The 144,179-nt window shown below is 44.8% G+C and overlaps 2 protein-coding genes and 1 long non-coding RNA gene across 4 annotated transcripts; 2 read left to right on the forward strand and 1 right to left on the reverse strand.

Moving 5' to 3' along the window:
- Nucleotides 1-3,006: 3,006 nt before the first annotated feature.
- DMGDH (dimethylglycine dehydrogenase) lies at nucleotides 3,007-91,460 on the reverse strand. The gene is made up of 16 exons (XM_014594309.3): nucleotides 91,327-91,460; nucleotides 87,731-87,905; nucleotides 77,970-78,068; nucleotides 75,849-76,013; nucleotides 74,946-75,150; nucleotides 64,656-64,904; nucleotides 62,847-63,045; nucleotides 54,341-54,510; nucleotides 54,035-54,188; nucleotides 51,635-51,800; nucleotides 47,902-48,032; nucleotides 44,249-44,466; nucleotides 42,372-42,529; nucleotides 41,209-41,268; nucleotides 20,464-20,598; nucleotides 3,007-4,776 (listed from the first exon to the last, which is right to left on the reverse strand). Exons 1-16 carry the CDS (start codon nucleotides 91,416-91,418, stop codon nucleotides 4,561-4,563), a joined length of 2,592 nt encoding a protein of 863 aa, XP_014449795.1. The 5' UTR covers nucleotides 91,419-91,460; the 3' UTR covers nucleotides 3,007-4,560.
- LOC109281884 (uncharacterized) lies at nucleotides 52,335-83,195 on the forward strand. Of its 2 annotated transcripts, none has more exons than XR_009461116.1 (4): nucleotides 52,335-52,402; nucleotides 53,996-54,199; nucleotides 55,712-55,808; nucleotides 78,144-83,195. It is a non-coding gene; the product is annotated as an uncharacterized LOC109281884 (long non-coding RNA). The 2 variants fall into 2 exon arrangements; XR_002088665.2 differs by lacking the exon at nucleotides 52,335-52,402 and adding an exon at nucleotides 53,662-53,725.
- A 137-nt stretch (nucleotides 91,461-91,597) lies between the features above and the next one.
- Nucleotides 91,598-110,002, forward strand: LOC102561209 (betaine--homocysteine S-methyltransferase 1). Its single transcript, XM_006257924.4, has 8 exons — nucleotides 91,598-91,706; nucleotides 95,755-95,887; nucleotides 99,648-99,766; nucleotides 102,774-102,965; nucleotides 104,941-105,088; nucleotides 106,231-106,413; nucleotides 107,740-107,968; nucleotides 109,627-110,002. Exons 1-8 carry the CDS (start codon nucleotides 91,668-91,670, stop codon nucleotides 109,817-109,819), a joined length of 1,236 nt encoding a protein of 411 aa, XP_006257986.1. The 5' UTR covers nucleotides 91,598-91,667; the 3' UTR covers nucleotides 109,820-110,002.
- The last annotated feature ends 34,177 nt before the right edge of the window (nucleotides 110,003-144,179 follow it).

Raw genomic sequence — 144,179 nt, forward strand, 5'->3', positions numbered from 1 at the left:
CTTTTCAGAAGGTCTTCACTCTCTTTCCTCAGGTGTATCTGAACAAGTATCTCCTTTTACAGAAAACTTAGAAGTTATTAATAGTTTTATCTATTCCTCCAGAAGCCTCTGCTTCCTTGTGTGAATGATCTGATAAGATGAAAGTTCAGGCAATATATTAAATGGAGGCTCTAACAAGCAAACTTATGCTACTGCTGTAAATTTTTAGGTTTTCCCTTGTTACCTCAAAGGTCATGAACCAAGATCAGAAAATGTTATTTAGATCAGAGACTCTTCTCCAAGGCCACAAACATCAACAGGAATGGGGAATGGCAGCACTGGGAGCAACTCTAGGTCAGGTTACTTTCCTAGATCCTTCTGATCAATCTGGTTTCAGGCATAAGTATCATGTAATATAGATTCTGTTTTGAGATCCATAGTTAACTAAAGCCTTATAGTGATGGGCAGGATTATAGTATCCATGTTATTTGTTTAGTTCTATATACATTTTTTACATGGCAATTCTCATTGAGATATAAAAGAACTGAGATAGTTAAGATGAAAACGTACAATCTGTAATGTCCAAAAGGTTCCCTGGATGTTGGGATTGGAGGAAGAAGGTAAATAATGCAACATAATATATTTTTATAAGAACCGTCTTTCAAAATTGCAGTCATTTTTTCATGTGGAGGATGTTTAATTTGGTATTTCTAACAATCCCCTGGATTTCCAAGTGCTATTAGTTTTTTCATTCTTACAGATTTTCTTTCCAGCATTAATCCAAAATTTTATATTTCTAGGAATAGGAGCTGAAGGCCAGAAAGATGTCCTTAGCAATAGCTTTTTGTCTAACTTGTTCTGAGTCATGCTTAAACACAAACACATTTGTTTTCATTTTTTCTTTTTGCCGTTGAATGATGCAATACCATTATCATGACACAATGTCAAAGATAAGCAATGACAGAACAAGCCACCAAGAATACTGAGTTCCTCCTCTTATTTTGTTCTATGCTAACCACTACGGACCACAGCCTTTTACATAATCAATTATGAAATATTAACTTGCATGTGGGAATTACTGCATGACTTGATGATAGTTCAATTCTTTCCTCTTCAAAAGGTGCCAGGGAGTGGTGTTCTAGCTACTTATCCTTGAAGAGATCCATCATATTTAATTTAGTCCTAATTAAGGTCAGATAAGGAATCCTGAGTGAGATCTTTTAGCCCATCACCAATATGCTGATATAGATATCACCTTGCCTCATACCTCATTTTCCACAGAATTCACATTTTATATTTTTTCGATTCTTCCGTCCTTTGCCTAAACCATGGAACTGAATGCAAGTTAACTGGCTGAAGCTCAATCTTGCCAAGACTTAAGAAATGTTAGGCAGCAATGAAAACCTCATGGGAAAGGGCCAAGTAGCTACTTTCTTCTGCACTGAGATAGTTTCCATTCAGATCAAAAATCCTCAGTCTTTAGATTTGGCTGGAGTTTTCTGGGCTTCCGGTTTCTCAACAGCTAATTTGAAGTTTTGAACCCCCAACTCAGCAATGTTCTTACTTATGTGTTAGTTTGAAACAGATGCTTAAACTATGTTCTTCAGCATTTTGCTGAACAGGGATGGACTAAAATGCATGCAAGTTAACCGCATATTTAACTGTATTATCAAATTTGGGTCTTAGCTATCTATCCAAGTACAGGACAGTGAAGGGATGTGGTTGATTATACAACTCTTCCTCAACAGCTTCATGTACAGCAGACTGATGAACCTGCAGCAAGTCCCTAGTCCCCTGCAGCAAGTCCCCAGACCTGCTTCACTGGGTACCTATTCACGAGTGTGAAGGCTGCTCTGACACACCGTAATTACAGTGTGTTGGAGCAGGCTGAATTAATCGAGTCTGCTGGACCACAGTAATTACCACACTCCAGCCAGCCTCCGTGTCTCACATGTCAGCGTCCTCGCGCTTCAAAATGGTGGTGGAGGTGCTTTAGCTCATTGAGCTTTAGTTCAAACGCTCCTGTTGCCATTTTGAAGCACAAGGATGCTGATATAGGAGACTGGCTGGAGTGCAGTAATTACCATGCTCCAGCAGACTCGATTAATTCAGTCTGCTCTGATGCACTGTAATTACAGTGTGTCAGAGCAGCCTCCACGCTCGTGAATAAGTACCCAGTGAAGCAGGTTTGTGGACTTGACACAGGGCAGGGTCTGCTGCAGGGGACTGAGGACTTGCTGCAGGTTCCTCAGTTTGACTGTACATGAGGCTGTAAAGCAACACTTGTATAATCAAACATATGCCTGCACTGTCCTGTACGTGGAGGAATATGGTACACCCAATAGACTCAGAAAGGGATACTACCCACAATGGACTCAGAAAAGGCACTTTTACATCTGCTCCGGGGGATAAGGGGCAGTGACCTACACAATACACCGATACGCGAGACACTGATACACAAGACGCGGCACTACTTTAATTAGAGCAGCTCTCAAAGCTGCTGTAATTAAACTGCTGTCCCCCACCTACTCCTGGAGCACATGTAAAAATGCCTTTTTTGAGTCCAGTGTGGGTACTGTATTCTTTCAAACATGCCTAGAGGCAACACTTTCTAAGCTCTGTTGAACAAAAGGATGCGGTTGTCGCTCATTCTTAAACAGGCATCATGAAGTAGTAGAGGAAGCTAGCCATGACCTTCCCCTCCAGCATACCCCCAACTGGCCCACACACAAGGTATACAGCTCTTCCTTCCAAGCTGTCATAGTTGCTGTCCTGCTTCTAGCTCCAATATATAAATGTGGAAGTCACTGATGAAGCTGAGGTGACTTCTACAATTACTTGACAAATGTTGTTGCGTACCACTGCCTACTAGGAAATGTATGTATGACCCTCAATGTAATTACTATACTCTGCATTCTGGAATGTCAATGACTAGTGAGTGTTCATGTTCTTGAGAAATATTGAGATTAGAAACTGTTCCTAAGGGCTTTTTTTCTTCCTTATTCTAAATAAAATCAGAGTGCATTGTTTTGTATTTTAGCTTTCTTTAATTATAAGAGAAAAGTAGTGGCAAACTAACATACACCAAGCGCTCAATTACAAATAATGTCACCTTTAGGAAAAATAACACCCCTGATTGGTTCTGCAAAGTACAGCTAAATCACTTATGAAAGCATAACAGAGAATAATTTCCAAATGGATTTTTCACTCAAGATAGCACTATGTGCAATCCTGTCAGCTCCTATACTTTATTTTGACCTGCTTTGTAAAAGGATATGCAGAACTGCACAATGTAATGTCAGCTTGCATTAGGTTGGTGGCAATGATAAGCTCTCATTATTCAAACTGTGTTTCTACTGGCATGTTCTATTTATACCTCCACTTCTTTACTGAGGATTTCGAAGTACCAATTCCTTTGTAAAACAGTATACTTGGGGCAATTTTTTTTTACATGACCTTTGAAAAGGGCTATCAACAATGTAATGTTGCATGCTATCTAAACAAGTATTCCAGAATTTTTAAAGTCATTTTTAGGTTATGACAATTTTAGGAATTATGACAACATTGTGATCCAAAGAGAAGTGTTGAGTATATTGTGGAATTGGCAATTTTGTTATAATAATTCAATGTTTCCCTTGTTTCTGTTTTATAATATCCAAAATCTTGCTTATTTGGATGATCAAAAGACTAACACTGAAATAAATGCTATGGTTTTCTATATATATTTTCAACCAAAATACTTACTTGTATAACATCACATTGTCCTTATTACTGCTTATTTGTTAACTAACAGAGAAAGGAAAAACCATGGGGAAAAGGTTGCTTGATTTAGTACATTTTAGTAGATTGTAAAAACTGAGTAGCAATACTGTTCATGTTGAATAATACAGCATATAGTCTACTAGATGATCCACAACAAAATCCTCCATAGTATAGTGACCTTCCTAGAATTACTTCATTAGGGTGGATTGAATTGCTATCCTCCATCAAAATCCATGCCAGAGTAACACAGCTGTAGAAGTATTATCAACTCAGTCTGTCTTTTAAACATTTAAAAAAAATATTGTTCTGGAGCAGACTTCAATTTTTTTCCAGGACATGTTTATGTGGACCTAACTAGCTCCTCCTCCAGGGATTAGACTATGACTTTTGTCAGGGCTAGATATACAGAGCAACATGTAACTGTACTGCCCCAGGTGCAGACCAGAATAAAATATGATTTGGAAAGAGGCAAAGTAGTTATCATCCAATAGCAAACTACTTCCATCTCTACACTAGTTCAGCTCTGCTGCCCAGTGCATGGAGAAGCTGAATAATGGGCTTGCTCATTCTTCAATCATTTCCTGCCCACTAGGGCTCAGAGAAAAAGGGGATAGCAGCCCAGAGGATCCTACTGTCCTCCGCCTGTGCAAGAACAGTGATGTGAATAGTCTATTCAAAGAAGCAGTGAGGTGCCTGAAACTTTAATCTGCTGCATGGATATACAGGGCAAATGAGAATCTTGCCTGTGATGATTAACGAATCACAGTTGGAAATCAAACCATTCAGTACTGGATAATTTACTATAAATGCCCTCTGAATTTACACCTTGGCACTCCCACCCTTTCTCTGCAGGCGCTCTTTTGTTGGTTCAGTCAGCATCAATGGTTCCTGGATAACAGCTGCCACATATTTTTTTCCGAGTAGTTCAACTTCCAGTTTCTGTCCAGCTTTGCTTAGTTCTGTGGGGATATACGCAAAAGCCAAGCTTTGCTGGGTGCTATAGCTGTAACTGCCAGATGTGGTATTACCAACAACCTGAAAAACACACAAATATTTATCTTTAATGGGGTTTTAAAAAAGTCTACACAGGTTACATACTAGATTCTACCTTTACAAACATGCCACCTTTTTAACAATTTACTATAAATAGGGTTTTTATATATAGTTAAATATACCTTGTCTTATGTATGTCACCGTTCATACCATTTTGGGCCATCAGCAGATTCTCTTCAGCTGAATTTCTTACTCCAACAAGGCCAATGGAAAATCATAAGGTTTCTTAAATTCCTAATACTTTTTTTTCCCACCTGAATAAACACTGTTCACGTGTCAAATTCATGCTAGATATTTCATTAGCTGTTAAGGGACGATGTACATATTTAAGAGGCCTGACAGCCTAAACTTTGATTTTCATTTTGTTCTTGCTTTTTTTCTAAGCAGTAATTTTCAAATATACTGCAAGGAGAATAGAACATTTGCAGGTTAATATAATGGTTATAAAATGGGAATATAATGCTGTAGGTCTTTTCCATTTCTGATTTATGTTATTCTATAGTATTTCTAATTCTTATGTAAAATTAATCTGCCATGCTACCTGGAAATTAATCAATTACATCATAGCTTCAAACAGTCCTGTTCCAAGAAAAAACAAACTGTCCTCTTCCTCCCCAAAATCTCTTTCTCTCTAAGTACCATATCCAAACAGGGCGTTGGTAATCATGGTCTTCCACAGATCTCTTCTCTTTGAGGCATACAGAATTTCTAGTGTTGATACATTCTAGGCCTGTGCAAGTAGGCAGGTATTCGATCCGGCTTCAGATCCAGCCGCTTTGGATGCCAGCAATCCGATCCGGACCTCCAGACTGGGTTCCCACTTCGATCCGGCCGAAGTGGCTCCAAAGCTTCGGAGCCGCCTCAGAGATCCGGCCATAGGGTATAATGGGGAATCAATGAAATATCTGTAACTTTGTTGTTTACTGTCTGATTTCGGTGAAACTTGCAGGAGTGGTACCCTCTGCTGATATTATGACGCCTGCCAAGTGTCAAGAAGATAGGTGCAGGGGTTTGGGGGGAACTGCACCCCAAATTCTTGAAAGCAACACTCACGTCACATGTATATGTTACACCACAGGGGGGTTGTGGCAGTGCACGGTGTGCCTGCCACTTGCAACCAGTGGGTTGCGTAGCCCCGGTGTGAGGGGGCAGTAGTGAGAGGCCCCGGTGGGAAGGGGGCCACCAGTGAGGATGGTCCTGGGCATGACCTAAAACTGCACCCTGCCGGGAGAGGGTGGTCTGGTGGGGCTCCCAGTGGTGCAGGAGCCCCCAGGAAATGCCAGGCCAGTGATCACCCCGGTGAAAGGCGGATCGGGGCGCCTTAACCCCTAGCTCCCACCACCACCGGGTGGGTGACCCCTGAGTTGGATGAGGGCCGAGAGGGCCAGTGTTATGAGGGCCGAGAGGGCCAGTGCTGTGAGGGGCCCAGAGAGGGCGGACCCCGAGAGTGGCAGTGATGTGGGCGAGGTGCTGCGGTTGCTCCTAGGAGGAAGGGAGTAGCGGCACGGTGAGGCCCAGTGTTAGTGAGTGGCTAGAGAGACCCAGCCCGAAGGGGATAGTACCCTCGACTGGCCCATGCTGGGGCCAGAACCAGTGAGGGTCAAAATGGCCGGGGGCCCACCGTGAGGGACGCCCAAGAGCTGGGGGCCTGGGGTCCTGACTGGCCTTGAGGTGGGCCAGGGCTAGGTAGCCAAAGGTTCTGGGGGAACCACACCTGAGAGGGGAACAAGGCTTCGGGGGGGGTGAGGTAGCCCAGATGACGGCGGAGTGGCCACCTGAGTAGAGAAGACCATAGTGGGGTCTTGTGTGGAAGATTCTGGGGCACAGTGCAGGGGCCGGTGAGGAAGAACACCGTGATGCCATCTGCGAGGCTTGGGCTGCGGTATTAGGGGAGGTCAGAGCCGCAGACCGCCCCTTGGCATCGGGGCATTACAATGGGCAGCCTCCTGCTTAATTATCATCTTAATTGAACTCATTATCATCAAAGGCGTGGCCGGCGAGATAAGCAGGCGGTTGCCCAGAGACAGGTGGGCGGGCCATGAAGAGCTCGGCCCTGAGTAGGCCTGCTGTCACGGTGACAGGCGGGCGGGCCACAGAATTCGGCCCCGGGAGGCCCCCTGTCACAGGGGTGAAAACTCCAGGGGTGGTAGCCCCCGGTGAGGCCAAGAAGCCTGCCAAGTCTCAAGAAGATCGGTGCAGGGGCTTGGGGGGAACTGCACCTCAAACTGCTGACAGGAAAAACTCGTGACATAGATGACCGTGTGCGCGCTAAGGCGCAACAGGCTGAAAAGTGCAGGGGTGGTGGCCCCTGCTGAGGCCACAAAGCCTGCCAGCTATCAAGGAGACAGGTGCAGGGGGGTCTGGCTTCTGGGGCCCTGCACCTCTGACTCCTAACAGCCAAAACTCATGATGTGGGTGGGTGCTTATGTGGCTGCATCTGTCTTGGCGTACAGGGGGGTGAAATCTACTGCAGGCCTGGGTGCTGGGCATTGCCAGGTCATGAAACCTGCCAGCTGTGTGTGTGCCTCGCTGGGGGATTCTGGCTTCTGGGGCCCCGCACCTCTGGCTACTAACAGGGAAAACTTGTGATGTGGGTGGGTGACACTGTGTGTGTGTTAAGTTGTGCTCTTCCTGGAGCTGGGGCCTCTGCACAACACAGCAGTGTGCCCCAGTGAAGCCTCCTCCTCCCCTATAGCCTCACTCCTGGTCCACCACTTTACATGACAATAGGTAAAATAACTTAGCTAGCTCAATACCAGTAGCAGCAGCATCAAAGGTACTGTAGCAGGGCACAAAGGTGCCCTGCTCCTAGAAGAGCAGAAACTGCCTGGGGGAAAAGCCCAAAGAGAGAGAGATAGAAGCCCAGGTGCAGGTTACCAGGGCAACAAGCCAGAGGGTAAATCAGCCTGCACCTGCGCATGGTCAGCTGACTGGAAGGGGCAAGGCTCTGGGCCCACATAAACACCAGGACCGGGCCCAGGGAGGGCAGTGCATTGCCAGCAGTCTAGGGGAAGGAGCTCTCCCAGGGCAAGCAAAGGGGGAAAGGCCTGTCTGTAGGAGCAGCTTCCAATACTGTTAAGGGATGAAGCATATTCCCCTGGTAGGGTTTGAATGAAGTTATAGCTGAGCAGCTTGAATTTATGTTACAGCCCAGGGCCTTGTGTTTTGTTTATTGTTGTATAAGACCGGTGGTTTGGGTGAATCTATTAGGGGATGGCAGAGGCCTCATAGGGGACCCACGCCAGAGAGGGCGCAGCATTTGGGGTGCACAGGCCCCAGCGCCAGAGAGGGCGCAGCACTTTGCGGTGCGTGGAGTGAGACAGGGCTGCGGAGAGCCAAGCACCAGTTTGGTGCGGAGCGAGACAGGGCTGCGGAGGGCCCAGGGAGGACAAGGGGGGCCAAATTATAACAAGGCCCAGACCAAACAATGTCAGTATCATCAGTGAGGCTTGGGGCATGGTAAAGGGGTGGTTGGAGCCATGCATAGCCTGTAAGTCTAGGGTGCCCCAAAACACCCATTGTGACATCTATCTTGGAGTGGGACCCACCAGGGGTCCGGAAACCCATGGGGTCCAGAGAGTCCATCAAGACCATGTCCAAGAGGACTGAAAGGCAGCCTCCCTATCAATCATTCGATCAAAGATGTGGCGGGTGAGAATCGAGGGTGCCCATTGAGCCAACTTGGCATAGTAAGGGGGCCCTGGGGAGATCACGGCCATCCTGCAGGACTCCATCCCATGACAGGTACCCAAACAGAACTGTCACACAGCCTTTCTTTTTATAAAGGAATTAACAGCAAGAAGCAAAAATGTTGTGTTGTGTTGGACTTATGATGTTACTCCTGGTGTGTGATGGCTGGGCAATTAGCATTAGGGGCTATAGGCTCTACAGGCAGGATAGGGAAGGAAGGAAGGAAGGAAGGTAGTGTGGCGCTCTATGTCAAAGAGCAATACACATCCTTTGCCAGCAAAATGGGGTCAGAGGAGGGGCAAGCTGAAGTGCTCTGGGTCAAGATACAAGGGGGTTGTGGGGAGAGGGATTTAACAGTGGGGGTCTACTACAGACCCCCAACCAAGGGGAGGAGCTGGACCAGGAATTTTCGGGCCAGCTTGCAGAGGCACTTAAGGCAACGGATGTAGCTGTCATGGGTGATCTAAATTACCCGAACATCTGCTGGGAGGAGCAGTCAGCCAGGTCGGACCGTTCCAGGAGGCTCCTGGCCGAGATACAGGACCTCCACTTAACCCAGGAGGTGCACAGTCCCACCAGAGGAAATGCCCTGTTGGACCTGGTCCTGGCCACAGGCGATGATCTGGTAAGGGGGCTCTGGGTCCTTGACCACCTGGGTGATAGTGATCATCGCTTGCTGGAATTCATCATCCAGCGCAGGGTGACAAGGGCCTGCAGCAAGGCGGTAGCCCTAGACTTCAAGAGGGCCAACTTCAATGAGTTGAGATTGGTTGGAGAGGCGCTGGGGTTCTCAAGGGCAGGGGAACTCAGTGCCCAAGATGAGTGGTTGTTCCTTAAGGAGACGATACTCAGGGCCCAAGGGGTGACAATCCCAACAAGAAGCAAGGGGGGCAAGAGTGCCCAAAAGCCTCCCTGGCTCACCAAGGACATCTGGGAATTCCTGGTTGCCAAAAAGGCGGTGTACACCTGGTGAAAGGGGGGGCTATCTCCAAAGAAGAGTACACCTCCACTGCTCGGGCCTGTTGGGGGGCTGTTAGGAAAGCTAAGGCGGACATAGAGCTAGGACTAGCGTCCAAGATCAAAGATAATAAAAAGTCCTTTTTCAAATATATAGGGAGGATGAAGAAGGCACTGGGAAATGTGGGGCCCCTGCGAGATACGCTGGGCAATCTGGTGGTTGCGCCAGAGGAGAAGGCAGATCTCTTTAACAAATTCTTCACCTCTGTTTTCTTGTGCAGGGACCGGGACTCCCCCACCATGTTTCAAGATGGACTCGAGGGGAACGCCTCCAGACCTAAGGTTGAGGAGGACTGGGTTAGAGTGCTTCTGGAGGAGCTGGACGTGTTCAAGTCAGCAGGTACATATGCTCTCCACCCCAGGGTGTTGAGGGAGCTAGCAGAGGTTATTGCTGGGCCCTTGGCATGGCTTTACGAGTGCTCATGGTGCTCGGGCCAGGTGCCAGATGATTGGAAGATACCCAATGTGGTCCCCATCTTTAAAAAAAGGGAGGAGGGAGGACCCGGGCAGCTATAGGCCCGTCAGTCTTACCTCAATCCTGGGGAAACTCTTTGAGAAAATCATCAAGGAGCACATCTGTGATGGGCCGGCATCAGGGATGATGCTCAAGGGCAACCAGCACGGTTTCATTAGGGACAGGTCATGTCAGACCAACCTGATTGCCTTTTACGATCAGGTCACAAAAGCATTGGATGCAGGTGTCACTGTGGATGTAGTCTTTCTGGAAATAGAGGTGTCAGGGGGTGAGTGACAGCCTGGAGGTGGGGGTAGGGTGGAAAGGGGGATGTAGCAGTGCAGGTATAAGTGCAGATGTGCCTGGGGTGTCAGATGTCTGGCAGGTCGCAGTGTGCCAGAATTGCACTGTGTATATGGAGTCCATGAGTTTCTGTACCTACTACCTAGGAGACTAAGGAAATGCAATTCATAGGCCCAGCTCTGAAAAGTGGTTTGTACATTCAAACAAGCACCTAACCTCATCATCAGAACTGAAGCCTGATCCTGAGAGGGAACAAATTACAATGCAAACCACTTTTCAGAGCTGGGCCTATGAACTGCACTTCCTCAGCCTCAATAGGGACATGTTCTTCCCCTGCTGGCTGGTGATGCAGTTAGTGCCCCCTCCAGCTGAGAGCGGGGCATTACTAGGCTTTTAAAAAACTCAAAACAGGATATTGATGCAGATGGAGTGAGGAGGGTGGCACTCAGTCCATCTGCAGGTGGAGCTTGGGGAACCCCAGCAGCGGGAGGTTCATCTTTAGGAACACCAGCTGCTCCACCAAGCAGAATCCAAGCAGGTGAGGTGGGGCATCACAACATCCCCAGCAATGCTGAACACCCTCTCGCTTGGAACACTGGTTGGTGGACAAGACAGATGTTGCTGGGCACCCATGGCCAGATCTTGCCACATCTGGCTGCAGCTTGCCCAGTAAGCCAAGAGGTCATGTTCGAGTGGCTCCACATCCTCAGCAAGATAGGTAGCCACTGAAGCCTTGGTGCTACCTGCCCAAGGCTGGGGCCTGGTGTGTTTGGACCCCATCATTGAAGCCATGCCCATGGCCCACATTGGCAGTGGCTGGTGTGGAGAAGACTGACTGGTGCTGGTGCTGGCGCCAGTGCTGGGACTGCTGGACCGGGAAAGTGGATCCCCCAGCCTCTGCACTTTGGCCTCCCCTTGCCTCTGCGCTTCGGCCTCCCTGACTTTGTTGACCAGCATCTGCGTCCAGTGATCGAGAGTTTTGGTGCTGCCAGTGCACATGCTCCCCTTCACCCTCAGGTCGCACATGCCCACTGTCATGTGGACCATACTGGACCGCAAAGGATCTAGCCATCTCCTGATGCTCTCCTTCAGCCGCCTCACCAGTGCCCGCACGTCTGGTAACAGTGGCCTGCCCCAGCCAGGAACATTGATCCCCTGGAACTTCTCCATTTGGTTCTCCAGTTCCCTCACTAGGGGGATCACCTGGCTGAGGAGGGCACTGCCAGTGCTAAGGGTCTTGGTGGCCTCGAGGAAGGGCTTGAGGACCACCAAGATCTGGGAGATGGTACCCCACTCAGCTCTGTTCAGGGGGCCGCTGATACCAATCTCCCCAAGCAAAGCCATCTCATGGATGGCCTTCTGTTGCTCCACAAGCCTTTCGAGCATCAGGTATGTGGAGTTCCACTGAGTCTCCACATCCTGCATGATTCTGTGCTGTGGGATGCTCAGCTCTGCCTGTTTCTCCCACAGCATCTCGCCCCCCTTGAGGCTGCGGTGGAAGTAGCCTGCCACCGTCCTGCATTTCAAAATCAGCTGGCTTGTAGCAGTAGTGGTGGTGGTGCTGTCACCGGCAGCCCTGTCCCCCTCCAAGGCATCCCTCACTATGCAGCCTGTGTGCCACACAGCGGATACCAACAAAATTGGCATCACGGACAGCCTTTACTATATTGGCCCTGTTGTTGGTGACCATGAACCTGCAGGTGAGCTCAGCCTGCTCAACAAGCCATCCCTGCAGCATACAGTTCATGGCCCCCATGATCTCCCTTGCCATGTGGGACTCATCCAGCACCTCGGCTTGCAGTAGAGCCCACCGATGGCCTGACTGATTGCACCAGTGCCCTGTGAGGGAGAGGTAGGCATGATTGCCACCCTGGCTGCTCCAGATGTCAGAGGTGAAGTGCAAGGCTACCTGCAGCCCTGCCTTGCGCAACTCCTCCCTCAAGTACTCCTTGCATGCCTCATACAGGGAGAGCACCACTGTCTTGCTAAAGGTGGTGCATGTGGGCACTTTGTAAGATGGGGCCAGAAGAGCTACAAACCACCTGAACCCTGGCTGCTCAACTAAGGGGAAGGGCTGGCTATCCAGAGCAAGCATCTCCCCAATGCTCTGGGTGATTTTGCTTGCCTTGGGAACATACCCCCCTTTCTGTCCACCTTTCCCCCTTTCTGTCCACCTTTCCCCCACTGGTCCGAGCTGGCCTGCCTCTGCTTTGGGGGGAAGGGGGCTTTGGAGCAAGTGGGGGACTTCCTTTTCAGCACGCTCACACTGTTTCCAGGCTGAGCAGGAAGAAGGGCAAGGGGGTGCTGCTTCCTCAAATGCATCAGCATTGCCATGGTGGAAAAGTGTTTCATATGCTTGCGACAGCTCATGTGCCTTCCGCAGTGCTGGCAGATGGTAAACCTGGGATCGTCTACCAGCTCAAAATGCTCCCACGCTACACTACTCCCCTGCTTCTGGGTTGAGGGTGAGGATCCTGCTTTATCCCACTTCTCAGCAGGCTCAACAGCAGGAGGAGCTGCCCCAGCTGAGCCACTTGCCTCCACAACCCCAGCCTCCTCCAAGGTGCTGCTTTCTGGAGGAGACCTGGGTCTAGGGGAAATTTGAGGGGCATGGAACACAAACTGATTCCACCTCAGTCCCCAGAATTTCTTGAGCCAGTGTGCTTAGCATCCCTGGTTCCAGCTCCAGCTTCTCCTCTGGCAGTGGGAGGCTCATGCTGAGAGATAACAATGGGGTGGAGGAGACAGTGATTCCACTGCTGGTGCCTACTTCTGGACTGAGGGGAGGTGGTACAGGTGCAGGGACATCAGGTGCAGACACTGCTCCCACCTCCTTGCTTCCACTGGCAGCACTGATATCATGGCTGCTTGGGAAGAGACTGCATCTATGTTTGGGGGGGAGGGCTTGCAGCTCTAGCTGTCCCCCTACCCCCTCTCCCTCCCCTGTCAGAAAACCTGGCACCTGTCTTTCCATCACACTTCATATTAATCTTTCCTATGCCGCAAAAGGTCTGTGTGTGTGTGTGTGTGTGTGTGTGTGTGTGTGTGTGTGTGAGACTCCTTTTGTGTTGTGTGTTTTATTCCCTCTGTTGCATGCGTGCACTGGACTCTTCTTTGATTGTTTGCTTCAGTGTTAAGAGCTATGTAAAAATTGTGTGCTGTCTGTCATCTTCTCCTATGAATATCTGATTTTTCTTCTTATATATATATATATTGTGTGTGCGCGCCTCCCTGCACGGTGATGGATCACGCTGGCAGAGAAAACACAGCTTTCTTTTTTCAACGTTTCCACAAAAAAAAAAAGAGCAAATATAAATTGAAAGAAATTAACTGAATAGTACTGAGATGCTAAGTTAAGCTAAGTCCTATCCAATCCTTTCTAACAACAAAAAGGAGCAGGCAAGTTCAACTACTGAGTGAAGTAGCCAGGCTGTCTTCTAGGGTACCTTTCTCATGCAGTTCCCAAGAGGGAACAAGCTTGCAAAAGGCACAGCACGCCTCCAAAAAGAGGCTTTTATGCTGTTTCTAGGTCCCTCCCCCCACACACTTGTCATTAGAAAGGCAGCCAGAGAGAGATCCTTCTCACTGGCTACCTACACATATTGGTATTCCCCGTCTGCTCTCCCCCCCACTCTCCCTCCCTCCCTCCCCCGTTCTCCCTCCCTCTTCTAAGTTTCACTTTAAGCCTCCAAAGCTTATCCGAAACATCCGAAGCTTTTCCGAAGCGCTTTGGACAGCCTGAATGAGCCAGCGCTTCACTCCGGGCATGCTGCTTCAGATGCTGAAGCGTCTGAAGCAGCCCTGGATCCAAAGTGCGATCCAAAGCCTCGCACAGCCCTAATACATTTATCCATTTAAACAGATGTTGATTTATGTCAAGAGTCTGTCTTCCATGATCCTTCTTTCCTTCAATCTTTCCAGTTATGACCAGATTTTCAATTTCCTCCTTCCTCATAACGTGTCTGTGAAACTCCAACTGTCTCTTTCTGAAGTTGATCAGCAGCTTCCTCCTGCAGCCTGTTCTTAACAAAATATCCTTATTTGAAATGTGACTTGTTCAACCTACCTTCAAGATGCACCTTAAGAACCACATCTTGCTTGCTTCAATTCTCTTTTCCATACTTGACAATACTGTCCAGCATTCTGATGCATACATGACTACTGGTATAACAAAGCAATATAAAACTCTTAACTTTGTTAACATAGAAATGTTACTATTTGTCAATATCTTTTTCATTTTCAGAAATGTGTCTTTTGCCATCCCCATTCTTCATTTTATTTCATGATCACATTTACCATCTGATATTATTCAGCTTTATTGATTTGCCTTATTTGTTCCTTTTCCACTTTGATGTTGCATACAGGAATCATCTTCTTCTGCATAATTACCATATATTCTGTTTTTCTACTTAAACCTTTCTTCTTGCTTTCACTAACAATTTTATCTAGAATTCCTTGCAGCTTCTCTTCTGATTCAGCTCTTAAGACTGCATCATCAGCATAACTCAAGTTGTTCAAATTTTATCCGCCAATGATCCGCCCTGGTAAATTCTCAATTTCCCTCAGTTTTTTCTCACTGTACAAGTTGAGTAAATCAGGTGAAAAAGCTCTTAATTTGGATAAAATCACTTAATTTACTTTCTATCTTCACTGCTGCAGTTTTGTCCCAATAGAGGTTTCTTAAAATTCTCATGTCTTTATCATCAATATCCAGTTCTTCCAGCATTTTCATTAACTCCTCATGCTTGACTCTATCAAAAGCTGGTATAATCAATAAAACACAAGAAAATATTTTCCCTCATTTCTATTGCCCTTTCCAAAAGCATTTGTACCATGAAGATAGCATTTCTTGTACCTCGATCTTCAACAAAACTACATTGAAGGTTTTCAATCTCTGGTCTTATTCTACTTCCAGCTCTCAACATCAACACCTTTAATAGGATCTTTGTCACATGGCTCATTAAACTGACAGTTCAATGCAGTTCACATTCAATGACTCCCAAGTCTTTTGGGGAGTTCAATAAAGATAGATTTACTGAGGTCCTCAGGTATTTCTCCACCTTCATAAATCTCACCGATAACAGTTGTTAACTTTTCTACACCAAATTCTTCCAAACATTTTTATTTGTTCTGCTGCAATCTGGTCCTATAGCTTAATTGGTTTTCCTGGGTTTGACATTAAACTGCATCCAGCAGGTGGATATTTTTAACTGTTAGGGTAATAGTGAAACAAATACTTTCTAGCTACTGCAGTCTCTGGGTCACCCTTAGACAAGGCATTGAATCCATCAGCCTCCCTTACCAGGGTTATGGTTGAAGCTGTTGGGAGCGCAGGATGGTGGATCATTTCATCTTGCAAATGCCTGGTGCAACAATATAGAAGACTTGCTCAAGTTAGCTGAGCACTGCAACCTGCAGCAAGAAGTGGCAACCTACTACAGTATTTTGCCAAGCATAATCCATGGTCTTTCAAAAATTAAGAAAACCACACAACAGCATGAAGGGGGTCCCTGACAAAAGGTGAGGAAACCTCACCCGGTAAGGATAGTCATGTGTGACAGGTGACTCCTTACCATCAGCATGCTACTGTCCACATTCCGAAGACAGGAATCAAAGTGGCAATGGGGAATGTGGGTACTCTATATCAAATGAGGAAATTGCATAACTTCAAACATGAAATGAGGAGAATAAAGATCAACATTCTAGATCTGTGTGAAACACATTGGAAAAAGGTTGGAATTATTGTTTCAAAAGATGTCAAGATCATTATTCAGGAGGTCAGATGCACAAAACAGGATTTGGATTGATTTTTGGATGAAGAAACCTCAAAATCTTTGCATGGTTTTTGGGCAATATCGGATAGAGTAATGCTTGTGAAAATAAAGGCTAAACCTTTTAACATTGCAATAATAAAAATCTACGCACCAATAGCTGAAAGTGGGGAAGAAGACATTGATCATTTCTGTGAAGAAAAGCAATGCAAACCTCAAGAAATGGTCATAGTGATGGAAGATCTAAATGCGAAAGTTGGTTGTGAATGAGTGCGTAATATTGTTGGACCTCATGGAAAATGAAAGAGGAGAGAGATGGATTTTGATTGATGTGTTGCAAAAGATCAAGTCATTATGAACACATGGTTTGAACATCACCCAGGAAGAAGGTATACATGGAAAAGTGCTGGAGATAACGTTAGAAACCAGATTGATCACATCATCGTCAACAGAATATTAAGGAATGCAATTCAACAATCAAAAACTTACTCAGGGGCTGACTGTGGAAGTGATCATGTACCTGTAGTATGCACCATCAAGATAAGGTTGAGGATACTTAAGAAACCAAAAGCAACAAAGAAGCTTGATTATTTGATTCTAATGGAAAAAGATTTGATTAAAGAAAGGTACACAGTTGCAGTCAAAAATCATTTTCAAGAACTTGAAGATAAAGGATAGGGCTGTGCGATATGGCATCATTCTGTTTCACCTTGAGTTTCAAAGTTTGCACAGAACAGCATTTCATATCGAATTTCATTTTGATTCAAAACAGCTGTTCTGTTCTTCCTCAAAACAGTAGAGCTGTTTCAACTGTTTTGATGTTTCGCTAGATCAGCCGTGCACAGGGAGTCAGCCCAGCTGGGTGGACTCCCCATCCCCTGTGCTAGATCAGGCCGGAGATGAGAAGTGAGATTGGGCCGGTGGTGATCTAGCACAGGGGATGGGGAGTCAGCCCAACTGGACTGTATGACTGCCTGGCCTCAAACAGCCATTCGCATGCTGCCTTGGCGTGGACGGTCGGTGACGGACGTCCTGAAGTTTCTTGCAGACCCTGAGGTAGATGTTTATCACCAAGGGGGCCACCACCAAACTTGCCTACCATGACTTTCAATGTAACTTCAGTGGGGGGTGGGGGTAACCCGCCAGGGGCTCCTCAGTGGTGGATAGTCCGCCAGAAGGCCGTCCGTGGGGCTCCACCTCCCCTACACCCCAGCCTCACGCCAACCTCGGCGGGTCACTGGATCTTACTGGCCATTCCTCCAATGCCACTGTACTCTTGACTCCGACGTTCTCTTAAGTCTTGTGTCCCCCAGCACTTTCTCCTACGATGGCCTAGCAAAACCACTATCTAGCCTCAGCTGGGCCTCCTCCTGCCCTAAGCTGCCTCAAGCCAGGAACTGAGGGACCAAACAGCAAATAACATAAGAAGAAAAAAAAAAAAAGGAAAGAAAAAAAGGGAGGACAGAAAGGAGCCGTCCTGCCAGCGCCTCTATCCTGTGCTTTCTTCCCTTTTTACCGGGACTTTCCTCATTAGGAGACTTAGTCCACTGGCGTTGTCTCTCCTACCACACAACCCCTCCAAAAGGGGGAAAAGGGGAAAAAAAAAAAAAAAAAAGGAACAAACGGAAATTACGAATTGGGGAGAGTTCGCCTGGCTACCTTCCCAACCCTTCAGTTAGGATATGGAGGAGCCTCCTTGTCACTGTCTCCACGATCCCTTTGTCTTCATCCCCATCAGCAGTGTCCCACACCTGGTACCTGGGCACTCTCTGGGGAATGATCCATCATCTGGCCAGGGGTGACTAAAGCTTCTCTTTCTGGGCCGTTACTCCCCTCACGCTGCTGAATGCGGCTCGCAGAGTCGCCCTCCTCCAATGTCATCTGAGGCGTCCCACTTCCTACACCCCACGGTCCTTCCTGGTCCAGTCGGCCGCTGCTTGCGCTGTGGGCTACTGTCACGTCTGTTACTGCCCTGCCAGGCTCTCTCTCCTTTGACTCCCACCAGTCTCTGCTGGTGCAGAAAGCCTTCTCTGACTGTTCTGCCTCCCGGGCACACCAGCCTCTGCTGGTGCAGAGAGCCTCTGCTGGCTCTCCCTCCTCCCGAGCACACTGGTCACAGCTGGTGCAGGGAGCCTCCGCAGGCTCTCTCTCGTTCCGGGTACGTCTGCTGTTGTCGGTGCTGAGTCTCCCCACCAACTCTCCCCCCTGCTCTCCACTGGTGATCCTCTTTATTCCCACCGGCTGGTGATTGCCGATGACATCACCGGCTGACCTCAGCTGAATAAAGGTGTGGCTTACAACCCACGTGAGTTCCCTCCTTCGCTCCGGCTGCGTCGTGAGCCCTGCTGTAGGTAAGTGGTTTTTTTTTATTATTTCTTTCCCTTTCGTGCGTGGTCTTCACCCTAGGGGCCCCCAGTGTGCGGATCAGGGCTCTTTCTGATCGCCCCCATGACAGACTGATTTCCCATCCCCAACACTACGGTCGAAATGTTCTCATTATGTTTCAAGGCTGTTTTGATGCCCTTTGTTTCATTCCAATTTTGCTGTTTCAACCTCGAAATGAGTCAAAACAGTGTTGAAATGAAACGGCCAGCAAAATTTCGCATAGCCCTAATGGAGGAAATATGTCAAACTGGGAAATTTTCAAAGAAGCACTGGTTGAAACAGCCAAGGAGGTTATTCCAGCAAAAGTAAGGCAAAAGAAACAGAAATGGATGGCTGAAAACATTCTTGAACTTATGGAATAAAGAAGGAGGATGAAAACCCGTAGTATGGAAGAGTATAAGAAACTGGACAAAAGAATTTGATCAAGGTGCAATGAAGAAAAGGAAAAATGGCTTAATGAAAAACATACAAAAGGATAAAGATGTTACATCAATGCATAGGAATATCAAAGACATCACAGGCAAAGGAGGATGTACTGCTAGGGGATGTATAAAAGCCAAGAATGGCGATATAATTATGGAATGAGAACAAGTATTAAAAAGATGGACACAGTATATTGAACAGTTATTTCACGATGGTCAATAAGAAAAGCCATCTATTAAGAAGAACATGGACGCTTTTAAAATTCTTAAATCTCCACAGAATACAAATTAATATTATACTCCTGAAGAATGAATTTTAGTTTCTTGTAATATGATGTGCTGGGTGAAGTGGTAGTTTGTAGTGTCTTACTATAGATCAAGGGCATGAGTTTGAGCGCTGCACTAAAGGATGACTTCAGCTGACCAAACTATAAGTCAGAACCTGGTTATTTAAATCAGGGAGTCAAAAGCAGCCAGACATAACACTAACTATGCCACTATCTTATATGTAGAGACCTACCAAATTAGCAATTTCGTGATTTTCACGGAAACCACAAATTTTGTCAGTCTCCACAAAAAAGCCCAATCCCCATGAAAAGGTGCTAGGACTGCGAAAAGGTGCAAAATTGGAGAAGGAGCAGGGGACAAGAAAAAAAAAAGCTGCAAAACAGAAAAGGACAAGAAGCCCTGGTGTCCTAAAGCATAGGGGGAGAACAAATCGGAGGCTGAGCCCCTGATGTAGGCTCAGTCCAGGAGCCAGCCAAGGGCCAGCCTGGGATCCTGCAAAGAAGCCTGACTTCCCCCCACCCCTTTTTTTTTTTGCATTGCCTTGCATTGCAAATGCCCAGCCTGGTGCTGCTTGCCTGCCCGCCTGCCAAAGAGCTGCCTCCCCTCGTGTATGCTCAAGCCCACAGAAGCCATTAACCTTGTCCTAGACTGCTTGCTAATGCAGCAATCCTCTGATTGATCCCGTGGAAGCCATTAGTTGCCACATTAGCAAGCAGTCTAGGGCATGGTTAATCGTGTCTGTGGGTTTGATCAAGCTCATGGAAGCCATTAACTGTATCCTAGACTGCTTAATAATAATGTGGCAATTAATGACTTCCTGGGGCTTGAACAGGGGATTGCCATGTTAGTAAGAAGTCTAGGGTGTGGTTAGTAGCTTCTATGGCCTCGATGAAGCCCGTGGACACCATTAACCACGTCCTAGACTGCTTAATACTGTGGCAATTAATGGCTTCCGCAGGCTTAATCCCCTGATCAAGCCCAGGGAAGCCATTAATTATGGTGTTAACAAATCTGTTTGGGGCCATCTGTCAACCTCTGGGGAGGGGTGGGACTTCCAGGGCCCCTTGGCCAATCAGAAACATGGGAGGGCCCACACTGTGCTCTACCATGAAAATTACATATACCCTGATACCACACTGGAACTGTGAAATTGGGGGACAGCTGCCCCAAATTCAGTAGGTCCCTACTTATGTGCCTTTGGTCACAAAAACTGGCATGTCTAAACCCTTCTAGCCCAACGGGCCACCTAAACAATCAGACCTATAAAATTTTGGGGTTGGTGAGGGAAGAGGGCTTGATAACTGACCTGCCTAAAGCCCTCTTCCCTAGCCCAACTTACCTTGCCATTATACCACACACTTTCATTTCCCTCTGGATCAACATTATCCGTTTTCAAGGTGAGATACACCAGTCGCCGTTTAAGCCCTTTTTCTTTAATCTGCTTCACTGCTTGCTTTCCTATGAAGTCTGCTTGCTGAAAAAGTAGATAATGATGATAAATGATTATTCAGGATCCGTGACAAGGTTATAGATGCAAGCATTTAAATGCGTCTTCACTTGTTTTCCCATCAGTTAAATATTTTATATAAATAGAGATTAAATCAAACTTTGGGGCAAATATAAATCTTGTCCACAAAAATGACATGTTCATCTATTTTTCCTATGCTTGTTTGTCTAGTTCTCTGTCCTCTAAGACCCACAAGTTCAATAATGATAGAATCAGATGTGTCATAAGATATGGCATACCATAATAGTGGGTGATTGAACTGGCTCCTTTAGAATTCTGAGCCAGAATGTCAGTACTCCTCTTACAATGGAACTGTCACACCACAGCATAGATACTTGTGCCCCTGTTCTCTTACTGTGGCCCCATGTCCTGTTTGGATCTAAAAGCCACGTGTAAGGACAAAAGCAGCTCAGCACCATTCTCCTTTGGTCCTTCTGTCCAGGAACTGGAAATGGAAGTTTCCTCCCTACTCTCAAAGGAAATTTTCCGTACTGACTCATTACTTCATGGGATAGTGTGACACCCCGGCTGTCACATCCTATTCATATACCAGAATAGCAGCATCCGCTGAAGCTCTCTGTATTCAATAATGTTCCCCAAAGCAGAGTGGCAATTCCTTGAATTCTCACATGTAAGTCAGGGGCAGAAGCTTAAAAAAGCAACAGGCAACCAGGGCAGAGGGAGGCATAGGGCTAGCTGCAACTTTCAGCTCTCACGGTGACACTGGTGCAATCACGTGACTGCAGTGGCAGCTGCTATTTTTCCACCTCTCCCCAAGTCAGCACCCAAACTGTACATAATTATGATCTCAAGACCAGGGTAATTCTACCACTAAAGGTGTGTAAAGAAGTTGTTTTTTTCACCATTTAAAGTGCTTTATCACTGTGACTTAGCAGAAGTACACGACTTCATAAAACTTTAAAAATGGGTACAGCACTTTAAATTTACCCTTGTTAAATGAGGTAATGAATTTGAAGCACTGTATTTTACAGCCTACAAATCCAATATGTGAAAATTCACTTTAAGGATATGGCTCACATGAAGTAAAATACTTATAGACAATTGGTTTGCATCCCATAAGTTGTCTTGCCTTCAGGTTCAGACCCATAATAGCCACTATATGCTGGGGTAGCTCTCCAGCAAAGAAAAGGGACAACTTGAAATTTACTGTGAGAATCACAGGCCTTGAGGTACCCTTAACTGATGAAGCTGTTGCAGATCTAAAGCACAAGTGGATTCCTACCTAGTTACTGAATACTTCTGACAAGCGTCAAATAGTGAAAAGAGGAACCAAAACTCCAGGATGTGAACTGGTGGATCTAATGAATGGTGGCATAGAAAAGAAATACAAAAAAGGGAAAGGGGCTCTCAGACTTTCTATTGGATTTGCTCCTATGATGTATACTTAAATAAGGAACAGCAGAATGGTGTAAGGACTTGTTTACATAGGGGCAGATGAGAAAAATAATCAGTGTTACCATTCAAAGTTGGTTAGTTAAAATGTATGAAACCCATGTGAACACACACATTCAGAATAATTGACCTAGACTGACTTTATCTTAATTCATTTCCATTCTCCTTCCATTCTTATATGTTTGCAATGTCATTGTCAGGAAACCAGTATCCTTGACTCAGAATATGACAGATAAGCAAACAACTTGTTCTTAATATTTAGTTTTTAATTTGAAACTAGTTAGTCTCTGTATTTCACTTTCCATCTGAGGATCTCAAAGTGCTTTACAAATAATTAAGCCTCAGGGCTCATTTAGTCTGAAGAAGAGAAGACTGAGGCAGGATTTAATAGCATCCTTCAACTACATAATACCTGGTTCCAGAGAGGATGGAGCTAGACTGTTCTTAGTGGTGGCAGATGACAGAACAAGGAGCAGTGGTCTCAAGTTGAGGCAAGGGATGTTTAGGTTAGATATTAGGAAGAATTTTCTCACCAGAAGGGTAGTAGAACACTGGAACAGGCTACCCAGAGAGGTGGCAGAAGCTCCGTCCTTGGAGATTTTCAAAACCTGCCTAGAAAAAGCTTTAGCTGGGATGATCTAGTTGGGGATGGTCCTGCTTTGAGCAGGAGGTTGGACTAGATTACCTCCTGACGTCTCTTCCAATCCTAATTTTCTATGATTCTATGATTTTCTACGCTTCTATGAAGTGCAGTGGTAGCAGCAGAAGCCCAAGTGATGGCACTGCGTCCAGATCCAGGGCTGGTCTCCATGGACACTGCATGTAGCCGGGTGTGGAGCTGTGTCTGGGGCTAGGCTCCATGGAGAATGGCCCTTAGCCCCAGCTCCAGTCCTGGATGCAGCACCCTCACTGGGGCTTGTATCACCGCCACTGCCCCCATGCCTCTCCGCCCTTCACCGGGCTCGTGGGGCTGGGAGCTGCCACGGCCACGTGGGCATCCCAGGGCAAGCTGCGGGCTGGCATGAGATAGGGGTGCTCCAGAGCCACCTGCCTCCCCCAGCCCCAGCTTCAGCCCTGGCTCCACCCCTAGCCCTAGCCTCAGCCCAGTGCTGGCTGCTGCAAGTGGTGGGGCATGAAGTCTCCAAGAGCTTTACAAATAATTAAGCCTCAGGGCTCATTTAGTCTAAAGAAGAGAAGACTGAGCAGGGATTTAACAGCCTTCAACTACCTGAAGGGGGTTCCAAAGAGGAAGGAGCTAGACTGTTCTCAGTGGTAGCAGATGGCAGAACAAGGAGCAACAGTCTTCAAGTTACAGCAAGAGAAGTTAGATATTAGGAAACACTTTCTCACTAGGAGGGTAGTAAAGCCCTGGGTAACCTGTTCCAGTGAGACTGTGAAATCTCCATGCTTGGAAGTTTTTAAGACCCAGCTAGACAAAGCCTTGGCTGGGATGATCTAGTTGGGGATGGTCCTGCTTTGAGCAGGGGGCTGGACTAAATGTCCTCCTGAGATTCCTTTCAACCCTAATTGCCTATGATTCTATGAAAACCTCTATGAGTGAGGGATGTGAAATATTCCACTGATTTTAATATTTACCTTATTTTGCTGATGGAAAAATTGAAGCAAGGATGTGCCAAAGGTCACATAAAGAATCAGTGTTAGACCCAAAATTATAATCCAGATCTATTGACCCAGTCCAGTGTTTTAATCAATAGAGTAGCCTGCCTCTTCAAATACATAATTTTAGACTTCATATATAGCATTTTATATGTACCATATTACTACAAATGATAAGAGCTTTTAAGAGTTTAATTATTTTTATTGTTAAAAGTTTTAAATGTTGTCTTTTAGAAGTAATATGCTGACTGATACTTAAATTTACAAAAATAAAAATCAAAATTGCTGTTTTATTTGTAAGCATCTAATACTACAGCAAATTCTCTGAAGTCCTCAACATTAATCTTTGCCACATCCCTTTGTGGGGGATATTCTCATTCATAAGAACTTCATATTAAACAGTAAAGCCCACAATCAGTAAATAATAATGCTTGTATTTGAAGAGTTATTGAAGAATGGGACCATATTTCTGGTAAGGGCCTTCATTTCCACAGAGTATAATGATATTTGTTAACTAGGAGTCTATTTAAAATGAGCTCAAATTGAATGGTTTGTTTAAAAAGTTCCCAAGACAGTTTCCAGTTCCATTATAGGAGCTGTTTATTATCATTGCTATGCCACAGACTGGCAGCAGTACTTGATATGCATGTGAATAAGTACAGGTAGAGAATGGAAGGGTCAGCATGATGTAAAAAAGGGTATGGACAAGTATAACAATTAGACCCATTTAAATACAGTTTAAACCTCAAGCAGACAGATATACAAACCTGTTAAACCAGTTTAAAGCTGTCTGGAATGGTTCAAAAGTACACCTAGAAAATCAAGTACTCTTTTGAACTGGTTTAGTGTGTACCAGCTAAATATTATTACCTGTGGACACATATTCCATGACACAAGTCTGGTCTATCCTCCAGGCATCCCACACTGCATTGTTTCTCTCTTTCTCCGTCTTCCCACCACCCCAATTGCTACAACTGGCCACTCTGGTACACAGCCACAACTCTACTGTTCCTTTTTCCTTTTGGTTGGCAGTTTTTGAATCAATGAGCTCCCTGGCACTTCTTGTTCAATAAAAGCTCTAACAACAAGCTTTGTCCTTGTTCCCTATTCACAAGGGGGAGGGGGGCCCTCATTAACCTCACCCAATTCTGGGTCCGAGCACTCCCCCCACTTTTAGGCACTTCAACTCAGGCAAGCATTCTGTAGAGTTCAGTTAAGTGTAGGCTACAAAACTATTGAAATCATGTTTGGGAAGAATGGAAAGCACAGAAATGAAAATGCTGCCAGTCACAGATCACACACACCCCAAGACCCTCAAAGTGTGGGTGCAACCCCTTTCCACCAACTGGCCTACTGTGAGGCATGCTGGGCTGGATGCTCACTTTCATCCCCTGGTGTTGGAACCGCAGTGTAACAGGTGACCATTCTACCTATAACTTTATGTTTGGACACCTCTGTCTCTCAACAACTGTGAACTGGTTCCCAATTAGTGACATTGTTATGTGCATCCATACCCTTGAATATGATTCTGGAGACTTTTTCACTTCACTGGATAAACTGAAACACTCAGAGATGCCTCAATTACTGAAATGTGATGTGAATCAGTTTGGAAGAACTCTATGGTGTGCCCTGCCAAGGGAAATAAAGGAGCTATATGCCAGGATGCAGTAAATGACCATTTCTCTCTTTCCCACATCTCAGTAAACAACTGTTTCACTGGTATTGCACTAATTTCTACTCCGGTTAAAAAAAATTAGTCCCTGGATATATTTCTCCCCTCTCCTTCTGATTCAGAGTGTAACATACTTAATTTAAAAGTTTACAGTGTTTTTATTATGAAAAGGACTGTGATTGAGCCTGTGTTTACATAAATTAATAGTAAAATTTTAGTTATTCATGCTATATGGAATCACAACCCTATTTAAGAAACAGCTATATCTAAAGACAAAAGCTAACAAGTTTTTGTCTCTTTAGTGGCATGGCACCATACTCTGGAATACTACATATCACATACATATATACAATAACTAAAGATATTCTTATCCAAAGTTTTGGTCCATGTCCACTTTATATTTATAGTGTTACAAGGGGCCTGTTTTTGGTATTTTCATGTAGCAGCCACATACTGTGTACACCAGTGGTGGCCAACCTTTCTGGAAAGCAAATATATCATTTCACATCTGAGCTTTTTAGACATATGATGATATAGTCTCATCTTCCGACTCAAGAGTGACAAAGAAAGATTTATTTAGTCCACAGAAGAAAAGACAGAGGGGATTTGATAGCAGCCTTTAAACTACCTGAAGGGTGATTACAATGAGGATGGAGGTAAACTGTTCTGGGTGGTGACAGATGACAGAACAAGGAGCAATGGTCTCAAGTTGCAGCAAGGGAGGTTCGGTTGGATATTAGGAAAAATTCTCTCACTAGGAGGGTGGTGAAGCACCGGAACCAGTTACCTAGAGAGGTGGTGGAATCTCCATCCTCAGAGGTTTTTAATCCAGGCTTGAAAAAGCCCTGGGTAGAATGATCTAGCTGGGGATGGTCCTGCTTTGAGCAGCGGGTTGGACTAGATAACCTCCTGAGGTTTCTTCCAACCCAAATTTTCTATGATTCTATGAAAGAAAACCACTATCCTGCTGTAACTGTTAGAATAAATTGAAAAATTTACTCTGTAGGTCTATATGTAACAAAAAAAAAAAACCAGCATGAAAATGGGAATCTACCAAAACAAGAATCTCTGTTCACCAAATAACTTCCACAAAGCCCATCTACCTTGCTGAATCACCTCGAAGTTTCCTGTAAAAGAATTGTGAGCCATGATTTGCAGAACAGTATCTCACAAAGCAGTTAAATGGTGTCCACCATAGTAAACTCACATCACTTCTCATAATTTTTGTTTTTGGAGTATTTATCCTGATGCTACTGTTGCTTCCCTTCAATGAGTTGAAGGTGAAATAGAATTGAGATGAGAAAAAAACTATCCCTTTAAATAGTTTGCATTTTCCCCATGCTTTCTATTCAAGATTACAGATGAATCCACACTCCCATAAATCCATCATTTATAAATGAAAAAACAGGGTGCATGAAGGTTAATGCAGCAATCATAATCAGAGCCTTGAGTATGACCTGGCAACAGATGTGTACAGCTTTAATAGGTCACTTCTAGATTAACTGTATAGATGATAGTTAACTCCTGCTAATATACAAATCAGTGGAACATGGAGGGTGACAGCTAAAAATAATTTTGACTTCCACTTGTTAATTAATCAATTTGAGGAATGTATGAAAATGATTAGAGCAGGTAGTTTACAATATATAAATTGTAAGTGTTTCTAACCTATTTATTGTCACATTCACATAGATAAAATGCTAAATCCTTATCTAATTTATTTAAATGAAACCAGGTTTTGGGCCACCCACATACACTTTATATCCAGGATGACAAACTCATCCAGCCCTAGAGGCTGTATTTAAGAGCAAACTATCCCCTATGGAGTAGCCACAACATCAAGTCCAGCCCCTGGGGCTGGCATGGAGCATGTGCTGCCTTCAGTGCACAGGGTGGACCTGGCACTGCACATGGCACAAGGAGTCTGGGGTGTGGCTGCATGCAGTGCCACGGATCAACCCCTTGTGCCACGCACAGCGCCTGGGGCCAGGGCTAGCACATGGGGTCAGGCCAGCAACCCATGGGCCAGATCATACCTAATGGCTGGAAAATGATATTTAGAGGTTTGCTTTCGGGAACTGGCTTGCAGATACAGCAGATGTTGCATTAGAACAATGGTCCAGGGCAATGGCAAGGATTAATTGGTTTCTAAAAACCTATTCGTGACAAATTTTCCTTCAAGACCCACTGTGTCAGCAAACATACAGGGTGGGAAATTGAAGACATGTTCCACACTGTTCCATAATATGAGATAAGGTAGCATTAGGTCACAGTGACCAACTGCAGAGCCCCTGGGATTTCTGGTTTTGGTGGACAGACCAAATTAAGACACCAACAAATGACCAAATTAAGATGTGTGCATGTAATGGGTTTGCTGGAACAAAGGAATATGCTGACAGAACAGAACCCGGACAGTATGACAGCCACAGGGAGACCAATCAATGGTACCCAGAGATGAAGAGTCATCAGGGGAGAAAGAATACAAAAGGAGGAATTTAAAAGCAGCAAAGGATCTCCAAGTCACATAGCACTTGTAGTCACGGTGGTGGCCTTGTTTCTTTGCTTCACGTCGGGTATTTTGGGAAAAGGGTACAAGATCTAGGAAGTGATAGAGGGTCCCCTTTCGCGGTGCACCTACCCTGGTCCCCGGGGAGAAGGCGGACCAGCAGAGCCCATAGTACCAAACAAAAAGGGGGGCTCGGTCCCCGAAAAGGGGAGAGAGAGGAACCGCACCAGGACACAATAGGGCCACAACCAGTGGTCCCTAAGAGCAACAGAGAAGACGAGCCTAAAGGCCGAGGAGTCCCAAACCCTCATCGGAGTCCAACCAGGACCCTGGGCGGTTGTCGCCAAGAGGCAACGCCGAGGATAGGAAAGATACTAGTGGGGTCAGCCGCGAATAGACTCAGAAGGCCCGTCTCTAAGGGTGGCACATGGTCGGGGTGTACGGGAGGTTGGAGCCCCTTGAACTCCCGCTGAAATGTGTGACGGCTCGAGAGGCACTCTCAAGGGGGACCCCCTCCACTGAGGAACCATTCAAACTCATGGCAGGTGAGTTAAGGGGTCACCCTGAAGACAGCCGAGGTGCCCTCTGGGGCCCAAACATAAGTCCCTGGCAGTGAAGACTAACTGCACGGGCGAAGGTGGTGCAAGAATGCACGATAAAGCGGAGGCGGGCACAGACATCTAACATAACTAACTATGTTAGTGACCACATGGTAGCTATGTTAGAATATAATTTTTTTCCTAATGAAGTTGTGTTTTAAGAGTCAGGCAAGACCAACTCACAAGGTCATTTTAAGCACAGTAATGATTCTTGAAAATGTTGCTGCAAAGGGGCCACACAAGTGCAGGTGAGGAATATGCTCGGTACTGTGTGCTACTCTAGAGCCAGCTTTTGTGGCATCCTACCAGAGTAAATCACTCACCTGCTGCTTGCTTCATTTTTCTCTGGTGTAAGATAAGGAAATAAGCAATGCTTCTGAGAAGAAAAGTGGCTAAATTAAATTAAGATTGTAAGCCATATTGGCCATGACTGCACAGGGAAAAAGCATAATTCTAGAAAACTTGCTAAACAGCATATTTTAAAATAACATGATAAAAAACACACATGGTCATGGAATTATATTTAACAAGGTCTTAGCTGGTTGTAGTTCATTCCAGATGAGCTCCTGAGGGCTAACTACAGCCAGTACAGCTGTTCCAGTCCCATTAAAGGTAAATTTAACTTAAAATAATCAAGCCATGACTTGGATGAATAGAAAAATCAAATAAAAAACCCCACAGTTAATCGCAACAGCTATGTTGTTGAATACGTGGGTCCTTGTCCACACTGGACACATCCAGGTGAGCGCACACATATGTTTCCCTGGGAACAAGTAGTAGCAGACATATATTTGCCGCTGCTAGTTGTCTTCAGGGAACGCTCCTGCATTCGCACTCTAGCATGGGGAGGCTGAGGTCAGCATGTGGGCTGGCCCCAGCAGCCTTACCTCCGGTCCAGGGGGCCTCCTGGGGCTGCAGCAGCACTGATCTGGGTGTGAAAGCTTGGTTGGCAGCCAGAGCATGGCTCTGGTCAGCCAGGCTCCGGTTTCAGGTGGCGCACACTGCTGCCATGTGTGCCACACCACATTTTTTCAGCATGCTTTTTTTTTTTTTTTTTTTTTGATACCAGGATTTTCTCTTATCTAAATTTGGCTCTATGCTGCAAATATGCAGCATGGAGAACCAAATTATATGTGCAGGGTGCATTTTGTGGTGCCTCAAAAACCTTTGAGGTGCCGCAAACCATACATGCACAGTCATGTGGATGCACCCACTAAGAGCAAAATTAGAATTAATACCAAGAAGCTAGTTAAAATGTGTCCCAACAGGCTTACTTATACGATTAATTTCCTCAAAACAATACCTTTCAGAATCTCAGAGAAAACAGTATATACAACATTAGCACAAAGTATAATATTATTATTTAGCTGTCTGTCATCTACTTACATTAACTTCTACCTCTTTAGTTCTTTTGAGTTCTTCTATGAACAGTTTAGGTGAAACCAAAAGACAATGATTTGGGCAAGACAGAAAAGTAATTACATGATGAACATACTACTCTGCATCATCCCTATATGCAATAATTTTGAATATCCATTAGCCATAGTCAGGGTATAGATGAGTTTAGAGTTTGAGTTTCACTTCACTGGTGTTATCAAAGACTGTGTTTAGTTTCCGTAGACAGCGTAATTTGTTTCTTAATTTATCTATCATACTATTCTTAATTCTAAATCTCTCCTAAGAATGCTTTGTTATTTGAAAGCAACAAAAAGGGGAAAGAATCATGAAAAGGACTTCTAGTCTGTATTATTTATTTTTTTACAGTTATGAAATAAAAATAAGGATATGCAGAAACTTATCATCATGATGAAGTATGGGCTTCTAGAAAGCAAAAAGTTATACTCCATTCAGCAAAAAGAAATAGCTGGGGATAGAAACCTGCAAATACCTTTTAATTTTGAAATACTGGAATTCATTTGGTAGACTACTTATCAATGCTGGCACATGGCCAAATGATGTACACACAGCCACCCAATGGAGTAAAGCAGTACCAACATCTGCTGCAATCTGCTTTTACTATTGCATTACGACACATTGGAGACTGAGTCCAAGCAATATTTTGAAATTAATTATTCTTAGTTGGATACTCTTGAATAATTTCAGGGCAACCCAGAAAATGATATCCCTTTTACCTGAGGATTAGCTGACGATCCTTTTAATCTAGAATCAGGAAATATTTGACAGCAAGCTGTGGTCATAACTACACTGGGCAAAGTAACTTTCTACAGGGGACACAATAAACTGTGCAACTGTGTTTGTGTAAAACAAGTGTCAGTGTAAAACAAGATCTATTTTGTGGTGTCAGCTGCCCCTGCTACCTCATTTATGCCAACAACATAGCTTTAGAGGACATAATGGGTTTTTTTTCCTAGGTGACTTCAAGCTCCATGGAAGTGGGAAATACTCTGGATCAGGAATGAATTAAAAGGAATTACATCAAAGATTTCAGCCCTTAGATTTTAAGAAGCATCCAGAATAGAGGTGGATCTATGGTAGAAAGGTCCAGTGGGTATATATAAAGTGTTGGAAGACAAATGGTAATGCCCAGTTTGGACACAGGGTTGGAAAGAAGGATAAGATCCAGACTTCTAACTTAGTGCCAACCAAACCCCTACCTACTTCCTCCCACCCAGGTCAAAGTCTTGAAGCTCCCTATTTCAGTTCTCTCAATCTTTGTCTCCTGTTTTCTTCCCAGCCAGAGATCAAGCCATCATGTCATCTACTCTATAGTGCTGTTGCACATCCTCCCTTCCCTTAGACATTCATCTGCTTACCATTGCTAGGGACTAGAATATCAAGGAATTTGTTCAAGTGACTTTAGGTCCTCAGAATACGGGAATGAGTAGTGCCATTTGGTAATCATCATTCCCATCCAAACTGAGGAAAATACTCTAGAAGAGAGGTGGGCAAAATACATCCCGTAGACTGGATTTGGCCTGCCAATTGATTGGCTCTGGCCCACGGGTTGGTGCCCACCAATTGATTGTATCTGGCCTAGGGCAGCCCATGCCATCTCCTGCCCATGGCCCCTGACAACCCCAGCCTGCACTACAGCTTCGGGGGTTGGGGGCGGGGAGGGACAACTGCTCCTTGTGTGGCTGCAGTCTCCCAGGTACTGCTTGGCTCCCGCTGCCTTCAGCAGCTCCTCCCTCTCTTCCTCCTGCCTTTTGCTGCACCACTCCAGGCAGCAGGTAGCACTGGCAAGGGGTGACAGCAGCCACAGGGACGTGTGCCAGACATTATATGCCAGCCAGGCAGGGGAGAAATTGCAGCTGGGCAGTTCCTGCTTCAGTGCACAGGGCTCCAGCTGCAGCTCCCAGCCAACTTCCATCCACTTGGTTGCCTGCAGGTGGCTGCTCATCATGCCGGGTAGGCAGAGTGGGTGGAAGGCAACTGGGAGCTGGAGTCCTGCTTGCTAGGGCAGTAGCCCCCCAGCTGCAGCTTCCACCACACCTGGTTGAACGTGTGGTGCCTGGTGCACATCCCCACAGCTGCTGCTGCTGCTTCCTAGCACTACTTGCTGCCCGAAGCAGGGTAAGAAGAGGAGGGGGAGGAGCCACTGGGGGGTTGGGGGGCGGTTGTCCAAGCAGTACCTAGGTGGCTGCAGACAAATTGGGAGCAGCCCCTCCTGGAAGGTATGTGTGTAGATCAGGGCAGGAAGCAAGAGCACGGTGCAGGCTGCCCCGGGCAGGAGTGGGCAGGGCTTGGCCCCATGTGGAGTGTTTAGGGGGGCAGCCACATGCTGGATGGGTGGGCGAACCACATACAGAATATACAAGAGTAAGACTTTATTTTCAGCTATTACATAATCACCTCTATATATACTACTCAAAAATATATCAGGACAAAAAATATTTTTTGAAAAAACATTAAATATGTTATAGTAGATATTTGTTTCTAAAGCATATGGTTTGTTTTTAATCTATAATTTGTTAAAATATCTTCTGCTAAAGATTTTGTGTACGGCTCTTGACAGCTCACCAAAACTCATTAAGTGGCCCTCCAGCCAAAACAATTAACCCACCCCTGCTCTAGAAGGACACTGCAAGATGAAGAAGGAGGAAGGGCATATCAAGAGAGCAGGAGTTGCAAGAAGAGCTGTCTGAGAACAAAGGTCTGTAGCTCTATGGCTGAGGGAACATTAACAAATACCATCAATGCCATTGACTAGGACTGCCCCGAGTTACGTTTTAGTGGAAGAAAAGTGAAATCATATTATGTCAAATGATCAACTCTTCCTTTTCAAAGCCAGAAATCACCTCACTAGAAAAATCAGAATTAATCCAAAAACTGAATAATGTAAGCCATGGGCCACAAGTATTTTGTAGACGGTTGTTTACCCATTTGCTCGTTCTCTACCATCCCTGACTCCATATATATGAAGCCACTGAGCCACTACTCAGCATAAAGGTTTACCTCAATTTTAGGGCAAAGAAAAACATGGTATGAAGCTGATACTTTATCATTCTGTAGGCTTAACTCTTGCACCTTGGCAAAATAAATGCAGGGAGAGCATAAAATGCTACTAAGTCAGAACAGTGGCATGTTACACCTATTTTACACAGATGCAAATGATGATAGAAGATGCAAGGCAGAAGAGAATAAGATCCATTCAGATCAGTTGCATTTCACCACCCTGTGTTTCTTGCTGTGTGGCCTTAAATCCTTACTACTGGACATAGAAATAACTATATAGCCATAGGCCTAAATATCAGAATTTTATTCTATTACCTTAGTGTAACCAGGGCTTAGAAGAGATCACCAATGGTTTTTAACCCTTGGCTTCCAACCAGTTGTATTTCAATTATTTTGTCAGTTCTTTTTAGATTGTTAGGGTCATATTTACATGGTAAACTGACTACGTTCAGCAGTAGCACCCTCAGGCATGCTACACTACTCTGGGCAGGCTGTGTCCTGAATCAGGATCACCTTAAGTTGCATCAGCACACTCTCACTCAGCACCACTCAGACATAGTTACCCTGCTCCCAATTTAGGAGGTGGCCGTCCTGTGCAGTGTGGCATGCTTGTTGGTGCCATTATATTTATAGTATTTATAGCATAGGCCTGGCCTAAGTGTGCTACTGCTCTAATTCACACCAACCTCATGCTTTTCCATTTGAAAATAAATTTGCCCCTATGACATTTTCTTCATAATTTAGGACCACACATCAATTTTGGGGGGGAAAAAAATAGCAAATAAGCCAAAAGTTTTAAAATGTCCCTATGTTATCAGAGCAGTGGGAGCCTTAACCTTAGACAAGGTTGTTTAATTCTTCAAATGTTAGGAAAAAAGAACATCTTATTAAATTCGCATATATGATGACTGTACCAAGGTTTCCCATAAAGAAATAAATTACAGATTATCCTGCTAAACATTGGATAATTTTAAAGAATGCGTCATTGGTTTTTGGGCTGTCACAAAGCTCACAGAAGCTGCTGAGTGTGACAGTTGCTTTTCATTCAGGATGGAAGATGACAAATACCTGTTGATACCTGCAACAATATAAGCCACTGCACAACTTGCATGTCAGCATAGCAAATCTGAAGTAGGCGCTGAACCTTGCAATCAGATAACTTTTCCCTGAGGTCTGAACGTAAACACAGTTGCCAAGTACTGTTTGATGGAACAGTGTTTCTATGAGTAAGAAGCAAACACATGAATCACCTTGTTTACAAGGTTTATTTACCTTGTAAGTAAACAGGATTGCATCAAAGAAACACCTGACTCTATCCTCAATTTCTCTTCCCAATGGGAACAATTGGCAAGAGCTTGAATATTAGCTGATTGCTCGTGTCAAAAGAGGTAGCAGAACACATACGCACTAAAAGCCTCACTGTGCATCTACACAAGACATACTGTGAAGTAACCTAATTAGCTCTGCAGTAAATGTCTCGCGTCTATACATGCAGCCTTATTAGGCTGCAGAAAACTAATAAACTCCGCAGCCAGGTAGTACTTGTATTTACAAGTACTACTCTGGCTGCAGCGTTTTTCACTCCAGAGCATCATCTGTGTAAACACTGACACAGCTGGCTGGGGCACAAGGGTGCTTCAGTATGGGGGCTGCCTGCTGTCTAGCTCTGCAGCACACTGAGTCAGGCTGGAGCAGCCCTGGGGTGACAGGCTGACCCCTGAGTCCCCTACCAGCCAGGACTGGTAAACGTAAACATGGCACCTTGGAGCAATAAACTCCAGTGCGATAAGCACCAGAGTTTATTGCTTTACCTTAATAGCATGTGTAGATGTGCCCAACTAGTATTCTTTCCACAAGCTAAACTATTAGTTACTCTGATTAGTGTCCAGAAGATGGCACTGTTGTACATAGCTTAAAAGAAAATTGAAAAAAGTCAGCTCTGTAGCAATTATGTAGATTTGAATTCATTCTCATGGCAATACTGTACGCACAATCCTATTTCATCTTTACACTTTCTAAATGGCAATTACACAGCCATGTAACCGTAATTTTTGTCATGGTTTGGATTCTATCTGAATTCTGCACAGCTGTGCTTGCCCTGTGTTCCCTTGTGAGCATGTTCAGAAAGCTGTACTATGGCTGCATAGATGATAGGGTAGAAGAGAATCACTCGGGCATGTGTGTAGTGCTACATGCTTCCCAAAACTTTAGCCATAGAAAAAACACAATGAGCATATGTTTGACACAGGCGGAGGATGCTCCTCCACTTTGAGGCACTTGTCCAGAGAGCAGGAGGCCTATGTTCCACGCCCCTCTCTTACTGAGAATGATTTGAACTTGTATCTCCCAATTCCCAGTGAAGTGATATAACCACCAACCCATAGGCTGGGCAGAAATGATCCCACTACTGTTTATGGATTTTATCCAGTGAATAATAAATGAAAAGCACAGGAAAGCCACTGGGGGGGCAGAGGACAGAACCAGGCCCCCACTGCTCCAAGGTAGCATCCATTTCACTGAGCCATACTCCCTCTAGCTTCTAGATGCCTCTTGACACCAAGTATCTTTCCTATCTGGCTGCTCAGTGGGCCATCTTCAAGAGGAGAATGCTCTGCCTATTGCCCAGCCTGGTGGTTAAAATATTTTGTGGGGAAGTGGAAGACAGAAGTTTAAACCCTTCTCAGTGTAAGGGGGAGGCTAGAACTAGAGCCTTCTACTTCCCAAACAAGTTTCCCAACTGCTGAACTAAAAGGTGGAAGGGCCATCTTTCACCTCAATTTACTTGCAACAGGAATGTATGTGCCTGGATGATCTATCCTGCCTTCTGCCTGACTTCAGACTAACACACCTAACTAATTCTCTCTGATTTTATTCTGCCACAGGTGACAATGGTATCCAAACTGTGCACAAGTTTCGAGAACAGCAGTTATACTGTGTAAGCTCTCTCAGATGCATAAAAATGAAATAGGATTTACCTCTGAAGGCTTTCGCTAACATTTTGCCAAGCTTATGAGCAATTCTCTCATAAGGAAGAAATCTTTATTTGCACAATCAATCAATTAAAGTTTTTCATCTGAAATGATTTTCCCCTGACTTGAAATGTTCTATAATCACTCACTCCACTTTATACTTTGCTCTCCTCTCACAGCATCTGATGAAGTGACATGAAAGGGATCTTTGACAAGATCCTTCACCAAAGGCTATTTAAAAAAAAGTTGCCATGGGATTGGAAGTAAAGCACCTTTCATGGATTGAAAGTTGGTTAAAGATAAGAAACAAAGGGTAGGGCTTAATGGTAATTTTTCTGTATAGAAGCAGGTCAAGAGTCAAGTCTCCCAGAGATTTGTGCTGGGCACTGTTTTGCTCAATTTTTTCATAAATGACCTAGAAAAGGGAGTGGGCAGTGTAATCTCAAAGTTTACAGATGACGCTAAATTATTTGGGGTAGTTAAATCCCAGGCTGATGGTAAAGTGGTACAGAAAAATCTCAGAAAACAGAATGAGATAGGCAGAGGCAATAAAGTGGGAAGTGAACTTCAGTGTTGACAAATGCACAAGTAATGCACATAGGGAAAAATAATCTCAACCATAGCATTCACAGTGCTGGCCTCTGAAATCACTGTTATGACTTAGGAAAGAGACTTTAGAGTCACTGTGGATAGTTTGCTTTAAAAAACCACAAAAAAACCACACACATTGGCTCAGTCCACAGTGGCAAACCATAAAAGTCAATAAAATGCCGGGCATCATTAAGAAGGAGATTGAAAACAAAGTGGAAAACATCATTATGCTACTATATAAATCCACGGTGTATCCCCGTGTTGAACACTGTGTGCAGAGGTCTCCACATCTCTAAAAGGATACAGTAGAATTAGAAAAGATAAGAGACAAGGACAATAACAATGATCAGAGGTATGGAGCAACTGCCATACCAAAAGCAACTAAAAGGGCCAGCACTCTTCATTTCGGAAAGAAGGCTAAGGAAGATATAGAACAGTGGTGGCCAACCTGTGGCTCCGGAGCCACATGCAGCTCTTCAGAAGTTAATACGCATCTTCTTGAATCTTTGCACAAGCACATGATGACCGGCTTCTATTTGGAAGCTAATATTCTTTCCACAAGCTTCCATTTAAAAGGTGGTCACTGTGTGTGTGCAAAGATTCAAGGAGATGCATATTAAACTTCTGAAGAGCCGCACATGGCTCCGGAGCCACAGGTTGGCCACCCCGATACAGAAATTTATAAAATTACAAAAGGTTCAGATAAAGTGAATAGGGAATTGTTATGCTTTTCTATCGCTGATCAACATTTCCCTCTTCCCCACCACCACCTACCTGTCTCACACCTGTTAAATCCCATCCCCTCTGATCTTCCCTGCCATGTATTTGGGGCCTGGGAGCTCCCTGCTACCAGAGCAGAGCAGAGGGACATTGTCCCTGCTTAGGCTCTGATGGCAAAGCTCACCTTGGCAGCAGGCATCTCCCAGGGGTGGAGAACAATCTCCTGCTCCCCTGCTGCCTGGCTGACCAGGAGCAAAAATGCTCCTGGTCAGCCACCTACATGTGCCATACTGTGCAGTAATTACTCAACAGTTAATTTGCTACTTGCATTCGCAGGTGTGTAGAGCAAATTACTCTGCAACAAGGATCACCACATGTAGATGGTAATGCTTACTATGCAGTAATTAGCTCTACTGCACAGTGAAGTTTCTCATGCAGATGTGCTCAGTATGTAGTTAACTTGTAGAACTTGTTGCCACAGGAGGCTGTAGAGACAGATAGTAAAACCAGGTTCAAAAAGAGTTTAGACCAATTCATGGAGGATAGGTCCATGAGAGCTATTAAAAAGAACAAATCAGGTATGTATCCTTTGACATCCCTAATACAGTGACGATTGATGGGAAGAAGGGTACAGGATGGATCGATCTAGATATGCCTTGTACACATATTCTCTCTCTAAATGATCTATTATTTGCCATGATTGGAAACAGCACACTGGGCTGGATGGACCATTGGTCTGACTCAGTCTGCTACTTATGTTCTTATGACTTGAGTATGGAACAGTTCATACTTGTCCTCTCCCGGAGCAGACCATGAAACCATGACAATCACAACTGGGTCTCTTATTCCCTCTTACTCTGCAGGGGTGGTAATCTGCACAAATTATTTATCTGGCATACAAATCTTTACACACCCCTTCAAATCAGTTCAGCTATGCTGGTCACCATAAAGCACATGCAGTAGCATAACTAGGGGTGGGTGGGCAGGACAATGGCCTGGATTCTGTTTTAGAAGGGAGATGCCTGAATGGCAGCCCTCAAGAACCCCACTCCATGGTAGCAGGAAGCCTGTGCCATGGCAACAGTGGCAGCAGCCTGTGTGAAAGCTCACCCCCACCCTCCCTTGTCTAGGGCACCAAATTTCCTAGTTGTGCTTGCAGTGGCATAGATCCACCCTGCCTAACTGTTCCCTGACCATTTGTGCAGAGGGAAGAGGGAATAGCAATCTCACAAAGATGTTCAATCCCAGGGTCGGCAGCGTTTTTGGCCGGAGTGCCAAAAACACCCCAACCTCAACTTGTAAAATGTTAGTGTGCCAGAGGTTGATAGCAGGGTAGCTGCAAGAAGCCCAGTTCTAGTCGTGGCAGCCCAGCCCTGGCCCCTTCCCTGCCGTCCGCCCAGAGGCACATGTGCACCCGGTGCCAGCAATGCGCCAAGCAGGAGTTCTGCAGACCTTGGTGCAGTGGCTTGTACCTCCTGGCCATCTGCCACAGCCAGCCCAGGCTCTAGACAAGCCACTGCCAGCCAACACAGAGCCCAGCCTGCTTGCAAAAGGTGGTGGGGAGGCTGCAGGCAGCTTCTTCAAGGTCTGTGGAGCCCCGGCCTAGCTTGTTGCCAGCAGTAGATGCATGCACACCTCCAGGTGGACGGCAGGGGAGCTACAAGGGGTCTGATCCTTGTTGTGGCAGCACAGCCCTGGCCCCTCCCCTGCCGTTTGCCCCGAGGAGCGTGTCAAGTAAAATGCCTTTGCGTGCCACATTCTGGCATGTGTGTTAGGGGTCTCTAACACCTATCCTACCCTCTTCACTGAGCTTGTGAAGCAAGTGACACGTACAAAGAAATAGGGAGTGCTTTATACCCTCTTACTCCCCTACATAAGCATCATGGATAAGTGACAGTTTAGCTCTGTTTATGGTTGCTATTCCTGATAATACTAGAAACAGCTGCAGCAGGAATTAAAATGGGAAAGAAAAAACCCTAATAACAAATGTACTTTATTTTTCACTTCATTCTCATACTACAGCTGTGTTTTACATGGCAGGACCATGTGTAAAGGATAAATAATGCATTATATTATGCATAGACTCAGTGTGTTTACTTCTCATTTGTTATTTTCTATAATTAGGGAAAAATTATGTTATCCAATCCACATAGCAATAAATCCACTGCACAAAGGAACAAGCATTGACATGAGGAAATCAGCAGAGCTCCAGGCACTGAGGAAGATGTAGGAATTCTGGTACCTGTCCCATGCAGGAAGTCCGAATAGAAGACCCAAAAGATTTGTTCTTTGTCTGCTGCACAGAATGAACTGTGCTCACGTTTTGTGTTATCCTCATTATACTGTGCGGGCCGAGCCCTGAGCCCGCCCTCGTCGCCATGCGCGGCGGTGACTCCAATTCCATTCTGGCCACCATGGGCAAGCTGGGGGCGAGCCGGGGTCGTACTGGACCCGTCTCCAGTGCACGCGGGCTGTGGCCGGCAGCCCGGACACGCGGGGTGGGAGAGAACCGCGAAGCGGTTTTGCACACGTGAGTTAGAATTAGTCTAGAATTATAGAGTTCTTCATTGATTTTTCTATGGCATTTATTCACTGTAGATTTTATTTCACAAACTTTAATTAATATATCTTCCCAATTTCTCCATGAATTGAAGTATTTACAGATGAGGAACTGAGGGACAGAGACTAAGGAAATATATGTAGGACTTTGCATAGAGTTTGATGAAGGACAAAAATTACCAATGTATTATTACAAGACAATGATGCCAGTAAAAGGAGGTATGACAGTTTATATTAACTGTTGTAATCTACATTTAAATACATCCATGATTTCAACCCTAACCTAAACCCATTTCTTATATTTAGAATTAGGCAGCAATCAGATTGCTGATGCAGCCTCTTCAGCAGCTTTATAAATAAGTTTTACAAGAACACAGTAATTTAGCTTCTTGGGTTTGATTCTTCATATTCAAGTCTGCACTGAGCAATTGTTTTAAACTAACTTTCCTCAAACCTATATTTACTCCGATACAATAACTATTGAGTGGGAGATAAGAGAGAATGCTGCACCAAACATTTCATTAAATAAACAGACAGGTCAAAACTTTTCCATGTTTCCATAATATAAATGTTGCAGTTCACTGGTATATAGATACTACATATTTTCAAAAAGATACAAGACCCAAGTTTCTCAAAATAGCCACTTTACTGAAAGAGCTGTTTTGAATATATTAAAGCCTCCCATACACAACCTTAGATAAGACATATACAGTGTATATATACACTGTATTTTCTCACATACAACACAAACCTCTTCTGCAAAAATCAGCCCCACAAAGTTGGGGTGCATGTTTTAAGCAGGGACTCTGATTTTTTTATCTGGGATTGGAAGCACCTTAGTTTGATTCCTGGTCTACTGTAAAGTAGTTGTGGTCTTGATGTTTAGGAAGCTGAGGGAGTTAATTGACTTAATGACTCATTTTTCTTCACTCCACAGGTGTTAATAAGATCCTTTTTTAATGGTCTTGATTTCCCCTAATCAAGCTGACCTTTCTTAGGGCAATTTTACTGTCTGCTACCCGTTCCCAGGGTCTCTGTTTCATAGCCTCTTTAGCTCAGACTCCTTATCTCGTTAGCACAGACTCTTTAATGCTTTATAAAATTGTAGACCCACCAATAGAGACCAGTTTTCAGCAGCAGCTAGGGATTCAGCTTTAGTTATGCAGGAAAGAAAGGGTGAGGGCCTGAAGATTAGGCTCTGTCTCTGTTCTATGCAGTCATAACTATGGAAAAGTCTTTTTTCTTCATTCTGCCCTTCAAAAATAAGGTGTGTACTATATTTGGGGTGCAATGTATGTAAGGAAATATGGTATAAACTCTACTATATAATTTTGTCAACAAGAAATACGAAGAACATTGTTATCAGCAAAGTGACACTTAAGAATTACTTTACAATACAATGAGAAACTGTTTCACTCATTTTCAAATATCATACTTGTATATCATAGAAAAAACTTAAATATATTTAGAAGAAACCCTGTAAGTAACAAAGTTTTGAAAATAATGGAGACATACCTTGTTTAGCTTTATAAAATATTCCAGTCCTGCTTCCAAAGGATTAGTGTCACAGTTCATCTATTACAAAATAAATATTTAATCCATTAGTGATAAACCAGTATCATGCCCATTGTTTTGCTGCTTGTGTTTCTATGTCGATTTCCATTTTTTCTTCACCACAGATAAATTACACTGATACAGCTTTCAGTGTAGATTGGGTAAAGTGCATATTGCTATACATGATATTTACAACGAAGAGCAGACTCATAAAACATGGGTTGTTTTAGGTATCTTAAGTTTTAACATCAATAATAAATACATAGCTTAAAAACAAATGAGACATCAACAAAGAACAAAATGTACACAAGCATGGACAACTGAGGTATATCAATCAGTTCCAGAGCACCAGAACATCGTATGTGGCAAAGAAAACAATAAATGCATTGCCAGTTATATCCACTTTAGTCATAGAAACTTTTGCTCCTTTTGCTACTGCCTGGCCATTAAATGAGGGGGGGAAAGGCAACTTTGGCAGTACTGGGAGAAAGTAAAAGAAATGTAGTACAAAATATTTTAGAGCCAAAGAAAAGAGACTGTAAAATTTCTGAGATAAAAGCAAGTAAGAAGGTACAGCACTAACTACAAATGAATCTGGAAAAGTTTCAAGGATTCAAAAAATAGACTGACTTTCTTTAGGAGTCCACCCTTTGCTGCTGGACTGGTTCTTTGTTTCTGTCAAATTCTTTCATCCATATTAGTCTGGTGGAAAATGAGGAAGTTTCAAAAATCTTATCAGCTGAAAATGATTTTCCTCTCATGACACAATTACTGCACAAATGAAACATCTTAAAAAGCTCTTCTATATAAAATTCCAGACAAGCTTGTCACTGTGATTTCCAGATGCCCGAATGCAAAACTTCATTATTTTATTATGCTAAGATGGGAAAACTAGCAGTGAATTGACTAGATTATCTTTGCCAAAAATAGAATGGAGTACACTAGCTATTTTTACCTAATAAAAAGGTACAGGTCATCATTAGGGCAGACTTTTTTTTCTAATTTCTCTTCATTCCAGATTGAGAAACTGGAACAAATATTAACTCTTTGTGCTCCGACTAGTATCTGTACAAGACAAAACACAAACAAACAAATAGAACGAAGAGAATGGTTTGTTTTCAGACCTCTGCCCCCCAAGCCCGGAAAGCCTTTTCCAGCCTCAAGACATTCATAGCATAAGTTCCAAAATTGTCAATTCCTTCTTCCTGCCCTGCTTCCATTATAGCATTGTAAAGAGCTGCAGAATCTTCTTTTTTATGGTAGAGCTCCCAACCCAGTTCACCTGTGAAAAAAAAAAATAAAGAAGTCAAGTCTGTGGTAAACAATCCTACTATTTTTAGTCCTAGACAGAGCTAAATAATATACTGAATTCAATAATAAGACAGAACATATATTCTCCTTCCTAGCAGAAACTCCTGAAGGAAGTGTCTTATAGCAGTGGCAGTATTACTGTACTTTAATCTGAAAAACAAAAAACTTTGGGGAAATAAGAGAGATTAAGTAGGAGAAGATATAAGGGACACACACATTATAAAAGTTGGAAAAAACACACAAATTTATAAATTAGAAAAGTATAAATCTAATGGAGCTATGTAAGGAAATATAAAAGAACTGCACATCACAGTAATATGTGCTCAACTGTTACTTCTGTATGTTCCTATAGTGATACATGAACTAAACTGCTGTAACTTTAATCCTGTATCAACAGTAACATGCAGTTGTAAGAGTTACATCATAACATTTTATACTAGTACCATCTGATATCAGTACAATTATAAACATCTGCCTATACCAGAGTTGGGCAATTATTTGGGCCTCAGGGCCACTTACGGAGTTTTGGTGAGCTGTCATGGGCTGGGTCAGCATCCCCTACCTGTCAGCCCACAAGAGCTCACCAAAACTCCCTAAGTGGCTCTGTCCCACGTTCAGCCATGCAGATGGGATGGGGCCATGTGCAGGTTGGGAGTAGCATCTGGGAGCAGGACTGGTGGGCAGGGCCAGGGCTGGGGCTGGGATTGGGATCGTGGGTGATGACAGCCTGGGACTGGGGCTCAGGGCAGAGCTGCAATTTGCTCCCCACATGCCCTTGCCCACAGCATCGATCACTCATCATCAGGACAGGAGGGCAGCAGATCATGGCCCTGTCCTGGGACCTGGCCCCATGCTGTCACCACCCCACAATCCCAATCATGATCCCAACCCTGGCCCCACCCACCTGTCCTGCTTCCAGATTACATTCCCCACCTGCCCACAGCATCAACCCTGCCATGCGCCCTGTCTGCACGGGTTCTGGAGACGCCGCCTGTCCACTCCATCCAACACCCCCAATGGTGGGTGCGGGCAGATGAACTGGAGTGCCTAGGCACCAAAGCCAGGTCCACTGGAGGTAGAGACTGGCAGCAGCAGACGGATGGAGCCACCACTGGAGGGGCTGCCAGGAAGCAAGTCCAACAGCTATTCCACCCCAGTTCTGCTGCGTACCCAGGGGTGGTGGGACCAGCCACACATGCCATGGCATGGGTCAAGCAGGGACAAGGGGCCTGCCGCAGGCTGGACAAAATCCCTTGGTGGGCTGGATCTGGTTTGTGGGCCATATTTTGCCCACCTCTGGTCTATACCAAGAGAAAGAGGAGGGAAAAAACCAAAATGCTTATCAATTATGCTTACTTTTTCAAGGCATTTTACAGACACTAAGTCATTGGCAAACCAAAAAAAAATCTTGACATTTCCATCAACCAAAAAGGTTATCAGAATAGGCCTTTGTTTTGTTAAGAAAAAATATTTATACTTTTGGGGCATTTTATTTGTGGGCAGTCTTCTCAATATTTCATGGTACCTGACTAGAAAATGTTTGAAAAAAATCAGTGTACTAGGGTTTCTCTTATATAGAATTTGATAAACCAACTGCTTATTATATTCCTTTTGCAGTATAATTTGGGGTCACACTACTCGGTTTCCCAGTTGCCTTTAATCCTGACCATGTGGTTTGCCTACCTCTTACCTGTATAGGATATCCTTATAGCAGTAACATCAATGTCAGAAAACTTAAAATGTCTGGTCTGAAGAAACTTAAATGTGGCAGCACTAAGGTCCTCAGTAGTCAGTTTCTGGAGGACCTTTCGTGCATATGGTCCTGCTACACCAAGTACTCCCATCTCATCTGTAATATTTTTAATTTCAACATTGTATCCACCTGCCTTTGACTCCTCTTCTATCCACCTACAAGAGAAGAACAACAATTGAATTAACCTTTTTTATTCCTGATATAATGTGTGTGTGTGTGTGTGTGTGTGTATATATATATAGTGATCAATATAATAATGCTAATTGCTATTACAATTATTTGTTATTGTTATACATTTAATTGCTATTAAAATTATTTAATTAAAATTATTTGTTATTGTTATACATAGAGCCCTAGTCAAGGATCAGAGTATCTCATTGTGCTAGCTGCTGAACCCACAAGGTAGAGAAATCTTTATCCCAAAGAGTTTACTATTTAAGTATCCAATAACTCTAGAAAAGACCAGTGATCTAGAAGTTGTAGATATCAAGGATCCACCAGGTGTACAGAACAAAGCTTTAATCTAGCAATTACTGATTATTTATTTATTTACTATTAATCGTGAGGCCAAATATTTAGGACTTGTTCTGTGGGGTGCAGCTTCATATCAGCCTGACTGACTCTGAGGTCAATCAGGACAGCATATGTAAGAGATCAGAGTGGTTGCTCAGGCATTTCTCAAACAAACTGTGGAAATGTAGAAGAAAATAGTGTGCTTAAGCAAACAGTAAGGTATCTGGGGGTCACTGGCAGACATAGTCATTGTAACATACGCTTGGAGTGGTTTCAAAAGGGGAAGGGAAGCTGACAGTCAGGAGCACAAAGCAGCTGTTACTTTGCTGTATACACACATTCAAATAATCTGAGAGAAATCTCCCAGGTTTGTTCTCCTGGTAGAAAAAACTTACCCACCACAGCATGTACAGATATTCTCTGTCCCAGGAGAGTTTCTCCTGGGAGGGATTTAACTCTGTTTGTTCCCAGGTTTTCTCTTGGAGAAGCCATTTTTACCTTAGGGAAAAAAAACCTGAACATCTGTACACTTGTTGTTTCTCATGGGAGAACAGCAACTCTCCCAGGAAAAACTGAATGTCTGTACAAAGCCTCTGCAATTGTTACACATATATGAACCTGTAGCAATAAATCAGCTTAATCACCCCTTCTTTAACCCTGGACAAATCACTGTTAAAGTTGGGATGGCTTTGTTACACTCATATCGCTATGGATTAGTACACACCTAAAAGTTACAGTATAACAGATGCTTTATGCTCTTGAACAGCAGTTCTTCCTCCCTTTTTGAAGCTGCTCCAAATGTACTGTCATCCATGTTTCTTATTGCCTCTGCTGTTACTTTGATAAGCCTTTTGTACTTGTTCTTCCCCTAGCTACCAGTATCACTGGTATTGCTATGGCTAGAATAGTAAGTTCTGCAACTGCTGCTATTGCTGCTAAGCAGCAATTTACTAGGAGATCCCAATTTTGCATTTCTTCCTGTGATATCTTCCAGATCTATAATGAAATTCTTTATCTGGGGTGCAAACAGTCCCCAAATAACCATAAACTTTGTTCTTTGGAAATGTACAACCCATACTTTCCTGTTTTCAAGACATTCCCCTCCTCCTCCTCTTTCCTCAGTGGCACATGAAACAGCTGTGCTTGGCAGATGGTCAAGGTGGTCTTCATTTTCTGGGCCCTTTATTTTTACCCTTTCCTGCCTGATCCATGAATACTGCAGATCAGAACAGGAAAGAATTTTTTTTTTTTTTACTATATGAGGGTCTTCCCAGGAGTCTTGAGGCCCAGAGCCCTCTCCAGATCAAATTGTGGAGTCACTTTAATAACTGGTGTGAAAAAGGGGTTTGTAGCTGAAACATTAGCTCAACAATAGAAACAGTTTCATGTAGAACTAGAGAAGGACAATTTTTAAAGGGGGAAAAGGATGGAGGTGATCAGAGGACTTCATACAGGATTAAGAGATGCTCCATTTATGTCTTGGTTCAATCAAAAACAGCAGCCATGTATTGTTTTTCATGAAGTTTACAAAATATGGATAAAATAGGTAATATTTAAAATCTTACAGGCTGGTGTCTCATAAGCCTTCTTAGAAAGTCTTCAGGAATAGCTGGGGGACCATACAAGGCTCTTAATTTTTTTAGCAATAAGTATGTTGGGGCTGGTTGTACTCAACTTCAGTACCTAAATGTGAAAGCATTCTCACTGATTCCAGTTGAGCTGCTTACACAAAAAGACACTATTCACTTTGAAGGCATCAAATTGAAGCGCTCCATTCTTTAACTATTTTTAGGGATTAATTTTCAGTGAATTGCACATTCACTTTCCCAGCAGAGATCCCTCTTTTGTTTTGTGTGTTTAGCCAGAATTAATGCAACTGACTTTGTTTGTAATGCACATATTGAAAGAATCAGTTTAATATACTCTTGCAATGTATTTCTGCCATTTTTTCTCCTGGAATGTTCTTTCTTTCTTTCAGTACCAAGGACGCATACAGCACTCCCCTAATATCAAGAAGACAGAACTAGTGGTATCGGAATCTGAACAAATGAACAAGTAGCACCAGTAGTATTGGCCTTAAAGGGTCACTAATTCTTTGTGCCATTTTATTTCTTGTACAAGACAAAATACTCAAAAGAATAACCCCATTGTCTGTCAACATACAATTCAGAACAAGGCAACCAATACAAACAGGGAATCAACATCTACTTATATTAAATAGTACAGGATTGCTGGACAGTTAGCTACACCTCTACTTTAATTCCCCTATACAACTGCTTATATTTCAGGGTTCAACTGAACTAAAAAGAGTAAAATGCAGACCCCTATGATATCAAAGATTGCACCTATAGTGTATGAAGAAAAAAAACAAAGTACAGTAAGGTGTAAGTGGCTAGAGACTTAGCATGGAAAGCAACTGTCCATCTGCCCTATAGGATATGAAAACTAACCGGAGGGAGGGGTAAATAGCTGCAGTTTAGCGTTCTTTTACCATGAGAGAAGAGCAAGTAGACAGGTGCTATGGAGCAGCTGCCCCATTTTAATTCTTAACTTTGTTTATTAGTCCACATGCTGTAGCTACTTATTTACTTTGGCTCAAGTACTAGTGTCCTTAGAAAGGCTGGACTCATATGAACTTCAAGGTTTTGCCTGAGTAATTATTGAGTAAGGGCTTCAGGATTTGCTTGTTAGGACAGACACACAAACAAGCTACTGCAAGGTAAGCAAGGACAGGGATTTATAGTGAATTGCCTGTTCTCTAGTAATTGCCTGGATACATGTAATTGTGTGTCCCCTTCCCCCTCCCCCTCAGCTTAGCCCACAGTGAAAGAGGAGAAATGACCACAGGTTTGCTTTTGTTTACTATCAAGTAGCAATGCGCTTATGAGCAATTTTCATGCAGTAGCTGATGCACAGTAAATCCCTGCCTTTTCTTACTTCATGGAACCTGATTATGTACCCATGCCCATAGTGTAAAAACTTGTGTGGGGTTGTACATGAAAAGCAAGGGCTTTTTGGTGAGATCTTTTATTCCTGATATGACTAAGAGTATCAAGTGTATAAAAAGATGGACTTACCTCAGATCATGGAGTTCTGACCCAGAGCCAGTGATAAGCATAAACTCCCCTGGATATAGCTGAGAGACTGTTAACTCAGCATAAACTTTGCCTGTTGGTGTTAGCATGTGACTTATATTTGTGGTTCCCACCTACATAATAGAATATATAATTATTTCAGGTGCAAAATATACTTAATGCTTGAGCCTGTTGATACTTTATAGTGGCCCTCTTTTATGAATGAGTTTGTTTTATGCATTCTCCCGCTAAAGTTCTGTATCTCTGTGCTTGAATCAATATTTTTGGCGTGGATATGCTTTTATGGACAAAAACATTAGCACCTAAGTTGGGCCCACATGTGAAAGAACAGGGGGTATCCATGCCCATCTTTTATATGTTCATTTTTGTAGGTACAATTTATCTCCCATGTTTCAGTCTGCTCTCCCAAGAATGATCAGTCACTCAGCTAGCTGCCCAGATTTCAGATAATGAATGGCAGATATAAAAATATTAATGAAGTTAATGTTCTTTTGGAGAACAGTCATTTTGTTAGTTATATAACATTAATAGTGTTTGCAAAATATTACAAATTATGTAGTTAAATATTCAAGGTCTGATTCCAGTTCTACTCACGCAATTTTTGTTCTACTATAACTCTACTGACTTTATAGAATTCCACCTGATTTAGGCAAGTGGTCTCAGAATTATGCTCTGTGTGAGGGCTGTTCAGCTTATTTGGCCCCATGGGTTGGATTCAGCCCATAGGGTTTCTTGTGGGCTGGATGACTTGCATCTGGTGGTAGGGTGGTGGCTTACTGGTGCAGTTGCCAAAGGTGCTGTGTTGTTGAAGCTCCAGAACCCAGGGGTGAACACTGCCACCACTCACCCCTGATCTTTTTCTTCAGTTGAAGATTAGAGGCTCCAGTGGTGACTGAAGATCCCAAATTCAGTGGTGGGCAAGAGGATAGGGGGACAAGTAGCAGCAGAGTTCAACCCCTGGGTTCTGGAGCTGCATCAATGCAGTGGCTCTAGCAGCTGTGCAGGGAGTAAGTAAATCCCTTGCAAGCCGTATGCAGCTTTCAGGCCACCACTTAGACCAGGGGTGGGCAATTATTTTGGGTGGAGGGCTGTTTATTGAGTTTTGGCAAGCCATCGAGGGCCACATGACAGGCAGACAGGAGCAGATAAATATTAATTTTCTAAATTTTTGGGAGGCCCTGTGGGCCGGATAGAATGGTGTGGAGGGCTGCATACGGCCCGCGGGCCACATTTTGCCCACCCCTGACTTAGACTGTGCCTATTGTGGTTAAATAATCAACTTTTTGTGGTTACTAGATGTTTACCAATAGGCTTTTGAGTTGTTTAATCTGTTCAGTCATTCTTCTTTTTCTTCTTATTGGTAATACTGATGCATCTTGAGAGAAGACACTGGCTTTGTCTTCACAGAGTGCTAACCTCAGTGTTGCAGGGGCTGTGATGTCCCCTGGTGGCTGTGTGGCTCCTGCATGGCTCTGTCTCTAATGTACCCCTCCCTTGATTGCTCACATGCCCCGTCTTGTTCCTAAGGAAGGTTAGGTAAGGGAGGCTGCCCGCAGGCCTTAGAGTGAGCCGTAGTCCATTCTAGTCTGCCCAGGCCCATGGTATTGGGGTCCCTGACCCTATCAGTTTCTGGTGGTGGTCCCTCTTGGACCTTTGCCCCCTTCTAAGCCCTGGCTCCACTCCTGGGCCAGTTGAGGTTTCCAGGCTCCTCTGCTCTGGCAGTCCCTGACTGGTTCCTCTTGAACCTTTAGCCTCTCCTGGGCCCTGAACCCTGGCCCACTCTCAGGCCAGTTGAGACCTCCAGGCTCCCTGGCCAAACTTGCCCCCTGGACTTGGTTTCCAGCAGTGGCCCCTCCTGGACCTCTACCTCTGCTCCAAGCCAGTTGGGATCACCAGGCACCCTGGCCCTGGCAGCTTCTGGCTATAGCCCTCTGCTGGGCTTGTAGACCCTCTGGTCCTGCTACTAGTCCCTCTCTGGGCCACCAGCTCTCTGAGTAGGCCTTGAGCCAGCCCTCAGCAGGTCTTGAAGCTAAACCACTGGTGGAACTTAAATCAAAACCATCTCAGCCCTCTGGCAGACACCCAAATCCTTTCTGGGTTTAACATAAAATAAAGGTTACCTGTCAGCACCAACAAGCCTCTCTGCTCCATGCAACTCTCCTTTGTTCCCAGGCCTGCAAAGTTGCTTCCTTCCAGTTCCACTGTCAATTCAGGAATCCTGTGCTCTGCAGCCAGGAGCTCCTCACTTCATGGCTTTCAAGGCTGGAGTGCCTGTCTGGCTCCAGCTCAGGGATTATAAGGCAGTGGTATTGTTTGTCATGGCCACATACAGTGTCAGTGGAGATGCAAGATGTGGCTGAGAGGTGTTAAGATCCCTAGGGTGGTTACACATTCGGGAAGACCAGGCCACTGAATGGATATTGCTTGGTGCAATGCCTCACCATGCAATCAGTTGATAGGCTCCTCCGCAAGGGATTCCTTTCTTTTTCCTATGTATGAATGGATTTGGAGTGGACGAGATCATACAAATGGCCAAATTTAAGGACAAAAACGGATTTTTTCCCCTGGTCAGACTGTCACGGACTGTGAGGATTTTGGCCTTCCTTGGTAGCATGGGATACAGTCCTTTCTCTAAGTTCATCTGAACATATATAAGCTAATTACTTCTCTGTTATTGCAGTGGCAGGGCAGTAGTGGTGCCTTCATGACTCCTGCTTTTACCTGTGGCATGCTATAGGGCAGGGATGTCCAAATTCCCTGTGACCTGGAAGGCCACACACCATACCAGCCTTAGCCTATGGGGGTGGACCCCCAGGAATTCCTCCGTTTCCACATGGACAGCACCAGCGGGGCACAGCCCTCTCTGGGATCCCATGCCCCCCCCCCCCCTTAGGATGCATGTGCAGCCTCCTGCCCCCTGCTACATGTGCCACATGGCTAGCATGTTGCCCCTGCTGGGACGGCAGTGCCACCAGCATGTGCCAGCCCCACAGCCTCCTCCTGCAACATGGCTATGGAAGAGGTAACTGCAGGGGCCTGTGGGCCATATGCTAGCCCCTTATGCCCTACATGCAGTCTGTGGGTCATTTGTTGGACAGCCCTGTTATAGGGTGTTCTTGGCATTTTGGATATTGTTCCTTGTATTTGTGGGTTAGTGTTTGGGGGTATTTTTTCAGGTACTTATGGTCTACAAATTCAGGGGACTATCCTCAATGGCCCAAAAAGCTCCTTCTAGCCCAGTGTTCCTAAATGCTGTGAACCTCCTGCAGCCCTTTCTGGAGCAAGGGATCATGTGCCTCCAAATATAAACAAAATCCTGGGCTCCACAAGGACTACCCTATTAGTGCCTCTCTCTTCTTTAAAGGGAGAGAGCTCCATTTTTGACTGTTAAGTGTAGCAGCACTGCCCTGAGAACTTGGACAACAGTATTTTGAGCTATTCCAACATGGCTAAAGAAATTCCAAGTGAGATGCCTTTAGGCCCTCTTCATATAAAGACTTCTGTCAAAGGGTTGTTGACAACTCAGTTAAATCAACATAACCTCCATTGCACAAGCTGCAATGTAGCAAAAGTATTTCCAAGGGACTTTTGATGGGTGATTTTTCCCTTAAGATTTCTGAGAAGAAATAAAGGTATAGCTGCAACATTTCCATTTGTGAAACAGATCCAGTGTGCCCGAGTCCTGGGTTAATAAACTAATCACAGTTCTGTTTACCTTTGGAATGACATTTGCAAACAGATGATCCAGCAGTTTAACAGAATCTTTGCCTCTGATTTTAAACTTGCCAAACGGTGACAGGTCAATCACACCCACTTTTTCCACAACCTGCTGATACTCACGACCCACGGGCTCAAACCAGTTTGTGCGTTGAAAACTGGGTCTAAAGCAGAAAAGTTTAGAAGCATGAAATACAGGATACACATATTTTTGAACACCTACCGTCATGCTATTGTGATCTCTTCAGTAACTATATTGTTCAAATGATCTGTTTTGAAACTCATTCATAAAGAGATAACCCTTGAATTTTAAATAGCTTATCCATTATTTTTCCTTACTTAATAATGAATCCATTGTTACAATCATTTAATATCAAAATAAAATATAAGCAAATGTTTTATTAGGAAATCACAACCAACCCTTTTAATGCATAAACTATCTTATTTACCTGACTCCAGGAGAAGGTTAGTTCCCCCATTCAACATGAGGAAAAAACTCACACATCTTAGAGTTGAGTACAAGTATGGTAGGGCGGCGGGGAAAGGGGGGGAGGGAGGAGGGGCAGGGCCACAGTCAGAGCTGCAGCACCTACCGGCCCTTTCTCCCCAACCCAACATACTTTTCTCCCCTCCCCCTGCATACTGTAAGGCTCAGCTCCAGCTCCAGCTCCTTTCCCTCCCACGCACAGAACACATGCCTGGCCACACAGCAGTGGCAGCTCTGGCTCAGGGATGCTGGTGCATGGCTGGGCAGGCATCAGAGCTCGTAGGTATTCCATACCCAAGAGGGAATGAAGCAGGAGCTAGAGGCTGCTGGGAACAGAAACTTCAGGGGAGTAAAGGCTGCAGGGAGGGGAGGGAGCAGAGACTGTGGGGAGCAGATGAGGGCCGAGGCTGAGAGGAACAGAAGCTGCAAAGGGGGCAGGTGGCAGGGGCACAGGCACCATGGGCTAAAGGGGGTACAAGCGGTGGGGGCCACCTGCTCCCTAAACCATCTGTCCCTGGCCACTGCTTTCCCCACTGTAGTGATGGGGGGGGATGAATTTAAGACAACCCTCCAATGATTAGATTCTATACATGGAAAATTATAACTAATTTATACATTTCCCAAATATACACACACACATTATATATACACACATACACAACACCTTAGTCTGTCTCACTGTCTGTCTGTAACACTTTATTTGCACTCTAATTGGTTGTCTTGGCAAACAATCAGAGTGCTCCAAAAGCATTCTGGACAGGAGGCGGTGGCAGAGCGTGACCATGACAGTGGGGACAGAGGGGACGGAGTGGGGGGGGGGAGCCCAGCAGTGCTGGCCTCACCCATTGCCCCCCCCCGGCCCTGCTCCCTGGAGGCAGTGGTGACACAGGGTGCTGGCTGAGGGGATGAAGGGGATGGCAGGGCAAGCTTCCCCTCCCCAACACTCCTTGGAGCCAGTGCCGGCACGAGGGGAGGGGGAACAGGGTCAGGCCCGCCATGATGCGGGGGAGGAGGCCCAGACCTGAACTGCTAGGGAAGAATGGGGTCAGGCCTGAAGCAATTGGGGAGGAGACAGATGAGGACTGGGGGGAAGGGGGTGCAGGGCCAGAGGCTGGGCTCTGTCCCCGCTGTGTCCCCTCCCCCGGTCATTCTTGACAGGCGATTTGCTAGTGTGTGTGTGTGTGTGTGTGTGTGTGTTAGTCTAATTATAGGAGGGTCATTTTAAATTCAATGTTGTCTTGAACTTGGCTACATATGGTGTATATATGGTTAAATTTGTAGAAAATCTCTGAACATTAAAAATAACAGAAACTGTTTTTACTGCTTCAATTTGTAACCATGAGGAAACCTACAGCTGGCTTTCTTGTTGAATCATTTATTATGGGTTTGATTATTAAAGGCTTTAGTTTGCTGATCCACACAGGACTCCTTACTTCTTTCCTGAACTTTGCTCAAATTGTTATTCCACTGGTGGAGGGGAAGACAAGGTTACTTGCCTGACATTCCCCACTGTAAGCAGGTATGCAGGTTGGAACAGAAAGGAAGAACCCATTTCTCTTACTCACTCTTTGCCCAGAGGGGAGTAAACTGATCCATGAAAAGGTTAGATAATTGAATCCCCTTTAGATCAAGTGCAGAGCAAAGGAAGAGATGTGATTGAAACACTGTTGGTTCTCTGGTTGGTAAAGTTACAGTGTATCTTGTTGTGCATGCTTGAGAATGTGCACACCTTTAGAAACAGATTTAAAGGAAAGAAAATTAAATCACACAATTTAAACATGGAGGAAGACTTATCTCATAGACTTTCTCTAGATAACCTGAGTGGTAAGTATATAATTCCTATCAATCCTAACCCAAAAAATTTGCTTTCAGGACAACTGACCAAGAAAAAAGAAGTAATCTTTCACTGACTTGTATCCAATCTCATCTCCTGGTTTGTAGAACCAATGTGGCTGCTCCCATCCTGCATGGAAACCCATTGAACATTTGGATTTAAGCACTTCATAAAGCCCACTGGCTCGCTCTGTAGGCCTCCCAGCAAACCTTTCTTCTTTAGGATAACCAACTGGAAAAATGGTAAGACAAGAGGCATGCTAAATATCATTCACCAAGAAAGTAAACCACGTAAAAAGGAGTCATAAATTTCACATCTATATTACCTAGGTGCAAAGCTATATTTTTTAAAATATGACAAATACTTGTAAATTATCTTCTTACTAATGTTGTTAAATCCATAAGACTCTCTTGCTTTGATTGCTGTATATTCTGTGGTGGTCCATTTTCCATAACGATTCGGATCCAATTCTATTAGATCAAAAGGAGGCTCCCCATTGAAGATCCAATCACTGAGATATTTTCCTATACCACCGGCATGGATAATGCCATATCTTTAAAAGAGAAAAATCCTCTGGTATTGAATCATCCAAAATAACTATTACTAAAACATAGAGTATTACAAATTATCTTTAAACTATTTCATAGTTTCATGGATGTTAGGGGCTGGAAGGGACCTTACAGATCAGTGTTTGGTTATTCAAATCCACTGGCATTCCTGAAGAAAATGTCCTCTTCCACATGCTCAAAAGGTAGTAAGTATGATTGCTAACAGATGGCAATCATACTTCCTGGAAAAGGAAGCTTCGTTCTATCCTAAAGTTTAGAACAATGTCATTAAAGTTTTATCAACTTTTTCTGACAAAAAGAAAACTCACCAGTAAACACTACAGTAAGTTCCCAAACTGCTGATTTTCAGAAAATGAAGTACAGGACACAAGATTACTTTTTCCTAACAAATATGCAACCCTGAATGCAAACTATGGTGGCAATTTAGGAACAAAAAAAAATTCAGGGGACAACAATAGCAAGTATACTCTAGCCTAGACCAGTTCCCAATAAAGTTGGAACATTCAAAACTAAATACTACCCTGCATCCCAGTTCCATTCAAAACAGGGGACCATGAATGGATGGGAATAAGAAACTACCAGGAAACTACTCTGTAATAGCTCCAAAATTAAGAAATAACAACTCTTCCTCACTTGCTATATTTTCTCTCTTTCCTAATATGCCTACTACACTTGTAGTTGTAAGCGGTTGGTTCTGCCACATGCATGCCTGCAGAGAGTCCCTTTCCACTACAGGAATTGTCTGCTGGCTGCTTACTGCTAAAATCCAATCCCTTTGTGGCACATGTGTGGTGCAAAAGGTTAGCTCATAAGGGACAGTCTGACATAGTATAATTTATACAGAAACTACATTAAAATAATATTGTATGATAGAGCATGCAGAAATTAGGAAATGCCAGAATTAGGCTTTCCTGTAACCTAAGCTCTGTCCCCTGGTGTGTTTGTACAATGGTTAGACCCATTTAAAAGTGAAATTTTTGTCCTGTGGGAAATTCCATACATTTGGAATCTAGTTTAATTCTGAATCAGGATAAAGTACTGAAACTTTCAAACTGTTATCAAAATGGCAGACTCTGAAATATTTTAACATTTTACAAAACTTTAACTAAAGCTGAATAGGTTTGTTTTGATAAGGCCTATATGTTTTATCTTGACTTGTATGTTTTGTCTTAATTTTTATGGCAGCACAGAAGACAGGCTGCCTGAGGGGATGAACTGGGGATGTATAACGAAGGAAACTTGTCTATGGGATTCCTGCTTCATTTGTTCCAGAAGCTGAAAGGTACATGATGAAAAAAGGATGAGATTGCAGAGAGATAAAGGATGGTCTCTTGGTGAGATAGGGTTGAACACTACCTTGACAAATGGATTCTATATCTATTCCTGCCATCAAGTCTTAATATGTTGCTAAGCAAGTCACTTACTCTAAAATTTTTAAAGGCTGTCACCAATCATATGTTCCTCAGTTTCTTTGCATCTGAGTTGAAACACTGGAATCTGATTTATAGGAGGGGTCAGCACTGACATCAACAGCTAAAGTCAGTGGGAAACTCTCTCACATCTCAGATGTTGTAAAAATGAATTCATTTTTATTTGTGAAGTACTGAGGTGAGTAATAAAGAAAATCCCAGGAAGAAATTAATAATTTTGTCACGAGATCAGGATTAGATTAGCATTCAGTAAATAAGGTCTAGGGTCAGAGAGGGAACAGTGAAATTTGAACAAAATATTGAACTGCTGCTTATCTGCTGAGTGCCAGACATTCTGCATACAGAATAAAGCAGATGTGCTGTGGGAAAAAAAAACAGGATATGATAATGTAATCATAATGTACATGGCACAATGGAGCTGATTAAAGTTACACAACTAACCTTCATTCTTGCAGTTCCTAATTCTAGAGTGCTTGACTTTATAACATTAATATTGCTTTTTTTAATACAGTGGGTTTTGTGCATAGCATCTTGTTTTTTTAAAACAAACTGAAAAATGCAAATTCATTCATGTGGCATGATGCTGACAGAAACCTTAAGATCGATTGTATGGGCCTGTGTCACTAAGGCTGATATTTTATGGGCTCGCTCATACTAGCAGTAAGTGTAATGTGCCCTAGAGCTGGAGTGGCAAAGGCCCCCTCCAGCTGACACTTGGCCCCTACCTTGTTACTCCATGCAGTCCCTCAAGGTTCCACCCTATTATCTCTCCTGCCATGCCTTGATGTTATTATTTGAGAGGGCAGCTGCCCCTGGAGGACAAAAGAGGTTTTGGGATGATAGGCCCTTGTCTGAGCTGAGGCACCCTAGCCGTGACCCACTTTACTCTGGCTGTGTCCATCCCCCTGGGGTCCACTCTATCAGGACCCCAGGCCCCGGGCCTGAGCTCCAGCCAAACCATCTACAGGGTCCAGGCCCCTTGGCCCCTGGTCTCACCCCCTGTGGGCTCTGAGCCCCCTAGCCCCTGGTCTTGCCTTCTGTGGGCTCCAGGTTTGGATCCCTTTAGTCCTTGCTGCCAGGTACTCAGTTCTCTGACACACTACAGTCCTGCTTCCAAAATGTTTGCGTTTCTGCTCCACACAGGCTGCTGGGCTTCAGGCCCTAGAAGTGCTCTGTGCTGGGTGCCCCTGCAGCACCCCAGTGGTCTCTAATTGTCCCCTTACAGCCATATCCAGTCCTCCAGTCAAAATGCCAACAAAAATGTTCCCGTCAGGGTTAATCTCACCCCATGGTAGCACTAACACAAAAGCTCAAGACACTTACCTTTTGCTGCTTAGGGTGCAGGGTTTCTTCCAGCCCTCCTGTGGCACAGAGTCTTTCCTCTATAGGTAGGGCGACCATAATAATAATTGGAGGGAAATCCAGGATGGGGGAGTCATGGGATGGGGCCAAGCAGGACAACATGCGTACGCACATACCCACACCCACCAGGGTGGATAAAAATCAATGGTTTGGGGGATTTTTAATCTTTTTTTTTATTTAAATAAGATTTTTTTAATTTAATTGTAATTTTTTTGCTAAAATGCTTTTTTTTTTAAATAAAAGAAACATGTATAAAGATAGCTTTAATTTAAGATATGTTAAAGATATCATCATGGAAAATGGATTAGAATTTCAAATTATATACTATTTAAGATAATATATTCATGTAGCCTTTTTAGTAAAATTTTATAAAGAGGTCACAACAGGCCATAGACTATATTAGGGGCCCAATCTTATGGGTTTCCCAGAGGCTCCTCTGTAGATTAGTAAAGATTAAAGAAACATTAGTTTCTTTAAAATTAGTAAAGATTATAGCAAACAACAAGAATGCACTTTTTGTAGAAAACAGTGTTTAAATTGAGGCTTCCTGACTAGTGATTTAAATCATATCCACCCTGACACACACCTACACACTCACCGGCCCACACACACACACACACACACACACACACACACACACACACACAGAGTCCCAACCCTGTAGCTCCCAAAAGACCAGAGAGCAGCCCATTGGCTGGGCTCCCTGGAGAAAATTGCAGCAAAAGTCCCAGACTGGCCTGAACCCACCCACACGTACCAGGAGCTGCAGATGTGCAGGCAGATTCCTACCAAGCCAAGACTTTTGCTTCAATTTTTTCCAACAGCCCGAATGCTGAGGCAGCCTCCAAAATCTGGGACTGTCCCGGCATATCTGGGACACATGGTCACCATATCTATAAGCAGCCCGGACTGGCTCTTTCCTGAAGCTCTGCCTCCTGTGTCTCCTTCAGCCAGATTGCCCTCTCTGGGTCAGGCCCTGGGCTTATAAATCCTGCCCTGAGTCACTTGACCCTTCACTTCTGCCCAAGCTTGTCAATCACTGCCTGCACCTGGGACTGGCAGCCCTTTATTTTTAAGACTCCATTTGTCCTTGTAAGTCTATTCCAGGGGCTGGGGCCAGCTAGCTGCCTCTCCCCTTCAGTAATGGGATAAGGGCCTTCAGTAATGGGATAGGATATAATAAAGATATATAAAAGCTAGGCATCATTCTGTAGATCAGCACTACATAGGAATGAGACACTTTGCTAGTGAGTTTCAAAGATATTTCCTGACAGCTGAGGAATTGTGTGATTCAGGCCCGACTCTTCCCCATCATTGGGGTTTCTTGTCTCAGTGCCATTTGCCTCACCTAGTCATTCCCATTCTCCACCCCCAAACTTCTTACTTCAGTCCCAGTCTCCTTGCTCATTTACTCAGAGCCCCAGTCTCCTAGCTGTAGTCTTCTTGGTCAGGCAGTCCCAATTTTTCTGCAACTCCCAATTCTAATTCCTCTCACTGGTGTCCAGCCCCATTTCCTCCTACCTCATCCTAAGGATATCTACTCTTCAGTCCATCTTTTGTCTCCTCAGCATTCAAATCAGGCAGCTTCCTCTTCTACATGGCCTAAATTTCAGGACCAGAGTGTATGGGGGGGGAGCAGAATCCCTGTTTAAGTCTGGGTGCACAGACAAGGTGTGGCTTGCAGTGATCCAGAACTACAACTTCGGGCAGAGTTCTGCTCGGTTCTAGGCTGCAGCATGCCCAGCATGGACAGGATCTTTAGTAAGTAGTGACCATGTATAAACATTCATTTCTAGCACTGGACAATTTCCATCACTAGAAATGATTCCAGGAGGGGGAGTAGTGCAGATGTTCGGTCTACAACTGCCCTTTTTCCCCTTCTTCTTGTGCCATCACAAGACCAGGTTGATCGTGGTCTGGGGAAAGTGTGGGCTGTTCACTTTCTTGCAAAGACTGGAGCAGTGGGACAAAATCCCATGCTCATTTCTCACACCAGAAATTCCAGTGTGAGAAACAGGCAGGGTGCTCACAGCACTGCTCCCTCTACTCAGCTCCCAGTGACTGGGCCTCTGGTGTGAGAATTGGGGAGATGTTTTGCCACACTACCCTGGAGAGAACCTCCCCAAGCCTGGTTCCTGGCTCCACTAGCTGGGCAGTATAGGTGGCAAGGGGAAGCCTATGGGGCTGGAAAATGGGCATTGGGAGGCTCCCTTACTTAGAGCTCCACTAGCTCTGAAAATCTGCACTACTCTCTCTCCTGGAATCATTTCTAAATCACTTCCCCTGCTGCCCACTTGGGTAGCACACAAGTAAAGGAGAAGCCAGAGGGGGCCATCAAAGTCCCTGACCTCTTCCTGAAACAAAGGACTGCATGGTTTGGGGAAGAGTCAGGGAGCAGTAGCTGCTGATCCCATCCAAAACTAGTCTGGGAAAGGAGGGGAGTACCTAGGCAATGCCCCCAGCCTGCTTCTCACTCTGGGGATCCTGGTATGACAGGAGGCTCCCCTCCCCTCCCTGTCTATGGAAAGGACTGGAACAGCTGCCTCTTGCACCTTCTCCAGACCAAGGTGACCCAGTCTCAGGAAGACACAGGAGCCTTTCCCCATGGCTCCATTCCTCTTAGTTCTTAGGAGGAGTTAAGGCTAGGAAAAGTGTGTAAACATTCATTCTTCTAGGAGAAATTCTTCTGGTACCGACTTCCACCTGGTGGGAAGCAACTTACTTTTCTCCTGGAATCAGTATTTTTGGTCTGGGAGAAAGACCATGAATGTTTGTACACTTCTGGTTTCTACCGAGAGAACAGCAGAATATCTGTACATGGGCTCAGTTGTAAAGATCTAGAAAGTCTCCACTGAGCATATTTAGGCTGCAGGTTTTCAAAAGCTTGTAGCTTGGCTAACTTCGGGTGGATGGCAAAAGGCAAATCCCTAGTACAAATGTCAAGTTCCTACTTCAAACTTGGAGGCACAAGAATTTTTCAAAGGAAAGGTCAACAGAACTTTTAACATGGGCCAAATACACTTTCCCTAACCTAATTCTTAGAAATGACTGAGCTGTTTTAACTGAAATTGGCATATGGTTGTATAGCAAAATTTAGCCCAAGAGTCTAACATTTTTCAAAGTTATAAGTAGCTGAAAATGGGTAAGTACTGAACAGCTTTAATACACAGTACTACCAGATTTACCTACAATCATTACCAGTATTAACTTGTTTTCACGTTAAAGCACTTACCTTGTTTTTTTGACAAATAAATAATAGAGGGAAAAATTGCAAAGCAACTAACTATACTCAGACCTAAGCCACAATACCCTGATTTATTAACAGTGAGATAGAGACTGACAGTGTACACAAAAGATCACAACATTAATCTGCTTCTGCCATGACCTAGAAATGGAGAATGGAGCATCAATGACCCTGAAGAACAGAGAGAGGGGTCCAATGTGAGAGTCTTGTACACTCTTATAAATGTGGGACAAGGCTTACAGATTAACAGTACAATTAATGTATTCATTGAATCATAAAATCATAGAAAAATAGGACTGCAAGGGACCTCAAGAGGCTATCTGGTTCAACCTCCTGGTCAAGGCAGAATCATTCCTGTCTAAACCATCCTAGACAAGAGCTTGTCTTACAGCTCTTGAAAATGCCAAGGACGGAGATTCCACAACTTCTCTAGGTAACAGTTCTAATGCTTAACCATTCTTAAAGTTTAAAAGTACTTCCTATATCCAAGCTACATTCTCCTTGCTGCAATTTATAACTATTGCTCCTTGCCATTATCCCTGTGGCCATAGAAAAAAAAGAGTATATGACTATCATCTTTATATTCACACTTCAGGTATTTGAAGACTGTTATCAAATCCCTCCTCAGTCTTCTCTTCTCCAAACTAAGAATTGTAGTTTTTCCTACCTTTTCTTATAAATCATATTTTCTATATTTCTATACCACTAATAATTTTTGCTGTTCTCCACTGGACTCTAATTTGTCTATGTCTTTCTTGAAATGCAATGGCCCATACTGGACACAGTACTTCAGGTGAAGCCTCTTCTGAATAGAGTGGAAGAATTACTTCCCTTGCTTTGAAGATGACACTTCTGTTAATATAACTTAGTGTGCTACTGTTTTTTTCTGTATTAAGGGGCATATTGTTTCAAAATCAACTTGCAATTCACTCCAATCCCCAGGTCCTTTTCTGAAGTACTGAAGCCTAGCCAGTTGTTACCCAGTCTGTATTTGTACATATGATTGTTCTGCTCTAAGTACAGGAATTTGCGATTGTCCTTACTGAATTTCATTTGGTTACCAGGTAATTTGAGATCATTCCTCCAGTTTGCCAAGGTCACTCTGAACCTAATCTTATCTTTCAAAGTGCTTGCATTTCCACCCAGCATGGTGCCATCTGTAAATTTGTTAACTGTACACCCAGTCCCATTTTTCAAATCATGAATGAAGATTTAAATCATTCTTCCTAGAGTTCAATCTTTCAGCAAGACTACTACAGGTATAATTAAAGACTTCAAAACCTCTTGAATCCAAACAGCAAGATGATCATTAAGTTCTTTTTTTTAATTCTGGGAACCTAGGAAAACAACTTAATGAGATACCACATTACATGTGAAGGTTTGTACCATGAAAGAAAACTGGAAAAAAAACTTCCTTGGATTTTGAATTACGTATTAGGCAATTAGAAGAATAATGTAAACAGAGTACTTCCAGTAACAATTACCAGGAATTAGGTTCAACTCATTCCATTTATCTAGGATCAATGATCAGGTAAGATAACTGAACAGAGGTCAGTAAGGGTCTTGCCAATGACTTCAATGAGGCTAGGATGACTGCCCAAGTTTTATGAAAATGTTAATAAGACAAGATCTTAATGATCATAATGGGCAGGAAAGAATGAATGGCAATGTTGATATAACCTCACCAAGTACCACAAAATCCTCTGTGTCTACCCACTACCACAACATAACAGCACCCTCTGTAACAGTATTGCTCACCTTAGCCTTCGACACTTAGTATCACTTGTACACCTCTTCCTTAGCATCTTGCCTCTGGTGTCCCTTAGTACACTGTACTTACTCTAGTACTTAGCTAATCTAGGAGTGTTTGAACCCTTCCCATAAAACAAACAGTCTGTCATTTAAGAGTAAAGGAGTGACTGGAACCAACTTCCCAGGGAGGTGGTCCTCGCCCCTACCTTGGGCAAATTCAAGAGGAAGTTGAACCTGTCTGGGGTCTTGTGAACCCAGCATTCATTCCTGCCTGTGGCAGGGGATCAGGCTAGATGATCTGTTCAGGTCCCTCCTGACCCTAGCTTACTATGCAACTATGACAAGAGAAAAGAGCCAGTACGACTACAAATGAGGGATGCAGATGTGCAAATGATTAAGGTCATCTGTATCAAAGAATGGCATTTAGTATGTTTTAAAAAAATTAAGCCAGCAAGGCTCAGATTTACTGCCATTTTAGCAAGCTTTATTTTAAAAAGTAAAAGGCAGAAGCTGGAGAAATTAATTTACTCACCCAAAGCCAATAGCTACCCAGTAATTTCTGACACCTTGATGTGGCCCCACCATAGGAAGAATGTCTGGAGAATAGGTGATAGGCCCAGCAACCGTGTTAATGATGTCTGCTTGTTTCAGGACTGGAACCATTGCCATTGCAGCCTCTATATGTTCCATTATTCTGTCTAAATCGGACTCAAAGAGTTCCTTTCCAAAACCTGGAGAAATATTTGATTCATGTTGTATATTCATTAATATACTGCAAATATGTATGTCAGCTGCTCCTGTACTGAGCAGTGCTACTGTCCAGGGTACAGAATTAGCCAGTTAAGCCTCTGATGTATATTCTACATATATACAAGTAATGCATACAGCTGTAGTATCTAATTCTGTACTCAGCTCATTCATGCCTTTTCTCTTTTAAGTAATAAAACTCACATGCACAATACCCCCATTTACCTACCAGTAGAACATAAAGCAAGCATAACTGGATTTCTTAGTCATATTATGTATGCTTATTTATATTTATTTGACCTTAATGATTCAAGGTCTTAACATGCAAGGGAGAAATAGCATGGGAAGCTCCTCTTTTGCTGGTTACATCTGTCTTTATGGTTATTGTGATAGTTTGGGAGACATATCTGTCAGCTGACAAATTCCAATTTGCTTTGTGAATGGTAGATTGTAATTTCAACCTCCATTTTGAACGTAAATTTCAGGGTGAATTGAGCATCTTTGAGCACCTGTTTATAATAGGGTTTTAACTCCTAGTGGAGTGCTGCATCTGGGAAGCTATGATAAAGCAGTTCAACATGGAATTGTTGTATTATAGGAAAACAATTGGCTTTCTACTCATAGCACCATTGACTTTTGATGACTTTCTACCCAGAAACCAATGAAGGGCTAGAGCCTAGAAATTCCCCAGTCAAACTGTATAGGTATTGTAGGTGCTAGAATCTGTTTTAGGAATGAAACGCTTTCTGTTATGGGAGCTACTTTGCTGCCATAAGAAAGAAAGTCAGACCAAGAAGGTAAGAAGAGACTCCTGTCTAAACCTTTTTATGGGTAAAATGAATACATTCCTTAGCTAATCCAGGAGTCCTGGTTTAAATGACACATTATTCCTGTAAGATATAGCTATGGCACCAGAATTCCCATAGCCAGGTGGATTCTGAAAGAAACATGTCTAATTATGGGGTACCTGTGAAGGCATGGGAAAGACTGAGATAGCGTAGAAGAATGTGGGATTTGGGCTGCCTAGACACATGCTCCTCGGTGTTCTAATGAGAACTCTACAGCATCACTACAGCGTCATGTGTATTAAGCCCCTGCGCTTTTTTAAATGGCTGCTGGGGTGCTTTATCTAAACCCCATTGAAGAAGCTTTAGATAAAGCATCCTGTGGCCATTTTTAAATGTGCGAGGACTTAATACACATGATGCTGTGGCATTTTAATTAAAGCAGCTGTCTGGGAGCTGCTCTAATTAAAACGCTTCCCCCCACACAGAACACATGTATAGACACACTTAGTGACTGGATTCTAATTCCAATAGCTCAGTGTCCGTCTACAGTGAGACTGGATTAGATTGGGACAGATCCATTTCATGCACCTTATTTCTTATTGTTCACCTTGTTACAGAGAAGTTGTAACCATATTGTGTAAAAATACCTACAGAAATTTAATGTGTTGCAACTAAAATTTCAATAGCTTCCATGCCCCATCACACAGGGCAGTGTGATAAAAGGAAATACGCTATTGTGTTTAATATTTATTTAACTATATTTGCAGTTTATCAAGGTTAGAAGACACATGTACTTTTTTAATTACCTGGTGGAACTCCATTTGTTACCCATGATTCCTGTATTTTCATTTTCTCCTGGCTTTCATATGGTCCAAATAAAAGCCCATCCCTTTCCTGCCTTAGGTAATATGAACCTTCTAAGTCACGAATCACAGGCAGTTCCTTTTTCAGAGCTTTCACTTCAGGGATAGTTGATGTCACAACATACTGGTGATGAACTGGTATCAGAGGATGCTGAAGTCCAATCATTTTGCCTATTTCCCGAGCCCAGAAGCCTAAGGAACACAATAAAGAAAAATACTAATATTTAAACACTTGTTTCAGTGAACAGAAATTAATAGCAATTTGTTTTTCAGAAACTGCCGTGCTTTATGGTAACCTATAAAGGAACTTTGTCTTTCCATATTTGTCATAAGGTTTTTTGAGCTTCAGCAAAAAAATTCTCCTATTATTCCTAAATTCCTAATTCCTCCTACTTTTATTCCTGTTAGTCCCAATTTTAAACCCATATACCCTGCTAGTATAGAGATATCCATAACAGAGGTAAAAATCGAAAGAACAGGGATTAATCAGATTTGGATTGTTCAAAAATGTCATAGAGGAACTGAATTACATTTAATTAATGTTTATATGGCCCATATGGTCTTCTCCACTAAACAAGGCTCCATTAGATATGATTCCAGCTATCATTAGGGAGTGTGAGGGAACACTTATGGCCAGCTTGGACACTGAAGGTTCATGCTATGGTAGCAATATATCCTGGCTGGGATATTCGTGAACACCTCTCCCATTTGTTTCCACTCATGTGCTCCAAACCTGGCAGTGTGAGCCTGTTCTAGGACATTTTCTTTCAGTTGCAACTGAGATGTCAGTTTCTGGCATGTTTTCAATCTGCTGCTTGGAACAAACCCAGAGCAGCCTCCGTTGTGTATGTCTGCATTTGGTGTGAGGAAGAAGGAGCAGGAGGGTAGGTATGCCCAGCAGTATTCCAGCCAGGACATGTAACTGCCCTGATATAGAAATATCCTAAGACACTAATCAGAAGGAGACAACAAATAAAATCAACCACATGCTTAAATGTCTTGCTGAATGAAGGCCTAGATTTCCCTTTCTCCTGTGCATCCAAGTGACCTGAATAATTAGATTTTTTATTAATTTAGTAATCTACTTTATACTAAGAACTTCATCCTGATGGGCTATGTAGTCTAGTTATTAGATATTTCAATATTTCTAACAGGCCTTGATTATAAAGCTGGATTGCATCTCCTCTGACCCTGGAGCCAACTAGAGACTACTTTAACACCCTTGTAAACTAAAGACGACTCATATCTCCCCTAATCTATGCCATCTAGTAATGGTCTTCTAAAAGATGTTGCATGCTTGGAAATCTCCAAGGTGCAGCATACCCCAGCCGCATACCATACCATGGAAGGGCACCACCTTCCATTTGTAGCTGTCACAGGTCGGGCTCCCCAGGGGTGACCATAATGCCCCTGCTGGCTCTGAGACCATACTAGCTCCGCCCCAAGAGCACCCTCTTGTCTTGCCTGCCACATCTTGATGGTGAAATAGTAAGTCAGGAGGCTGCCCACAGGCCTTTGCATGGCCCCTGTCCACTGAACCCCACAAGAACTCACTGGCCCTTGGGTCCTTCGCTGGACCACACTCCAGTACTCTGCTGCATGGGGCACCTCGAGCCTTATGGGTTAATTCCCCTAGACCATGCCCTATGTCTCACAGGTGTTACATAGATGTCATTTCCTCTCTCAGGGCATCAGCCTTCTTGGATTCTGCCCCTTCAATCTAGCTACGTCTTCTAGCCTAGGCCCACCACATCAGACCCGGCTTTGAGGAACTAGCTCAATCTATTCTTGCCTGCCGGGCTCCAGGCCCCTATGTGGTTGCATCCTTTTGGTGCTGGGTCCCTGGCCCTATGTGGCTGTGCCCCTCTGGTGCTGGCCCCTTGCATAGCTGCACCCCTCTGGCACTGGGCCTCTGGCCCCTGTCTAGCTGCACCCCTCTTGTGCCAGGCCCCTGGCCCCTGTGTGCTTGGTGACTTGCCTTCTGTGCCTGCTTCAGGCTCTCCAGCTGCCTGAGCCCTGATCCTGCCTCCAGCAGGGTTCAAGGGGATTGCATGCCCCCCCTGGGTGCTAATGGGACTTCCTTAACCACCCCTCACAGTCCCATCCCAAACCTCACGTACAAACAGCAACAAACATAAGCCCCGGGGCTATAACATAACAATAACAATGAAAACTGCGCAGTGTCCCTTTTAGAGGGCAAACCTCTACCCCTGGGATAGTGTGCCTCCTAGGTCTGAGTACTAGCACAGGTGCTGGCCCCAGCCTCCTCTACCCCACCTAGAGCATTTTTCTCTGTGCTAAACCCACATGCAGGGGCATGCCTTGGGGCAAAAAGCATCACATTCCTTAAGGAATCTCTTTATATTTGAAAATGTGTCTACAATCCAAAAGGCTCAGCAAATGCAGTGGCTATATCTGTTGCACTCATCTGCAAAATAAACAAAGCCAGTACATGTAATTGTAGGCTTACCAGCCAAAACCATGTTCCATTTATAACATGCAGTAAATAGTTCGTTTTGTTTTTTTTAATTACAATATTTAGTAGGGATGTGCAAAGCTTTGGGAGCTGATTCAATTCAGAGGAGATTTGGCCCGATTTGGTGAACCAATCATGGAACCAATTAAGAGGTCCAAATTGATTCGAAACTCTCCAAAATCAATTTGGAAAATATACAGAGAGCTTTGGCAATTCGGGCAGTGCCTGCTGGCTGCAGCACAGAGCTGGACCTGGACTCCATGCTGGTAAGGAAGGGAAGGTGGAGGGGTGAAAGGGAAAAAGGACCATGGGGGGAACCCTGCCAGGCCCCATCCCCTGCCTGCTCCCCCAGCCCTGCTGAGTGCTGCCCAACCCTTGCCCACTGTCCCAGCCCCCGCTCATGACTGCCTTGCCCAGCCCCAGCTCCCAGCTCTTTAAAAAAAGCCCCCACTCACTGGCTCCTGCCAGGGATCCCTGCTGCCCCCCACTGCCCCATGCTGCATGGGGGGGCTCTGTCACAAGTGACTCCTGCCTGCTCTCTCAGCCCCCGCAGGGCTGCCCTGCCCACCCCATCTCCCTGCCCTTTAAAAAAAAACAAACAAAACCCCACTCACCAGCTGCTGCAGTGGCTCTGGGGCTTTTGGGGTCTCCTTGAAGAGCCCTCCACACAATGCAGGGCAGCGGGAATCGTCCCCCGCCTGGCAGCGGCTGGTGAGTGGGACATTTTTTTTCCCCGATTCGGGACAGTGACTCGAATCACTGAATCGAATCACTGTCTCCCAAATTGGCCGAATCCAAAGCAAATACTAGCCGCTTCGCACAAGCCTAATATTTAGACAGTGCAGTGCTCCAAATGTGATTTTGTACCAGATTTTGACTATGACTGTTGTGGAGTCAATAAAAGAAAGAGGCATTAGTGTACTGTTATTCTGACACCTCTTTTAAGATTGAAACTGATACATCTTGGGCATGTCTACATCTTGCCCTATGGCAATGTTGTTACTGCGCCATGCTTTAATACTTCTTTTGGAATTACTAAAGCATGGCACAGTAGCTGCCCATACTGTGCCGTATGCATGGGCATGGTTATTTTTAGCCACTACTTCACCATAGTGGCGTGCTATAACAGGGGGAGTGCACTGCTACAGAGAAGTAGCTGCCAGTCATGCATAGAGCCACGTGGTCACTATTTCGCCCTAGTGCATCGATACAGTGACGTAGTGTGACGTGTAGATGCGCCCGTTAAGTACTGTAATTTTTTTTTAAATTAAGACAAATTTATGCTAAGTTTTGCTAATTTTACTTGTGTAGGGGAAAAACAGCTGGGATTTACCAAATGAAATATAGTGTACCTTCTCCACTTAAAAAATTTTCACCATATGCAAAAAAAAATTACTAAAAAATATTCTAAAAGAAAGAGTTAGTTCTCTGAAACAAGACCTAATTGGAAGCAGACGTCAAGTCCCAAACCCATGGTAAAGATAAATATAGGAATAATTTATGGCTTTAGAACTTTTCTACACTGTAGAAATCAAAATTATCTGAGAGTGAAATTTAATGTTGGTTTTGTTTAGCATATTCACAGAGTATTGTAGTGTGGCTACAACTTGTAAAACATAAAACTCAGTTAATAATATTATTTTTATTTGCTAAATTCCTACAAAAATGCTGCAAAAAATGGATAAACTGCTGCGATGTCAATCGTATGTGAATTTATATGAATGCAATGTGCATAAGTAACAAAATTCACCATTTTATTAATGACTTAGTTATAAATACACCACGAACCTCCTTCATGCTATTAAAAATAGACTACAAGCCTCCTCAAGACAAGTTAATTTATGTCATGGAATGGTTATTATGGGACTGCTTTGTTTGAAACAGCAGCTACAACAGCTACAAGTTGGTTTAAACTTGTTCATTCCAGTCACACAGCAGATGTTGACTTTGCAAAAAGAGAGGGGGAGGGAGAGGGGGAAACACAGACAGCCCTCTAGCAAACCCCTCTGTGCTCTCAGTTGCTGACAGGAGATAAGCAACAGCTGGCATGAAAACAGTAATGATTTACAGAAGTGGGAGGTGGGACTAGAGAAAGAATGAAAGTTGGCTGAAAAATGTTAGTAGCACATACTGGTCAAAATACTGGTTTCATGCCTGACTCAGAATGTTGAGCAATAGAAGCTTTAAATGTTAATTTTGGCTGAACATTTAGCTACACATTAGAGCTAGCCAGGCATGTCTTTTGTTTAATAAGTTATCAAAGCAAGTGGAAAAAGCCTAAGAAAATTTCACAAGAGTGCATTTTGGTTTCACAAATAATGATAAGCTTTGGAAAGCAGTCAGAAGGAAGCTGTATATAATGAAAACCGTCTGTCTCAGGTCTGCCCAACTTCATAGCGGCTGGGAGCCATCTACCACACCAAGCCCTGGGCTGCTCACTGCACAGACCATGCAACATTGGGGGCCACATGCAGTGCTGGCTACTAGGACCCCTGCCTCATGTAGGCCCTGTGCTGCGCAGCAGTGCAACCCCTCCCTGCCACCACTGCCCCATGAGCAGTGTAAGCCCACTCCACACCAAAACTGCCACATGAGCACCCCCAGTACTGCTGCGCAAGTGAGCCCCCAACTCCTCCCCACCCACCATTTGAGCAGTGCAAGCCTCGCACACAAGACCCCTGCCAGTGCTGTCCCATTGTGCAAGCAGTACCAGCTACCCCACCACCAGCAAGTAGTGAGCTGACTGGGCCCCCTCCCGCTGTGCTACTCCCCACCCCTACTTCTGCAGCTGCTTCAGCAGCATGAACAATGTGGGCAGTTGTTGGCTGGGCAGGAGCCCATTGGCCACAGGTTAACCCCTCACAGTCTGAATTTGGTTCATAGGCTGCCAGTTGGATAGGCCTAGTCTACAGAAACAAAAAGACACTAATCACACTGGATACATTTAACGTTAAGTTACTACATGTGTGATCCTTCATTATGGAGTTTTACACGAGCCCGTTTTCCATTTGCTATTTTAGCTCTACTGTATTTACTTCTTTCCCAAAGACCTGAGGAAGGGTACTGTAGTACTCAAAAGGTTGTTTAAGTCTATCCCAACCATGCAGTTGGTCCAATAAATGTTAATCAACCACAAAACATCACTCTATCAGAATAACTATGTGCAAGGGAATTAAATTAATGTTCCTAAGGCCACTCTAATTCTGGGATTTTCTAACTTCTGAGTGCTTGATTTTTCAACCTTAATAATGTTCTTTCAACATAGAGAATTCCACATTACAAAAAAACCTGTTTTTTAAAACCCAAACCAACCCCTCCCTCAGCACACACAAAACACACGAATGTGGCATTATATTGAGATGCATTAGAGTCACCGGTAAGATTGAAAGCTCTAGTTAATCAGGCAGAAACCTGCCTCTTAAGCTAAGGGAGCAACTGATTGCAATAGCATGTAGCCCTCCTCTGTATGGAGCAGCACTAGAGGGGGAGCCACATTTTGCTAGAAGATTTCACAGATGTTTGCTGACAGCAAATGAACAGAATTCAGGCATTTGGGTTCTGCTCCAAAATCTGGAGGGGAGTGAGCACTAGACTCTTCAGCCCATTTTTCCTCCTTAGTTTCCTCTTTTACCCACATTCGTTCCTAGTCTTTACACCTCTTTCAGCAAGTACCTATGCCTCCTTGTCTCTCTCTACCCAACAGCAATACTATCTACCAAAAAATAGACCTCCAGTCCCAGTCTGACTACCACACAAGATTCCTTTCCCAAACAGTCCCAGCTTCTGCGCTCTCTGGCTCCCAGTCTCCTGGCACAAACAATTCAAAACAAATGGTAAATTTCTGGCAAACTGTTAAGCAAATAAAAACAGAATCTAACAACTGGAAATGTCAGGCAACCTTCATAACAGTAGGTACTATCTGTCCAACAATTAATAAAAGGACTTTTCTATAGAAGTATTACAGAAATCTGACTTACTAAATAAAATTAAGTTTAAAAGTTACATAAATGGAGGAAAAATAATTATAAGTTATTAAGTGTAAGGATATTGTTAAGCCAAGGGGGTGACTAATAGGCCTGTAAGAAGCAGCAAGTATTCGCTTCGGCTTTGGCCAATTCGGAGGATAGTGATATGATTTGGAGATTCGAATCACTGTCCTGATTCGGTTTGGCCAAATCAGATCTGAAAGATTTGGTGCCACTTCAGAGATTCAGCTGTAGACTAAACAGGCAGCTGACACAGCTGCTTCCAGCTGGTAAGTCTATTGGAGGAGGGAAGAGGCGTGGGGGAGGGATTGGGGCTGGGGCTGAGACAAGCTGCCCAGCCAGGGTGGGGGAGCATATTATTCAGGGAGGGAAGCAGGGGGGCACGGGATATGGGTGTGGCAATGCTCAGAGTGGGGGCTCTGTCCTGCTGCCACTTGCTCAGCGGGGGGGGGGGGGGGCGGAGGCAGGCAAGATGTGGGCATGGCTCACTCCGGGCAGAAGGGGGCAAGCGGCAGCAGGGTATAGCCCCTGCTCCCACTGCTGCCATGCCCACATCCCAGCCGGCATGGAGGGTGAGTGCTGCCGCCACTTGCCCAGCCGGTGCGATGAGGTGTGGGGAGGCGGGCACTGCTGCTGCTTGCCCAGTCAGTGTGGGGTGGTGGGGGCACTGCAGTGCTGGGAGCAGGGGCTATGCCCTGCTGCCACTTGCCCGCTTCCACCTGGAGTGAGCTGCACCTGCATCACACCCCTCTCCCCCATGCTGGCTGGGCAAGTGGCAACAGGGCATAGACCCCGCTCCCAGCTCTGCCATGCCCACATCAGTGCTGGGAGCAGGGACTCTGCCCTGCTGCCGCTTACCAGACGGCGTGAGAACTGCTGTCACTTGCCCACCCAGTGTGGAGGGGGTGGCGTGGGGGGCGGGCACTGCCGCTGCAGCTCTGGGAGGGAGGGCTATGCCCTACTGCTGCTTGCTCCCTTCTACCCGGGGGGCGGAGGGGGAAGGCCAGCGCTGCTGGCCTCACTCTCCCGCTCCATCCCCTCAGTCCCTGCTGTCATGGCGGTGTTCTACCATGTGTGTCTGTCTGTGCAGAACACTCTGATTGGTTGTTTCAGTCAGCATTGTGATTGGATGTCAAGACAACCAATTGGAGTGCTCAAAAAGTGTTATGGACAGACAGACAGACGGACGGACTAAGGATTTTGTTATACTAGAATGCCAGATATAAATAATGGGTGTAAACAGTGGGAGGGAGGTGACTTTGGGAAACCTCAGCAAATTCAAGACAAGTGCTGCCAGTCTGCATGCCACTTTCCTTTTCTCTCCTGCATCCCTCCAGCTGGTACAAATAAGAATCTATATTGTGCTGTTGCAGGTAGCTAAACAGACACTGAGATAAGTGCTTGTGCTTTAGGGTATAAACAATAAAAGTTCGGGATGTAGACCTGTCTCTTGACCCTTTATTTGACTTGCATGGTAGTAATACCTTATCTAAGAGAGAATGGTGGATCACTGGAAAGTGTAATTGTATCTTGATTTGGTGTAAAAAAATAAATAAACAAATAAAAAAAAAGGGCAATCATTAAGGAAATTGTAACTATTCCTTAATTCTGTGTGTAAACTTGCAAAGAGGTCCTGATCATAGATGGGCTGTAGTCTTGTTTCTCTAAAGAATGAGTGGTCCTGTTTTTGTTTTTTTTATAACAGTACCACTCTGTCCTTCTATACACCCCAGCCCAGACTGGGCCCCCCTTCTTTCTAAAGGCTAATGTGACAAGCTTATGTGACAAGCTTATTTTATAGAAACAAACCAAAGGAGAGGGATGGAAAAGGTGAGAGAGCATATTGTTTAATGAAGGATGACCCACAGAGCACACAATTTTCATTATACCAGGGGTGGGAAAAGCCTGGCCCATGGGCCGGATCAGGCCTGCAGTGGACTCAATTTCCCAGCAGCCCCTGCCTGCATTGCTGTGTCCGGTTTCCATGGAAAACCCAGGAGTGGCAGTGCCGTAACAGTGTGGGGCCAGGGTTTCCATGAAGCGCTAGCAGGGCATGTAGCTGGGTAGGGAACTGCTTCAGGGCTGGGATTTTGTGGTGGCAACAGCATAATCTGGAGCTGGGACAGAGCTGTGATCTGATGCCCACACGCCCTGGGTAGGGGCACGGAGGCAGCGGATTGCAGCTCTGCCTCAGCTCTGGACCACGCTGTCACCACTGCAAGATCCCAGCTCTGGTCCCAGAGCAGCTCCCTGCCCAGCCATGTGCCCTGCCAGCACTGCTGGGGCCAATATGTCAGAGCACCACCACTTCTGAGATCTCCATGGAAACCAGTCGCAGTGATGAGGGCAAGGGCTGCTGGGAAATGGAGTCCAGCTGCCAGCTGGATCCACCATTTTGCCCACCCCTGCACTGTGCTGCTGTGAAGAAATCATCTCAAGAGCCCATTAAAAAAAAAATGTAAAAAAAATCAGGATTGCACAATGCTAAATCAAGCTTTATGATTTACCAGGAACAAGACAGATACCAAAGACATATTTCACTTTTATTGTAACATAAACAATTGACCATTAAGATATAGACAACTATAACAACTGTTTTGATATCAAATTATGCCAATATGTTATGATGCAATGGATATATCTGCATGTTTCTGTAGTGAAACAAGTGTAGCAAAACCATGGCAAGCCTGTTTCATTCAGGTTTAAAGTTATGGCAATTTAGCAAACTTTCTATGCTACAGTGTGGCATGAACTGAACTAATGTAGCTAATGTTAACATAGAGTGTAATAATAGTAAAATATAACCATGTCAGTCTTGTCCTATAAGCAACTTGAAAACTCCATTTTGTATCCTTCTGCTTGACATAAGTGAATGAACTCTGCATAGCCTTTATGTATGAGTGTATGTAAAAGGGTGAATGGTGAAAGAATGGCATAGAGACGGGAGAAGATTTAACTGTTTATGTAAGCAACAAGGCGCCAAATGTAAGTTACCAGCCAGTAACTAACTAACAAATGGCTGTAGAATCCCTTTGAAGCTCGAGGGCACAAAGGAGATAACAGAAAAAGAAATTCTGCCAGACGGGCAACAAGAACACTCCAATGCTAAGATAAGCTGAAGACAAAAGAAGAAGAATCGCAAAAACAGAAACTGGGTATGGAAAAACCCCAAAGCACTGAAACAAAGGATGCCAATCTCTATAAAAGAACACTTTGAAAATGCCAAGTTGGGTGAGTCTCTTTCTCTACTGCTGTTTCATCAGAGCACAGGTGCATCTGTTCACCCTGCTCCAGCTGTTATCTTCAAATCTGCTATCTTCAAATCATCATCTACTCAATAAGCCCGGGTTGGCCTGAGCAACTATTGCTGGTAACTATATCTGATGTATGTGTGGATGAAATGGTTGTCTTGTGTATGTGTAAGCCTGTGTGTAACGATGTGTATGAGTTGTGTGTGTTTGTATAAATGGTGTGCCCGAACCTCTATGTCTAACTCATGTAATCAATAAATGTGACACCTTGCCTTATCCCCCTTTATAAAGTCTCACTTGTGATTTGAGAAATTGGCAATTTGTGTAACAACAGAACCACAGAGATATAATAGTTACATTGTAACAGCTGATAAGCACTCCAAAATGGCAGTTCCCCATTCCCTTCCAACACCATTAAGAAGCAAGTTTGTCCATGGCCTTAGTGCTTGATGTGAAATATCTGATTATGCACATTATTTTTTAACCTTCAAGAGACATCAAAGTATTATTTAAATCTTACCTGCTGTGTTCACTATTCTGTTTGCTCGAATTACTCCCAATGGAGTTTCAACTTCCCATGTCCCATCTGATCTAGAGTTTAGATTAGTCACTTGAACTGGGTAATTTAACAAGGCACCATATTTCCTAGCTCCTGCAGCCAAGGCCATAGTGAGAGAATAGGGATCAATGTGACCATCTCCAGGGTTATACAGACCAGCTAAAACCTATTATGGGTCACACAAAACGAATTCAAATTAAATTTGCAGCTTTCACCTTATTTAAGATTAAAGTGAATAACTGTTGTGTGTCATCTGTAAAGACTTAAATGAAAAATACATTTAAAAAGTGCATAATATCATCAAAGCTACAACTGGTCAATTCTGTAATATTCTATGGAATGGAGATTCTCCAGTACCAGCATGTGTCTGTGATCAAAGAGATAAGATGCCATTGCTAAAAATTTTTAAAACCACTGAATGAAAAGACTATGTTAAATAGTATGCTGAAAGTGTTATAAAAGGTTTCAAACAATTAACCATTAGGAATAATAATCAGATTTCCTTAATTGCCATACATTAACATGAATATTATCATTTCTTATTCTAGTAAATCTATGATAGTTGCAAAAAATTAACTATTTTTTAAAACTTAAAATAATGGTTGTGATTACCTCCATGTGTGGAAAACATGTGGGAGAGACCCAACAGAAGGACATCCTTGCAAAGTTCCCCATGGATAGCTCCATTAGGAAAAAGATTATATTTTTCCAGCAGAACTAGCTAAAGCTCTGCACAAAAATTCTAGGGATCCCCTCTTTTGATAGATATCTGGAACCTGATGTTTATTACACTGCCAGAATAGGAACTCTTCACCAATATTTAAATCTCAAGAAAAGATGTTTCCATATAATAAGATTCTTTACCTTTTCCATGTTCAGTAAAGGACACAGCTCTTGTACTTTCTCAGGCCCAATAAAATACTGTTCTGTCGCATGCCAGCCAGCGCGAGTCATTTGATATTTGAACTCATCAACTCTAGTAGGAGTTGAAGCAATTCTGATGCTGCCTGGATTATGAAAGCCCACCGCCTAAAACATTGATAACAAAAGCAAGTAGTTTACAATTAGGACTATGGTTCATCTTTCCCTAAAGGTCTGATTCTGCACCAGTGAAGCTGACAGGAGTTTTGCCATTAACCTTTTCTCAACACAGAATCAAGCTCTAACTGCTTTCAGAGTTTCAGACCCCAGCTGAAGACTTCTGGGGTAGAGAAGAACAACTTGCTAATAAATTAAATCTTAACTAAACCAAGCAAACACAATATTGAAATGCACACTACCTTGTTTAAAGCACATCTTCTCAATTGTTTTCCAGTGTTCTTTATTAATTGTATTCACTACATTTGATTAATCTTCTGACTTTGTAAATAGAATCCACATTTATATGGTTTCAAAAGTAGTTCAGACATATTTTATATATAAAATCCTCCTCTGAATGTCAGCAATGTGAATATTTAAGATATTGCAAAACAGACCTCATGTAATTAACAGACCACCCATCTTTACTGGCAAAATACAGGATTTTTAAACATATATAAATTGCACCAGCTGGACAGTGCATCCTCACATTAATGACTATGGCCCAATAACTCCATCCCTCTGCATAAAGAGTTCTTTGTCTAGTTATTCCGTTAAGAAACAGAACTAACTCCATTGCAAACAGGTTGACAGACCAGTGGGAAATTACACAAATCTACAAGGAGACTCTGTGTCCCTGCAGTGAATAGCCCTGGTAGTCCTTTCTATTTGTTTACAGTAATGTTACAATGGAGATGCACTAGCAAAGGTTCCTTAACTGGTGACTCTCAAAGAAATTTTTTCCTTTAAGGAAAAGAAGAAGCTGTAGAAACTCACCGCAACATGGAGGAATATTAAATTTCAGAAAGAATCTCTAGGGCGCTAGTAGAAAACCAACAAATGTCCCTTCAGTCTCAATCCTAACCTGCCCATTCCTCAGCTCCTCCACATAGCTCCAAACACTTTGCCAGTAGAACCTTCATAGAACACAAGGCAAGGGAAGCAGGCACTTCTGTAAAAGAAAATGACCCTCTTTTCTGTTCGAGAGAGGTGCAGTGCTGGTGTGTAGGATCCTCAATTTAGATAGATCATGGAGGCATCATAAGTCCATGTAAGTAAGGAGAGCTATGCTTCACTACTTTTCACAAAATTGGTGATCAGCCAAACACAGTAAAATGGAATAGCACTGAATCACAATACATTCTTTGCTCTCATATTTTGTTGAATAGTTTCAGTGATTTGTAGGTGAATTCCTCATAGTTTATGAGTGAACACACTGCTCTGTGTTTTATAATGGATGTTTTCCTAAAGCATTTGGCTACAGAATTAATCTTGCTGGAAAGTAAGGTGAGGCAACAGGCTATCATGTGAAAATTAACAATTTGAAGATTAACCATGTGAGGATCATTATTGAGTTCAAATTGCATGTCCAGTAGTGCTGAGTAGAATAAACAATTTTATGTTAGTCACCAAACAGAAGGGCTCCTCTGAAATGGATAGGAAGGAGTGCAAATGTATTTTCAAGAATGGACCACGTTAAATCATCCGAATTCTCAAGCAGATATATTAAAGCTGGGAATGGGTACTTGTCAGCTTACATGATCCGGATCCTGAATGCTATTTTTACTCATGGAAAGCTGATGCTGCAGAGACTCTTATTGCTTAATTTTTTAGATGTTTTATTTTGAAAAAATAAGCAGTAGTAAGAATGAGGTGGGGAGAGCTAAATTCTTCGGGATTAAATGCTAGAATATGAATGTAGCATAGATATAAAAAGAACAGAATTACTTTGGATAAAGTAACCCCTTAAGATACGAGAACCTCTGTTACACCCATAGAGGCATGCATGCATGTAGATACACATATACAGCTTTTTCATTCCAAATGTTTCCATATGATTCTTAGCACAATTAATATTGATCTGTAAAAATATTTTCAATATAGATGTATGAATATTAAGGAGTTTACCTGCTCAGTCTCTTCTTCCAGTGTTTCATAGAGTTTGATGCTGTAGTGATGGATTTTCTTCAGATTTATTCCAGGATGAAAATAAGTTGTTAAACCAGCCTTGAAAAATAAACAAAAACAATAACACAATTTGGCATTTTTAGAAATGTAATCTTTTCTCTCTTTTTTTTCCAGTTGTCATTTGAAACAGAACTGCCCCTCCAATGTAAAGAAAAGCAACATATAGTTATAGCCAACTTAAGAAAACAAAACCCTTTCCTGGATTACATACATTCCCTTTCCATGGACAGATGTTTTTCCACCTGTCTGTTCTCATCATTATTGTCAAATCACAGTATCCTCATTACAGCTGTTCTCTCCTACAGTTTCATTTTTTTAGATCATTTTTCTAGCTAAATATTTTGGAAGACAAAATACTAAGGACACAACCATCTGATGTCTCAAGATCTCAGGTATTCTTTACAAGAATGGAGATATTCACCAATGTATCCTGGCCAAATGTTAATAAGTAATACATCTTGACAGTGTACATGGGAAAGTATTCTTTGCTTTCTTTCTTAAATGCTGCTGTTAAACAATTTGGCATTTCAGAGGTGATTCAGAGCAATACATCAGGGGAAAGCTTGCTGTTCTTAAGTGCATGTCAATTGATTTGTTTTAACTTTTTTGTCTGTCTACTACTATCCCAAAGTAAGTGAAGCCAAACCATAGTAATTAACTATCTTTCATTAAGGGGAGGTTCCATTAAACTTCCCCTAACTTCAGTAAAGGACACAGTCAAAACAGTTATAGCAGATCTGCTGTACTCTACAGTAGACCTCCCTTCCTCACTGTTTAAAATGGTATAATTATTCATCTAAGTCCTCTGGAAAGAATTTGGTCTCCTTTTGAGTACATGCAAATGTAAAATCAATAACATAAGTTACTTGAGTCACTTCTGTATCTAAGGCCCCTAGCAGACTTTACACTTAGGACATGATTAACCAGTTACTTAATCAAGTCTTAAGGAGTAACCCAGCCACATGTTCATGCAATTAACAGTAATAAAACAGGGAATATATGGAATAATTTGTAGCTGATTCTTATTGTGCCGTAAATTGAACATGTGGCTGCTGCGCTCCTGCAGCTGGGAGTGCTGATCAGAAAACTGGTGTCCCAGCTGTAGGCATGCCAGGCACCTGCTTACTAACTTGCTGGTGCCAGGGAGAGCCTGGGATCATGAAATTAGGCATGCCACACCTACTGTGTGACATGTCAGGATGCGCAATTGATGGGAGGATTCAGTGACTTCAAAGGTGTTTTCCCAACTTTCACCTGCAAGGATTCTATTTTTTCTGTATTTAAAGCTTATACAACAGCACAGTCTCTTTGAGATACCTCTGAAAAGACTTGTTGGAAACATCTATGCTATTAGAATCATCCACATGAATTATATAATGCAGCTGTGGTTGCTGTAAGCTATTTTATTACTAAGAGTCATGAAGTCATAGAGAAGTAGGACTGGAAGGGACCTCCAGAGGTCATCTAGTCCAACCCCCTGCCTCAGGCAGGATCATCCCTATCCAAATCCCATCCAAGACTTGGATTCCTAAACATGGCTGTACTGCAGACGATGCTAATAGAATACACAGGGCATGAGAGGTGCAATCATGCCAGCAACCATGCTAGCTCCTGAATGGGAAGCAGTGTAACCATGTTTTTACAGTGCTGCACACAGGCCAGTTTTCTGTCTCTTAGCAGAGCTAATCGCTGTACTCAGTATTGGTGAGACTATAGCTAGAGTACTGCATCCAGTACTGGGTGCCACACTTCAACAAGAACACACTAAAACTCAAGAGAGTCCACGGAAGGGCCACCCATATGATCAGAGACTTGCATGGCAAGCCATAAGGGGAAAGGCTGAGGGACCTGGGACTCTTCAGCCTGAAATGAGAAGGCTGATAAGGGACTTGATAGTAGCTTACCACTACATCAAGGGCTCAGTGAAAAACTGTTCACCAGGGCACCCTTGGGGAAAATCAGGAGTAATGGCCACAAACTCCTGGAAGACCATTTCAGGCTCTACATTAGGAAACACTTCTTCACAACTAGGGTGTCCAGACTGTGGAATAAACTCCCTCCAGATGTGGTGCAATCGCCTACCCTGGAAATCTTCAAGAGGAGACTGAACAGTCACCTTGCTGGGGTCACCTGACTCCCAGTTGTCTTTCCTGCCTGGTGCAGTGGTGCTAGACCTGATGATCCCCCAAGGTCCCTTCCAGCCTTGCAATCTATGAATAAGCCTGCTGGCAGTGCCATGACTACTGTATATTTCTTCCAGTCCAGGAGCTAACAAATATAGTGCTTCTAAAGCCACGGACAGATGTTAATAGATTTATAGACATTAGGGCTAGAAGGGACCTCACGAGATCATTGGGTCCAGCCCCCTGCCCAAGGGGCAGGGAGTCAGCTGGGGTCAGATCACTCCAGCAGGATAAGCATCCAAGCATCCAAGCATTTCTTAAAGGTATCCAGAGTCAAGAACAAGGCAAGATGGGATCTAATGCACAATCCCAACAATTGCCACACCTGCAGGTCAGGAGACAACTGTGGGATCAAGCATCAGATCCCATCACGCCATATTGCTGGCAGTCCCCCTGCACAGGCAATTTTCACCCCTGTGGCTGGAAGACCCCATCAGTTGATCACAGCTTCCAACCCCCAAAGCTCACCATGCACTCCTGCAGCTGAAAGCTCCAATTGCTGATGGGGCTCCCAGCCATGGGAGCACATGGTATGTCTTCACGGGTGAGAACTCCAATCAGGTAACAGTACTCCCAGCCTGGGCAGCACATAGCACGCCTCTGCAGCTGAGAGCTCTGATGGCTAGGAACCTCATCAGTGATTGGAGCTTTCAGTCACCAGGCAGGGGTACACAGCTGGGAGCCCCAAACGGCTGACCAATGCTCCCAGCCTCTGGAGCACAGGGGAGGCTGGGAGCACCAGTCACACAGTCAATTAAAGGCATGATAGGAACCAGCAACAAAGTTATTACATGTGTTTACATTGTGTAGTAACTTTTTTGCTTATTCCTGGTTTTATCTCACCGTTAATTGCATGAAAATGTAGCCAGGTCTCTACTTAAGATGTGAATAGCCAGGTAATCACATGCTAAGTATAACACGCATCAGAGACCTAAATATGGCAGTTCCTTGTGCCCTGTGAATTATTCCTACTGGGGTGAATAAAAGAATGGAGGGTGTATGTGCTCTTCTGGGAGGAGGAGCATGCATCCTATGGGATGAGGCACCCAGAGGAAGCACGCTCTACAAAGCGTGGCTATACTGGGTGCAAATTTTTCACAGTCCAGCTCTGTCCATAAGTATCTAAAAGCTGTCATGAATCATATCATGATTTTTTTACTGTCTTCTTTAATTTCTGCAAACATTTCCTGATCATGGTTTTACTTTCTAAAACCAGTTGCTAGTGGCTCTTGTGTGTGCCACACAATAATACAGGCTAATGGGCATTTAGTTGAAAAGATTATATTGAAAGAATAGCTATGACATTTTTAAACACAAAAAATAATTTAATACATGTCTGAGTATCATTTGGCTGCAGATAAAATGTTACTGATTTCAAGAATGCTATTTATGGCAGCAAGAACCTGATGACCTGCTTTAGGATTAAATCACTTTCAGAAGAGGTTGCTTTATCTTTGCAATACTGATATATTGCTGGGTCCGATTTGGGAGTATAAGTATTTTAGGATTCTAGATGTGGTGATTATTTCCATAAAATAAAAACTGAGGTTGTCCAAATCCATCTCTATAGGATTCTTCAGTAATTTTTAAAAGCCTTTTTATATGTTGAATTTCTTAGTTCACTTCCGATTGTACTGTACCTATCAATGCATCAACATTTCTATGAATACAGGCATTTCTTTCAGCATATACAGATCTTGCAGATATGACTACATTTTTACAACAATTCTGTAATAATTGAACAGCATAGTAAACTGAATTTTACAGAAAAAAGCATCATGTAAAGGGATAAAACATGACACCTGCTTCTTTAGAAAAAACCTGTTCAATTAATGAGTAAAGGCGATATACTATAATGACAGATTTGCACCCTATGCAGCCCTGAAGCTTTTACTGCTGTTGCATGGAGTGTCATTCAGGATTTCAGATGCCTAGAAACTGCTGGTACATGATCTAGAATCTAGAGTTACTACATAAGGCTAAAAACAGACTGCCAGTGGGCATGTCTACATATGCTAATAATTCAAAGTAGGATTACTGTACAGTAAAAATACTATGCAGTAAGCCTACCTGGGAACATGTCTACACATGCTCCCTCTTGGGAGCAGATTTGCTCCATTGGGAGCAGCCTGGTATAGGGCTTTTCCTGCCCTGCTCTGCCGCCTGCAGCAGGCAGAGAGAGCTCCAGGCTCCCCCTGGGTGCCAGCCTGGGGGCTGGCAGGGAGCACAGGGCCAGTCCTCATGCACACAGGGCCAGGAGAGCTCTGCCGGCTGCAGCAGCACCTGTCTCCTGACCCCATACACATTGGGAGGGGTCCTGATGTGCACAGGGCTGGGAGACAGCTGCTGCTGCAGAGCTCTCCTGCCCCGTGTACATGGGGACAAGCCCTGTGCCCAGTGAGGCTTCCCCGTGCAGCCTGGGGCTGGCCACAAACTGTCCCATTCTGGGGCAGGTCCCAATCAGTTCCAGGCTGCAAGGAGAGTGTGCCTAGAATGGGACAGTTCCCAGCCAGCCCTGGCTGGGAACTGTCACTGCTCAACTCAGCTCCCAGCTTCTGTGTGGAGCTGGGAGCTGAGCAGTACCAAGATGGGGGGAAGACCAGGGCGGAGAGCTACCCCATCCTAGTGTTGCTCAGCTCCCAGCTTCCAGCCAGGACTAGGGGAGTTCCCTGTCCCCTGTGGTCCCCTAGTGTAGGGGCTGACAGGGAGAAAAGTTGCTCTCAGCCAGAGTCTACACAGGCAGTACTGCACAACATCTACTGCATAGTTAGTTTACTACCTGTATTTATGGGTAGTAACTAACTGCCAAGTAGACTAATTTACTGTGTAATAAATGTGTGGACATGTAGACAGTGCCACCTTACTGCACAGTAGATTAGTCTACTGTGCAATAAAGAGTCTCAAGTAGACACACCGAGTTTATTCCAGGACAAAGACTTTATCCTGAGATCCTACAGACACAAACTCTCTTCCACATGAATGCTTTGCCACAGGACAATCAAGGCTAATTCAAGTCAATTGCCATTCAGACTGTGTGATTGTCCCAGGCCTGTTTTGATGGGAGTCAAAAGCCAGGACAAGAAGCCCTGGATTAAACAAATCATCTGTTTTTAGCCTAAGAGAGAACTGAGAGTGACAACTTTGACACCTTTGATCCTCAGCTTCAGTAATGAGTAGGCACCTATTTAATTCATGATTTCAACCACTTTTGTCTCGATATCACAATGGGATGTGCTCATGAAGGCTGTTGGAAAATCACCAAGTTCTGCTTCTGCAAGTACAACTGATCAGCACTTCATAAGCGATGTTTTTACAGATTTGTTTGCTACTAAAATTGCTCTGACAATGTTTTGGTCAATGTATTTCAGTCTATAGCTCACTCATGTAGGGAATGCTGAGAATATTAGAATATTTATTATTCCTCATTCAGTATTTGAGCTGTGTGATCAGATATCTGAAATGCACAGTATTGTTTCTATTCCCTAATCCGATAACTTGACATTTGTCAAATACTTGTATTTTTACCTGAGAAGAATTTCATTTCTTTATGATTTTATATTTAAACAATTCTTAACTGAAAATATGAAATTTACTCTCTCTGTGTATAACTATGCCAAAACCTTTTATGAAAAGCAAATAAAATGGAATGCCAACTAAGTTTCAGGTATGTTCATGAATACTTTTTATTACTGTCCATTCAAAGACCCCCTCAAAACATAACTGTGGCACAAGAAATTTTAGTGCACTTACTTCTCTTTTTTGGGAAGAGAAAAATATCTCTAGAAAAAGCAGACTATTGCTTTCTGTGCTCCCTTCCCTTGCTGTACATAGCAACAGGCTTCTTCCATAACCTCCTCTTAGTCCATGTGGCTAGGGACAGACATTACACATGAAATGGTTTAAGTGATCAGAAGCTGGTTTAAACCTGTAACAGAACAGACGTTCAGTGCACACAGACCATTTTGAAAATGGCTGAAACTGGTTTGGGATAAACTTGGTTGAATGTAGTAGTATCAAACTTAACTGATTTGGGTCAAATCAGTTTATGCAATGTCTGTCCCAGACCCCTTCCTGGTTTATGTTAAATCAGAATCCTCCACCTGGGATCCTAGATGCTATGCAATTCTGGGCAAGGCTCTGCTATTTGCTCTAGCCCCCCAGAGCTGGCCCCTCCCCTCTGCTCCCTGGCTGCAGCTCCAGCAGAGACTGCATGTATAGCAGTCTGCCTGGCTTCCTCCTGCTCCCCACCCTCTCCCTCACCACTCCCTGCTTAAGCAGGGATTTCCCCCTCCCCTCTGCCTTACACAGACACGGCTCAGCATTAGCTAGCATACCACATGCTGCCTACAGTCTATGCTATGAGAGACAGGACAAAGGCAGACAGGACAGTGTCCGGTTAGGGATTTTTGGAGCGAATCAACAGGTAGCTGGTAATGTCCCTCCATTCCTTCCTTGGAAAAATAGTTTAAGAAGAGCTTGAACTAATAGAGAGAGGCTTTTGTTTTCTTGATGGGCTGATAAACACTGAGTTAGGTGTGATAAACACTGTGCTATCAACTCCCTGCTGCACTTGTCAGGAGCAGGGAGAGAGGGGGAACCCCTCCCTAATCAGAGCATCCTGTGGGGGCCTGGCCACACCCTTCCCTCAGCTCAGTACTATGGAAGAGCAGGGAGGGCTGCTTTAGCTCCCCCCAGCATCTATCCTGAGCCACTGCCAGCATGTGCCTGCATTTCTTCAGTTCAGAGCACATGTCTTTGCAGTTACAAACCAGTTTAGCCTAGCCAGGTTGCAAAGATTGAATCAACTCAGGCTTTTTGAATGTCTGTCCCTAGCCCATAAGAGGAGACTGCAAATCTAAGGTTGCAAATCTAATGGTGTATGAAACTTTACCTTATCTCATCCAGTGTCTTCTACAGATGCTGGCAGAGAAAATATTTAGCCATGAAGCGCACATGATTCTGTGTACCAAGAAATTAATTCCCTTAATATCAGTGTGGCAGGTGTCAGCAGATAACAGTGCTACATATATTTTTCCAAATTATTTTTCTTAAGGTAAAAGTAAATGTCCAGTCTTTAAATAATATGTTGTGCTATTGGGAGTTTCTATTTGGCAAAGTTCCATGTTGAGGCACTGGCTGCTTGACAAGAAGCTGTGGAAGCACAGGGCTGTGTGCCATTTATCTGGTCTCTGCTAAGAGTCAGTTCTTGAGGTAGTGATGATCTCTGGAATATAGTAATTTGTGCTAGGCTAAGATTCCTACAGTAGACACTGCTAAAATGCTCTTTTGGGATCCCTCTGCGTCAGGACAGAACAAATGTATAAATCAACAAAGTGAAAACCAGCAGGTCCTGACAATCTCCACCCCAGAGTGCTGAGGGAATTAGCAGAGGTCATTGCGGGACCCCTGGCACAGCTTTACGAGCACTCATGGTGCTCTGGCATGGTGCCAGAGGACTGGAAAAGGGCCAGTGTGGTTTCCATTTTCAAAAGAGGGAGGAAGGAGGACCCAGGAAACTATAGGCCAGTCAGTCTTACCTCGATCCTGGGTAAGCTTTTTGAGAGAATTATCCTGGCGCATGTCCACAAGGGGCCAGCAGGGGAGGTTATGCTTAGGGGCAACCAACATGGGTTCCTTAGAGGCAGGTCCTGTCAGACCAACCTGGTGGCCTTCTATGACCAGGTCACAAAATCCTTAGACGCAGGGGTAGCAGTGGACTTAGTCTTTCTGGACTTTAGGAAGGCCTTTGACACGGTCTCTCACCCCATTCTCATTAAAAAACTAGGGGACTATGGCATCAACAACTACACAGTCAAATGGGTCACTAGTTGGCTGGAGGGCCACACCCAGAGAGTGGTGGTGGATGGGTCCTATTTGACCTGGAGGGATGTGGGCAGTGGGGTTCCACAGGGCTCAGTCCTCAGGCCTGCGCTGTTCAACATCTTCATCAGCAACTTGGATGGGGGTGTAAAAAGCACTCTGTTCAAATTTGCAGACAACACTAAGATGTGGGGAGAAGTGGGCAGGCTAGAAGGGAGGAATTGGCTGCAGTCTGACCTAGACAGGTTACAGGGGTGGGCAGATGAGAACAGGATGGGTTTCAACACTGACAAGTGCAAGGTGCTGCACCTGGGGGGGAAGAACCAGCAGCATACCTACAGGCTGGGGAACTCCCTTCTCGTCAGTGCAGAGGCAGAAAAGGATCTTGGAGTCATTATTGATGCCAAAATGAACATGGGCCGACAGTGTGGGGACGTGGTCAGGAAGGCCAACCGTACTTTGTCGTGCATCCACAGATGCATCTCAAGTAGGTCCAAGAGGTGATCCTCCCTCTCTATGCGACACTGGTCAGGCCGCAGTTGGAGTACTGTGTCCAGTTCTGGGCGCCGCAGTTCAGGAGGGATGTGGACAGCATTGAGAGGGTCCAGAGGAGGGCCACATCATGATCAGGAGTCAGCAGGGCAGGTCCTACAAGGAGAGGCTACAGGACCTGAACCTGTTCAGCCTCCACAAGAGAAGGTTGAGGGGGGATCTAGTGGCTGTTTACAAACTAGTCAGGGGGGACCAGCAGGCATTGGGAGAGTCCCTGTTCCCCTGAGCACTACCAGGAGTGACAAGAAATAACGGTCACAAGCTCGCAGAGGGTAGATTTAGGCTAGATATCAGGTGGCGCTACTTCACAGTCAGGGCGGCTAGGATCTGGAACCAACTTCCAAGAGAAGTGGTGCTGGCTCCTACCCTGGGGGTCTTTAAGAGGAGGCTGGATGAACACCTTGCCGGGGTCGTTAAACCCCAGTACTCTTTCCTGCCATGGCAGGGGGTCAGACTTGATGATCTGCTCAGGTCCCTTCCAACCCTACCAACTATGAAACTATGAAAATGTATAAATCAAATAAGTGACACTTAGACTATACCCACACTCTGCACCCCTACTCTGCTCCCCTGGAAAGTGACATGCAAGAACTCAGACATCTGCCATTGGGGAGATGCTGATATTAGAATAGGAGGCTCTTTGTGAAAGAAAAGGCAAAAATATTTGCGTTCAACTTTTAAAAATAAGCTCTTACAACTCTCATATTAGCATGTCTAATGTTTGCAGTAAATATTTGATAACAGATTCACTCTAGAAATGAAAATTAGAGTTTAAACAAGTCCAAACTATTTTAGTGCCATCACACTGCTATAATAAATGTTAATAATCAATTATTTTCACTTTGATAACACCATCCAATCAAGAATATCAAAAGGGTTAACCAATATTTGTTTCCACTTTACAGATAGGGAAACTGGAATACAGGAAGTTTAAGTCACTTTTCAAAGGTCACACTATGAGTCTATCCCAAAAACAGGATCAGAACCCAGTGCCAAGCTCTTATTTTGTATTTAAATAATAAACAGTTTTCTCAGAGGCCCTGGGGATAGGACTAACAACAATTTTGCTCTATTGTCAGATATGAACAGTCATTTGAAATCTGGTTCCATATTCAAGACCTTATAAATTTACAAAATGGCTCTTACTGCATGCCAGGTAGATCCAGCAGTGAGTTCAGATTTCTCCAGTAGAACAACATCTTTCATGCCAGCCTTGGCCAGATGGTAGGCTAGACTCACACCAACACAACCACCTCCGATGATCACTGTCTCTGCTGTATCTTTCCATCTTTCTCCCAAGGAAGAAGATGGCTTTTCTTTTCTAAGGGGAAAAAAAACACCATCACAAACAGGACACTTGATCTTTTCTCTGTTTTTTGTACTATGTTTGTTATGGAACCTATAGCCTGGAGTCCTGGTTCGTGGCTGGGAGTCCGAGGTTCCAAGATAATACAAATAATAAATGAAAATAAATGGTCTTTTACATTCTCACCTGATTTTAATATGTAAAATATTAACTTCAGAGATCTGCCTTTAAAGCAATTGTCCTTAGAACTTCTTATCCATATTCAATAGTAAAAACCAGAAAAATTAAACTGTTTCCACTCGCAACTCTTGTCCAGTATTAAACCTTGGACAAATGTATCTCTTCAAGTCAGTACCCTATTTCTCAGGTAGTAAAGGTTGACTTCACCACTGCAGTGACTGCTTCCAAATTTGTCTTTTCAAAATCACTACTGTATATATAAATAGTGTATTTTTTAGAACCACTGTTTTATACAAAAGTGTTTCAGATAGTAATGGCAATTTTGAAATAAAACCAGCTTGTGTGCAATGATAATGTACACTTTTCTACACAGTTGTAAACAGTGGGTGCATTCAACAACGCTGTCATTGGTGTTCCCTGGTGCTATATAGTTTCCCACAGCGCAGGCAGCCAGTTTGCTGTTACTTTCTGAAACCCCCGTGTATATGTTTTTTTTTAAAAAGCAAATATTGAAGGCAAGATATATTTTCGACAAGTGCTATGAACACCGGTTTAGAAGGTTTAAATTAATGTCATGAAACTCAAGTTTATTTTGATATATTCTAATCTGCTGAAATTAAAAATTTAAGGAGACCTTGCTAATATATGTTAAAGTAAGGCTTCTTCCAATGCCTTGTAGCTACCCTCGTTCTCCTCCAAGGCAGCCACTCTTGGCCAGTTTATGCTATTAACTGCTACTTTCCTCCAGTTTTAAACCCAGCTTGTCTTCATGCCACTTATCCCCTTCCCACATGCTGTGGCCACCAACTTTTATCTTTGGGGCCCACTGAAGTGCTTTTCTTTCATTTTGCCTTCCTTTCCCTTCCTCCTTCAAACCCTCTTCACTGTAGCTAGCTAATCTGCACATACCAGGAGCCTGCCCTGTATCTCTTCCTCCTAAACCCCAGTCAGCCTATCCTAATTTATGGAAGTTTGGGATATATAAGAAATAAAGCAATAACAATGTAACTGTAAGTAGGAGAGGGAGATGAAGAATGATTATTCAGTCATCAAATGACTTCAAAGGAGGCCACAGATTCTCTTCAGCCAGTCCTGCTCATGCATACATGAATTCTACTTTTGAGATTATACATTTTCTGAGTTAAGATTGTGATGCTGAGTAAAGGTTTGTTGGATATTTGTGCTGTCTTTGTGAAACAAAGGTAAATCAAATGCAGAATTTATTTTTTTCACATTCCCTTTGATGAAATCAAACCTGGCTGGCACACCTTTTCTCAAACAGATTACCAGGGCCCATTGATGTGCCTTTCCTGTGTATTTATCTTGTTTGTTGACAATACAGTTAAAGCAGTAGTCAGAGTTTGCCATGTACATATTAACTAAATGAGAGATGGATAGCATAAGCTTTCATAAACTGTGGGTTTACTTCATCACTCAGAGCAGTGGTGCTTAACCTTTTGGCCTCATAGGCCAAAAACGTGGCACAGGGACCAGGCCGAATCAGACCCTGAGGGCCAGGATTGGGCCCCAGGGTGCCATGACACCTCCACCATGCCCTATGTGCTAGGATTGGACTCTGGGGCCCTGAACTGCCTCCGCCTGTTCCTGCATGCTGGCATTGGGCCCAGGGCCTCACAGTGCTCTGTGCAGCCCTGTGCGCTGGAACTGGGGTCCCCATGCCCTGCACACATGATCTAGTACACTGGGCTGTATCTGGCCTGTGGGCTGGGGGTTGAGTAGCTCTGACTTAGAGCAGTAGTTTTCAACTTTAGGATTGAGACATCCCTCATTACACTCAAAAAAAAATTCCCGCTCTTCATTTTCGCTTATTTTTTGACTACAGAAAAATAATAGAGCAATTTTTCTGCTGCAAAGAACTGAGAAAATCCACAATAGGGCAGAATGCTTTTAACACTATGAATTCCTATTCACAACTTCTGGGTTTATCTTATGAATCATGTTTGTACACACCCTTGAAGGGATCTCAAGGAACACCAGGGTGCTGCAACACCCTAGTAGAGAATCACTGCCTTAGAGCATAACAGAAATTATGGACAGAAGAGACCAAGACCAGACCATCCGGTCATCTTTCCCTACTGAGAAACATGGTGTTTTTGCTCTGCTCATTGATGGAAAACTTTGGATCTATGTACAGCAAAGACTTTCCACATGGAAGCTTTTTTACCTGCCTTCATCTAAAAATCTTCTGCCTTGTGACACTACACCCAAAATAGCAAGGCAGGACAGAAAGAGACCCCAGGACATGCAGTTCATTGCCCAGCATGGAGGCAGGATCAGTGTACCCAGACCAATGGCTGTCCACCTTTATAGACTCAAAAAATGCCAGGTCTTTGTTTTCATTTGTTTTTATGACTGTGGTCAACAAAGGGGACATAAGAGCAGTTTTTCTGCTGCAAGGAACTGAGATGGCAGAATGTACCAGACACCATGGATTCCTTCTTGAATCTCTGGGCTTTTCTTGTGAATCATGGTTGCAGATCTGGGGTGGGCGCACCAGTGCACTTGCACCCCTCTTTGATTCCTGCTCCACCCAAAGTTTAAAATCAATGGCCTGCCAGTGGCAGCGGCATCTCTAGTCAGCCACTGCTGCAGGAGTCACTTGACTGCATGACTCATTATCATCTACCTGTTCCCTTCTAAACTCTTCATTCCATTATTAACGGTCCTCCCTTCTTTTTAATGGTCTTGGTGTTCCTCCCATCAAAGCTGCCTTTGCTCTGCAACTCAGTGCTCTGTGGGTTGCTCCTGGCCAGGATGCTCCTATGCCGCAGCTCTGCAGATTCTGTAACTCATTCCAGTGAAGTGACACTGGTGTTTGCTTCCCTCTTGAACTGCGGCCCTAGGCCCCCAGCCTGTTAGCACAGCTTCTAATTTATTTTTAACTGGGGAAAAATAGGCATTCTTGTGTGATGCCCCTCGGCCCCCGTGCCCCCGTTTCCAGCACCCGGGGCCCCCCGTGGCTGCACCCCTGCCAGCGCCAGATTTGCGCAGAACCCGGGGGCACCCTTGGCAGGATCTCGAGGCACCCCCGGGGGCCAAGGCACTTGGTTGAGAAGCACTGGTGGTGCTCCACCGTCTTCTCCAGCTGCCGGATGGGCAGTGCCCGTGGGCTCCAGGCCATAGCCCGATCCAGGCGCGTGGGGGCCCCATTCAGCAGGTGCGGGGAGCGGCCGTGACCCGGCTCTAGCCCGGCCCCAGGCTGAGCCCCCGCAAGCCCCGCACCGCTGGCACTCACCCCCCGTCGGGGCCGGCGCTGCTGAGCGAGAGCGAGAGCGAGCGCGGGCGGGGCGCGGCGGGCGGCAGCAGGCGCAGGGCTGCCCGCAGCATCGCGCACGGGGCCGGGCAGCGCTGTCTGGGAGCCCCTGCCCCGGCCAGCGCCTCCCCGCCTGCAGCCCCGGCCTGCCCCCGCGCGGGGCGGGCCCGAGGGGCCCGGCCTGGGGCCTGGCGGCCGCCCCGCCCTACCCCGGCCCACCCCGGCCCGGCCTCTCTCGGCTGCTATATAGCGCGCGGGCCGGACCGTCCAGTCCGCCCGTGCAGTCGGGGGAAGGCAGCGGCACCAGGACCAGGCAGCCCAGCATGGCAGCGGTCGGAGGGACCCCCAAGCCGCCCAAGAAGGTAACCTGCTCCCTGCAGCCCGGAGGCCGCGGGGAGCTGGCGGGAGCCGCCCCGGCAGAGCTGCGGCTGCGAGGAGCACGGGCAAACGCCAGGACTTTGTTGCCTGCTCTCAGGGAGCGGCCACGGGAAGAGGCTGTTTCTCATCGGCCCTTTAAATATCCCGGAGACCTGGCACCTTCCCGTGTCCTCCTTCGGCCACAGTTTGAATTCAATAGTGCCTCGCTCCAGCGGCGGGTTGGAAAAGACTGAAATCGGGCCTCCCTTTTGGGGGATGAGTGAACTAATGAGTGGGCTGGGCAGCAGTACAGCCAGCCGAGCTCTCCGTGGCCATCACGGGTGGTGGGTGGTGTAGCTGAGATGGTTCAGAAACTGCACAAGCCCAGGATGTTTCACTGATCCTCTCGTGGGTGGATGTCTGGTGGTTGCTCCTGAACCATCAAGGTTTCATTCAAAGGTTTGTTTCAATAAGATGTAATGGGACTATCTTGGTGTCTTTGTTCAGCTCAGTGAAAGTACCAGGATGCCTTAGGGTGATCTCTTTTATTGGACCGACTGTGTTGGTGTGATCAAGTTAGACAAGCTTTTGAATACAAGACTTTCTTCCTCCGGTGGAGCCTGCAGCCGTTTTCTTGCCTTCTCCCTTTGTAAGGTTGTGATGAGCCTTTGCTTGGGTCTGAGCAAGAATGTCATACATTGATTGGAAAGCTTGTCTCACTTCATCCCACCTAGGTAGTTGGTTCAATAAGAGATCACCCTAAGGCATCCTGGTACTCTCACTCGGTTGAACAAAGGCACCAGAATAGCCTATTTGAATGAAAACTTGATGTTTCAGGAGTACCCACCAGACATCTACCCATGAGAGGTTCAGTGAATGCCTGCTGTATCCTTTTTAGAAGGCTATTATCATCATTTAATATTGCACTTCTGTGTGAAAATAAGTTGTGTAAATTAAGTGATTTAAAAAAAAAACCTATTTATTGTAGTCTTCAAATTTGCTTTATGTGAAACACTTGCCTTGGATCCTATTCTGTCTCTATGGCACCTAAATGGAGTTTAGGCAGCTTTCAGCATCCAAGTCTCTTAAATGCAATCCTATTCCATCTTGCTTTACTCCCTTCAAAAAGTTGATATGACCACTTTTGTGATGTGCCTTTGCCATGTGGTGATGTGAGTAATGCATCTCACTATCAAGTGAATTACCACTGTGGAGCACTTCTTGGCCAACAGTTCTGGTCAAGAGGGCAGAAAGCTTTTAGGTAAAAAGTGAATGCCAAACTCCTAGATGACATCTGGGATTTCACAAGTGAACAGTCAGACTGTTGGTAACTCATTTCCACAGTGGGATAAGCCCACAGCCACTCTTAGGATTGAAAGGTACAGAGGATAGGATGAAAACAGGATTTAGACTAAAGACTGTGAATAGAAAACTGTAAATGTGAGTGTGACACCTTCTTATCCCTTTACACTGTGGGTGGGAGAAGCTTTACTCTCTGTGCTAAATCTGAAGCTTTTCCCTTGCTTCTGCCATGGGTGCAAGGAGGAACCCACCTATATTTTGTCCCTAACCAGTAGGCCATTGGATTTGCCGAGTACCTAAATTATAGGCCCTCCTAATTCTAAAGGGATTTTAATACATTTCCCACTTCCCAGGAGACTAGTGTACTTGCCAAGCTATGGGCTAGGCAGGGCAGACAGTAGCCTCAGTTGTCTCCTTGGTGGAGCTGGGGTCACTGGGTGAAAAGGTAAGAGTAACAGCCCCAAGAGAGGAATCAAGAGGGACTAACTCAGGGGTGGGCAAAATGAGGCCCGGAGGCCAGATGCGGCCTGCCAGGCCATTTTATCTTGCCCACAGGGCCCCTAAAAGTTTTAGAAAATTAATATTTATCTGCTCTGGGCTGCCTGTCATGCGGCCCTCGATGGCTTGCCAAAACTCAGTAAGCGGCCCTCTGCCCAAAATAATTGCCCACCCCTGGACTAACTGTAGTCTAGTGAGGATGGTTCTTGCCTGGGATGGAGGGGACCTGGGGTTCTGCTCCTAGTGCTATTTGTCCATTTATCCACTGCAAAATAGTCAGAGGCCTTGGAGCAGGGGACACATTCTAAAGTAATCTAACAGGAGCATTATAGCCAAGAAACTGGTTTTAGATTAATTAAGTGACTCTCATGTTCTGTTACTGTTCACATTACATATAAAACACGACAACTCCCATTTTTATCTGATCAGTTCGAGGCTGAATTTAGCAGAATGAATCATGACAGATGATTATTTTGTTTTATTCTTTGTAATTTGGTACTGTTCAAAATTCTGGGCTATTAAAATTGGGCAAGATTTTTTTCTTTCTTCCTTTCTTTTTACAGTTCTGACTAGACTCAACCAAGTGAAACCAGCTTGTGGAAAAAGCTAGGATAGATTTGAACAATTTGGGAATGTTTCAGTTGCCCCAAAAATGCTACATGCATAATCTTTTGGCTGTGGATTGGCACTTCAGTTGTGCCTTTTCTTTTCTTTTCTTTTCTTTTCTTTGCCAGAAGCTTCTTGTGTTGTAACTGCCTAGGTGACTATTGCAGCTAAAGTACAGATAAGTTAATAAAGAAGTCTGTGGGTATGGTCAAAGGTACACTTCTAGCAGCTTGAAAAGGGAACAGAGAGCTGCTGCTCAGGATTGCAACAGCTGTTACACTATAACTATTACATGTTAGTTACGCAAGTGAGCTAAATTGTCCCAGCTGTGACCCTGAAGAGTTTTGCTACACTTCATACATCTACAGGCTCATGCACATGTAAGCTAGACTGGAGTGGTATGGGTGCTAAGATATATGGTTAGTAGCCCAGAAGTCACAAGTTTGAGGCTATACTAGCAGTGCTCACAGCAGTGTGGCCCTGTCAGACTCCAGTGTATTCTGCTAAATACCTATGACAAAGAAAGGACATATATGCAGTTATGTGTATATATATATATATATACACACACAGAGTTATATACAGTTATAGCAGCTGCTGCACATTTGCAAGAAGCAGCTACCTTCTTTCTCTCCCCCCCCCCAACCTTTCTTTTTGAAGCCACTTAGGATATGAACAAGCATACATTATAAGACACTTTTATGCTAAGTGTTGTTTTTAAAGAAGCACAGATCATACAAATGCAGTGGGGAACGTAGTGGGAGTTCTGCAATGTTCTTTCATCAGAAGAGGAATGGTCCTTAGCTTTCAGTTCTGGGTCACTTGTATTTTCATTTCATTAAAATTGTGATGAGTGGGGCTAATTAGCACATGGACCCTTTCTGGTGGGGTATCTGGAGAACATATACATACTGAGCAGTGCTGAACTGTGCATCATCATGGTTTGAAATGCTTTTGACTTAAATGTGGCCTCAGCCCTATGAACTATGTTGTAAATTATGAGCCTTTGACTTTGGACTAATATCATGTATAGTTTGTGCTATTTTTGAGTAGGTGCCAAAGTGTTGTTCAAAGGTGTGCTTATGGAGTACCTGTGCTAAAATGCGCAACAGTTTCAAACAAAGGTAATGTGCATCAATTCTGGATGAAAGAAGTGCATGGCTATTGTATGCAAATTGGTACAGCCATGATTAATTTCAAGGTTTTCAAATTTGCTTCTCACTTCCATGTGTTGAGGGAGAGCAAGGTCTGACAGTAAGGGAGGGAAAAAGGGCTGGCAGGGAGAAAAGTTGGGAGGAAGAGAGCAAAGGAACTACCTGACCCCTCCCACCTCCAATTAATTTTCTACTAGAGCAGTGGGAATGGGACAAATTCAAGGAAAACCTCTAATAATTAGATTCTATGCCTGGAAAATTATAACGTGTGTGTGTGTATGTATGTATATATATAATTTTTTTTTTTTCATACATAGAATCTAATTATTGGAGGGTCATCTTATAATCCAGTTCATCCTCTATCTGAGTAAATACAGTATTATTTGGGGCAACACCCTGCATATACTCAACTCTTTCCAAACAGAGTAAGACCAAGAAGTATATAGTCAATAAAATAAGAACTAGAGTTCATCAAATTTTCTTTTCCCTTTAGGGTATCCTAGAGCGTCTAGATTCTGGAGAAATTGTGATTGGAGATGGAGGATTTGTCATTGCCCTTGAAAAGAGGGGTTATGTAAAAGCTGGGCCTTGGACTCCAGAAGCTGCAGTAGAACACCCAGAAGCAGGTCAGTTTTAACAGGAAACTAATCATCTGGGGAATGTAAGCATCTTTACTTGCATAAAAACAACAAACAAAACTATTTACCTGTAAGGCAATATGGAACCCGTAAAATTGCTGGAGCAAGGTAAAAGTGCATATGGGTCTCGTAGCTGTTTGGTTGTTTCAACACTTTTGTTTAAAAAACTATTAAGGGTTTTATATCCATATCCATGTGTATAGATATCTTTTAAAGAACCTTAGTAGGTTTTAAACAGAAGTATTGAAACTTGCTTGACTATTGGAGGTCTGTGCAACTTTTATCTTGTTCCAGCTATTTTACGAGTTCCATATTGCCTTAAAGGTAAATAGTTTTGTTATTTTAATTCCCTTCTTAGGTTTACTAATCTTTTTTTTTTTTTTCATTTGCCCACCTACATTAGCTCCTCCATTATATGAACCATACACTTGGCTAGAAATGCCAAAACCATAATCAAAGAGCACTGAAGGCCATCAACCATCATTCTGATAGAACAAGTCAGATGGTGTCAATGACATGTAATAAAATGGCTGGTCTCCTCTGATCTACCCTGTTAGCAAATGTTGTAACTCTGCAGGGAGAGGCTAAATCAGCCATATTGAGTCACTGTCACAAGAGCAGCTCTTGCCCATTAGGATATAAAAGAAATTGGAGCCTCTTGGGTCTGTAGAATCTAGATTCTGGAGGTCGGCCATTCTCTCTCAAACCTTAGGACCAGCCAAGCCCAAAGAAAGTGAGCTAGAGCAGAGGTGGGCAATTATTTGGGCCTGGGGACCACATAGGGAGTTTTGATGAGTTGTGGAAGGCCAGGTCAGCACTCCACTCTCCTATTTCCCCCCCCCCATGCAACAACTCACCAAAACTCATTATGTGGGATGAGGCTGCAGGTGGGTGGGAAGCAGTGTTTAGGAGTGAAATGGGTGAGGCTGGATCATGGGGCTGGGGCCCAGGGCAGAGCTGCAACCTGTTCCCTGCCCTGCAGGAGCGGGGTGGGGGGGGCTGCCTGTGTGCTAGCTCCCAGCTGGGGGTAAGGAGACGGGGGCGGGGGTAGGGGACGCATGCAGCAGAGCTCAACAGGACGGTGCAATCTGTGGTTGCCTCCCCCCAACACTCTGCATAGGGCCAAGCCCCACCCAGAACAGCTTGTACCATGTTTCGGCTCACACCTGCCGGCCTGGCCCCAGCCAGTGTGCACAGCTTACCAAAAGGGCTACTCCCAGTGCAGCTGCCTGGGTGCTGCTTGGCTCTCCTCACCTCCAGCAGTGGCTTCTCCTGTTCCTGCTGCATCATGCTGGGCAGGTGGAGTGGCTAAAAGGCAGCCATGAACTAGGGCAGGAGCTGCCTGGCTAAAGATCCCTCCTCCCCCACCCTCCTAAGTGGCGCAGCCGGAGGCAGAGCTGTCCCTGGAGGTGAGAGGAGCCAAGCAGCACCCAGGCAGTTGCAGTGATGAAGGGAGCAGCCCCATCAGTAAGCTGTGATTGCTGACTGGGGCTGGACCAGTGGGTGTGGACTACACCAGGCAGGGCCAGTGGCCTCATGTGGAGCACTGTGGAGACAGCCACAGACTGGATCCAGTCAGTTGGTAGGTGCCCCCCACGGGCTGGATATAATCGATTGGCAGGCCAGGTCCAGCCTGCAGCCCATATCTGTAGGCCATTCAGGTCATTTTGCCCACCCCTAGAAAGTGTGTCATTGCTCAAAAGTTAAAAGGAGGCGGCGAGTTTGAAACTGCATAGCATGTGTTGACTTTTTGGAGGAGGGCACAAATGCCACCTTTTCAAAGAAAGAACAGTGCTTATTTTAGCTCCGAGGGCTATAAACATTCTACAATGATGGGCACCACACCAGTAGAAAACGGGCAGATTGCCACACAAAGCAGAAGGAGGGTCTGTAAGCAGAGCTAACCTAAAACCAACGTTCTTGCACACCAGCCTTTTAAGCAAATCACTCCGTTTTCTAAACAGCACTGCCAGTGATCTGTTAGGGAAATTTTTGAGAGATAAGCAAGTTATTAGGTACTAGAATTTATATTGCAGTGGCCCTTTGGTTGAGTGGAATAACCTAAGTTTAAAGATATTTTGCAGGCTGCCTGCACTTGGAAAATTTTGATTCTGCTCAGTGAGACTCAACTACCAATATCAAATTTCAAGCAGGATTCTGAGAACTTCTGGAACTGTTCAGTTGAGCAACAGTTTACCTTCCTGACTAGCTCTTGTGTAATAGCTGGCCTAAGCAACATTTTATTTGACCACCCAGCTTATTTACCCAAGAGTATGATTAGAAATAAAGGCTATCACAGCAGAGGTCCAGTGTTTTTTGTGATAGCACTTCCCTCTACTGGATGGAATCAAACATGTGTATATAGATTCACCATAATGACCTTACGTCTTGGAGGTGAAGCTGATGGTTATGTTGAGCCAAGCCCTGCAGGACTTGGCTTAACGTAATCAGGCACTTTTACACATGCTCCAGGGGTGGATGAGTACTTTTTAATTAGAGCAGCTCTGACAGCTGCTCTAATTAAAGCACCCAGAGTATGCTGATTAGCATGCTTCATCAGACTCAATTAATTAATTGAGTCTTCTCTGAGGTGCTGCAATTACAGCGTGTCAGAGCAGCCTTCTTGCACGTCTACAGGCACTCATTATGTCCACTTCATGGAGCAAGTGAAATCTGTGTTTCAGTTGTAAGCTCCATGGGGCAAGACCTCTCTCTTCGTTAAATATACAGAGATGAACAAAATGAGGTCTTCATCTTTGTTTAGGCCAGTGATTCTCAACCAGGGTAACGTAGGTACCTGGGATGCCTTGAGCTCCTTTCAAGGGTGATGCAAAGTGCCACACAATGTTAGCACTGTTAGGTGTGTAAACATGATTTGCATGGTAAACCCAGAGATTTTAAATAGGAATCCATAGTGTTAAAATCTTCTCACCTGTTGTGGGCATTCTTAGTTCTTTGCAATAGAAGAATTGTTTTCTATTATTTTTCTGTAGTTTGGGGGGGGGGGGGGGGAATGAATGAAAACTAGGAGCTGGCATTTTCTAAGGGGTACCTCATCTTTAGCTTTTAGTCTGTTATTTCCAAGATGGGTATCTATCCCTATGTTTGTTTTCATAGACTAGAATAGTTCCTTTGCCATCTTTATGCACAATCTTTTAAGCAGCTGCTTTTTGTTCCTCTCACTGATCCCAACATTTGCTTTCTTGGTATTCTTTCTCTTGTTTTTCCCATATTTGCAGCCATTCTGCAAAGTGAAATTTGAGAGGTCAGCCATATTGGCAGCAAAGGACAGGCAAGGTGCCAAAGGCACAGCAAGTGAGCTTATTGGCAGGGTTACTGTAGTACACAGGACAGGTGAACATCCCCTTACTGGAACCTGACATTCTCAGCAGAGGCTACTGGAATGGTCCAGGGGATTGAATTAGCTGAATTTATAGGGATGATCCTGTCATGGACAGGGGATTGGACTAAATAACCTTCTGAAGTCCCTTCTAGTCAATTTTTTTTTTTTTTTTCTTTCTGTGATTTGTCTACTACCCATACAAGTAGGGGTAAGGAGGCAGGCTTATGGAGAAGACAAGACTGTTACTACCCATGCTCTGCAGCCAAATAAAGTGTCTTTACAATACAGCCTCTAACCAAGATAAAATAACCTAATCTTAAGGATCGATCATCATTTTGTGAGCTGCAACCAAAATGGTAGCGATTATTATATCAAGCCTTATCTTTCCTTTTTAATACCTTGCAGTCCGCCAGCTTCACCGGGAGTTCCTCAGAGCTGGATCAAATGTTTTGCAGACATTCACCTTTTATGCCAGTGAAGACAAACTAAAGAACCGGGGAAACTATGTATCTGACAAAATATCTGTAAGTCTTTTTAAATCGGTGGCAAACTTTCTCTTCTGTGGCTTAAATGTACAAGTATTACTGATTCTTTTCAGTCTGGCAGAACTGATTTGGCCATATTCAAGAAAATGGAAGTAAAAATTCCAGGGGAATGAAAAGATGTATATGATTTGGTGTCTGAAGAGGTAGGAAGGACATCTTCCTTATGATGGCAAACAAAAAAACTTGCAGACTGGGTGGTGAGGGAGAGGAAGCCATGGTCATAATTCCCTTTCCAATTTGAAGGGACTGTATTCAGGAATGAATTAACAAGTAGTAATTACAGGGAATTCTTCAGCAACTGGAAGTATACCCCAACTCCAGAAACGATAAAGAATCCCCAGAACAGTACATGGATAGCAAATGCCACATGACATGAGTTTACAACACTGGAGCAGCCAGTAGATCCAAATTATTGATCTTGGTCCTAAATCTTGTCCTGTTATTGGGTGCAGAGGGCCCTTGACATAAAAGAACAATGTTTTCAATGCATGACGGAGGAGGAAAAGGATACTGGGAGCTGTGTGTGCAGTAGGGTTCAGTGAGGGCTTCTGTAGAGCTATGCAGAACAAGTATTTTTCGTAACCAGAAGATCTGCCATGGTGTGGCTCCTCTGATTCTTCTCTCTGGCTTTAGCCAAGCCTTTGATGGGTGGGGAGGATTTAATAAGGGGCGGAAGAGCAAAAGATAAATCCCTTTATGTGTATACATGAAATTGCACAAGTTGGATTGTAGGACAGCTTTTGAAGCTGGGAATGGATCAGATTTTTCTGTCCTAAGAGGGTGGAAGCACTGGGCTCCAGTAATTGATCCTGTTGTAGCACAGTCACAGAGCATAGTTTAGACCAGTAGTGGGCAAAATGCAGCCCGTGGGCTGGATGCGGCCCACCAGGCCATTCTATCTGGCCCATGAGGCCACTAAAAAATTTAGAAAATTAATATTTAGCTGCCCCTGGCTGCCTGTCACATGGCCCTTGATGGCTTGCAAAAACTCAGTAAGCAGCCCTCCACCGGAAATAATTGCCCACCCCGGTTTAGATAATGATGTCCCAGTGTGTACCTTGCATGCACGCACACACTTTTTACATCATTCAGATGAGGTGAGTGAATTTGTATACAGAGGATGAGTACTTTCCTTATTTCTATAATGCCTCCATACCTAGAAAAAAAAATGTCACTAGTGCTCTGTCAATTTAACCCCCCCTCCCTCCCTGCCACACAAACACATCTTTAGGTGTGAGTTATCTTCACAAGTTCTGATTTTGCTAATTTAGGAGTCAAGGGAACTAGATTTTTCAGTCTAGATTGCTAATAAATCATGCATGATGATACCTGTTTTTTTTCCTTCAAACTCGTATGTTTAAATCAGGGGTGTCAAAAATCAGGCCGAAAGGTGCTGATCCTGGGTCTCAGTTGATCCACATGCCATGTATGGTGCATGCTGGATTGGTCTCACAAGCAGGGCCCAGGATGCATGTTGCACCTGGTGCCTGTTCCAGCCACTCTGGGATCTGTGCCATGTTCCCTGGCTGCTCTGGGATGCATCCTGCACATTGTACCTGATCCAGCCAGTTGGGGACCAGCCCTGCACGTTATGTCTTCAGACTCTACATGGTGTCTGCCCTGGGTGGACCACACTGAATGTGGTACCTATTCAGTCTGCTCTGGGCTCTTACTGCATGTAGCAATCACTCCAGGTGATCTGAGACCTGTGCTGTATACACTGTGAGCCACAGAGCGGCAGCTGGAACTGGTGCCATTTGTGGTGGATCTGGTGGGGAGAGGGAAAGGGTGGAGGGAGTTCCATGGGCCTGATCTGGCCTGTGGACTTGCCCCCCTCATTATTCATCTGGTCCCTGGGGCCAGATAAGTTTGACCCTTGATTTAAATAACCTAATGTCATTGATGTTACAGTGCTATCATTAGTGCTCTTGTTAACATTTTCTAAAAATTTTTCATCTCTGTGCAAACTTCAGTTTAGTAATTTGTCAACTTTTCAAATTATAAATATAGCATGACTACAGATGAATAATCAATTCATCAAAACTTGGTTTTTATAAAAATTGCCCTCCAAGAAATAAATAACCACATAATATAAATTCATATTCATACCCATAACTGGTCAGCTGAGATGCAGAGAAACATTGTTTAAAACCAAATATTTGCTTATTTTCCCACCCTCTCCAGAAGTAGAAAATACACAGGTGGCGCTTTATATGTAGGCATAGTGAATATTATGTTGTTTCTATTCCATCATAATGAATGGTTGTTGTATACTTAATGATGAAGGACAAGCTGTGAGGGTTGGAAAACACCAAGAGATTTTTACCTTACTGTGTGCTTTATATCCAATTTTAACTTTAAAAACAAATCTTTAAATAGCTACGCTGTGTAACAATAAATGAATAACCAGATAGGCACCTGATTTCTTAATGATCTGTCCTGAAGTATGAAGAATCAGGACTTAGTGACATGTCAATAGTATGACCATCACAAGTATCTCTCTCATAAATATTCAGAGTTACCTTGATTAAATATGGTATAATTGTAGGCTTTCTTAAAAATGCTTAAGATCCTGTGATGGAAGCCACTAATATTTAAGAATACAATTGTACTAGAACAGTACACCCCCAGACAAGCCAAATCATGATGATCTCAATGTTGGGTGACAACATAGTGAGACATTTATATGTCCTGTTAGCAGACTTGAAAATCATGCTAATATGGTTTTAACTTTACTAACATCTTGATGAAGTAATTTAACGTCTTGATATTATGACAGCTCACAAGAGGCCTGATATTAGTAGATAATTTAAAATGTCTGCTCATTTTTCTTAACATGCCTATTTCCTTAATGAAGCAAAAACTAATTATAAATGGTAAGCCTACATGAAAGACTGGTTATGATTCTTAAGGAAAACTAAATCGTCTGATACACAGACATATCTGTAAACAGCTGGTACTGATGCAGTCTGTCTTCATATTTCAGGGCCAGAAAGTAAATGAAGCTGCTTGTGACATTGCACAAGAAGTATCCCAAGAAGGAGATGCTTTGGTGGCAGGAGGAGTCAGTCAGACACCATCTTACCTCAGCTGCAAGGATAAAGCAGAGGTTAAAGCAATTTTCCAAAAGCAGCTAGAGGTCTTTGTTAAAAAGAATGTGGACTTCTTAATTGCAGAGGTAAAATCAACATTTCTGTAGTATCAACGCAGTGCCTTCAATTCATATTATATACATTTCCTCTTTCAAAAATAAGTACTATGTTTTGAACTCTTACAGTCGGGTGTATTTCTGTATATTTAGGAATGTCTGCTAGTGTCCTAGAGTGGAAATGAACTCCTTGGCTGCACATCTTTATTTCAGCTGAGGTAAACCACAAGAATAAAGAAGGTGGGTGAAGGTGGCTCTGCCTCACCTTTGAATCTCTCCATATTTTGAGTCTCTTCCCAGCAACTGGCCAAAATCAGGACTTTTCTGGAATAAACTTAATGAACAGACGAGTTTTTCCTTACTACTTCCCTCTATGCCTGCATTATTCTGGAAAAAGAGTACTTTAATTTAGACTATTTTAATCTACTTTACATTCCATTCAGCTTCACAGTTGTACAATTACTGAGGTGAAGGGAGGTACTTCAGGATAAGTGCAAAGAGATTCAAGTCCTTGACTTTGTGGTAGGGGTAGAGATTAAAGCATATACCAAGGGTGGGCAATTATTTCGGGCAAAGGGCTGCTTAATGAGGTTTGGTGAGCTGTTGAGGGCCACAATGGGTAGCCCTGCCCCGTGACAGTTGCCGTATCCCCCAGTTGCCATCTTGGGACTGGAAGTCCTAGCCCCTGACCTTTGCCACTGGAGGTCCCCCCCCCCTTTCTGCCCCCCCTTCCCATACTCCTTTGGGGGGGTTGTCATCTTACAACCAGAAAAAAACAAATCATATGCTAAAAGTCAAACACCTACTATAATGTATTTTAATTTTTATTACAAAAAATATTTTTGTTGTGATTTGTGTTTGTGCTGTATATAGAGGTGATTGCATAATAACTCAATATAAGAGACTAAGAATTCATTTTGTGTGTATGGTGGGAGGGTGTGGGGGAGTTTGTCAGGGGATGTGGCTGGGGGGGGCATAAGGTATGTTGGGGGGGGGTGTTGTCTGTGGGATGTGGGTGTGTGGCTCTGGAACACACTGGTCTCTCCTGCAGTCAACAAAGGCAATACTGCTGAGGTGTGTGTGGTATTTGTGGGGTGTGATGGAAGGTGGAAGGGATGTGGGGACCCCCCCCCCCCTACACACACACACACTCCCACCATGGCGCAGCAGCAGTCAGGGGTGCTGGCTTTGGTGCCTGGCTCCAAACAGCACTGCATGTTGCAGTATGGAGTGCAGCCCCTGCTGGACAGTCTCTATTGCTAGCACTCCCCACACTCTCATGCAGCAGGGGAGGGAAGCCCCAGGCACTGGAGCTGGCTGCCTTCCCTGCCCAGCTGGCACCAGTGCCTGGGGCTTCCATCCTGTGTTGAGCAACTGTGGGGGAGCGCTGGCAATACAGACTGCCTGGCAGGGGCTGCGCTCTTCACACTGATGTGCAGAGCTGGCCAGAGCCAGGCACCAGCACCGAGCACAAGCGCCACCCCTACCTCCTCCCACCACTGCTGTTGCCACCCCTGCTTCCTACCAGGGCTGTACACCATGGGGGGGAGTGTGGGAGGGGTCCCTTCGCCCCCACACACTGCCCAGCTGAGTTCTGCACTGCCGTTGTCCCCCTGGGCACGGGCTTCACACTGCAGCCAGCCAGAGCCCCAGCCCCAAGCTCCACGGTCCAGCCCAGCTGCAGAACCCCCAATCCCTCCCTTCCCTACTTGCTACCTGGATGGAGCAGCATGCAGAGAAGCCTGTAGCAGCAACCCCACCTGGTGCTAATGGGGCCAGCCCTTTTGCCCATGAGGTTAGGAGAGAGGTATAATAGGGTATGTTGGGGGTGGGCGTAGGTGCCTCAATCCCACCCTCATAGGCGGAAGAGGTGGGCAGGACACAATTTGTTGGGGGGCCCTGCAGGCCAGATGAAAGTGCCTGGCGGGCCAGGTTTGGCTACAGGCCATATTTTGCCCACCCCTGGCACATACAATGCTTAAGTGTTCTGTTTGTTATCTTTCAGTATTTTGAACATGTTGAAGAAGCTTCCTGGGCAGTTGAAGTCTTAAAAGAATCTGGGAAGCCAGTTGCAGTTTCTTTGTGCATTGGTCCAGAGGGAGATATGCATGGTATACCTCCTGGAGAATGTGCTGTCCAGCTGGTAAAGGCAGGTAAGTGTCAGTTTAGGAGAGCATGTATGTGGGAAAGAATATTTAGGCAAATGAGACGAACTGAAGTAAATAAGGTAGATAATACATGCATCATAACTAAGTGGTCTAGGCCATGTCTACAGAGTAAGCTTGCCAATGGCAGCAGTAGTGCTCTCCAGCTTAGTGCTGATTTGGGCAGGTAGCCTTATAAACTGGAAGCAGTGTAGCCACATCCATGTAGCATTATTAGGGCTCTTTAACCCACCCTATCAGCAATGGTAATTGGCCTGCCTCTAGCCTGCCTGTAGCACCACACAGATGCAGTTCATGCAGGGCAGCAGGCAGCTGCTTGAGCTGTTCCCAAGGATGTTAAGTTTATCAGGTAGGCATGGCTTTTCTGACTTATAATTAATATGTGTAATCCAAAATTGCTTTCTCTTTAGACTGTTTCTGTATGCAGACTTTACTAAAGAAACCTTTAAAAAAAGCAGAATAATTCCTGTGCTTTGGTAATCCTTGTTGTTCAAGCAGTCTAATGGGCCATGGGCAGCTGGGATTAAGTAGAGTAGTCCTACAACTTCTCTACTTCTGGCTGCAGTGCCAATTCTAATACAGAGAATACCAACATGGCTGAAGGAATAAAAAGAACCTAAAGCCACCTTTTCAGCATCTGATTGCAGAAAATAAAAGAAGCAGAGCTGTTTGGACAAAAACTGCATATAGAAAGGACCCTAAGAATGGATCATGTGTAGGTTGAGTACTGCAGTTTTTATTGTATTTTCTGCACCCAAGGCTGGTACAAGGGCAGAATTTAGGAAGACAGAAAACTAGCATTACCTTATATAGCCAAAGCTATATACCATGTTGGCTGATGCAGTGCTGCAAAGAAATGCAACAGCATAGGGATGAAGAGTGTGACTGTTGTGGAATCAGGAAGAGAGCAGATAGATGTAGACGCTGACAGGCATAATTTGTTGACAAGACACTGGCATGGGGGAAGGTAGGGCTGGTTTTGCTCTGACTGCCTTGTGTTCATCATAGTACTAGTGTGCAGATTGTTTTGCTTCCAGAGCACCTCAGCTAAGAATTTTAATCTTTCCTTAAATCATTCCACAGTTCCTAGAAGGCAGCATCATTGAAAAGTCATTTTCCTTGCCTTCTAGGTGCTTCTATTGTTGGGGTGAACTGCCATTTTGACCCAGAGACTTGCCTAAAAACTGTGAAGCTCATGAAAGAGGGCTTACAGGCTGCTAAGCTGAAAGCACACCTGATGTCTCAACCACTTGCTTTCCATACCCCTGATTGTGGGAAGCAGGGTTTTATTGATCTTCCAGAATTTCCTTTCGGTAAGACTTGGACATGTCTTACACTGCTTGTTAATTTTTCACTTTTTAGCAAAGACTTCTTTATATTCACTATGATAAATGTACATCATCCTCTTCTGAAGTTAAAATCCTGGAAAGTAATTTCTTTTGGTATTAACCAAAAAGTGATCATCTCTAACATTGTACAGGTATACTTCCACTAAATGGAGGTTGTAGTTGAGAGGCATCAAGGAATGAACTAAAATTTAAATTGTGAAGGGAATAGTTTAAAAAGTCATAGGTTGAAGTCATCTAATGTAACTGGATGAATTTCCATTGACTTCAATGAAGGGTCCCTTTTTACTTCGGTTATTTCTGAAAATTACATCCTTAAACAATAAGGTTCACCACAAAGCTGGAGGGTAAAAAAGTCAGACCCAACATGCAGATAAACACAGCACACTTGTCCTTTTTTTTTTTCTGTGACTCTCTAGGGGATCTCTTTTAAAAAGTAATCCTATACTTCGTAGCTTAGATAGTTGCCATATATCTCATCCAAGCAGCTTAAACACTGAAGAAGCAGCTTCACTACACACTCAGAGTCCCAGACTGCAAATTCAAATAGGGATGTTGTCTGAGAAGATCTCTCTCTACACACTCTAAAGACTTCTCTGCATCACTGGAGTCCCTACATTTGTAACTAGGGACATATCTAAATCGTAGTTTCATGGATTTCACATAAACCACAGCATTGTCTACAACTGCTGGAAAATCCGGCATTGGCCACAATTTTCCATGAAATCAAACAAACAAAAAAAGCAGTAGTGATGTAGATGAAGTGAAGGCAACCTCTGCCAATTAGCGGTGAGGCAAGGAAGTAGCAGTGTTGTAGACTGAGTGAAGGTGCCCTCCACCAATTGGCAGGAAGGGCTGGGAGCACCCAGGCCCTTCCACCTAAGGATCTGAAGAGAGTTAAACATTTAACTCAAGAGTTGCTAAATAGGACAAAAGCCTATATTTCAGTGCATCTTTTCTGGATTACATTTTAAATACACAATCAAAATATGGCATTTAACTTAGCACTTTATCTGGATCAGAATGTAGGAAATGCAGTCTTTTGGACCAAGTAAACTTATGGCAAGTGTATCACAGGGGAACGCCACAAAATCTAAATACCACAGTGTAATGAGATTTTTTTTTTTTTTATCATTAATCTAGACTAAGACACTTTTAATCTTTACTATAGAAACTCACTCATGTCTCTGACTTTGCACTTAACTGTAGATGAGAATGTAAAATGATGATGTTTTGCTAAAAATTTGCTAAACAGGGTTTTATTGACCTTAAAGCTGGTACATATCATTATAGGTCTGGAACCAAGAGTTCTTACTAGATGGGATGTTCAAAAATATGCGAGAGAGGCCTATAACTTGGGAATCCGGTACATTGGAGGCTGCTGTGGATTTGAGCCCTATCACATCAGAGCAATAGCTGAGGAGCTGGCCCCTGAAAGAGGATTTTTGCCAGAGGCTTCTGAGAAACATGGTAGCTGGGGAAGTGGTTTGAGCATGCATACTAAACCTTGGGTCAGAGCAAGGTGTGTGTATATATTTTTTTATTTATTTTTTAACTATAGCATTAAAATGACACTGTGCCTGCACTGTACAGTAGTTCCTGTTGGTCTATACAAAAAAAAGTATGTTGATTTGTAATGTTGAAAGTTGAGATCTAATCTTTAAGACTTATCCTGGCCTCACTTGACTTTAGTGGGTACAGATTTTCACCTCAATTTGTTAAGGTTGAGATCTGAAAAGTCTCTGAGCTTGGTGGGTTGGCCTCTCAGTATCTCCAGTACTCTTACTGAGATTTAGAGTTGTGGCATTTAGGGTCTTTCAAAAATCAAGACCTGTGTCTAAATATACAGTAGTGCAAAGTGGTCCACTGAACTTTCCTTTTATATATGAACTTATGCATAATAGACGAGGTGCCCTGGAAGCTTAGACCTTGGACATACATTACTTTCATAGCACTATATATGCCCTTATGTTATAAAAAGCAAGCATGAGTATAATCTGTGCTCTCTGGAGCTGCCACAGAAATAGCACATCTGCCACAAAAATGTTCTTGTTTTAAAACAGGCATTCTTTGTAATGCTACCTTTATTTTTAGTGGCATTTTACATGAAGTACTATATGGGATCTCTCGGACGCCCAGCATCCCACAGTTCTCTGCTTTCCTCCCCTTCTCCAATGGGGAGGGAGAGAGAGCGGCTAGCTCCTTGACAGCCTGCAAGAAGGAAAGCTGCAGCTTTTTTGCTTTGGTGGCTGTCAAAGAGCCATTACTGCCCTGTTTTGCATGGCGGCAGCAGCAACAGCTGATCACGTGGCAGAGGCAGTGAGCCTGTCAGAGGCTGGAAAGAGAAAGGGGAGAGGCCCTTTTGCCCCTTGGTGGGAGAGCATACTTTTTTCAGAGGCTTGTGGCACTCCAGCCAAATGGGTCATGCACATACGCAGAACTAAAGTGCTCTTTTTTGTATTGCCATCAGGTACTGTGCTGTGCTCTAAATGAGGGAAGCATGGTGCTCGGTAGATGCAGCTAGTGCCTTCCATTGATATTTTTTTGTTTTTCCATTAGTGCAAGCGGAGTTGGGTATTCATCCCATACTAACCTGAAAAGTCTTATGAAATCTCTGAAATTTATTCACAGATTACCAACATACATGACTAGTTTGTTTGAAAAAGAATGAAATGCTCACAGAAAAAAGATCTTTAGAGAAGTAATTTTGCCTAACAAGCCTCCCCAGACTACTTTGATCAGGATTGGGCTTTGTATTTATATCTCGCATCTGTGCATATTTTTCGTGCACTTGTGTTGGCTTGTGCGTGTGAAACATTTCCTGATTTTAAAGGGAATTCTTGTACATAAAAAGGATGCCCCTTTTAAAATGAAGAAAATGTCACAGGCTTTCATTTAGGCCAATGTAAAAGTAAGTCTTGCATGTTAAGATATAGAATGTAGACAGAGTGCCATGCTAATAACTCCTGATGGTGAGTGACTTAATGTTTCTTGAAGAAATGAAAGACCTTTTTCAATACCTGGTCACCCCAGCCCACACTCAAATCTCTATATCTAGACCCAATATTAATTTAAAATGTATGCAAATTAAATAAATACCCCTACTGTGGAGGTTTGAACAATGATTCTTTTAAATATTCTGGGTTATAACGCATGCTAAAGTGCCTCTTCTTTATATAGGGCCAGAAAAGAGTACTGGGAGAATCTGCTGCCTGCTTCAGGCAGGCCATACTGTCCTTCAGTGTCAAAACCAGATGCCTGGGGAGTGACAAAAGGAGCTGCAGAGCTAATGCAACAGAAAGAGGCAACAACTGAACAACAGCTGAAAGAGCTCTTTGAGAAACAGAAGTTCAAATCCAGTATGGTTGCCTAAATGTCATCTTGAATTATGTATGGAGCCCTTCCAAATGTGTTTCCTTACCATTTGGAATCTGTGAAGGCATGTGTCCAGGTTTAATGTACCAGTTGACATGTAACAGTGAAACTAAATGCAGACAGACTGTGATTACAAATGATCTATATCAATCCTTGATAATAAAATCCTTTTCTGTAAGAACCCTTTAGACATTCTGTTATTTCAAGGTAGGGAACTTTGAGCTATATTAATAATTGGGCTACCATTACAATTTGAAAAGTGTGGTGATGATGAATATTTTAGTACTATACTACAGTAAACCACCAGTGCTGTTTGGCTTAGCTTACTGATACAAGGGAATAAAGCTCTTGCCTTTTGCTCTGTGAAAATAATATCACATCACTGGATCCCTGTCTTGGGTTTCCCTTTTCATCATAAGGCTAGACAGTAACTTCCACAGATCTCAAGATTTGTTGACCTTTTGAGGTCCTGGGAAGGGCACTTCAATACTGTGCCAACTGCCAGTACTTCAAACTCACCATCAGGCATATATGTCAAATGGAATTTGATTAAATGTGAAATAGTGACAATGTACCTGGGCTTGGCAAAAGGTCAGTGCATTACATGGGCAGATCCAGAGGACTGCAGTGGCACAGTTGCACCCACATTTCAGACCATGATGTGGGAGCAGCAGCCAGGAACTTTTTAAGTCCCTGAACTTGGTAAGAATTCTCTCTCCCTCCCACTTTCTCCCATGTACTCAGTGGCACCTGTTTCAGCTGGGCTATGCGATATGGGCTCAACCCAGGACCGTGGCAGTGTGGGGGGCCAACACCTGCTCTAATTAAATTGTTTTGTACAAACTATTTTTCCATGTAATCAGAGCATACGCAGCCTGGGAGCAGGCTCAGGGAGGAGGAACATGCCTGCTGCTGCTGCTCTCAGCTAAGCCCAGCTTCCCACAGCCTGGCTGGAGAGGGACAGGAGCAGGTCTGGAGCACTACCTCCCCTCCCTGCCCCAGCCAGAGACAGGACAGCAGTATTGGTGGGTGGGGGAGGGGAGATCTGCTGAGCGTGGAGGGGAAGGAAGAAGGTGCCAAGAGCAGGGCATGGGTGACATTCTTACCTGATTTAGAGAGAAAGAAAAAAAATCCCTGGCTGCTGTTCCTATGGCATGGCCTGCCTGGCCGAGGAGGCTAGGAATAGATGCAGCAACCCTGAAGCACCAGTTGCTGCTCCCCTTTACAAAGTCCTGGATCTGCCCACAGTGCATTAAAGTATGTAGTGAACAATAAACAATAATGCTTTAAGAAATCACCAAGCAGCCACAAAGAAGAACCAGGTTTTTTAACATAACTGTGGGGGCCTTATACCAAGTCATACTTTCGAGGTTCCCTTTCTACCCACTCTTCTACAGTTTATAAATTGCCCATACATTTTTAAATCAGAGTCAGCATTGGGAGGTCCCTATACAAAGGTCAGTTCCGTAGTTTGAGAGCCCCCATTTAAAAAGTCAATAGTTTGCAACACTTGGACATGTTCTTCTATACAGACTCATTGAGCACCAGCCCCAGACTTTGTTCTGCTTTTCTCTCCAGAATGTGTAGAGGCTTTAGGGACTTCTGTTTCTTTGCCAATAAGCAAAGGAAGGTACGGGGAGCAGATTTTTCTCTCTCAGCTTTTAATCTGTTTCAGCAGAAGCTTCCTATTTATAGAGTTCCAGGAGTCTGCAGTTCTGGGGAGCAGGGATTGAGTTAGTTGCCCTGCCTCTGCTATCAGAGTAATTGGAATAATACTATTTCTACCCTTTTCCTGCTTACCAGTCTGCCTGATGCCTTTGTGCATTTCAGGCAAAAGAGACTTGTTTTAGTTTTGTAAAGAAGAAAACTCTAGACTGTCCTGTAGGAAGCTACAAGGTTTGCATGATGCCTGCAGCAGCAGCTTCTTCCCCTTGCTCCGTGGAGCAAGAGGAGACAGCTGTTCTCCAAGACACGCTGAAATTCCCTGCTGTCGCCTGCTATCAGATTTCTGACTCCACAGGGGAAAACATAATCCCCTATCACAGTGAGAAATCTCTAAACACCCCTGGCTGAAGTAGTTTTTAGCCAGTATTTTCTGCACAAGTATCACATTTTCTTTTGCAAGGAAAGGGAAGGAAAAAAATCTGTGCCTTGACCATAGGCAGCCACATGGTCTGGTCTCTGCTGTGAAATCCATATATGCTAGTCTGAGGTGAAATACATTCATGTATTGTTCTTCTTGAGCTCTGCTGACACCAGTGAAATATTTAACACCATCTCATTTCATTCTGTGAGGTGTTAAATTAGTTTAAATGCAGGTTTTATTGATTTAAGACAGGGGAATGTTACCATAAGAACTTCAACATGTTGATTTATCACATAGATGCGTTTGTATTACATTTTCTTTATGAATCCATCTCCCCAGCAGATGTGGCATCTAGCACAATACATTTCATGAGAGATAACAGAGCACCCTTCAGGACCTGTAATTAGAGAATCTGTGTAATAATCAACATCCTGTGTGGATATACATATGTAAAACTTCAGAGACAGACAACAGTGAATATTCCTCACACTTAAGACAAGGAGACAGGATTTTAGTATAGTTTGTTGAACTTTTCTGCGCATTTCTCTTGGTAAAAGGGAAAATCAACAGAAACAGATGGCTTTCAGTGGAGAACTGAGGGGATAGGGAGGTAGGAGGCAAGTGTGCATTTTTGAAGAGATGAATTACAAATTAGGTTCAGAAACATTTTACCAGCTTAAAAAAATCATTGATCCTAACTTTTCTCAGCAAAATTACAATCAGACTGTCTGCCCCATTCATGTATTAAATGGCATTACAAATTATTGTTTGTATTAGTCTACTTAATCAAGATTAAGCTAAGGCAATCCTACACTATAAACATCAGCCAATATAGCAATGTTATTTAGGATTTTTTAGGCAACGTTTAGATTTTGGCAATGCTCCTAGAGGAAACAGGTATCCCAACGTAAAAGTGCTTCCTTTGGCACTGGTTATGTCACCCATTGAATCTCTAGTCTAAACTCACTATTTTGCTCGTCTACCCTAGATTAGGTGGATTTTGCTGAAATAGCAAAAGCGTAAGTAGGTCAAAGCAACTATCCACTATGCCTATTTGTAAATTTTTACTTTATGCAACTGGACCTAGTTATTATAATTTAAATGGCCCAGTTTACTACAGTATATTAATTTGCATATACTGTAATACATTCATAAACTACAATATACTGGTAATTTTCCTATACAAAGGAATTTCTTCTCTTGTGTATAGCTTTCTGAAACTTGAGATTTGTCATATTAATCCAACTGCTTTTTTTTTTTAAATCCCACCAGAGCATGACATGTAAAGACATTTTGTTTGGAACACGTGCCTTGGGGCAGATAGCAAGGGAGCTGCGAAGAGCCGATCCCTGCGGGTCCCTTCTCTGCTGTCCACCCCAAGCCGTGCATGCACCTGCTGCCAGTAATGAGCCAGGCCAGAGCTCCAAAAACCCTAGTGCAGCTGCTTGCAGCATCCCTGCGACCAGCCTAGGCTCTATGGCGGGTGGCATGGGGCCTGCCCAGAGCCTGGGCTGGCTTTGGCAGGCAGCCTGGAGACTGCAAGCAGCTGCACTGGGGTCTGCAGAGCCCAGCCCAACTCACTGCTGGTGGCAGGTGCACGCATGCCTCAGGGTGGACAGCGGGGAAGAGGCTGGGTCTGCACTGACACAACAAGGATTGGGCACCTTGTGACTCCCCCACCATCTGCCCTGAGATGCACATGCAGTCATTACCAGCAGTGAGCCAGGCTGGGGCTCCACAGACCCAGGTGCAGCTGCTTGCAGCCTCCTGGCTGCTTGGCACAGTCAGCCCAGGCTCTGGGCAGGCCCCTGCTGCCCTCCGTGGAGCCTGGGCTGTTCGCAATAGGCAGCAGTGAGGCTGCAAGCAGCTGTACAGGGGTCCATGGAGCCCCAGCCTAGCTTGTTGCCAGCGGTGGGTGCACACGCACCTTAGGGCAGACAGCGAGGAAGAGGGTGCAGCTGTGTTGCCACAGCAAGGATTGGGCCCCTCACGGTTCCCTCACCATCTGCCCTGGCATGCCAACACTTTACAAATCGAGGTTATGGGTGTTTTTGGCACTGCACAAAAACATTGCCAACACCTGCTCTAATTAAATTGTTTTGTACAAACTATTTTTCCATGTAATCAGAGCATACTCAGAATTATACTTTTCATCCATGAGGCTTCTAAAACTTAGGCCAACACTGCCTCCTTGTGATTCTTTATATAGTTACAAAGGGAAGAATGTGAATTTCAAAGAGTTACTGGATTAGCGATTGCATATGAATGTTGAAAAATATATTACAGAAATAATTTGTTTTTAATTAAATTGGTTTAATGTGAGAACAGAATCCATCCTATGTGTATGGTTACTGTACAAATAAAGCTTTTCTTGGAAAGAGCTGTCACAGGTAACCCAATCCCAAACCCTGCAGCTTTGGTTACTTGCACTTTGCCAGTCTCAGGAAAAGGAACAGACAGGCGTGTATTTTTGAGTATAGTCATATCAGTACTTCTGAAAAAACTACCCAAATTTAATATGTATAAAATATATATTTAATTATAGGGAATCGGATAATGTGAAAACATGAAGTTAAAGATTTTTTAACAACAGGTAGCGTATAACTGCAAATCTATTACAATCTTTCCACCTCCCCCACTTAACAGACATGCTTGAAAGAACTGGAGTTTCTCCTTGATCCTCTAGCAGGGTTCTCCCTACAACTATGGAGTGAATTAAGACTATTTTCTGTAAACAATCTTCTGGTTATCTTAATGGTATTATTTATGTTCATAATCTAGTTATGTTTTATGTCCTAGATTTGTGTTTTATATCCTATGTTTTATGTCTCAGATTCTAGGTTCCAACCTACTATTATTTTATCAATTCAATACAATTCATTCTGCTACTTCAGGACAAACAAACAGGATTCTTAAAGTAATAAATATTGACATTTATTACTGGGAACCCAATTACCATTCACTTGGTTCACATGAGGTCATGCCTGTTCCATTCCCTTTGCATTGATATGGCAGCATAAAGAGAGTCAGAAAACCCAAAGTCACATAAAGGCTCTATACCACCTGTCCCTCCCCACACCTGGGCACAGGTAATATTCCAGGGGTTTGAGAGTGTGTCCAGAGCACCTTTCATTCCAACCCTCTTGGGCTACAACAGGGGTGTCAGACATCTGGCATGCAGGCTGAATACAGTCTACAGAAGGTAGCCAGAATGGAGGACCAGGGGCAGGAGTCACTCACTTGTAGGGTTCATGTCCCTTCATTGGCTTCATGGGGCGTGTCCACACATGCAAACATGTGTGCTTGCAGCAGCTCAAATAGAAGTGGTGCAAATTTGAGCTGGGGCTTTTTGCCTCAGTGCACGTGCCCGGACATGCACTTTGGTGTGGAGCAGATTGTGCCACTTGGGACAAAATAACCCTGCCTGGTTCCTCCCAGATCTGCAGCCAGGGGGAGCTAGAGCCTGGGGCCAGCACCTGTACCCAGTAGTATAAAAATCTGCCCGGGCCAGCAGCTCAGGGCTACTTGCCTACAGGAACTTCTGAGGCCGCTCCACCACCTGAGCTGGCTGGAGGACACCAAACCGGTCTGCTTTTCTACCATCCATCACCGCCACCTCTACACGCTCGTGTGCCGCATGATCCATCATGCCGCCCTCACGTCCCGCCCAGATACCAAGTGGCGAGACCTGCTCAACAATGGCATAGCTGGGGCCCCCCAGTGGCTGAGTCTGTACTCCACCCTCATCCCACAAGCTGCTGGGGACCTCAGCTGGTGGCTCCTCCATGGAGCCATTGCCATGGGCATGTATCTGGCAAGCTTCATGGACAACCCAGTCTCCTGCATGATGGGGGATGTGGGGTTTGCAGAAAGGGGTGGGAAGGGGCATGGGAGGATGTGGATGGGTGTGGAGGGATATGGGGGGCAGGAGGGATGTGGGGGGATGTGAGTCAGTGTGTGCGTAGGTGTGGGGGAGACTGTGGGTATGGGGGCTGCTTAGGAGTGGTGGGTCCGCTGCATGAATGCCGTGTGCTCCCAGTGGCTGGTGGGCATGGTGGTGCTCATGGTGGCAGCGGTAAGCTCCCATAGATGCCAGCAGTGCTGTCGGGGAATGGGCAGGTGGCGAGCATTGACCAGGGGTTGGTGACCACCCGCAGATGCCGCCAACACCTCTTCTGAGGGGTGCACCACCGTGCTCAGGAGATGCACATACACCTAAGTGCACCCCCTACGTGTCGCCAATGGTTCCCTGCCCCCCACAGGGCAGAAACCCCCACACAGCACATGGACTACTCTGCCTGCAGGGTCCCAGTCCTCCCCCCAGGGGCTACAGATTCCCCCCAGCCCCCCGCTCATTCTCCTGCCCCTCTCCAGTCTCTGGAGGCTGGAGATGAGCAGGAGAACAAGCAGGAGGCTCATTCCGCCTGCCCCCCATTCATTCCCCCCCCCCACACACACTCACTGGCAGTAGCAGAGAATGAGCAGGAGGCTGGAGAGAGCAGGGGAAGTCTCCAGCTTATCCCCAGGGGCTTGTCTCCATCCTCCTGCTCCTCTCCAGCCCCCTGCTCCTTCTCCTGCTTGTCTCCAGCCTCAGAAGGCTGGAGACATGCTGGAGACATTCCCCTGCTGTCTCCAGCTTCCTGCTTGTTCCCCTGCTCGTCTCCAGCCTCGGGAGGCTGGAGATGCGCAGGGGAACAAGCAGGAGGCTGGAGATGAGCCCCTGAAGATGAGCTGGAGACATTCCCCTGTTGTCTCCAGCCTCCTGCTCATCCTCCTGCTTGTTTCCCTGCTCATCTCCAGCCTCTCGAGGCTGGAGACAAGCAGGAGGAGCAGGGGAGTGAAGAGAGCAGGAGGCTGGAGACAAGCCTCTGGAAATGAGCTGGAGACTTCCCCTGTTCTCTCCAGCTCCTTCTCTGCTACTGCCGGTGAGTGTGTGTGTGTGGGGCCATTAGCAGCACTTGGCAATGGGGGTGTGCAGTGGCAGAGGCAGCTACACCTCCCCGCAACAGTAGCATGAGGCTGACAAGGGGATGAGAATCCATATTAATCCCCTGGCTCCTGGCTGTGCTGAGACCTCCTCCGATACCAACAGTTCTTGCTGTGGTGCAAGGGCCTCTTGCCATGGCTGCCAATGCCAGACAGCCCTAAAGACACTGTAGGTGGAGGCTACTGCAGCCAGAGCAGGTTTGGCCTGCAGGCACCTGCAAAGCAAGGAATATGGCCCATGGAGTGATCTGAGTGTGATGTTCCTGAGCTAGAAGACTAGAAGAGTTCATCAGTATTATCCTCTATACCTGAGGAAAGTGAACTGAGCCAGATTAGAGGAGTGGAGAACTTCTGCCTATTAGCATTTTACCTTCACTGCTCTGGGGCAAAACTGAATAACTGATTAATCCTGAGTCTGATTCTCTATTGCTTGGCACTTTGTGTAATTATTATCAATTGTGCAAATAAATGGATAAGTGTTAAATGCCAATAAACCAGAATTTTTCACTCCTGGACTCCAGGCCAGGCTACTTTCAATAAGTGTAAGAGTGACAACTAGGCAGATGCAAGGCAGCGGATAATCAATCCATATAAATCAACTACAGTGGGAACATTAGGAGCAAGGTTATACAGCTGTTCACTATTATGTACTTATTTATTGTTCACATTTTGGTTTAATAGACCGTCTAGAGCAATATCTGTGTGGTTAAAATCAGTTATTTATCTGATGCATAACAAGGTGTGTGTGGATAACCTTCTATTCTATTAGTCAGCTGGCCAGTTGCAGGTTAATAAATCAAGGCTTTTCTCATTCTTGTGTCCTAATATCCTTGTCTCCTTCCAAAATGTAATACCTCTCTGCATGTTGCTGAAGTGATAAATTTGCTTGGGCACCCAATCCTACAATATCTTTGGCTGTACGAAAGCTTTACCCACACATCTTGTTAGATACTGTTCCATTCATTTTTGGATATAGTATATGCACACCAAAACGACTTTGAGCAAAATAATATTCTTTTATAATAGTGTGTACCTATAATGGCATATTTATTGTAAGCTTCTGAGAACTTCTGTACATCATTCATTAAAACAATACAATGTATCATAATCATAGCTCAGTATTTTATGACTTACCAAACAAGCATATGATATCCTCTGTGTTAAAACCTACTGCCCTTTAGTGGCTGTTGGAAGAAACAGCAGAACAACATTATCACTCACAGGATTAACAGTGACAAACAGAAAAGCCATGGCCAGTGTTTTTGATTAAAAAGTAAATCAATTATGATATCACACTATGGAGATAATTTGGCTGCATAATACCCCCACTACTAGTGTGTGACATTACTTCCAACTAAAACTTCACTTCAGGCCAGATTGTGGCTTAAAGTTCTGGCCTATCCTGGTAAAATTGTGAATGGGCAATGACATAGTGGAAGTACGCAGGAGGAATTTGGGGCCTGATTTTTGGAAATACTGAGGGCTTACAGCTACAAATGGGGCCAGTTAGCACTGTAGTTAGTCAGTACTTCTGAATAATCAGGCCTTCTGACAGACTCAAAAGACCTCGGAAGAATTTGGAGATTCTGTTTCTGCCTGTTGACTAATATGATGATAGAGAAGGTCACTTAATTGTATCCTCTTTTAGACAGCCAAGCTGATGGATCACTGTCTTCCCAGGGGTGAAAAGGAGAAGAGAACACATCTTGCATTTTTTCTCCTACCTTGAACAGATAGAGAACAATGGGTGCAAGCAAACTATTAGAAGGCAAAGACCATTTGTTTGTGATGTACCATGTGCAATTGTGGTATTATATGAATAATATAATATTAAGCATTGATTAGCATTGATTAAGCATTGATTAAGATTGATGTTGTATATCTTGACTTCAAAAAAGCCTTTGATCTGGTATTCTATGATCACCTCTTGGCAATACTGGCCAACTGCAGCCTTGGATCCACCACGATCCACTGGATGGGAAATTGGCTCCGTGGCTGGACCCAGAGGGTGGTGGTTAGCGGAAGTCAATCATCATAGTGCCCTGTGACAAGTAGGGTCCCTCAAGGCTCTGTCCTTGGACCCATATTGTTCAACATCTTCATTAATAATGTAGACATTGGAGTCAGAAGCGGACTGGCCATGTTTGCCAATGATACCAAACTTTGAGGTAAAGCATCCACACCTGAGGACAGGAGGGTGATCCAGGCTGACCTTGACAGGCTCAGGAAATGGGCTGACGAGAACCTGATGGTGTTTAACACTGAAAAATACAAGGTTCTCCATCTTGGGAAGAAAAACCTGTAGCATCCTCATAGGCTCAGTAGTGCTATGTTGGCTAGCACTACGGATGAAAGGGACTTGGGGATCATGATTGACCACAAGATGAACATGAGCCTTCAATGTGATGTTGTGGCTAGTAAAACAAGCAAAATGCTGGCTTGCATCCATAGATGCTTCTCAAGCAAATCCCAGGATGTCATTCTCCCATTGTACTCGGCCTTGGTGAGGACGAAGCTGGAGTACTGCATTCAGTTTTGGGCTCCACAATTCAAAAAGGATGTGGAGAAACTTGAGAGAGTCCAGAGAAGAGCCACGTGCATGATCAGAGGTCAGGAAAACAGACTTTACAATGACAGGCTGAGAGCTATGGGACTCTTCAGCCTGGAAAAGCACAGGCTCAGGGGCAATCTGATGGCCACCTATAAGTTTATCAGGGGTGTTCACCAGGATCTGGGGGAGTGATTGTTCACCAGAGCCCCCCAAGGGATGACAAGGCTGAACAGTTATAAACTAATGCAAGACCGTTTCAGGCTGGACAAAAGAAAGAATTTCTTTACTGTCCGAGCCCCCAAGGTCTGGAATAGCCTGCCATTGGAGGTGGTTCAAGCGCCTACTCTGAACACCTTCAAGAAAAAATTGGATGTTTATCTTGCTGGGATCCTATGACCCCAGCTGACATCCTGCCCCTGGGGCAGAGGGCTGGACTTGATGATCTTCCAAGATCCCTTCCAGCCCTAATGTCTGTGAAGTCTGGGAAGTCTGTGAAGCAATAAGCAATATTTATACAGTATCATATTGCAATAAGGGAAGATCATTCATATGAAGAGTTTTATGTCACAAGACTTCACTTATATGTATTTGAATGCCCTACAGTCTCTAAAAGTATTTATCCTCACAAGACCCTTCTGTGGTAAGGAAGAACTATTACTCCCACTACAAAGGTGGGACACAGAAGCACTAAGTGACTTGCCCAGCATCACACAAAGTCTGTTGCACAGCGGGAATGTTGCAGGGCACTGGGGTGCCCTGCTCCTTTAAAGAGCTGAAACTGCTAGGGGAAGAGCCCTAGCAGTGAGTTGGAAGCCCCAGCTGCTGGTTACCAGGGCAACCAGAGTGAGCTAGTGGCCCACACCTGTCAGTGGTCAGCTGACCAGAAGGGGCAGGGCCTGGCTCATATATAAACCCCTGGGGTGACGCCAGGAGGAGAGTTCTCTGCCAGCAGCCAAGGGAGAAGGAGCTCTCCCAGAGTAAGCAAAGGGGAGAGGCCTGACTGCAGGAGCAGCTTCTGATACTGTTGAGGGACGGAGCATTCCCTGGTAGGGTTTGAATGATGTTATAGACAGGCATATTGAATTTATGTTACAGCCCAGGGGCTTGTGTTTTGTTTATTGTTGTATAAAACCGGTGGTTTGGGTTAGGCTATTAGGGGAAGGAGAAGGCCTCATGGGGGCCATGGCAGCGTGGGAACCCCAGGACCAGAGACGGCACAGCATTTGGGGTGCACCAATCCCAGCGCCAGAGAGGGCGCAGCATTTGGGGTGCACTGACCCCAGCGCCAGAGAGGGAGCAGCACTTTGCGGGGCTGCGGAAAGCCCAAGCGCCAGTGAGGCACAGAGCAAGACAGGGCTATGGAGAGCCCAGGGAGGACAAGGGGACCAAATTACAACAAGGCCCAGACCAAACAATGTTGGTACCATCTGCAAGGCTTGGGGCGTGGTAAAGGGGTGGTTGGAGCCACACATAGCCCATAAGGCTGGGGTGCCCCAAAACACACATTATAAAACGGGACCCACAAGGGGTCCGGGAAGCCCACGGGGTCAGAGAGTCCAGCAAACCATGTCCAAGAGGACTTAAAGGCAGCCTCCCTATCAATCATACCATCAAAGACGTGGCGGACGAGAATAGAGGGTGCCCATTGGGCCAACTTGGCATGGTAAAGGGGGCCTTGGGGAGATCACAGCCATCCTGCAGGACCCCCATCCCATGACAAGGAAGTTCAACCCAGGCTTCTCAAGTCCCAGGTTACTATCATTAACTACTGTGTACTAGCAGGAAGGGGTTTTGAGGAAAGGCACTTCCTCACTGTTATGGAGTAAAGCCAGCTTAAATGGAACAGTTGGCAGCTCAGATACCTCATCCAAAGTCATAAGGCTCCTGATGGAGACTGACAGATGTTCCCATACCCCTTTTGCCACTGGATTTTTTCTACAGCTTCCATCTAGTTCCCTCTTCTTTCTGTGACCTGATTTTTCCATTTAAGAGACTGTGAGCCTCATTCTCAATTCAGCTGAAGACGATTGTAGTTGATGTGAATTATACAAAGCTTTTTGTTGTATATTCTGTTTTGGCAGGAACAAAGCCCTGGATCTGAACACCCCCTCAAGCCTGGGGAAAGTTTTGCTCTGAATTTTGAGTTTCCTGTTTGTAACTCAGGTCCATCTATAGTTTTACAATTCTCTTTCTGTTTGGTAATGTTAATAATTAAGGGTCACATGAACATATATGTTTCTATATTTTTAATTTGGAATTTGTTGAAGAATACCATCAGAGGAAGCAGCCCTTAAGTAAGTCTCCTGCAATACCTAAATAGCTCTGTTGCAAGCAAAACAAAGACCCTTTGTGCTATTTCACAGTAGAGCCAAAAACATTCTTGAAACAAAGTTTGTTTCCAGTATAAGTGCGCACAGTTCATACATAAAACAGCTTGTTGTATTATAGTCAAAGATGTAGTCCTTTAGTCTCTATTTATATAAATAATGACAATAAATGCTTGTTAAGTCTGTTTATATTTCTTTGGGTTCCTCTTTCACTTAATTTGGTATGTCATTCCTTCTCTAGAGCTCCATTTGTACAAGAAGTTTCATGCAGACGTAGATTTTGTCTATGCTGAGCTCCTTACAAAATTAGAGATTTAAATTGTAAGCTCTTTGGGGCAAAGTACTGTGGGAGTGTCCCTACTCTACGAGTCTCTATGTTCACATGATGAGTGGATCAGAGCTCCCTGGAGCAGGCATATTAAGGGTGTTCCTGACGAGATTTATGGGAGAGTTCCTTTTTGTCTAACTTGTCTGTACAGTCTCACCTGCCATGACTTGATGCACTTAAGAATAAAGAAGGAGGGAGGCTAGCCACCCCACTCAGCTGTTATCCTTGTGAAATATGCTTGATAATTTGATAGTTACAGGCTGGGTATCGGTGAGCCCCTTTTTACTAAAACATTTAAGTGCCTGTGAAGGTTGCAGGGTCCCCAGTGTCCATTTGCACAAACACACTCGTGTGCAGTACCCTCACTCATGGTCTGTCTTCCCCATCACAGGTTGGTTGTGGCGCGGGTATTTTGTCACTGTGTCCCGTCGATTGTCTCTCCCTGACTGTTTGCCTTCACGTAAGTGTGGAGACGCCTCTGAGTCTCAAAGGGAGAAAGCTCCTGCTTTCATCCCTTTACCCCTGCTGGGGTGATCTTTGCTGTTCTCTTCTTTAGTATAGTAACTTCTCTGAACTCTCTCCACATCTGCTGGTCTCTTTCAAACTCACTTACACTTTCTCCTCTTCCTCTTCCAGTTGCTGTGGGGCAGTTTTTGATCGCTCCTTGTCCTGCACCCGGCCAACCAGAACCAGCAGGAGCTGATAAATCATGGTGTTCCTGCCCTCCACTCTTCTTGTTCCCCGACTTCTGTCCTGCTCTTTGGTGAGTATTTGTGCTTGGGGCATCTGCCCTGGCACTTCTTACTTTCTTCTGTTCCGGCAGCGTGATCTTCGCTGCCACAAGTGCCCATCCTATATATATATATATATATATATATATATATATATATATATATATATATATATATATATATATATATTACACACACACATCCCCCAGGGGTGGGCAAAATATGGCCCACAGACCAGATCCAGCCTACCAGGCCATTCTATCTGGCCTGTAGCAACCCTAAAAAATTTAGAAAATTAATATTTATCTGCCCCTGGCTCCTGCCAAAGATGACAGGAGCCAGGGACAATAGGACCCAAGGAAAGCCCCAGCAGGCTTCTGCAACAGCAGGACTCACCTGGCCCCACTCTCCCCAGCCAGAAGCCCTGCCTAGCAGGGGCTTTCAGCCTGGGACCATGGGACTGTTTGTGGTTGCACCAATGCGGAAAATTCAGATAAGAAGGAGAGGGGGGAGAACCGTAGGGATCGCCCCAGTGCTCAGGGCTGGGCCAGCTCCTGCTGAGCCCCACAGTCCAGCCATGCAGCTAGGAGCCAGCAGTTGGGCAGAAAAGCAGGTGCGGGGCCAGGGGGGAGTGGAAGTGAGCAGGAGCGCGGGACCTGTGTTGGTGTCCCAGGGCCAACACTGGCAAGGCCCAGAGCAGGGTGGTAGGAGCATGGGGTGTGGGCTGGCAGGGGTCTGTGGAGCTGGGCTGGGCTGTACCAGCAGGGAGAGGCGGGAGCTGAAGTGGCTCCATGGAGCCCCTGCTGGCCGGGACCCCATGCTCTTGCTGCCCTGCTCTGGGCCCCGCCGACACTGGTCCCAGGACACCAGCATGGGCCCCATGCTTCCATGCGGCTGCTGCAATCCCAGTGCCCCCGCCCCAGCCCCACGGTACAGGCAGGGAGCAGCGCACAGCCCTGACCTTGTGCACTCTGTGCTCACTCATGGGTTACGAGCTGGTGCTCAGTGTGGGGGAAAAGCAGCCCCCTACTCCCTGTGGCTAATGCCCCATGCTGCATCCACTCGCAAGTCGTGTGGGGCCGTCCTGCCTCTCTGCCACATCACCACTGCCATGCAGGGTAGCGGAGGCAATGGAGAGCAGGCACAGGCTGCAGCACAGGGTACTGGGCACCGGGAGGGGGGAGTGCTTTTCCCTGCACTAAGCACCAGCTCATAACCCACTGCCACTGCTAGCTTGGGCCCTGCACTGGCTCCGGGCTCACCCATCGGGGCTGAGCCACAGCAGCAGCTTGGCAGAAACTGCTGTTTGGCGTGAAGGAAAGCACTCCCTTTATTGCCGCCACTGGCCACTGTTTGGTGCAGCCACCCACACAGAACCTGTACACACTCGGCTGCAATGTGGCTGCTTCACTGCCACAGGAGGAACTGCGGCAGCAGTGGCCGTGTGAAGCAGCTGTGGTCCTGGCCAGCAGGGGCTCTATGGAGCCAGCTCAGCTCCCCCCCTCTCCCTGCTGGTGCAGCCCAGCCTGGCTCCACAGACCCCTCCCAGTCCACACCCCACACTCCTACCACCCCACTCTGGGCCCCATTGGCGCTGGCCCCGGGACATTGGTGCAGGCCCCATGCTCCTGCTCACTTCCACTCCCCCCATCCACTTTCCCCACTTTCCTGCCCAGACACTCTGCACTACATGGCTCCCATGCCCACATCCATAGCCACACACACACATCCGCACAAACCCCCATATGCTATCACTTCTGCATATACAACACAAATACCCACAAATCGGACAAAAATATATATTTTTAATTAAATTAAAATATGTTATTATGTGTGCTTGATTTTTAGTATGTAATTTGTTTTTTTTCCCTAAGATGGCAAAACCTCTTCCCCAAAGAAGTACTTGCAGGAACTTCTGGTTCCAAGATGGCGGCCAGGGGCGGGGCACCTGTCAAGGGGCAGGACTACCCATGCAGCCCTTGACAGCTTGCCAAAACTTGATAAGCGGCCCTCCACCCGAAACAATTGCTCACCCCTGAGATAGAGAGACACACACACACACACACACACACACATATATATTGTACTGTATGTTCCACCTCTGGAACTTAACAGAAATTTAGTAAATACATACATACATAAAAGAAGCACTTGTTTAGACCAACCCTTCTACTATGGTACTTTTACTGATTTCAGACAGTAAATTGCATTCTTAGGATTTAGAATTGCATTCTTAGATTTAGGCCTCTCCTGTCAACTATTTATTGACAGAAGAGGCCTATGTACTTTTTGAGTGTTGGGAAACGCATAGAACAACATCATTTTCCTTTCTCCTGCTGTCCTTTCAGCAAAGAGAATGTTGTGAATGAGGCTCTTTTGGCAGAGGAAGGATCACACCTTGGAATCAGAAAGCTCCGGGAAGTCTTGGGTCAGTTGGGAATGGTAGTTAAGAGTGGCAGAAGGGACTATGCAAGTGGAAATGGCAGTGGCAAGTAGAAGAAAACAAAAATAATAGTGTCAGTGTTTCAAGTCTAAGACAGGTCAAGATTAGGTTAGTGTGTTTGGCAATTTAAAAAAAATATACCTTTTTAAAAATGCCATTTTGAATACTTACAAAAATCTAATTTTTATCATCAACATTTTGATTTGGTACAATTAAAAATAGAAAAAAGAAAAACAGCAGACTCAGGAATAGAGTGAGAGCAGGGGAAGTGGTACGTGAAAAAATAATGTTACATTCATCAAACAGGTAAAGGAGCCATTCATTTTTACTACAGTGAGTAAATGAATAACCTGAATTGCAGCCTGACCTGTCTTTACATTAACATAGTGTCTTCTATCCCAAAGGACTGCAAAGTACACCATCCCTGAAATGTAACTAATTTGCTGCATATCATTATTTCAGTCTCCTCTTTTTTGACCTCATTGATACTCTCATCTCACAGCTCTAGTCAGGAGTGGATCTAGGATTTTGAAAAGGGGGTTGGGCAGTGAGGCTAGGGACAGACATTCAAAAAGCCTAAACCTAAATTGATTCACTCTTTGTAGGTTAGTCTAAGCTGCACAGCTTAAACTGACTAATAACTGGACAGACATTCTCTTCTAAACCAGGAAAGGCAGCCACATGCCTGCAGTAGCTCAAGCCAGAAGCTGGGGGGTGCTAGAGCATGCCTGCCAACCACTGCCAAAGGGAAGGGGAGAGAGATGCTCTCCAAGGCTCTCACCCCTCCCTGCTGGAGCTGAGGGGGCGTGGTCAGGCACCAGCCAGGGCTAGCACAAAACACAGGATGCTAGCCACTGGCCAGGAAGGTGGGGGGGAGGGGGAGGACAGCTGCTGCTAGACTCAGGAGTGGGCATGGGGGAAAAAGTCCTTTCTCTGAAGCAAGCATATATTGAACACAGAAATTTGCAAAGCATACAGCAGAGAACTACCAAAAAACTTTGACTAAGCTAAGATGCAGCCCAGTAAAACACAGCATATACAACTTGTAAACCAGGAAGACAAGAATTAGTTTTACTAATCCTGAGGGCAGAGTGTCCCTTTACACCCCTTTACAGCCAGGCATTCATAAAGGCTTTGTTTAGGTATTCCCACCTTTTTACATGTTCTGCTTTATAATGTAAATGTAGCTCTCTGCATTCTTTGGTGAAGCTGTCTGCAGCTTCCCTTAACTACACCTCCAGCATGTATAATGATTGTCAGGCCCTTGCCAACACTTCCCACCTCTCAGTCTGGTCCTGCAGGTCTTAGCTCTGGGGTCACAGGTGCAGGGCTTGGGTCTGCACACAGGGGACTAGCTTGCCTCTCTCCCCTGATCCAAGATCCACTGTGGAATGAATCCCCTCCCTGTCAGGCTGCAGGCAAGCTGCAGAGACTGTGGCTAAACCCCTGGGGGCTCCAGGGGAGAGAGGAGACAAAGAAGGATTTAACTCCGTCCCTGCCTGGCTGCAGGCAAGCCATGGAGGTGAAGCTGGGGCTGGCAAATTGCACCTGTGGTGCCCAGGGTTTGGTACTGGAGGCAGGGGAGAGGGGATGGAGGGAGAAATTTGCCTTAGGGGCCAAGGCAGACCAGCATCTGGCCACACCCTGTCCCTGCTCCACCCAGCTCAGAAAGCATGCTAGGATGCTGGGGGAGTCTGGTTTATCTTAAACCAGCAAGGGGTCTGGGACAGCCATTGCATACTGATTTGAACCAAATCAGTTAAGTCTGATACTACATTCAACCAGGTTTATCTCAAACCAGTTTCGGCCATTTTCAAACTGGTTTATGTGCACTGAATGTCTGTTCTGTTACAGGCTTAAACCAGTTTCTGATCACTTAAACTGGTTTATGTGTAATGTGGGTCCCTAGCCAAAGAGTTCACTGATGCAGAGGGTGTGCCCAGCTGCAAAATCTGGTAGCTGAAACCAGAGTCCTCAGCAGCAGAATGCTCACTATGTTTGCCCTACACAGTCTGGCCGCAACCCCCTTTTCCGCCCTGGGTCTACCCCTTCTTCCATTCCATCAAAATTACAGCTGCTCTTAACAAGTTCTTTGCTTCCTAGCATGCTGAGTTTCCTTTCTTTTTAGAGCTAGGCTTTCAATTTCCTTCTTACCTTCATCTTTTTCTGTTGCATATGTGATTTATTTTAAACTTCTAGATAAATTAGGAAGATGCCAAGTAATCCAGAGTAAAGTGACATCCAAATGCTAAAGAACCTTCATCTCTTTTTGAGGCCCAGTAGCCCTTTGGACTTCCCTGGAACACACAATAATTTTACCTCATTGACTTCAGGCTTAATAGTCCTTTGCACTTACCTAAGGCATAGAGTTGTTCTCTTGCCTTCAACAGGCTCCAGCTTGTTGTTTTCTTGCCTTCACAGACCCCTGTGCAGAGCCTGCGATGTGGGCTCAGCCCATAGATTCATAGATGTTAGGGTCGGAAGGGACCTCAATAGATCATCGAGTCCGACCCCCTGCATAAGCAGGAAAGAGTGCTGGGTCTAGATGACCCCAGCTAGATACTCATCTAACCTCCTCTTGAAGACCCCCAGGGTAGGGGAGAGCACCACCTTCCTTGGGAGCCCGTTCCAGACCTTGGCCACTCGAACTGTGAAGAAATTCTTCCTAATGTCCAATCTAAATCTGCTCTCTGCTATCTTGTGGCCATTATTTCTTGTAACCCCCGGGGGCACCTTGGTGAATAAATACTCACCAATTCCCTTCTGTGCCCCCGTGATGAACTTATAGGCAGCCACAAGGTCGCCTCTCAACCTTCTCTTGCGGAGGCTGAAAAGGTCCAGTTTCTCTAGTCTCTCGTCGTAGGGCTTGGTCTGTAGGCCCTTAACCATACGAGTGGCTCTTCTCTGGACCCTCTCCAGGTTATCCGCATCCTTCTTGAAGTGTGGCGCCCAGAATTGCACGCAGTACTCCAACTGCGGTCTGACCAGTGCCCGATAGAGGGGAAGTATCACCTCCTTGGACCTATTCGTCATGCATCTGCTGATGCACGATAAAGTGCCATTGGCTTTTCTGATGGCTTCGTCACACTGCTGACTCATGTTCATCTTGGAGTCCATTAGGACTCCAAGATCCCTTTCCACTTCCGTGCCACCCAGCAGGCCATTCCCTAGGCTGTAGGTGTGTTGGACATTTTTCCTCCCTAGGTGCAGCACTTTGCATTTCTCCTTGTTGAATTGCATTCTGTTGTTTTCTGCCCACTTGTCCAACCTGTCCAGGTCTGCTTGCAGCTGTTCCCTGCCCTCTGGCATGTCCACTTCTCCCCATAGCTTTGTGTCATCTGCAAACTTGGACAGAGTACATTTGACTCCCTCGTCCAAGTCACTGATGAAGGCATTAAAGAGTATCGGTCCAAGGACCGAGCCCTGCGGGACCCCACTGCCCACACCCTTCCAGGTCGAAACCGACCCATCTACCACGACTCTCTGGGTGCGACCCTCCAGCCAATTCGCCACCCACCAGACTGTGTAGTCATCCAAGTCACAGCCTCTTAACTTGTTCACCAGTATGGGGTGGGATACCGTATCGAAGGCCTTCCTGAAGTCTAAGTATACGACATCCACCCCTCCTCCTGTGTCCAGGCGTTTCGTAACCTGGTCATAAAAAGAGACTAGATTAGTCAGGCACGATCTGCCTGCCACGAACCCGTGCTGGTTTCCCCTCAGCATAATCTGTCGTGCCGGGCTCTCACAAATGTGAGCCTTGATAATTTTTTCGAAGACTTTGCCAAGGATGGAGGTGAGACTGACTGGCCTATAGTTACCCGGGTCCTCCTTCCTCCCCTTCTTGAAAATGGGGAACACATTGGCCCTTTTCCAGTCCTCTGGGACTTGGCCCGTGCGCCACGAGCGTTCAAATATTCCCGCCAGTGGCTCTGCAATGATGTTGGCCAGTGCCTTCAGCACCCTCGGATGGAGCTCATCCGGGCCTGCCGACTTAAAGGCATCCAGTTCTTCCAAGTGACTCTGCACCATCTCAGGGTCTACGCATGGAAGTCTGGTGCCTTGCTGCTGCCTCTCTACAACCCCAGTGAGAGCCTTGTCCTGCTCCTCACTTAGGAACACAGAGGCAAAGAACTCGTTGAGGAGTTCAGCCTTGTCCCTTCTGTCCATCACCAATTGTTTCTGCCCATTTGGCAGGGGTCCTATTCCTCCCTGGGCCTTCCTTTTACTCCCTATATATCTAAAAAACAATTTCTTGTTGTCTTTTACTTGGGTTGCCATCCTCAGCTCCATGGTAGCTTTGACCCGTCTAACTGCCTCCCTACAAGCACAAGCAGAGGAGGTATATTCGCCTTTGGTGATCTCTCCCTGTTTCCACTTTTTATGTGCTCCCCTTTTGGCTCTTAGGCTGCCCTGGATTTCTCTGGTCAGCCAGGGAAGCCTCCTGGCCCCTTTCCCTCTTTTACCTCGCACGGGGATCGTCCTGCTTTGTGCCCGAAGGATCGTTTCCTTAAGGCACAGCCACCCTTCTTGGGCTCCCATCCCTTCAAAACTCCTACTCTGCAGTGCGTCCTTGACTAATCGCCTGAGTTCATTGAGATCAGCTTTCCTAAAGTCTAGCACTTTCACCCTACTAGTTACCTTACCCACTCGACATCTTATGGTGAATTCTATTATTAGGTGATCACTGTCCCCCAAATGGCTACCGATCTGTAGGTCCCCTACCATGTCATCCCCTGTTGCCAATACCAGATCCAGTATGATCCCATAAGCATGGGCTAGCCTCAGGCCTTACTGTGCACATCTGTAATATGCAGACTGGATCTGGTGTCACCAGTGCTGCATTGGGGGTGATGATTTTGGGGTGCTGCATGCAGCCTGTGCCCTGGACACCATGTGCCATGTGTGGTGCTGGGTCCAGCCCACATACCACAGGCAGTGTGCTCTGTGCTAGCCCTGCATGCCACATGTACAGTGAATCCCAATGCTGGCATATACTGTACATAGCATGCAGGGCTGGACTAGCCAAAAATGCTGCATACCTGACGGGGGGGGCTGGCACAGGGCATATACTGCTTGTATCACCCTGCCAGGCTGGCCTTGCATGCTGGCTCTGGCATAGATTGCATGGAGCCTGTACCTGGAACCAATCCCTCGTGCTGTGTGCAGCATGCATAGCCAGTCTAGCCCCAAGTGCACTACGTGCAGTGTGCATGGCCAGTCCAGCCCCACACATGCTGCATGCAGCGTGTAGGGCCAGGGCTGGCATATGGGCTGGACTATATAGCTTCATGGGCCAGATCTGGCCCACAGGCCATATATTTGACACCCCTGCTCTAGGGAGAAACCCTAGAATGTAACAACCTATGTGAAAAAAATACTATGCTAATATGAAATTGTATGCTATTTGATGTTGTTACAGGATAAAAGATGCTAAGAGAATTGTGTGATGAGATATGCTGCTGAATATAATTCCAAAGAACAATCTGCCTCTGGATGCATGAAAACAGAGTGCTGGACAAAAGTCTACCTAGACTGCTATTTGGAAAACTGAGGGTCTTCAAGGGGGGAAAAAGGTCATTTGACCATGACAGAAGAAGTGCAAGACAGCTAACTGTGCAAAAGCCAGACACTGCATTTGAAAAAGCAGCACTGCACGTTCCATATAAAAGTTAGTTTTTTTCTGTAAGAAAGAAAGAAAAGGGTTATTCATGGCTAGTTTATGTTAGTGTTACATTTACTCTGGTTAAAATGAAAATTTAGTAATTCTCTCAAAACCAGAATCATCAGCACAGTAAATTAGTGGGGTATTTGAGAAGTTCTACAAGGAACTTGAAACAAAATAGGGATAGTCTCCCAGTTCATCTTACACTGAAGGTAAGTAACCTGTGGAACCTTATGAAAAAAGGGTTGTATTAGGAATCAGGAAACAATTGTGTTAATGTGGGTCTGTGCCTAAGCAGGAAAATGTTGTGACCACTTTCTATATAAAATTGTTTATAAAAGTCAAAATAAAATAAAGACAGAAAAGTGCTAGATAATATTCTGCCTGTCAGGTGTTCCAGTGGATTTAGGCACCTAAGTGCTATTCTGTTCCACCCTGTTCAAGTCCCTGTAAATCCATGAATGCATCTACTTTTGCAACTTCCTTGAAAAGAGGAGGGCTTTAATAGTTTTACAGGAACTTGAATAGAGTGGGGAAAAAAGTTGCATTTTAGAACCAAAGTTCACATGGGTGCCTAATAGGTGGCCCAGAAAGATTAAATTAGTCTAAACCAGAATGTCTACTGGTTCCTACCAAATATCATGTTAAGAACATCTGGTAAACAAGAGGGGGATGGGACTAGAAATCAGAGGATCAAAACCAAACATTAGGCCTAATTTCTGCACAAAATCATGCAGTGTGTTCTATTCCATGAATCATACCTCTGCAGGACTCTTACTTTGGTAAACCAGCCAGCAAACAGCATAATCTGATATTGATGCCAGGAGGATGGGTGGATTGAAAATTGATATTATCATCAAAACAGCTACCACACCTGGTCCTGGGATCCTCTGAAACACTACTGGGCCTAAGAAATGTTCTGACCTGACTGGGGCAGAGAAATACATCCAGCTGACACTAAAAGCTAGTGAATGCCTAAGAATGCAATTTACTTTCATGCTGTTACACCTTCCCTTGAGTCCTCCTCCCTTGTGTCTTTTATCCCCCTTCTAATTTCTTATCTTTTCTCTTTCATCTAATGTTTGCCTTAGCCAGGCAAACTCCATCTTTTACAACAATGCTGTGAATCCATGTCCTGCAAAGTAGTTAAGAACAATAACTCAAATGGCTTGGTGATGGCACAAGTTTGCCAGGTCTTGAAGTGGTTGATAGTACCATGTGCTATGCCTGCCTTTCTCCAATGATGAGGCAGTAAATAAAAGTCAGCATCAGAAAGAAGCTTCATTTTATCTTTCATCTCTTTTTTTTTTTTTTGTGTGAGTTTACCATGATCTGTCTTCAAGGCAGCAAGGTGGAACATTTACAACTATCTCATCTAACTTTTTCTCTTTTTCTAAAAAATAATAGTTACTGTCATGTTTAATACCATTTAGAAGACTGTCAAAGAGGGTAAGTGTGTCACATCAGGCTGTGGGCAGCCAGGTCTGGGGCCACTCAGGGACTGAGGTACCAACCAGGTTCAGAAGGAGTGAGCAGACTTCAGGGACAAGCTGGGTCAGTCTGAGAGAAGAGATCTAGGAACAAGATAAGTCAAGAAACCAGGAGATCAGGCAGAGACCAAACTGGGTCAAGAAGCTAGGAGATCAAGCAGAGAGTGGAGTTTGGAGAGCAAGTCAGGAGAGAGAGAGGATAGAGTAGAGAGCACATCCCAGAGGAAACAACAAAGCAGCTTGGGATCAAGTTGAGCCCTGTTGCCCAGATACCTCCTGTTTCTTCTCAGGAGTCTATATGGGGAAAGTGGAGTGTCAGCTGGACCTGACTAGCCATTCGGTGCAGGAAGTAGCTGGAAGGCTAGGCCCTGATAGAGGCTTCAGGCCAGCCTTGCCCAGTCTGGGTGGTCATCTGCAGGATGGCAGGCAGGAATGAGTGGCTTTGCTGATCAAGCTGAAGCCCTAGGTTTTAGGTTGTTGCCTGACATAGGTTCTTAAAAAAAGAGAAAAGGAGAAGCAGCTTGAATTTTTTTAGTAGATGTTTAGGATTGTGAATCCAAAAAGATGACAAGCCAGTAGGGAAATACAAATTGCCCGAGCGAGGGACTAACATTAGAGGGATGGGAGTGAGGAGGGGAATGCAACTAGGTTACAAAAAATACAATGTTAGCCAACTAAGCCCAGGGGTGGGGGAAGGGGAGGGAGGGGGTTCGCGACACTGAGAGAGAGAAAGAAGATAGATACACACAAACCTGTACAATGGTCTGCAATGGTGGAGGAAGTAGCTCGAAGAAAGTGTCTCAGTCCATATAGAGTCTCATCACGGGGGTCCTCTTTGGGTGGAGCAGGGTGGTCGGTTGCTGAAGAATCCTCTTGAAGTGAAGTCCATCTGGTGCAGAGGGTTGTTCAGGCAGTCCCAACTGGGTCCAGTCCGGCGGCGGTCCATCTGGTAGGGTTGGAGTACTGATGGTAGCCCGTAATGTGCTCCATGTAGATGTTGCTGGACCAGCGGATGGTGTTGGACACCATGAGGCAGTGCATCAGCTTGGCATAGTGGCGGGAGACATATCAGGCATGAAGGATGCTCTCATTGCTGGGGTCCCAGGCTCCGAGCGATCCCACGATGAGCGCGTTGACCATCATATCGTAGCCACAGCCCCTCAGGATGTCAGCCAGCAAGGCGTACTTCTCCTGCTGGTGAGTCGGGGTGTCGGTGAAGGCTTGGTGCCAGTTCTTGAAGGGGATGGTCACATCCACAATCACAACCTTCTTGGCCTCTTTGTTGGTGATCATGATGTCGGGTTGCATCTGGCTCTTGCAGCCTCAGACAGTGCAGTTCATGGAGATCTCCCCCGCTGCGGCTGGGATGGCCCTTACCAGGTGGTCCTGGACAGTGTTGTGGTGGAGCTGCCAGGCTCTGGCATGCGGCCTGCAGCTGCACAGCATGTGGGGGAAGGTCCCTACTTCATAGCTGCACTGTCAGCACCTCTTGTCCTGGTGGCCAAAGCAGACGGCCCCATTCAGAGGCAGGCAGTTGAAGAGGGCACGGTGGAGGAAGCGCCAGTCCGCAAAGCGTGTGATGCTCCCACTAGGCATGAAGTGGTTGCTGGAGTCCCACTTCGAAGTGATGTTGAAGACCTTGCCCTGGTCGGGTTTAGCCCTCAGATCACTGGCATACTTGTTTCAACAGCATCCTGCAGGAACCACTCCAGGAAGGTCTCCGTGCGGGGCATCACAGTGATGCAGTTGGCATGCGGGGCTGGTTGCAGGGAGACTCCCAGCTCCCGGTGCTCCTTGGTCCAAGTCCAGGCACAGTCGATGCACTTCCTGAGGCAGCGCGTGGTGTTGTGGGCTCAGCTTCACAGAGTAGCAAAGTCCCCGTCATCTCTGTTGAACTCGCCCTCTAGCGAGCCAGTGAGGAAGGTGGCCCAGTCACGTCCGGTCAGCTGTCTAGTGATCCTCCTGTTGGGTGGTCTCCTCGAGGGCGCTGGCGGTGATGATACTTACTGTGGGGTCCGGGCAGATCAGGAGGCGGAAGGCATGGGTGACCACCACGACGTTGCAGTGGTTTCTTATGAAGGGGACGTTGGCACACCCTGCAGGTAGGGGATGTGCAGGATCTCATTGCTGGCCCTTAGTGGTAGGTACAGCCACTTCTTCAGCAGCCACCAGTTCTCGGCATCCGCCTTCTTGAGGGAGGTCTTGGGGACCGCCGTGCCTCTTAGGATGAACGTGACATGGGGGATGAGGAAGGTGTTCACCGCGTCTATCTTCTGCCAGGGGGCCAGCAGGGACAAGTCCAGCTTGTGGGCATCCTGCACAATCCTGTTGATGGTCTCTTCCGGCGTCTGCTTGGCCCGGTGGCCAGTGGGTGTCCCCAGGTGGCAGTAGACCTCACCGTTGCGTAGGTGCCTCATCGTCTGGCTCTGGATCATGAGGGTGGAGTCCCTCTGAGATCCAAGAATAGAGCAACTTTCTTTAAAGGCAGCTCCACTATTAATGCACAGTGGAAGAAGCACTTTTAAGAATGCCTCAGTCAAGATTCAAATGTCAAAGACAATACCATCAAGCCATTCCACAACGCCCCAAAAAGGACTCGAAGATCCACCAATTTATGAAGAGGCCTTGATAGCCATTAAGCAGATAAAGAACAACAAAGCACATTGTCCTGATGAAGTACCAGCTTAAATTTATAATCAAAGTGTAATAAAGCTGTCTCACCAACTACACACTGTTATTATGAAAGTACTGGGAGCCTGTTCATTTTTCCAGAATCTGAGAGATGCTGAAATTGTTACCTTATTCACAAAAGGAGATTGTGGCAGGGTAGCCAAAACACCCTGTCACACTGAGAAAAAGAAACAGAACTTACCAGATGACGCCAGGGAAACCGCGCCGAGCAGAAGGAATGGAAATGCCATGCCCCAGCTAATTAAAGGAGCCAGCTGGGGCTGTGGCACATCAAAGGCTGCCACAGCAAGCCCAGCTGCTGGAGTTCAAGACTGGGTTCCTCCAGTCATCAAATCAGTCACACACACAAACACACACAGATTACTGTGACACACCTGACCCAGCCAGGTTGATCAGCATGGACAGGCTGACACCCTCACATGCTAAGAATCAATTCATCAGAGCAACAATGAACTGCAGTCAGACACAAGCACACAGGTAAACAGAATCCCTCTGAATCCAGCTGGGTGTCCAGCTGACACCCTCATAGGCCAGCATTCAGTTCATAAGGGCATGTCTGAGTCAAACTGGGTCAATCAACCTGTACAAGCTGATCCCCTTATGTGTTTCAAACTCAACACGTCCCAATCTTTAGCCTCTTGATGAGCAGACCCCACAGTATTTTTGGGCTTCACAGGGATCTTTAGCTTAGGTAAATGAAGCGTTGCTGCAGAGCATGTGAGGAAGGAGAAGCAGAGAAGGAAAAATATACTCAGTTACTACCAGTTTGACTATAAAAGTTATTTATTGCTAAGTATATGAAATATATAATGGTACTAATAGTAATAGACATGCAAAAGAAAAACAAACACAAACAATTACAATACTACCCTGGTTTCACTAAGTATTTGGGGAAACTTAGCTTAAGCTTAACTAATACAATTCAGGTTCAGAAATTTATGCCTAGAGAGAAAAGAGAGAGAGAGAGCACGGGGATCTCACCAGTCCAAGGTACTCGGGTTGCAAAGCTGACAGGTAAAGTTCATAGCATGATCCTTGAAGAGAGACGATCTGTTCTTCCAGCGTCCCGAGAACAACAGCGGATGGTGTTAGCACACACACTGCTGCTTTTTTACAGATTTTTATACCCTCAGTCCAGCTTCTTCAAAGCAGTCTCAATAATGTAAATCATTGTCTTTTCTATTGACAAGGGGTTATCTGGTTTGGAACATCTCAAGAAACTGATTGATAATCAGGAAACACATAAGGTTAGGGAGTACCCAGACACTTGAGAGCCAGCTTGAAATTCCTATGGATAGCAGATATACTGATGGGATATCTCATGGTTTCTTCAGAAACAATAGATAGCTTGCAACATCAGGGTTTTGGATTTTTACTTGTTGTGAACAAGCCTCAGCTTAGCCTGACTTTTCCAGATCTTACTATAGTCTTTTAACAGACTTAAGGCAATTATTGGAGTGTTTATAACCTTTGGGCAGGAGGACTTCCACCAGTCGTCCTGGGAAAAGTATGACAACACTTATGGTCAGGGCTCCAAAGGGCTGGACGCTGTGATGAACCCCTTTACTATTGTTCAAATGTTGCCCATACCCCCTCTGACTCAGTCTCTTGCCTCAGTATTCCCTAACCCGGCAACTGAGTTTTAGTCAATCAAGTTTAAATAGGCCTCCCATAGTGGGACTGGGGAATGTACGGCCCAAGATGCCTATTAAACTTAGAGGTGTGTGTGTGTCTGGCGGGGGTGGGGTGGGGGGGAATCCTTTGTAAATCCAGATTAGAACTGGTCTGATAAATGCTGAGCTGTGTGTGTGTAAATGTGGGTTGATTAGCATTTGGAGGACAGATTCCCCATCATGCAGTGCTCCCCTGTTTCTCTGATCCCAGAATTCACTGCAGTCTCTGCTTCAGGCTTTCTGTTCTCCATCTCCCATGTAAATGAATGGTCATCTGGTTCCATCTCGGATGCAAATGAGACCTAGGGCAGTTGTTTCACTCTTGTCACCCTTATCTGGAGGGTCTTAGGTGCGTCTCTCCCTGCATCTTAATCAGTTTTGTTTAGGTGGGGGGGGGAGGGGAATTCTTTGTGAGTCAGACAGCCTGTGTCCTGTGCCCCAAGAACACACAGCTGAGAGGTAACAAAGCTGGTTACTGGGCTAATTAGGAACCTCTGGCCAAGAAGTCCACATGACTCAAAAGGGACAGAGCCCATCATACTAAAAGCCTGGCCTCTCAACCAGAGAGGTCAGTCTGGCCCTGATGCCTGTTGGCCTGGGTGGCAAAAGAAGGAACCCAAGCAGCACCAGTGCTTAGAGAAGCTCCAAGAGGTAGCAGTACAGGATAGGAGTGGCTGGAACCTGGGGGAACCCCAAAGGGGATTTAACAGGGCATTGTAGCTGGCACGGAGCAACACTGGGGGGCTGGGTGTGGCTGATGGGGCCACAAGTAGGGTGGTTGGAAAGCATTCTAGAAGAAGAAGCTAAGACCCAAATAGAGCTCTTCCAGGGTCTGGGACCCAGGAGGTTATGTGAGGACTAAAGTTAAATCATTTGGAGGCAGGAGACACCAGCCCTGAGTCAGGGACTCAGGAGGTTCAATTGTGCTCAGCTGAGAACAGTTAAAGAGCCAGGGGCCCAGTTAAAGGGTCAAGGCCTGTCCTAAAGTGAGTAGCCTCACCCTGGGTCAGGGATGCCAAGGAGGCTGGGTGGAATTGTGAGCAGCCTTGCCTGAGCCAAGGGTGCCGGGGGGGCTGGGACCAATCGTGAGCCTTGCATGGATCAGGGACGCCAGGAAGCTAGCACAAAGCCTGAGACAGGGCCAAGGGGGTTCAGAGACCTGATACGTAGGGAAGGTTGAAGCCAAGAAAGTCAGGTCAGAACAAGTGATTCAGGGCTGGAAGCCTGCAGCCAGAATAACAGTGGGCTAAAGCCAAGAGGGTTATGGTCCTTACAAGAAGGTCAAGAGGATGGAGGCTATGAATTTAGTCCTTAAGACAAGCAGAGCCAGTGGACTCAGAAGCCCCAAGGCCGAAAGACTACGGGCAGCATAGTCGGAAGCCCTAAGGCCAAGAGACTGTGGGTGTTAGGGGCCAAAACCCAATTAGGCAGGCCAAGCTGAGCCCAAAAGAAGAACCTAGTATACAGAGAACACACCCAGACCTCACTGGCCTCTGAGGGCAGCCTCCTCTCATCATCTTTAACATCTAGCTGTGGCAGGTGAGGAAGCAGGGTAATAACACTGAGAAGTTGGATTGGGAGCTGGACAGGATTAAGACAGCCACTACAGGGCATCACAGCCACCCCAGGGCATATCCTGTTATGCTACCTTGGTTGCATGAGTATGAAACATGGATGACATATCAAAAACACCTGAAAGCTTTGAAATGTTAGCATCAGTGATGTCTTTGGAAAATCCTCCATATCAACTGGAAGGACAGAAAAATAAACGCTAGCCTTCTGGATTAAGTGAACACCACCAGCACTGAAGCCATGTTTATACGGCACCAGCTCCATTGGATAGAGCATATCATAATTATGCTTGACAACTGGTTCCCAAAACAGGTCCTATATTCCCAACTCAAGGATGGTCACTGCTCTAGAGGTGGGCAAAAGAAGAGATTCAAGGATACCTTGAAGTCCAGTATGAAGAAATGCAATATTAACATCAGTTCCTGAGAGAAGCACTGAATTATCCCTAGTGATGTCATAGATTTCATAGATTTCATAGACATTAGGGCTGGAAGGGACCTCGGAAGATCATCGAGTCCAGCCCCCTGACCAAAGGGCAGGAAGTCAGCCGGGTTCATAGGATCCCAGCGAGATGAGCATCCAGTTTGCTCTTGAAGGTGTTCAATGTGGGTGCTTGAACCACCTCCGGTGGCAGGCTGTTCCAGACCTTGGGGGCTCGGACAGTAAAGAAATTCTTCCTTATGTCCAGCCTGAAACGGTCTTGTAGTAGTTTATGACCATTCGACCTAGTCGTCATCCCTTGGGGCGCTCTGGTGAACAAACATTCCCCCAGATACTGGTGGTCACCCCTGATAAACTTATAGGTGGCCATCAGATCACCCCTGAGCCTGCTTTTTCCAGGCTAAAGAGCCCCAGGGCTCTCAGCCTGTCATCGTAGGGTCTGATTCCCTGACCTCTGATCATGCGTGTGGCTCTTCTCTGGACTCTCTCAAGCTTCTCCACATCCTTTTTGAATTGTGGAGCCCAAAATTGGACGCAGTACTCCAGCTGCGGCCTCACTAAGGCCAAGTACAAGGGGAGAATGACTTCCCGGGATTTGCTTGAGAAGCACGTATGGATGCAAGCCAGCGTTTTGGTCGCTTTACTAGCCGCAGCACTGCACTGCAGGCTCACGTTCATCTTGTGGTCAATGATGACCCCCAAGTCTCTTTCTTCCATAGTGTTGGCCAACATAGCACTGCCGAGCCTATAAGGATGCTGCGGGTTTTTCTTCCCAAGGTGGCGAACCTTGCATTTATCGGCGTTGAACACCATCAGATTCTCATCCGTCCACTTGCTGAGCCTGTCCAGGTCAGCCTGGATCACCCACCTGTCTTCTGGTGTGGATGCTTTGCCCCAAAGTTTGGTGTCATCGGCGAACTTGGCCAGTCCACTTCTGACTCCAGTGTCCACATCATTAATGAAGATGTTGAACAGTATGGGTCCAAGGATAGAGCCTTGGGGGACACCACTGGTCACAGGACACCATGATGAGTCACCTCCATCAATTACTACCCTCTGGGTCCGACCCCGGAGCCAGTTTTCCAGCCAGTGGATCGTGGAGGACCTAAGGTGACAATTTGCTAGTTTCTCTAAGAGGTGATTATGGGAAACCAGGTCAAAGGCTTTTTTGAAGTCAAGATATATGACATCAATCTCTTCTCCCTTGTCCAGGTGATAGGTCATCTGGTCGTAGAAGGAAATGAGATTGGTCAAGCAAGACCTACCCTCAACAAACCCATGCTGGCTATCCCTTAAGATGTTGGCATTGGCCAGTCCATTAAGGATGGCCTCTTTGATAAACTTTTCTAAGATCTTCCCTGGGATAGAAGTCAGGCTAATGGGCCTATAGTTAGCTGGATCCACTTTCCTCCCTTTCTTGAAGATAGGCACCACATTGGCCTTCTTCCAGTCTTCAGGCACTACACCAGAGCGCCAAGAGTTTTCAAAGATCCGCGCTAGAGGCTGGGCTATGATGCTTGCCAGTTCCTTGAGTACCCTGGGGTGAAGATTGTCAGAGCCGGCTGACTTGAAGGTATCCAGCTTCTCAACATGTTCCTTCACGAAGTCAGCATCAATGGAGGGCAGGGGATCACCCTCATCCGGACTTCCCTGTCCCGTAGCGGGCATGGGCGTCCCATGGGACTGATGAAAGACCGACACAAAGTACCTATTTAATAGGTTGGCTTTTTCCTGGGCATCAGTTGTCAGTTGCCCCATCTGGTTCAGCAGGGGTCCAACGTTGCCCCTGCTTTTCCTCCGGCTCCCCACATATCTGAAAAAGGACTTCTTATTGTCCTTGATGCTCAAAGCTAGTTGGAGTTCAGTTGCAGCCTTGGCTTTCCTGGTCTGCTCCCTACAGGACCGGACCAGTGCAGAATAATCCTCCTTGGAGGTGACTCCCATCCTCCATCCTTTGTAGGCCTAAGTCATAATGTCATAATGTATGGTAAGCAATCAATCATTTAGAGAAAACTCATCTCGGTATAGAGGCAAATATACAAGAGAGCTGTGACCCAGCATCACCAGGACCTAATCCTTCCTCCCAGAATTATTTGCTATGTCTGCAGTTGAACATGGCAAAGGATCTTGGATCGACCTCCTAAGTTGTCTACAGACTCACTGATGACTTCCCAAGTTATTGAAAGATTGTCATCCTTGTACCAAGGGATTTCTAATTAAGATGATGATCTTGATGACTGTGTTCCTTGATGCCAAATGGACATTCCAGCATCTGAGTAACAATCTTGGCATTATAACAAAACCAACTCCATGGGTGAATCTGTCTTATTCAGCTTATCCTTTCCAAAAAAAGGTATAGCATCACTAAGCTCTGTGAGCTGCCTTTTCCCTGTGCGTCTGGTCTCATTAAGTGCAGCAATGTCAATATCAAAACATGTAAGTTCCCTGGCTACAAGTTCTGTCCTTTGCTCCAGTCAGTCACCATTAGGGTTGTCCATCAGTACATGGACATTCCCGACTGCAGACTTCATTACTTGATTTGGGCCTCAGATAGAGTAATTCCTCTGGACATGATTTTCCAGTCAGGTGAGATGAGACAGACTGTGTTTAGGGCACCTTTTATAGCCCAGTCTCCGTACAGGATGAGTAGAGTGATGATTGCAGCTGCTGAATTACACACCTGTCTTAGTTCTAAGTACAAAGTGACCATCATAAAATCCTCTGTGCAGATCCATGAGTAGGGGCTTCTGATAATCACTAGCACCTGTCCCTGTGTAGCAGACAGCCTGGGGTTCCCTGTTACTTTAAGATAAGGCAGCCCAGCCAGGGAGCTCTGCAGGTTGCCAGGGCAACAGGCTACTGGGCTATTACATCAGCAACCATTCAGGACTTTGCAGGAAAGAAAACTTAAACTGATGGCAAGGAAAACCTAGATGACCAGAGGTTTCTATGCTCCTGCAGCCTTCTCTACCTTTGCTACCATTGTGAAGTATTCTTTTTTCATCTGTCTGCTCTACCATCAAAGACTTTTATTTTGGATTACTATTAGTCTGGAAAACTCACTCTGTGACCGTGTTACACTAAGACTGTGTTTCTTTTTCCCTTATTTTCTTCCAGGACTCCTTTATCTTTACTTTATCTTTGCCTATATCTAAACCTCCTCCAGCCCTCTTCTCACTGTCATTCCCTAGGACACTTCCCCAGTTGTATTCATGTATAGTTCTGAACCAAGTCTAGTCTTACTAGCAAGTTGCTACTGTTACCAGGATAACTCTAATCTGAGAAAAGGCTGTCCCTTATCTAGTAGAACCATGGTTACAGAGTTTACTCTTAGTCACATAATCATTTTCACATGATCTGAGAGGAAATCTGAGACTAATGCTGATGGCTGGATTAAGACAGTGTTCCACTTAATGGTCTAGATCACTTTTCCTTCCCCATTTCAAGACCCTGCCCAATTCTCCCTTGGCCTACATCTCTGTTATTGTTTTTTTATATTTCTTGTCACCTCTGCATTCCACCAACAGTCGCAGCCTTGGTAATGTGTGCTGCTCTGTAGAGTTGTAGACATCCACGTTTTAGTGTGCCAGACTTCCAGGTTCTCTTTGTTAAATTCCTTCCTCCTCAAGACTTATTTTTTTGCTGAAATCACAAAGTCCGATTCATGTCAGTCAAAGCCATTCTTTAGCCAATGGTATATATAGGTCAGGTTATCACTATCTATAAGTAAATAAGGGTAAATCTGTTCTGTTTCTTAGGGTATTTAGCCTACACTGAGCTATATACTGCCATGGAGATTGCTAATGGTACCCAAGTTAGCTAATTTAAAGGTAGCTCAAATATCTCTGCACTACACTGCGGTTATTATGACTGCAGTATAGAGAAGTCCAAAGATGAGGATGGAGGAGAAAGCTACATTTTTAATACAAATAACAATATGACACCTTGACTTTGTCTGCTGTTCCCCAATTCCTTTATCTGTTTTATGTGTCTGTTTTACTGTTTCAGTATATGGAAGTTGGGTGAAATTTTGGCTTTAATTAAATCAATTGCTATTAACTATTGACTCCAAAGAGGTCAGAGGCTGATAGCCCTCTTATTTTTGCCTTTCTTTCAAATAGCTACCCCACTATTGGCATATACCATATCCTTCCCATGCATTTGCTTAACTTCTGCTCTGTTAGTAAATTTTTCAAGTCAAAGGGATTGCTTGTTGTAAAGTTAAGCCTGTACATGTTTACAAAATATTGGCATAATAATTTGCTTTCAGGCTTTCTGTAAACCAAGTTGGTCATCAGCATGCAACTGATTGATTGAGATGCAGAGAGCCTTTCAGTGAAATTGAGAGTTTTGTATATGATATTCAGGACCAGACTACTGCAGAATACAGTCTTAAGAAATGTATCTTGAAAGAAGATATGCCTCAAATATGAAGATAACATGGCCTCAACAGTGAAATGATACAACATTTCATGGACAAGTGCCGGGTCCTTGTTAGATTAGAGCACATGGGCCAGCATAATGCTACAGTCAAGTTCATGCACTAATATTGGTTTATAATAAAATGCTGATTAGTAGCACCACGCCTTGGTACAAACATGTCACAGCAAGCACTGGAAGATGATTAAACCAGCATTTAATGGGATACAGAAACCATTGCATAGCTTTGCCACACAATCAAGTAGACATTGTGGCTATGGACAAGACGGGCTGGAACTATTCACAGAAGTTGCTGTCCTTCTAGATGACACTATGCAGTGCACCACTGGGGGGAAGCTAAGGTATCATGACCCAGCTACAGAAGGAAAGACAAACTGGCACCTTGAAAAAGTGTGTAGTGCCAGTTATGCTGTCCATGAGTGAAGTTATACCAGAGATAACTTGTGAAGGCTTTAAGAATGCTGTAAATTAAGTAAATCATACCACTCAATTTAAAATGTGCACTCCTATGGAATGAGGATTACCTGCTGCTTAACAAGCAAGCAGGCATAGCTTGGCTGTTCACAGCCTGGCACATAAAGTTAACCTGGGGTATAATATTAATATTGACATAAAGTGATGTGGAGATTTACTTTCACAGACACAATTAACAGAATGTGGGACTACAAGTCATCCACTCCTGAGCTACGCCCAAGGTATTGAAATGGAGTTGGAAAATGTGACTGCAGTTTCAGGTACTGAAAATAGGAGCATACATTGATCCAAAAAATATTTCTCATTGTCAGATAAAACATCTTTCTTAATACTGTATAAATGGGGCTTCATTCAGTCTATGAAGTCTGAGTGCAAGCACACATAATTACAGGGACAGATGGGTGTTCCTCTGCCATTAACAGGTATTATTATTGTCATCAATGAAACATCTATGTACACA

This window comes from Alligator mississippiensis, chromosome 3 (genome assembly GCF_030867095.1).
Source record: "Alligator mississippiensis isolate rAllMis1 chromosome 3, rAllMis1, whole genome shotgun sequence".
NCBI lineage: Eukaryota > Metazoa > Chordata > Crocodylia > Alligatoridae > Alligator > Alligator mississippiensis.

Coding starts and splice junctions, on each gene's coding strand:
- DMGDH (XM_014594309.3), bottom strand. CDS start 91,418: ATGCTGCGGGCAGCCCTGCGCCTGCTGCCGCCCGCCGCGCCCCGCCCG. Junction 76,014..77,969: donor TGGAAGAAGAGACTGAGCAG/GTAAACTCCTTA, acceptor TCAATGTTTTAG/GCGGTGGGCTTTCATAATCC. Junction 41,269..42,371: donor TCCGGGCTTGGGGGGCAGAG/GTCTGAAAACAA, acceptor ATTTTGTAATAG/ATGAACTGTGACACTAATCC.
- LOC102561209 (XM_006257924.4), top strand. CDS start 91,668: ATGGCAGCGGTCGGAGGGACCCCCAAGCCGCCCAAGAAG. Junction 105,089..106,230: donor TGTCCAGCTGGTAAAGGCAG/GTAAGTGTCAGT, acceptor CTTGCCTTCTAG/GTGCTTCTATTGTTGGGGTG. Junction 107,969..109,626: donor AAACCTTGGGTCAGAGCAAG/GTGTGTGTATAT, acceptor TTCTTTATATAG/GGCCAGAAAAGAGTACTGGG.